The 144,179-nt window shown below is 41.8% G+C and overlaps 5 protein-coding genes across 7 annotated transcripts in view; 3 read left to right on the top strand and 2 right to left on the bottom strand.

Moving 5' to 3' along the window:
* Positions 1–49,798, bottom strand: part of LOC133344630 (FYVE and coiled-coil domain-containing protein 1-like) — a 58,233-nt gene extending 8,435 nt beyond the window's left edge. Inside the window, 15 exon segments of the mRNA XM_061554652.1 lie at positions 1–43; positions 29,358–29,466; positions 31,249–31,430; positions 32,000–32,149; positions 35,113–35,280; positions 37,076–37,194; positions 37,432–37,524; positions 38,756–40,177; positions 40,739–40,835; positions 40,943–41,086; positions 41,335–41,441; positions 44,642–44,767; positions 46,166–46,272; positions 46,838–46,921; positions 49,656–49,798. The exon segment at positions 1–43 is cut by the window's left edge and continues 47 nt beyond it. Coding sequence (XP_061410636.1) covers positions 1–43; positions 29,358–29,466; positions 31,249–31,430; positions 32,000–32,149; positions 35,113–35,280; positions 37,076–37,194; positions 37,432–37,524; positions 38,756–40,177; positions 40,739–40,835; positions 40,943–41,086; positions 41,335–41,441; positions 44,642–44,767; positions 46,166–46,272; positions 46,838–46,921; positions 49,656–49,662 — 2,958 coding nt within the window. The 5' untranslated portion in view covers positions 49,663–49,798.
* Positions 6,800–15,719, top strand: ACKR4 (atypical chemokine receptor 4). Its single transcript, XM_061554653.1, has 3 exons — positions 6,800–6,966; positions 9,818–9,888; positions 11,746–15,719. The coding sequence occupies exons 2-3, from the start codon at positions 9,883–9,885 to the stop codon at positions 12,856–12,858; spliced, it is 1,119 nt and encodes a 372-aa protein (XP_061410637.1). The 5' UTR covers positions 6,800–6,966; positions 9,818–9,882; the 3' UTR covers positions 12,859–15,719.
* On the top strand, positions 19,432–28,207 carry LOC133344632 (C-X-C chemokine receptor type 4-like). Its single transcript, XM_061554654.1, has 3 exons — positions 19,432–19,487; positions 22,671–22,754; positions 25,433–28,207. Exons 2-3 carry the CDS (start codon positions 22,725–22,727, stop codon positions 26,462–26,464), a joined length of 1,062 nt encoding a protein of 353 aa, XP_061410638.1. The 5' UTR covers positions 19,432–19,487; positions 22,671–22,724; the 3' UTR covers positions 26,465–28,207.
* A 5,212-nt stretch (positions 49,799–55,010) lies between the features above and the next one.
* Positions 55,011–106,516, bottom strand: DNAJC13 (DnaJ heat shock protein family (Hsp40) member C13). The gene is made up of 57 exons (XM_061554643.1): positions 106,420–106,516; positions 103,776–103,865; positions 99,618–99,693; positions 98,943–99,092; positions 97,710–97,751; positions 96,504–96,704; positions 95,533–95,739; positions 94,737–94,832; positions 93,752–93,843; positions 93,053–93,219; positions 91,846–91,925; positions 90,211–90,380; positions 88,754–88,853; positions 88,323–88,430; positions 87,346–87,501; positions 87,017–87,073; positions 86,626–86,747; positions 86,200–86,275; positions 86,013–86,108; positions 85,738–85,881; positions 84,969–84,983; positions 84,216–84,298; positions 83,325–83,478; positions 81,604–81,707; positions 81,063–81,222; positions 80,839–80,901; positions 80,185–80,286; positions 78,671–78,775; positions 78,135–78,337; positions 76,828–76,912; positions 76,436–76,590; positions 75,820–75,865; positions 74,940–75,094; positions 74,394–74,595; positions 73,708–73,823; positions 72,817–72,895; positions 71,917–72,056; positions 71,221–71,404; positions 70,644–70,718; positions 69,934–70,053; positions 69,559–69,738; positions 68,979–69,146; positions 68,497–68,610; positions 66,645–66,761; positions 65,908–66,085; positions 64,658–64,749; positions 63,450–63,549; positions 62,659–62,733; positions 62,411–62,523; positions 62,081–62,250; positions 60,542–60,584; positions 60,059–60,232; positions 59,325–59,504; positions 58,644–58,784; positions 58,030–58,173; positions 57,282–57,381; positions 55,011–57,041 (listed from the first exon to the last, which is right to left on the bottom strand). The coding sequence occupies exons 2-57, from the start codon at positions 103,841–103,843 to the stop codon at positions 56,941–56,943; spliced, it is 6,744 nt and encodes a 2,247-aa protein (XP_061410627.1). The 5' UTR covers positions 103,844–103,865; positions 106,420–106,516; the 3' UTR covers positions 55,011–56,940.
* Positions 106,517–113,139: 6,623 nt separating this feature from the next.
* Positions 113,140–143,698, top strand: LOC133344620 (eukaryotic translation initiation factor 4B-like). 3 transcript variants are annotated; one of them, XM_061554642.1, is made up of 14 exons: positions 113,140–113,235; positions 117,336–117,470; positions 117,947–118,155; positions 121,910–122,026; positions 122,176–122,230; positions 122,413–122,568; positions 123,002–123,433; positions 124,461–124,680; positions 125,931–126,007; positions 131,609–131,774; positions 134,896–134,966; positions 138,361–138,463; positions 140,300–140,366; positions 142,723–143,698. In XM_061554642.1, the coding sequence occupies exons 1-14, from the start codon at positions 113,223–113,225 to the stop codon at positions 142,786–142,788; spliced, it is 1,887 nt and encodes a 628-aa protein (XP_061410626.1). In that variant the 5' UTR covers positions 113,140–113,222; the 3' UTR covers positions 142,789–143,698. The 3 variants fall into 3 exon arrangements, with proteins under 3 accessions (XP_061410626.1, XP_061410625.1, XP_061410624.1); XM_061554641.1 differs by having other exon boundaries at positions 113,147–113,250; positions 125,931–126,001; XM_061554640.1 differs by having other exon boundaries at positions 113,147–113,250.
* Positions 143,699–144,179: the final 481 nt, after the last annotated feature.

Genomic DNA, 144,179 nt, shown 5'->3' with positions numbered 1-144,179 from the left:
GGGGGCAGGCGGGGACTCTTCCGCTGCGCGATCTATTGAGACACTGCGTACAAGGGACAAGAATGAAAACTCGTTATAGTTCACTAAAGGCGCCAAAGCCCGTTACGGTGACTTCCATCATCATCATCAACAATGTGGACGTTCCAAGATGGAAAATCAATAGTCTCGGGCTGAATTGTGATGTCACATGTGCGTGCGTGGGTGTGTTTGCACACAAGTTAACAACTAAACCAGTATCATGTTTTCAATCACCAGCTGCATCCTCTTAGACTTCCCATGTATATATATATATATATTTTACACATTTACAAAAACAGTGTGAAGCTGTTTATTAATTGCATAGGATACCTGGAATAACAATTTCCTTATTTTGCAAAGGGAAGTTATGAATTGTATAGCTATGAGAAGTGGTGGACTTTCAATGTTTGTAAATGAAAGTAATCGCATGTTTTGAACATTAGAGATTCGTTGTTGGGGTAGAGACACGCCATGGGCTCCTGGAAGTAAGACACACCCCAAATATATGCTTGGCGTCACTAAACTTGTCCAAATCTGGTGACACACGCACACACCTTCCAGATAATAATTACAAGACGAATCCCCAACTTTTTATTTAAAATACAGGGGGGGGCGGGGGGGAAGCTGCGTCTCAATCTGGAGAATACGGTGCTGTCTATAAAAAACAATGTGGTGCTTTGCAAATATCCACAAACATTCTCCCATATTGAAACAATACGTTTCAGATGCGCCATGGTGAGTGGGAAATCTAGACAAGTGCTATAAAACGTAGAGATGAACTGTAGTTTAAACTGTTGGATGTTCTTTAAATGGTCAAAAGGTTCATCATCACGAGTCATGGGCAGATTAGCCCTTAGGTGTCCACTGCACATTTTGTCATTGTTTCCACTTTCCTCTGTCTTGTGTCAATATGCTCAAGTAATGGCCACATCTGACACCAATCTCTGATGTCGTTGTCAAGTCATTCTCTGTGAAGTCTCCCACTTTTTCCGGTTCCTTCCATTTTTCCAAACAACAAACGCACTTTTAATTTTCCTGTTGTCTGTCCTGTGTGTCCAAATAGTGCAGGTTTCCTTCTCATCACTGCCTGCATCAGGTCTTCTTCTGTGTTCAGAAAACCAATTAAGTCAACACCAAGGGAGTTTTTTTTCATCCCCGTGGGAAGATCATATGAATGTGCAACAATGGCTGCAGTGAGCGCCGATTGAAAAGGATGACACCTCAACCTTTGCACTCATGGCAATTCTCAAAACGGACAAAAAAATCACGCACAAGCATGGATTTTACAACGCTTTCCAAAATGAATGTCCTCGGAAGTAATAGAAAATTTTTAGAGAACATACGCAGAATAATTACATTATTCAAATTGTTTAGAAAAGTGCGCTTGGGCAGGACATGACGCTAGGAGAGATGATGGCCAATGATAAAAAAAAATTATGAATCACAGCAGAGGCGACATAGCGAACGTGTCCAGGAGTACGACACCTGGGGAGAATGAGCATTGAAATCAGCTTGTGTACAGGCGTCGGGATGTATTTCAACAGCGCACACATATGTGAGATATGGCCACGGATTGGGAAAGCCTCCGACCAGCAGTGGACTGATCATGGATGGTGATGAATAACATTTGTGTTCGAGGTGGATAAGGAGACGATATCACAGTTAACGTCTTGAGATCACGTCATTTGTATTGAGCTTGTATTGTATTGAGCTGGCACGACATGTAACGTCATCGACCACGGGAAAACGGATAAGCGTTTAATACATATCAACTCTTGCTAGTTTCATATATATATAGTCCCTAATAGCAACCCAACCATTGTTTACTTTATAATGGATTATCTTGGTGGGAGTTAAAATTACCTCTCGTTACAGAGACAGACAGACGTAAGGCCAGATGGACGGAGCTAACGCGCGCTGGCGATGTCTAGCTCAGTTTGAAAGCGTAAAAAGAAATGCACGCAATCGTGCTCGCACTGACTCACAGACGGGCGCGTGCTGCTTGTGCCCACTACACACGCGCGTGCAAAAAAAAAACCCCAAAGCACTCTCATGCGTCAATGCGGTAAGTAAATTAACTGTTCACAACTCCTGGAAGTCCAAAGACCTGTGCACGTGGCAACTAATTTCCAAGTGCGACGTTGCCACCATTAAGCACAGAGCACGCGACTGAACGTACGTTTTAATCAGATAAACATTAATGAAAAACGCTTGCTCGGAAATGTTGTTTTTTGTAGGATTCAAACTAATGTATGTCTTTTATTAATATAGACATTGTAAAGTAACTTCCTCAACTCATCTTGAGCACGATTTGAGCCTTTTTCATGTTACTCAATTTCCTGTATGTCATTCCATTAGTTACTCTTTGGTTATTTTGGTAAAGTCTCGTAGAAAATAAATAAATTAAATAATAGAATACGACGTTTCGATTGCAACACAAGCAATCGTCATCAGGTAGAAAACAAACATAGTTGTTCTATCGACTACATGATCCGCAAATCTGAGATGGTTAATAATTATTTATTAGTGTTTATGCCTCTGTTTCTACGATTATATTTTCAGAAACCATCTTCCAAAATGACAGCATATCTTCCTGCCGATATGCATTTATCAGTCTAAAAGTAATTACTTCATTATTCATCTCCAGATGCATATATCTGTCTTATAACCGGCTTGCCTTTGTGATGGTTCGCCTCTAAATTGTCCAATACAATATCCTGTTCCCAATAAAGTTTGAAAACAATGTGTGTGATCATGAAGATTTTTTTTTAGTTTTGACCAACAATTTACCTAAACAAATTAATAAACAATTGCTGTATTCTCCAGATTATAAAGACACACAATTTTCCATGTATTTTAAAGCAAAGGTTGGGGATGCATCTTGTAACTCGGTAGGTGTTTATGATTTGTAGTTTAATTGGCACCGGGCACAAATATGGGTTGTGTATTACTAGCCGGGCCATTCTATGTGGAGAATATTATTGTACATGAATTGGCAACATGGGCATTTCGAAAAGAACAAAAGCTCAAATTTAGACAAAGAACCGTCGGGAGAGGTGGAAACCTGGAATTAGACCGAGAGGTGAAGATAAACACACAGACAACATATATAAGGAGACATCATACTTCGTGTGGCGATGTCAAGCTCAGTTGGAAAGTGTAAAAAGAAGTTTGTTGTAGTACGGAGTTAGACCGATGGCCTTAATCTAAGTTGTCTTGTGGTTGTTGTTTGACTTGCATCCCACTGGGATTTTTGCACACAGCATTGGTGTACGGTATTTTTTCTGCAATATTTTGCCATTTTATTCCTGGATTTTCTGTTTGCACATCGTCACATAGTCACGTTAAGATGTTTTCTTGTTCATGTTTTTGTTTTTGTTTGTTGCGGTTGCACCCGGATTCAAGGGCCGAATAGCTCACAAGGTTATATCAAATAAATGAAATGAAAACATTCAACCATTTCTATTTACAAACTGCATACATTTAAAAAAAAATGTGTCCAGGAACTCTTCTTGCACAACTGTAATACTTCTGATACCAACCACAGCCATGAGCCACAAGACTTGAGCCACAAGACTTAAGCCACGCAAATGGCACACAGGTGTTCTCACACGGTTTCTATGCAACCGAAGAAACAGGCGGCAAACATTGCGAAAACATGTTTTTGTTTACAGGTTATCGGTTGTGCTGGGGAACTCAAATTTTGCACCGCCCTGATATCAACGACAATTAATGTTACGTGGCATCACTCATGCAACTGCATCGAAACAATGCTGAACAATAATCACAAATTGACATCAAAGCAGCCAAACCCCAAAGAAGGAACCCGTGAACAAAACTATTACGTACAGAAATCAACAAATAAAAACAATTGACGGGGAGGTGAATTCTCAACTCCTCACACCAGCCAGGGAACTGATTGACCGATTTACAACGTTGGTAATAATGCATAATGGTTAAGGGTGAAACAATAAAGTATCAAAATCTGAATCTTTATGCAGACTGGAGGAATCCAGACTAAGTAAATGATATAGGTGTAAAGGATGTAGCCGAGGAGGTGATTTTTTTCTTTCAGATCTTAAATAATCAGTCACGCCTCTATCATTCACCAGGGAGGAGAGATCCCAGCATGGAGGTGTAGGTAAAAAAAGAACGGTAAGTCACAAATCGGGCCGTAACGGCTAATAACACTTTTCACAACGACCTGTGTGGACTACATGGGAGATGTGTAAACAGATAAACCCTCAATTATAAATAATTCCTTACTTAATTATTCAGAAAAGCCAGGGAGGGTCGTGCCTTTGGGTCATCATTTCACGATGTTTTCAGGCAACTTTCGACGAGTGTTTGTACAAGTCGGAGGAAACCGGAGCACCCAGAGAAAAACGCGCACGTGCGAGGGCAGCAACACCCGATCCCCATAAAGATAGTAAAGGAAGCCCATGAGCTCACTTGCTGTACTACCTTTTGCTGGCGAGCCAGGGTATGGAGGAACCACCTTGACGCCCACGGCAAGAGGAGTGTCACAACATTTGTGCGAACCAGCAACCCTCGCTTCCCCCCCCCCCCCCAGTGCTGGACTATAGGCCGCGTGCATCGCCACCACTTCATGGCAGTGTCTCTGCGTGTGAAACACGCGACTCGGGCTTCCCAAACCTGGCACCCCCCCTGCATTGGTGGAAGATGAAGCCAGAGCGATGCACTTGACACAACATGAGTGGAGAGACTTGTGCACCGGCGTTATTGTGGCATGCACGCTCGTACAAATATTTATCGTAATGTGCTTGCAGTTTAATACCAATGTTCTTAGGTTTCTTCGGTAAAGTCACGTAGGTAAAACATTAAAAAGTAAAATAAAATAAAAATCACGACGTTTCGGAGGCAACACAAGCTTCCGTCCTCAGGTGGGACCGTCACAGCCACGACAGCTGTATCAAGTAAATGAGAGCTGTATGAAGTAAATGCAATCTCTCATTTACTTGATACAGCTGTCGTGGCTGTGACGGTCCCACCTGAGGACGGAAGCTTGTGTTGCCTCCGAAACGTCGTGATTTTTATTTTATTTTACTTTTTAATGTTTTACCTACGTGACTTTACCGAAAAAACCTAAGAATATGAATCCTTGCAGTCACGAAAGCTTCAAATCTAGAATTTATACCAATGGTCGGCTGTTTATTCTGTATTCAGGTGGCACAGTGGTGAAGTGGTTCAGGCAATGAACTATGAAGCTGCCAAGTTCGATTTTTGTCCATAGCTAACAACTGTTGGTTGTGCTCATTACTAGAAGGTCACGCTCATTACACACAAAGTGCCTGCCACAAATGAACCACAATACCTTTACTGATCTCGTCAAGGAGCATAACCCCATCACGCAAACTCCGGTCATCCTCGGAGCAGCGGCTTTTGGCGAATCATCGAACAAAGACGGTCACTGCATTACGCGCTTTCAGATGCGTTTCTGCTGCTGCTGCTGCCTGGAACGCTCTTTCCTTCCGATACTAGGAAACCACTGGAGCCTGTGCACTTTGAAATCTTAATTGAAAATAATTCCTTTTCAACTGCTTTTTGTGTTTGTATGTACAGTGAACTTCTTTTGCACCGTACGTAGCCAACCTTCCCGCGCACCTCTGCTGAGCACAGAAGTTCAACATACATACAACAGTGGCAAGTAGTATTCAAACCGGCCACAGCACCCCGCTTGCCACCCACAAAGGCTGACCGGAGTGGTGAGGTATGGAAAAACAACCACAACGAGCAGTAAAAGGCTTGCCGGGAGGCCTTCATACAGAAATGGATAGACAAAGGGTTGCAAAAGCTACAATAACCATTACATTTTACGTGAGAATACATTTAAGAATGTCATCCAAGTGAGAGTGCAGAAGAATTTAACAATCATCAAAAGCCACGCACGTTTGTGTACACCTTTGCGGTTGTGTAAAATAATCTACATTTCACATACCACAGTCATGGGCATGAGTCCACTAACCGCAGAGCCAAGATTGGCACACTCAAGACCTTGTACAGGTTAGTGGTGCAAAATCTGTACGCAGGAACAATTACACACACCAACAGCGGAGCTAAACATTAAGGCTTTTGGCAACATCAAAATAAAGCAGCTAACGGATCATGCATCAGTTTTGAAAGTGTAGAGAGCTGCTATAAGAAATATAAAACTTAGAATTTACACGTACAGAATTATACTTTAAGAATCAGCCATATATAGTTCAGTAGCAATAATAACATTTGATCTCCTCTGTCAATGCATGCGATGCTTCAGGGATAATATGTTCATAGGCCATGAAATTTGTTTTAAATTGGGTAAAACCTTACAAGGCATTGTTCCATTAGAATCAGTGTGGTTCAATCCCACTGTGCATCCTTAATCCTTAATTTATGTGAGTAAATTCGAATAGTTTTAAACACGCATGCAAAATATGAAAGAATGTTATATGTAAATGTATGGTTACGGCATCAGTTTTTGTTATTCACGTAAATTTACGTTGACATGTTCTAAAAATATAGCAGTGGTAGTACACCATTGTACCGAATTTTAAATCATGCATACATTAACGAAATTGAAAATTATAGCACTAACAAAGACACAAAATTAATTTAAAATTGAAAACCAAACCCTTTTCACAATCACAAAAAAACTAAAAGCCTTAATTTTTTTTATTAATTACAAACCACACCTCCAAAGTTCTCAATCCTTATCCAGAAGGTTCCCTTTTTACCCCAACTCCTGGTTACATTTCTGCTGTGGCTAGATAGAGAACTGAGTGCCACAGGTTCCTGCTGATAAACCAACAATTTGGTACTGCTTGCACTGTGCATCCTGCCTAAGACCCTCCCAGATCATTTAAAAAGCCAGCCTGCACCGTGGGAAACACGTCTTTTCATGGAAAGACTGCCCAAGGCAAAAGGTGTTGAATACTTGGCCAAGTACTGGTAAGATTTTTATGAAAAGGATGCTTTATTGTGATTGATAAACATTTGAAATGTGATCATTACTGTGTGCATTGTAAGCTTAATACAATAACAAATTAATGGGCATCTGATACAGGGATATAGAAATTAAAGTAACCTCGCCTTAACCCCAATACTAAACATCTACAAGGATGAATTAGATGTAACTTTTGCATAATTCAACGTAAATTAAATGTATGTGGAAATTACAGTATTTACATTTTTGGGGGGGAATTTGACTTTTTACCGGATCTGTTGCGATGTGCGGTAAAACCCAGAGTGGCACGTCGCGAATGACCAAATGTAATTTCAGTCGGGGTAAAAAAGTGTACACCACTGGATGTATGGCACTTTGAGATCACCAATTTTAAAGGCGCTTTATAAAAACGAGTATATTGTTATATTAACGGCAGCCCAGGTGGTCACATGGCCAACGGTGGCACGCGTTCCCGGCTTGCTCTCACTGTGCAGGTTGACGCTTCGAATCCAAGAGCCGTTGTGGTCACGAATGCGGTTACATCGAGCCTAAAAATACGAGGTGCGCCGCCAGCTTCACGGCGCAGATTAAAGAGATCCCATCATTTTTCGATTTAAAGCTTTCGTGACAGCAGGGATTTATCTTCTTGGTTCTTTCGGTAAAGTCACGTAGAAGGGAAATAATAAAATACTAAAAATAAAACATAATAAAATAATTCTCACGACGTTTCGGCCACAACGCAAGCAGCCGTCCTCAGGTGAACAACAGGTCTGTCGGAAAGACAGTGTCAGACACTGAAGAACAGGTCTGTCGGAAAGACAGTGTCTCAGACACTCTCTTTCCGACAGACCTGTTCTTCACCTGAGGACGGCTGCTTGCGTTGTGGCCAAAACGTCGTGAGAATTATTTTATTATGTTTTATTTTTATTATTTTATTATTTCCCTTCTACGTGACTTTACCGAAAGAACCAAGAAGATGAAAGATCCCATCATGCCAGCGTAATGGTCCGTATTCGAAAAGTGCGAGATACACTTGATTGGCATTGCAGTATTCCCTCGTTATTCGCGAGAGATATGTTCTGGAGATGCTCAAGAATATTAAATTTCGTGGATAACGACATCGGCTCTACGAATATCGTACACGCGCCAACGTCCGCAGATGCCTCCGAAAGCTTCGAGAAGTTCTTTCTCCATCTCTCTCATCATGTTCTCTTTCTCGATGCAGTCGTGTCGAGTTCCAAATGCGACTCAAGGAGAGCCAAAAATCGCAGACAGAAAGTTTGTGACTAACGAGGGAATTCTGAACTGTGAAAACTTGCCAGAACCCTCTGGGAAATGAGTCGTGAGACTGAGGTTTCTATGGATAAATAAGCATAGTAATAAGTGAATTTAACAAAGAATATTTAATCCTGATAGTTACATATTTAGCTGTGCCTTCATGCCCAAAAGTGTCTTCTTACATAAATGTCCCTATGTATTTGTTAAGTTTCACATTTTCACGGAACTTCTACAGTATAAACATTTACAAATTATTCAGCTAACATTTGGTATATTTTTTACTAAAGCTAAATGTACGACTTTCTTGATGAACCACATCATATGCGATAAGCAAAGCTAATAATAAATTGCCACAGTAAGTGTGCGGATATTCCACTGCATCACAGCGAGTTAAACAGTGAGTAATGTCCAAGGCTGCCACATTACCATATATGACTTTGAAACGCAGCTGTATTTGTTCTGGAGAACTTGAATCACAATTCCGAGTAAGTCACTTTCTACCACAGGATTGAGGTCAAAAGTTCAACAATCAATTGTGGGACCAACGTTTTGGGATTCATTGCATCATCACCATCCATGATCAATCCACTGCTGGATTAAAATCTCCCCAAGATGTTGTCATCTTTCACGGTCCTGCAATGTAACAATCAATCGAGTACATGCACATGAGCAGATCTAATTTCTCCATCATGTTGGAATGTACCTTTTTGTATCTTCTCTGCGATAGACACCATTCCACCGTCAGCCTTAACCACCAACCATCATCCCTTCTGAAAACATGCTGTGTCCAAGCCCACTTACCCGTTCTGATAGTTAACTATTATCTTTTTATTTAAAGCTTTCGTGACTTGGTTCTTTCGGTAAAGTCACGTAGAAGGGAAATAATAATATAAATATAAAACAATAAAAATATATATTAATATTATTTTATTATTTCCCTTCTATGTGACTTTACCGAAAGAACTAACTATATTATCTTTAACTTGCATATGTTCTTTAATCCCCAGGTGCACCTCTTCCTGTCTGTCAGTGCATTCCAAACACGCACCACTACGCTTATGTGCAGACATCCAAGCTTTCATTTGTCAATCAAACGTTCTTCTTCAGGTCCACTTGTACGTTGCTTACTATTATTAAGTTCAGTTTTCCAAAAGCACTGCTATCTCGTGCCTCTCTACTTAATCGTTTGGTGGCGATCCATCTTCATTGCTTAGCACAGGTATACACACTGACATTTTCCAGTAGTGTCCCTCTGATAAATCTCAAATTCTTAGAAAAACTTGCTGTACATGTTGTTAATCTTGCTCATAATTATCTATAGACAATGTCCTGCCTTCTTTATGAAGTTCAATCGTGTCCAGTGAATTGGAGATACAAAAGCATAACTACAATTGGAGAAAATGTTACCCAATTCAGATTTGCCAATGACAGTCTTTACTACGACCAATGAGAAAGAACGATGAAATGTGTTTAGCATCACGGCACCCTCACGGCATGGATATACATGCCCTGGTAATTATTTGGACAGCCGTATTTAAACACACCATATAATAGTGGCACGATATGATACTCTTGCAGATGCCAACTGGCGGTACAAGACTGCAGAAGAGATTTTGAAGATTTAACCGCGATCGGAGACTGCAATGGGGGTGATTATTTTTGTTACTGCACATTATTTTTACACGCACATAATACTGAAGATGTACTGCTGTATTGACGAAGATCGGTGAAATCATTAAAGCTAAGTTACTGCATTACAGCTAATCAACATACTGCTAAAATCATGATTGCCACATGTATCTAAACGGCAAATTATAAAGTCGTTTATGCTCAGACTCATCTTTCACGCGTCCCACATTCATCTCACACTAATCCTCCGACATGATCCACACATCTGGAGCATTTTACAAGAGGCAAATGGAATACAGTGAATTGTGATCTTGCATACATTGTGGGTTTTTAAATGCCGATGAGAAACATCAGCTTATAAATTAACTAATATGTTTCAATGATGTAGCTAACAAGCGGCATTTCTGGCTTAACGACTAAAGTTGTTTGTGCAATGTTTTCTCCCCTGAAAAATGTGCCAAGGTCTTTATCAGCAAACAATTATTCAAATCGCCAAGGCGAGGTGTTTCAGCCTTTTCATCAAGATGTGAATTGGGCCTTTTGTTGTAAACATTTCAAAAAGGGACTCATGTGGCAGAATAGCAGTACGTTCCCATTAAAAAAGTGACTTTCACTCCTATTGAAATTCATAAATAGGATGAATCACTCATTCCGTATCCATTGCCTCTCAAGTGTTGCCATTGAAAACACATCACCACGTAGCCTGGCACTGGAAGTGCGCACACCTCTAATCCAGCACTGTGGAGGCAAGGGTTGGTGGTTGCCTTACCATGGGTGCCGAGGTGCCATACCCTGGGGCTTGCCGAGAGAATGATGGAACACAGCAAAGCGCAGACTAACACAATTTGTCCCTTCTGTATGGGACGAGAGGTTGCGCCCCACACGCCACAGATTCTCTCCGAGTGCTCTGGTTTCCTCCCACATGCATATATAAATATCAGAGAATCAGAATATTTATTTATACAGGAACCGATGAGCTATAAAGGTCTTTTTCGCAATTATCAAGTAGATGAATTGGCCGATAATAGCTTGATATATAGTGGACTGCAGAGCTTTGGCGATTGTTGGCGCCAGCTCACCATCTCGTTCCCCTCCAGTTTGTGTGGTCCTGAAGCAATTGTGAGATGCAATGTGTGAACGACGATGCTATATGAAACCAACCATTATGTACTGTCGAGCAAAAGCTCTGTTATCCGGAATCCATCCAAAATGGGGGGGGGGGGGGGGGGGGTGCCGGTTAATTAAATAAGCCGGTTATCTGAGAGTTACACTTACGGCTCATCAAATTTTCCAAGTACACAACACTTTTCAAGAAAAAATCTGAACCTACATTTTACCTAAGCTATAATAAATAATATACTTTTTTAAAAAGGTCAGTTCTAGAGCATTCTCAGTTCATTGTAGAGAAGCAGCGGGGCTGTTTAGAGTACAGTATACAGTCGTATAATACTGTAATTTGCAGACTGCCACTTGGGTTAACACTCATCAGCGAACCTGAAGCTCCCGTAAACAACAACGGAGCTATGAGAGGCACACAGCAAGGATACCGGACGGCCGTCAGTATTTTTCTGCACAAGTGAAGGAAGATTTGAATTTCCGTCTATGACAAATGCCGGTTAATAGAACATTCCGGATGGTAAAGTGCCGGATAACAGAGCTTGCGCTATAATTAACATCAGTCCTCGTTCAGAGTGCTGTATAAATACTTGCAATATACCCAAGGATGATAAATGTATTTACTGAAACTGCTTGAAAGCATGATTAGCCTCTAAGGACATTACGGATGTTAAAAAAATGTTACTATTGGGAAAATTGATAATTTCATAAATATTACAGTTGTTCAAGAAATAACCATGCCATGTTGTTTTCTTTTAAAGGGTGACGTCACACAGTCAACCACTGACGATATGCTCACGGTGACGACTGAATATATGTCCACTGAAGATAATGGATCGGATTACGCATCGGGAAGAAGTGGAACTTCATGTAATTTTGATGCAGAGGAGCTCAGCAAGACACTTCTACCAATCATCTATTCAATTGTTTTCATCCTGGCTTTCATCGGCAATGCATTAGTTATACTGATATTAGTCAAGTACAAGAGATACAAAGAAGTGACCAATTTTTACCTTTTAAATCTGGCCATTGCCGATCTAATCTTTGCAGCGACAATGCCGTTCTGGGCTCATGAATCGGCCAATGGCACGTGGATTTTTGGTAACATCATGTGCAAACTCGTCACCGCTTTTTACAGTGTTAATTTTTACAGCGGGATTTTTCTCCTGGTGTGCATGAGCATTGACCGTTTTAATGCCGTGGTCCTTGCCACAAAGTTCAACAAAATAAGGAGGCTGCAGAATGTGAAATATATATGTGCATTTGTGTGGGGATTTGCATCTTCCCTGAGCATTTTTGATATCGTTTTATGTCAAGCCCAATCCTTTGATGATGGTATTACAATAACTTGCGGACACAACATTGACAGCAACATTCTTGACTGGAAATTGGGACTGGCAATTGTTCAAAACATCTTTGGTTTCTTGATACCATTTATAATCATGCTCTCGTGCTATTCCAGCATAACAATTACCCTCATGCATACCAAAAACTACAAAAAGTTAAAGGCATTTTACGTAATTCTGGCGGTGGTGTTGGCTTTCTTCTTCTGCTGGCTGCCCTTCAATGTCATCATGTTTATAGAGGCGTACCTGGGATACAATGATGCGATGACATGCGAGGCTCAAACAAGCTTAATGTATGCCAAGCAAGCTGCAGAGGGCATTGCCTTCAGCCACTGCTGCCTCAACCCATTTCTCTATGCATTCATCGGCATCAAGTTCAAAAATGATTTCATGCGGCTGCTCAGCGAAGTCAGATTGATCAGTCAGAAGCAGCGAAGGCGGACCAGGCAGCCCAGTTTTACACGGTCATCGCAAGCTTCTGATGCCGAGAGTAACACATCCGTTACAAATATCAAATACGGAGCATAGTAATAATGTAGCTGACAGGATGTAATGTACGGTCGGTTTGGATCTCGTCAGCCAATCAGATCGTGCATCGAACTTCATGTATTGTATCGGGTTGTGACCCACCCAAGATTGGGTCACAACCCGGATTGACCAATTAGGCTGCTGGACCATTAAAAGTAGCTCCCAAACACCACTGTTGTCGTGATGCTTAGGCATCCTCTTGAGTTACAAAATCCTGAATTGAATTGTCCAATCCAGAGGTTAATTTAGTTGTTCAGTTTGATATGACTTTGTAATCTTTCTTTGGTACGAAATAATGCATATTACATTTATCGGTCAAAATGAATAATTGGGGAGAATGGTGGCACGGTGTTTAGCGCATTCTGCTTAAACCCTGCCACCTCGGTGCTTGATGAGGGGCTCAAAATTTTAAAATTGAAGATTACTGTTAATCCTATTTACAATTGCAAAAACGCTCTTTTGACTGAAATGTAATCACATTCACCACTTTGTAATTCAACAAAGGGGGAGGGTGGGGGGGTGGCCTCACCCTCAACACCACAACAGTGCTCACCATTGGGGGCTCGTGTTAACATATCGTCGTACGTACTACTGGGAATGGATGTTCTTGCGAAGTGATCATTTGTGAGAAAACATAGATATGTAATCAAATAGCTCCGGATTGGACTAAGGTGGTGATCGGTCCCAATACAACTGGATGCTATGAGATGAAGCATGCACCGCTAATATTTTATTATTCAATACACTTTTATGAATGTTATTCTCGGAAACAATATTTCGATGTTTAGTCGGTGAATGCAATTTAATGCACTTAAATATTTTTTCACTGCAGCTTTTATACATTTGCAGATCAAGGTAATACGTCACCACCAATCGATAATTCTAGATATAATAATTTTGTTTTAAAAGAAAACTGTGATTAACCATGGAATTAAGTCGTAAACAATTACCTCTTCGTCACTCATATACATACCTTACAGGGGTTTAAAATTATATCCATATAAATTGATGGCATTTTCACGATGTTTTATTTTTTTGTCGTTGTGTAAAAGGCGTTCGGCTCTACATTGCAAGGCGGCGAAATCAAATCGTGATTGGGGATTCAGTGGTTCTGGAAATCATGCCATATAAGAGCACCGGTGAGATCATGGGTTCAAATCGAGTTATCCATGATTACATTTGAATTGACAGAATAGAGTTTGATTTGTTACGTGATGAACCGTCTTTGTAGGTTAAATAAAAGGTGTTCCCCTAGTATGCTTAAGGGAGGCATAGTTAAGGAACGTCAGTAGTGTTGTGATGACACCTTCTGCAACTGTGAAGAAGTTTTGAATATAAATTACATCTCTAAACACGATGCCAACAAACTGGAAGGTACAGTTAAGTGCGATAAAAATAAAAATATTAGCCTGGTGAACAGTGATTAGACAAAACACCCTATCACATTACATTCGGTTTGGCACTTCATTGGGCCAACTACCAGCTCTGAGAACTAAAACTATAGGGCTTGACTGTCAGGTGACCAACCGTTACCTCTCTGCAATAGGATGGGTGGGAAGTGCTGCCCCCCCAGTGTATGAAGGGATCTCGTAAATGGTTCAGTGACATCTGCTTGCATGGACTGCTCTCTAGCACAAAGTGATAACAACGCTGTGCTCAGTCAATTCAGACTGGATATCTTGTTTTTTTCCATCTCATGACATTATACTGACAACACAAATTGAACAAAAATTGTAGACAAGACGAAATGATTTGAAATAGTTGAAATCCCAGTCAAGGGTCATTAAAATAAGTACCACTTGATGGTAGTCAACAGTGGTTATCATCTTCTTGGTTCTTTCGGTAAAGTCACGTAGAAGGGAAGTAATAAAATAATAAAATAAAACATAATAAAGTAATTCTCACGACGTTTCGGCCACAACGCAAGCAGCCATCCTCAGGTGAAAACCAGGTCTGTCGCCTCGACAGACCTGGTTTTTACTTCCCTTCTACGTGACTTTACCGAAAGAACCAAGAAGATGAATCCCTGCAGTCACGAAAGCTTTAAATCGAAATTTAGTGGTTATCATATGCATATCCTTGGCCTCATCATAGCACTATGGAATTTCCGCTAGTGGTTTAGCTCTATAAATGAGATAGACACCACCCACCTTTGAGTGGGAAAATTGTTTTTTTTAGTTCACTGCAATTTATAAGTATTATACAATGTATTATGACAATCGTGTATGGTATGGCTTTATAAATATATATTTGCCGAGCTGTTATGTACCTTAATGTAATAAATTGTTGAAGAGTGTTGCGTTTTATAAGAGGCACAAATAAGTGCGAGTTAAGTTTACCATATCTGAAAGCTATTTAAACAAGTATATTATATAAATAACAGAGAAAGGTTTATAAAAAATATATAATGGTGGTCTTTGAACATTTCTCTATGTGTGCCACCTACAGTTGAGGCATGACATTTCATATTTGTTAGCCGATTTTACAAGAGCATTTTTTTTAATATACTAGAACCAAGATCAATCGTTTTTACATGGAGACATAAAACTCGTTTGTATCGCGAAGTAGTGTTAGTGTGCATTTTTAAATGACTGTACGTCAAAAAGTATTACATCTCAAACAGAGCATTGCAATACGAGGGCGAGAAGTGGAATGGGCATTTGCACCGAATTTTGGACTCCAATAGCTTTAAAAGGGCCCTATTGGCTACCTACGTGGCAGTGTTTCTTAACCTTTAAAGCAGCCTTGCGCCCCCCCATTGGTTCTCAAGCGTTAAAAAGTGTATGTTAACACATTGGATTGATGAAACTAAGCAGTTGTATTCCTGGTTCTTTCGATTGCAACCATGTGTTGCTTGTGTTGCAATAGAAAAGTCGTGATAATTTTAGTGTTTAATTTTTATCATTTCCCTTCTAACGTGACTTTACCGAAAGCACCAAGAATATGAATCCCTGCAGTCTCGAAAGCTTTAAATCGAAAAGTTGTTGTACTTACGTGCTTAATTTGTTTCGATGATCTCCCTTCTAAAAACACCTGGCACCCCCAAGAAAAGGGGCATCTCGCACCCACCGGGGTTGCGTGCACCCCAAGGTGAAGAACCACTGATCCATGGCTAACCAACCCATGCCTCTGTAATAGGATTGACAGAATGTTGTGCATATAGTACATGCTGCTTGTTTTACACTATTATATTACTCGTACCTTACACAAGATATATCATACGTTTGCTGGGTGATCTTGCATTAAAAGTTGAGAAGAAACAGTTTGGGCCACTGGGTGATTATTGATAGAATGTTAATACTGTTCAATGCATTCGTTTGCCAAGTAAAAAAATGCATGTTTCGTATTGCCTTGTTTTATTTATGCAACAATATTGATGTACTGCACTGCCATTAGGGGCCACCCATTGAGTAGGTACGCAAAATATCTGTCAAAACTTGACCCTCCCCCCCTCCCTGTACGCACACGAAGTTTTTACCCCCCCCCCCCACCATCTGTGTACGTACACTTGACGCACCCCCCCCCCCCAATCCTATAGAACGGCCAATATTTAATCCACGCAGAAACGATCAAGGATTAATAATCTTAACGTGTTTAAGCAAACAGATAGTCCACCGCCGGCTGCATTAAAGAATTAAGTTGCGTACCCTGGCCACTTGTTTTGCCGAGCTGCGTGATAGCTGCAGTCAGGGGCACGGTGGCACACGAGTGACACCTCTCCCAGAGTCCTCCCGGTAGTATTAGTTGTCTGACAGCTGAATAAACTGAACTGTGGCTCATTTGAAGACCAATGTAGAAAAATTATTATCCAGGCTTCACCCCCCCCCCACCCTCCCGTTTCCTATGCGTACGTACATTGTCAGAAGACCCCCATACGCAAGCGTACGCATTTGGGTTAAACCCCCTCTCCCCCCTCCATGCGTACGTACTAAATGGATGGCCCCTTAATAGAGTCAAATAAACGGAATGAAATACACTCTTGCATGCAAATGGTGCCCTCTATCGAGTTTGCAGAGAACCTTCCTAAGTACAGCCAAACTCCCTGCCATAGCACACATGACCAACAGCTGGCGCTGAGGCTCCTCTGCCGATCAATCAACACAAGACTGGTAAATCCTCACATTGAGTTGCTTGTTACCAAACGGCACATTATGTATATACACAAAAGACAAACATCCCCCGTTTCGTCTTATCAGACTGTCGGAGCAAGTGCTGTTAGCGAGCACCTATCAAAGTCGGAACGGCACACGAGTGGGTGGTGTGGCCAACACCATCCACAGCCACCGTCACCCCAGTGGCGATGCTTACACATCGCAACAGGCATTCATTTGAGGCCGAGTCGACCTAGGGGAGGCCCAGCACCGGTTCAGATACAGCAATCGTCACGGATGAGAGGGGATCGAACGAAGATTCATAGCGCAGCACGCCAATGGCTACATATATATACACGCACACAAATGATAAACTATTTGGCTCATGGGTGACGCATTCACTCAATGGTTTTGCCGACAGCCCTATGAACCGAACCCAGTTCAATTCCAAGCTGCGACTAAACAAGTGGGAATCGTACGGGGGGGGGGGGGGGGGGAGGCAAATTATGTTACGTGGAGGACTTCATTCAGCAGTGGACTGACAAAGGGCTGTAAATGATAATAATTTTAATGGGCTGATAAGACTGATAAAACTATGTTACTAGAGGCACATCCACTAAGGGGGGGGGGGGGGGGGGCAGTTGCACAAATTAGGCGATGTCACAGTAAACTATTTAAAAATCATCCTCATCATACAGGTGGGGAGTAATTTTTAAAGTAATCATCTAAAAGCTTTCATCAAGTGACTTAATGGCTTTTTTTCAATTATTTGTCACAGACGTGAAAATGGATGACTACCATCAGTGGATTAAAAAGTGAAAATCAGTCTGAGTGTCTGGCACCGAATGATTATATTTGCATATCAAGGGAGACAAGTTATATCTATCCGAATTAAAGAGCTAATTGGTGAAAAAGCCACTCACTTCAAATAATGAACATCATCTTTATAGTGTTTAAAATACAGCCTGAAGTTGCATAAATGCCCAAAGCTAACAATGCATAAAACTTGTTCTGTACTTGTTACACCATCTACTTATGAGTGAGCAGCTTAACTGTCATGAAAGTTTAGTCTGGAGTGGATTCGTAGATGCCGACGTGCTTTCACTATCATGTGGGTTACATGGAGAAGTTCAAGAGCCGAGGAATTCAAATAATAATAATGTCTAGAAAACAAACTCAAGATTAAAAACCTGCTTAACCACCTGCGAGCTGGTAAAATACATTTCTCAGAGTATGACAAAGCTTGTGAAGGATTTTTACCTTTTAATATTCACACTGCTACTAATCCCCCCCTGCCACAATTGTTGACAGCAAAAATAAATCGAGGAAAACGATTCCATTTTTGAATAATTTTCCAAATGAACTTATAATCCAAAACCCTTTAACATTACAGGACAAGAAAAGCGAGGCCTACACTGTCAGTTTATCGCGTAGGCTTTCGCGTAACAAAACATATACAAGCTCTACATCGGTAGGACCTCTTCGTTCATTCAAAACGAAGAACATCTCGTAAAAAACAATTGAAGATATTAAGCTTAACCCGAATGATATTCTCAAAAGTTTCGATGCGACTTCTCTGTTCACAAGGGTTCCGGTCAATGAGTCAATTACTCGATACTCGGGTAGCGAACGCAAGTTTAGCCACAGATATCCCACGAACAGCTCAACACTTAAATTTCGATTTAAAGCTTTCGTGACTGTAGGGATTCCTATTCTTGGTTCTTTCGGTAAAGTCACGTAGACGGAAAATAATAAAAATAAAACAAAAAAATTCTCACGACGTTTCGATTGCAACACAAGCAATCATCATCAGGTGTGATGATGATACAGCTCAACACTGCCTAAAGAACACCTATTTCTTGTGGAAAGGTGATTTCTATGAGCAAAAGGAGCAGCAATGGGTTTTTGGGGTTAGATCTACTCTCCGACACACCGGTGTGCTGTACTTGGAACGAAGTGGCAATGTTTTGCTTACACGACAAACCCTACTATTTGGCCATCGGGTGGTGGCGGGTTTAACGGCACATTTATATTTACGTGATCTAACCCAAACAAACCTGTATTATGGACTATTTATATCCATTACCTCCAGGAATGTCACGCAAACTCTCTTAGCCATTCATATTGCATGTCACTTAACTCCACAGGAATAAAAAAAACACCAATATTGTACGTAAGAAACTGACAAAATTTACTGAAAAGCTATCTTCAGAAAGTTTACCTTATTTTCATGGACTCTCAAAACCCAAATGGGCTCTCCGACTTCCCTTTTTTTTAATCTGTCATCTGACAACTTATAATCACGAGGCAAACCAGCATCCTGGGGAAAAAAAGCGCCACGGCAATTTGTTTTTGAGTTCACGGGAAGATGACGTCTGTTTGACGTCAAGCGGCACACGCAAGGGTTTTTTTTCGCGCGACTCTTATGGGCACGTCTGTACGCCTGGCTTACGGGGCTGGCCAGCCCTTGCGCACCACTTCAGAGGGTCCCCACTTACTGTGCATAAGGGCCAGACAAGAACAACTCCTACAGCTCAGGTAAGATCTTTTTGCGTTTTAAAAATCGGTATTCAAATTCAGCTTATTTACGTGGTTATGTTTATTGTAAGGCGAGCGGCTCTCGTGTTGTGGTGGCGGTTAGCGCAGGTCAGTAAATCTGGTAGAGGGAGTTCAATTCCTGGCCACAGTTGAGTGATGAAACTCCTTCAACAACCTACACTGGCCAGCGTGGCGAGGAGTGGTCGAAAAAGGTCCATAACCGAAAGGCTAGGGGAGGCTTTTCAACCAACAATGGATTGACAAAGGAAATGAAATTGTGAACTGCAGCATGAAAGACCCAACAACCAATAAGTACGGCCTACCTTATGTAGTTACAGAAAATATGACTAAGCTATGATATGAAATGTAATTTAATATTTTTTAAGTAATGTCAAGTGCACCGTTATATATTTACAGCGATACCATATAAAATACATTGTGTATGCAATGGAGAAAAAAACGTGAGAATTTTGCCCTATTTATATTTTGCGGAGCATAAACTCAGATTGATTTCGAGCTACAGTAAACCAATGGTTACACGTGTTGTTTACATATTGAACGCTAATAAAAGTGGACATGTATTCAATTAATACAATAAAATGGTATACAAACAGTAAAAAGAGATATCTTCAAAAACGTGTTTGTGCTAGAAAATGAATTTCACATCAGGATTAAAAGAGCAACAAAAAAACTTTGGCGCTATCTTCCCCAACAGCTCTCGCCACAATGCTGATTAACATCAGTGAATTGACTCACTCGGCGACAGAATTTTTTTTTTACTGAAATTATAAAGTGCCGAATGAGAATGCATGCATCATGTGACTGAGCTGCTCACTTCATGCACTAATAAACTTGTTCATATTCATGTGATATATCAATTCATCTTCTACTCTGACAGTCTTTACAAATGGCTTGGTAAGTGGGGTGTCACGGTGGTAAGAAGTTATCTCCCTCGCCCGGTATGGAGGAGAGGTTGTGGGTTCGATCCCGATGATGCCTGCATATTCAGTAGAGTTTGTATGTTCTCGCTCCGCCGTGGTGGTCGCGTGGATTTTTCTCAGGGTCCACCAGTTATTCCCTCTGCATTAAGAAGCATGCATTTAGATTATTTGGTTACATTTCGATTTAAAGCTTTCGTGACTGCAGGGATTCATCTTCTTGTTTCTTTCGGTAAAGTCACGTAGAAGGGAAGTAATAAAATAATAAAAATAAAACATAATAAAACAATTCTCACGACGTTTCGGCTACAACGCAAGCAGCCGTCTTCAGGTGAAGAATGAGACACTACCAAACTAGGAGCTTATATATAAGCTGCATTGGGGGTTGAAGAGCGCCTTAACAAAAAGAATGTGCATGTGAAGAGGAATTTAGCATATTCATGGCAAATGCGTAGGCGTTGGGCGGGGGGGTGTCAAAGTCATATTATGCCCATGCATTATGCAGGATCAGCAGCAACCAAGGGGGGTGCAGGGATTAGCAGTAACAAAGGAAAGGAATGTTAATGATATGTAGCTGCAGTTACTCAACAACCACGTAGAAAACTAAAGTATAAACTACATAAAAAACTAAAGTATAAACTGCATCGCACCATCAGTATACTTACTATACTCTATAATAAGCTGAGTTACTAACAGCAAGTAATACATTACAATTCTACCTCGTAAAAATTCTATAATATGCTTCCATCTAAACCTTATTCTCTTACATCACACGAGCATATACCGTACTATATACTGCCATAGATAAACCCAACATTAAATTATATACTGTATTGCTGTAAACCAACCTATATCTTATACATTTAATATAACACTATGTATTATTCTACACACCCTGTAGAATAATACATAATACATAGTGTTATATTAAATGTATAAGATATAGGTTGGTTTACAGCAATACAGTATATAATTTAATGTTGGGTTTATCTATGGCAGTATATAGTACGGTATATGCTCGTGTGATGTAAGAGAATAAGGTTTAGATGGAAGCATATTATAGAATTTTTACGAGGTAGAATTGTAATGTATTACTTGCTGTTAGTAACTCAGCTTATTATAGAGTATAGTAAGTATACTGATGGTGCGATGCAGTTTATACTTTAGTTTTTTATGTAGTTTATACTTTAGTTTTCTACGTGGTTGTTGAGTAACTGCAGCTACATATCATTAACATTCCTTTCCTTTGTTACTGCTAATCCCTGCACCCCCCTTGGTTGCTGCTGATCCTGCATAATGCATGGGCATAATATGACTTTGACACCCCCCCGCCCAACGCCTACGCATTTTCCATGAATATGCTAAATTCCTCTTCACATGCACATTCTTTTTGTTAAGGCGCTCTTCAACCCCCAATGCAGCTTATATATAAGCTCCTAGTTTGGTAGTGTCTCATTCTTCACCTGAAGACGGCTGCTTGCGTTGTAGCCGAAACGTCGTGAGAATTGTTTTATTATGTTTTATTTTTATTATTTTATTACTTCCCTTCTACGTGACTTTACCGAAAGAAACAAGAAGATGTATTTGGTTACAATTATACATTTCCATCATTACGTGTGGTCAGATCACCTCTGAAAAAGAGCTCATAGCTCAGTGAGGGGGGGCTTTACCTGGTAAAAAAAGTATCTAAATGTTTTGACTATATATTGGCTTTCCGATTTAAAGCTTTCGTGACTGCAGGGATTCATATTCTTGGTTCTTTCGGTAAAGTCAAGTAGAAGGGAAATAATAAAATAATAAAAATAAAACAATTAAATTCTCACGACGTTGTGGTTTTCACACCTGATGACTGATTGCTTGTGTTGCAATCGAAACGTCGTGAGAATTTTATTGTTAATTTGTATTATTTGCCTTCTAAGTGACTTTACCGAAAGAACCAAGAATATATATTGGGCTGTTTATGACTGCTAAGCTATAAACATATTACACTTAAAAATGTAAATGAAAAAAAATTATTTTGGTCGCAACAACTCGCTACGATTGTTGTATTATAATGCAAGTTACTTCCCAACACCGGTGTGCTCTACTAGTAACGAATTGGCACGGGTGGTGGCTGGTTTAACGACACATTTATATTTTCGCGATCTAACCCAAAAAAAAAAACCTATATTATGGATGATATTGGCCGCGAAAGCCTACATGTTAAACTGTACAATCATTTCTTAACACATTTTCATCCCTACAGACTCTGAAGGGACGTACAACAACAAGACTGCCCGTATTTCCACATTTTCTGAACATGAATGCGAGCATCATGACGAACTTAACGGTGAGTTTTTGCTTTTTTATGCTAGTTACGACAGCATTGGAGTGTTTTTTAACTCAATGAAAATACAAAAGCTTGTTTGTCATTTAAAATGCAGAATGTAATCCTTAATTGCTTTAGAATATCCAAGTAGCTATGTTGTTATAAAATTAGTTCACATGCAATAATTATTTTGTAACTTCAATTTCCAAAAAGTACTTTGCTTACCATTTACAATATGTATGAGTAAGCAGTGATGTCAGCAAGACAATTCCAGAAAACACTTCAACTTACGGAAAAACCTAACGCCTACACACACAACTAATGATTTAAAATGTCAAATTGAACTATTAGAGTAATTTCGCTAAAACCCTACTTTATATTTAAAAAATCCTAATCAGAATATTTACTTATCCTGTAAAAATCCGATGAGCTAGTGTTCAATTACATTATTTTAACAAAATTTAGATGTTTGTTGACTTCAGCTTTTTTAATAACAAGTAACACGGCCTTTTTAAAAACCTTTAAGTCAGCTGCTGTGGCCTTTAAGCCAAGTGGCTGGCCACAGTACTGAGCGGGCACCACAGAGTACAAGGTTCAGAATAAGAATATTTATTTATAGTGGAGGAATCCGATGAGCTATTAAGCTCTTTTTCAGATGTCCAGTATGGGCGGGTCAGAACGTTACAGACAATACAAAAACACGATAGGAGTGCAAAGTAAAGGGTAGACGAATCTCTTAAACAAACATATACTAATAAAAATAAACTATATCTTTTTAATATTACCAGGTAAAGCCCACCAAAGTATTAACTTATTTTTCAGAAGCGACCTGGCCACAAAGGAAAGTGGCTTATCATGTGGAAAATTGTAGCAACAAAATAATCGAAATAATCCAGGCAGCCACCTATGATTAAACTGGTTTCGAGTGGTGATTTTATGGTTTCAGCGACCTCAAGAATTATTCCACAAAGCAAACATCGCCAATAGTCGACCATCATTCGATTCAGGGCCTGGCATGGCCGATGCGGTCAACTGATGCTCAAATTATGCAAAGGTTCGACAGCCTGCGAGTGTGGCCACAAATCCCAAACCATCGACCACATTGTAAACACTCCGCCACCGCTGCTGTTGTATTCACTCCTTGAAAGGAGGAATGGATGAGATCCACTCTCCTTTTGAACAGACAATTAAATGGAAAACAAATAACAAATTACATCTTTCATCTGCTGTTATTAATCCATACGAAATAAGAAGTTTGTTCCTGTATTTCAATTTGGCTAAATTCCAGCATGGGATTTTAAAAAGTAATTGTTTGACCATTACTGACCATGGTTTGACTGTCACGGAACAAACGTTCTAATAATAGGTTTGTCAAACCTTTGCATCATGATGAAACAAACGTTATACTCCGTGGGACGGAAGGCGGAAAAGTGCTGCCTCCCTTACTGTCTGGACCAGGACACCCGAAGGTGATCTCAGAGCGAGCTCTCTGATATCCGCTTCCATGGGCTGATCTCCAATACAAAGTGTAGCACCCGCTCTGCGAGTGATCCAACACGTGACAGGAATAGAACAAATTGGGGAACATTTTTTTGAAAAGGCAAACAAGAGTCACGAGAGCAAACAGCATCTGTAATAAAACACTTGGCAACGCGACAGTCAACAATGGGACTTTCTACATCTAAACTATAAATTATACATCAGTTTAAAATAAATCTAAAATAGTATGCAGCGAACCGTGGCGACTATTGTTATCTCATCCTTATAAAAATTGTCCTTTACTTCATATTATTTCTGGCAACGATGCACTTTTGTGCACTCCAACGTGTTGAATGTTGGATATAGAATATCATTATCATCATCAGAGTTGTTTCTTTTTGTTTGCATTTTGACTTCTTGTGTTGAGGTTATTGCAAACATGATGCCTTGTATAAAGGTGTCAGATTTTGTACCAGTTAAAAAGGTAAAAACCTATTACTATATTTTGCCACTGCTAAAGGAGATCTCATAGTGTAAATGCTTACCCCGAGCTCTCAATACTCTGATAGTGCGCTGTCTTTGAGTTGTACGCCTTTTGGTGTCATCTGGTCCAACACCAATGGAGACTAGGCTCTAAAGAAAGCTGTCTCGGGTGTGGACCAATCAACTTCAAGGACAGTGCATATCATTATCATCATCAGAGTTGTTTCTTTTTGTTTGCATTTTGACTTCTTGTGTTGAGGCTATTGCAAACATGATGCCTTGTATAAAGGTGTCAGATTTTGTACCAGTTAAAAGGGTAAAAACCTATTACTATTACAATATCAACTTTGCCAAGATTTCTAAGCTTTTGAATGTGGTTGTGTGGATTGGAGACCATGGGACATCCAAGTTCACGAATTATTTCCTCCCAATGAAAATTCAAAAAGTTCTCAAATAAACTGTGTTTGATGTTAAAAGCTTGTCCACTACACGTGTTTAGGTTAGGATGACTGTTGAACGCGAGAATGAGAATGCCAAAGTACTTCACCGAATGACAGATTCTGTATTCTACAAATCAATATTTATAGATCATACGACGAGCAGGACACCAAAGGGATGCTGCTCTTGCTCAAACTCATATTGCACAATTGTGAATGTGCCCACTAAAGCTATCGTTCGAATAGACTACAATGCAGTGCATTAGGAACTTCATTTACAACAAATGTGTTTTTTCACAGGAAAACAACCTGGATGACAACCACTCCACCAACATCAATCAAACTTATGCCAACATCTTTGCAGAGACGACTTCCAATACAACTGCCTATATTTCAACTTTCAACATGACCAACACCTCGCTGGACTTCAACACATCGGAAGTCACCTTAGATTTTTGCGTCACAGAAAACCCGCCATCGATAGTACCCATATTGGACTGCCTACTTTTCCTTCCAGTTTTAATTGGAAATGGGCTCGTTTTAATGCTCTTTGCTCGAAACATCAAGAGGGTGGTGTCAGTCGACATATACATCATCAATCTGGTGATCTCGGACATACTATTTGCTTTGACGCTGCCCATCTTTGCTGCGGAAAATATGACGACCGAATACATGGGTGTAATACCATGCGTCTGCGTGAACGCAGTCTTCACCACGTGCCTCTACGTGCACAGCCTCTCGCTTTGCTGCTTGAGCGTCTATCAATACTTAACGGCAGCACACACCAACTTCATTCTGAAATACCACAAGATCATGTACACGACGACCATATGCCCCTTGATCTGGATTTTCGCTGCATTGCTCGCGGTGCCGGACATCATTCTCTTCAACAACCCCCAAATAGACTTCTGCACGCGATTCACGTTGGATAAATACACGCTTTCATCCACTACGGTGTTCGTACAGCTCATCATCGGTTTCCTGTGCCCGTTCGTCATCATACTTGCATCGTACTTGGGCATCGCGAGCTCCCTGGCGTACGCGAAAGCCGTACAGCGACGACGCGCATTCAAGTTCGCCATTATCGTCGTAATGTTCTTCAATTGCTGGTTCCCGTATAACATCTGCCTCCTGTGGAGGGCAACCTCCTGGGTCCAGGAACATTCCTCGTGCCAAATGGAGCAGATGAGAGAGAGATACGCCATCCCACTCACACGCAGCCTGGCCACCATCAATTGCTGCCTCATTCCTTACATCTATGTGCTCAGCAAAAGGAGGTTTCAAGCACAGATTAAAGCCATATGGAGCAAGGTCATCATCAACAAGGATTAAAGATCACATGGTTATTTTATATCTATGGTCAAGAGCAGCTCATGGACCCAAACCCTCAATGCCGATTTACACAAGTTACAATTTGTGTTTACATCCTGTCACTAGCTCTACTATTGTGCATCAAATATATATTGCACCTTGATGTGGTTGCAAAATGTGTGTACTCTTTCATTTTTATTTCAGAGAATACATTCACTGAACTACCAGTCACAATGCATAATACAGTAACACCTTGGATTGCGAGCATAATTGGTTCCGGAAACGTGTTTGTAATCCAAAGCGCTCGTATATCAAAGCACTGGTATATCAGTTGTGATCACGTGACGCTCGGCAGACAAAGCGTTTACACGTACTACTCGTATTGCAAGACCTCGCTCGTTTATCAAATTTATATTTATTAAAAAATTTAGCTCGTCTTGCAAAACACTCGCAGACCAAGTTATTAGCAATCCAAGGTTTTACTGTACATTAAAACCATGGAGAAATAACAGTGATATACAACCTACCCAAAATAAGATCTACATACTGCTAGAAACATCGCAAAAAGGCCATCAAAATGGTTCAAAACAAGTGCCGCTGTTTGGTCGTGACTTCCAAATACTCATGTTGGTATTATAACCGTGTCATCTTCGAGCTGCTATTTTATTTTACCATAGTAGGAACACATGACTTGCAGGAAGTGATTCTGGAAATGTAAATCATGTTAAAAACAGGCTACAATTGATTTAATGTGTAAATACATGTTGATTTTATGTGTACAAACCAGAGCGGATAAAATTAGATTTTTTAAACTTTTTTTTTTACTTTGAAGTTTATAATATAGTTCTGTATGTTCTATTGTTTTTTTCTTAGAAATCAATTTTTTTTTAAAGAAATACATTTAAATATCTTTATTTAAATGCATATTAGATTTGTCGTAACATTGCAAGGTTTTAAGACGCAATAAGCCACACTCACTGTATTAACAACAAGCTGAGTAGGCCATGAGTGCTGGTCAACAGTACTTTGGGTGACAAATGCTGTCAAGTATGCACCATGGGGCAGTGTCCACAAAAAGCAGAATGCTGACCGTATATACCGACCATTTCATATACAGTACACAATTCCTATTTATTTTCATATTCTGTAGATGTTGCGTTTACATAAATCTTCCGCCCCAAAATAATAGTTTTCAAACACTATGGTAGACAACTATGGGAGCTTGTTTTTTTTACCAGTATCAAAGTAAAACCTTCTATTATTTTTCATACTATGGTACCCGAGATTAACGATACTTTTTTCATAAAAAAGCTAGTACGGTCCACCTTGCTATCATGCTATTTGTTATCTAGAGATAAAATGGTTCAAGAAAAGCATCGTTTGCTTTATGCTGCCCTGGGTGGCACTGATAAGACATGTTTGGGCAATGCCTTGAGAGGACCAGAATGGAAGTTGAATTGTAGGAAACCTATGGGAACCTCATTTGCCAGTAAAAATATGATAATTGGTTCTTTACCCTTCTATCTGGCAACAAAAACTGACACCTTTTTACAAGGAGTCATGTTTGCATAGACCGCAATACCTGCAGTCATAATACAAACAAAAGAACATAACTCTGATAATGCGCCTTTTGGCGTCATCTGGTCCAACCCATATGAGACTAGGCTCTAAGGAAAGCTGTCTCGGGTGTGGACCAATCAACTTCAAGGACAGTGCACATTATCAGAGTTATGTTCTTTTGTTTGTATTATGACTGCAGGTATTGCGGTCTATGCAAACATGACTCCTTGTAAAAGGTGTCAGTTTTGTTGTAGGAAACCTGTTTACAATTTTTTTCACGTTATTTATTGGTTACGTACAATTTTAAGTTTACGTCAAATGTGTTTCGCTTATTTTACAAAAGCATCGCCGTTCAACACTTTATTGAGGACCATGGTTCAGCTTGGTTTTACACAAGTGTTACCAGAATTAAACAAATGCAAGAATCCACATCAGTTGCAGGCAATGTTTGCTGGTATACATGTGAAAATAACAATTTACTTAAGAGTACAACGGTGGTTATTGACCAATCATTCACAGCCCTTTGTTAATCTACTGCTGGATCATGGCCTGCCCGAACAACTCCCACGACCATGGAGGTCGTGGGAGTTGTTTGACACACCTAACTCAAGTGACTGCTGCGAGCTGGTGACTGCTGTTAACCATTGGCAGGAACTGAACTAGGCCACCAAGTCCATTGCCAAGTACATGAACCACTGCACCACCGGAGCTCCCCATGCTTATATACCACTGACGGCATATATTGCATATGGATGCTATGCAGACCACAGCTTTAGTAAAAAAAGACCTTTTAAAAAGCAAAATGCCTTCATATTATTTTTAAAGAGTTTTTTTTTAATGTTTGATGATTGGACACAGTCCCTAACAATTATTCCTCAGTTATAAATACACTCATTTTCTGAAGAACATACCCCACCCAATCGATGTGATTTGATTGGCTAATTTGTACTTGTGTTTCACCTCCCTTATCACAATGAACTGCACGGGTTTTCAATATTTTAAACGGTATTCAGAAAATAAAAAAATAAAAAAGCACTGGGTAATGCTGTACTGACAAAGGACAATGATGAATTTGTTACGAAGATAGTTGCATGTCGTTTTACATTGTATGGACCCATCGTGAAATAAAGATACAATTCGATATACACTATCGTCAACTGTATTTATTGCCAAAACTTATTCTATGGAGTAAAATGCGAACGAAAAAGAAGAGGCTGTTACTTGCGTCCATGTGAAACAACGGTAAGTGAATGTTTTCTCCGCATGAATGTTGAAACATGGAAAAGTGTAAAAAATAAGTAACAAAGCGGCACAAAACGTGAGGCAGGAAGACAAAGCAATTGTATAAACTCACTCTTTTTCCGCTTCCTCATTCTCAGATGGTGATGTCAGTTGGCTGCTTTCACCAACCTCCTCCTCGGTGATGATGTCAAAATTTAAATCATCAGGTGCAGGTCGTTCACCTGCAAGACAATGCGTCAAGACACCACATTTAGTTACTATGCGATGTAAAAATAAAATTGACATCACGTTAATTCCCATTGCTATGGTTTTTTTTTATCTTTCAAGCAATGATCAATGAGATCACGTCGGGGCACTGTGGTGCATGCCTATAAAACAGTTGGTGACCTGTGTGTGACATACCCACCTGCAAAACTAAAAGATGACCCTGCAGATGACGGTATAGCAACTAGAATTCTGACCTTCGTGCAGATTTGTGTACTATCTCCTCGTGTATGTGGCGTTTCTCCGGATACTCCATCCTCGCGCCAATACCAAAAATTGTTTGAGAGAATTGGTCAAATATCCCAAACAGGACCATGCTGAAAAAAAAGTCTAGATAAACAAAACAGCTTTTCTGAGTAAATCAAGGACTATAATGTTACTGCCAGTACTTTATTGACACAAAAACATCATGGCCAACCAAAGAGTGCGAACAAGATTTGAGGTAAAAAAATATTTTAATGTTCTATACGTAATAAACAAGGTCTTACAAAACGATTTACTGCACAATGTTAGATTCCCCTCCTTATGTTTTCCTTGGCTAACGCACAAAATTCGATAGATGTTATCCATCGCTTCATGAGAAAGATACGGTAATGTCGGGAAACAGAAGTGACACCTCACCCTTTCTAGGCAGTTATGCATCAAACCAGATACGCGCGTGTGCGTCTTTGGGTACAAAATAAAATTCCTACACTTTTTGCGTCAATGAGCTGAACAGGTCACATGAGGTATGATTTTGGGGATGAATCACTTTATTAGATTTCCATGCGGATTTACGTAACAGCTCGACCCCGCTTGCGTAGGTTTATGAAATTTCGAAAGACATTTTGCCAATATAATGTGAGAGAGTTGACCTCATCTTTAATATTACTAAGGCAAGCCTTGAAACAATTCAGAACCTTATGATGGGGCAAGTTTCATATGCACGGAATTATATGATAAAAACACAATGTGACAAGTTATTAAAAAACACCTAGACTTAAAAACTTAACAAATAAAATGACACCAAAACCACGTGGTCAACAAAGTGTCGCGTTCTACAAAATAAAAAAACCCACAGAAATACCTGAGGACATAACTGCATTTCATATTCACATTTTAGGCACTTGTCATGTTTTTTATTCCAACAGGCATGCAGCTCATGGCAGGTTTAGTCTTTGGCACTGCACCAGCTCGTTCATCGGTTAAAATCGCATGGCTGATGGAGGCCGCCGCAAAGGGAATTTCAGGGTGCGCGCCCGTACCGGCCGACGAGACCCGTGGGCTCAGCCGTGGTTTCACCCGTGGGTTCTCCCGTGGGCTCTCCCGTGGGCTCTCCCGTGGGCTCTCCCGTGGGCTCTCCCGTGGGCTCTCCCGTGGGCTCTCCCGTGGGTTCACCCGTTGGCTCTCCCGTGGGCTCTCCCGTGGGTTCACCCGTTGGCTCACCCGTGGGCTCACCCGTGAGCTCACCCGTGGGCTTTCCCGTGGGCTCATCCGTGGGCTTTCCCGTGGGCTCACCCGTGAGCTCACCCGTGCGTTCACCACTGGGTTCACCGGTGAGCTGACCGCACAGGGAATCACGGGATGCGCGCCCGTACCGGCCAGCGAGATCAGTGGGTTCACCGGTGGGTTCACCGGTGACCTGACCGCACGAGAAATCACGGGGTGCGCGCCCGTACCGGCCAGCGAGATCAGTGGGTTCACCGGTGGGTTCACCGGTGAGCTGACCGCACGGGAAATCACGGGGTGCGCGCCCGTACCGGCCGGCGAGATCAGTGGGTTGGACGCCGTCGAGGGCGACTCGGAGGGACTGGGCGTCCCCCCGACGGCCGACGGGCCGTGGCACGCGAAGCACGAGCGACACACGCGCTCCTTCTTCTCGCCCGTTCTCAGCGATGCCCAGTTGTTGCAGCAGTAGTAGCAGAAGGAGCGGCTGCACAGCCTGCATTGCGAGCGGGAAGAGTGGTAAAACAATGCATCGATTCGTCACTTAATATCCATTCTCAAGTTCACGATACAAGAATCAAATCACGTGCGCGAGAATTAATTGTTGAGGATTGATACAAATTGCTGTACGTCTAATGTACATTTAGGCTGACGTAAGAAATGAGGTGGCGAGTACACGTTAATGCATCATTCTGAATAACATTTGGCTGCGAGAGCACAGTTATTATACGTCAAAGAAAGCCGTAGCTTACAAACAATCGTAAAAATGTATATTAAGTGAAGAACACATGTCAACACTTGACGTCTGCGTGAACTGTGATGGCTATTTCTCTGATGGTGGCACAGCAGGACACTCTTAGAGGATCCACCAGGGGTGGCACAGCGGGACACTTTTATGGGACAGGACCAGGGGTGGCACAGATGGACTTCTCTTTAGGGGACAGGACCAGGGGTGGCACAGAGGGACTTCTCTTTAGGGGACAGGACCAGGGGTGGCACAGAGGGACTTCTCTTTGGGGGACCGGACCAGGGGTGGCACAAAGGGACTTCTCTTAGGGGACCGACCGGCAGTGGTGGCGGCGCAGCATCCAGGAGAACTCGTTCTTGCAGTCGAGGCAGTGCTGCGCTCCAACATCCTTCTCAAAGCGCTCCTCTGCACGCAGCCGCTGCTCAAACTCCAACATGTCGCTCTTCTGCCACAGCACGTCCTTGTCTCTGCGTTTGTAACAACCAACAGTGCAAAGTATTTTGACAGCCCACTTGCTTCGGGAAATTTATTTCACTCAATATGTATATGTGAATTCTTTTATATTTGGCCCGTAACTTGGGGGTTCTGATTTCCTTCTTGGGTTTTGTTTCATTTGACTTTGGTGACCTGGATAACTTGGTCAACTGAAGCACTGCATTTCAATCAATCTTTCAGAAGTGACTAAATAAATGATTACACAAATTCCAACAATCTAACCCCCATGATTTATTTTACATCGATTGCTTACTAAAAATTAACCGACTTTATGATGGGTTTTAAACCATCCTTTGATAAGAATTTACATATGGAAGGAAACTGGAGCACCTGGAGAAAACCCACGTGTGCGAGGGGGCAACACTCAATCCCACAAAGATGGAACAGGTGCAGTCAATAGTTTGCTACAAGGCCTTCTTCTGGCAAGCTACTGTACAGCATCTGGACACCCCTAGGAAACGAGTCACAGCACGCGTGGTCGATCCACTAACCCTCACCGTCCACTGTGCCGGATTACAGGCCTTGCTCCCACTATTGTCCGGCTTGCCGAACCCCCGTTTCTAACAGATGAAAGAGCAAAATGCGAAGAGCCTCGGAGTTACGTTAAGGAGTGGTAAATGTGGGTTCCTGGCCAGAGAAATCACACCGAATGACAGTGGTTCATAACCGGTTTGTTGCAGCAAAGGCCCAGTTGTACGGCGGTATTTTCGGAATTATAAGAAAGGAACGAAAGATAGGATAGAGTCTATCTAATGCCACTACCCAGTATTATTTCATTCGATAAAGGTTGAGAAGCACCCGCTAAAGAGGACCAGAGTAGTATGTTGCCACCTGCAGGTAACACATGGAATTACCACGTAGCAGGCTTTCGCGACCAACATCATCCATAAGAGGTTGTTGGGTTAGATCGCGTAAATATATGTCGTTATATAAATGTATCTTTAAATGCATGCCTACAAAGGACAATATACTTCAATAGGGATTACCGTTGGTACGGCTATTTTAATACACACAATAGATAGGAAGGACAAGTTAAAAGGGCTCGCATAATGCACATGCATAATGTGCGTTGACTCGGTAATCCCCCCACCCCACCACGCGGCGCAAGAGCGCAGAAGTGTGGTCCCCACATCTACGACGCCTCTATATAAGGAACGAAACAGGTGGACTTCTCCACAAATCTGGCTGTCGCCTGATGAAGCTAGTTGTAATTACTGGCGAAACGTCGTACTCAGATTGTAAATGTTGTAGCTTGGCTCTCCAACACACCGGTGTGCTGTACTAGTGACGAATTGGCATGTTCTGTTTTCGTGACAACCCTTACTAGTTGGCTGTGTCGGGTGGTGGCGCGTTTTAAAGACACATTTATATATTTACGCGATCTAACCCAAAAAAGCTCTATTATTCATGAAATTACGTTTGAATCAAAATGTGCTGTTGCTTGAATGAACACTAAACCATTAAAACACACCAATTACAATTTAAGTAGGTTTTGGAGTATAAAATATTAATTTGAGTGACATTGATTTTATTTAATTTTGACTCCATTATTAAAATGTCACGTTTGGAATTAAATTGGCTGGGAAAGACAAAAAAAGCTAATTTAAGTTTAGATTATGTTTAACTACAGATGTATGAGTATTTAATGGTGACAAACTCTGGAGCATATGACTGAGTGAGCTTGCATTTAAACATTAAAAAATCTATTTAAAATGTGGTTTATGCAAAGTGATGAATTCATGCAAATATAGGATTGATACATTAACAGTAGGGGTGATATTTTTGCAAAAACGAATACAATTTCACCTGCTGTATTTGTAAATGGATAGCTCGTTTTTGTCAATCCACTGCTGGATGAGAGGCTCCCCACACCCTTTGCAGACCATGAGATGTTTTGACCATACTTCACTATGCCGGTCAGTGTGGGTTTGTGGAGGGATTTCAGAACCATGGATTTTGATGCACTGCCCTCTACTGTCCACAATAACTGACACTTTTAATTTGAACATTTGTGGTCACCCATGAAAGACTCAACCTTACCTTGCTTGCAAGATCTGGGTGATTTGGTCATAGACAATATATCTAAATATCCTTGTAAATGTTTTTTTCTCCATTTTATGTTATGGCATCATGTCATGAGATAAATCATATATTATAACTATCGAAGAGCAGTCCATTACCCAATTATTAGTGGAGATTCACAGAAACAGATGACATGCAATAACTTTTATAATATCTTCAAATGGCATCTTATCCACACTTGGGGGCAGGAAATTGCTTCCCTATCATGGGCAAGGGTGGGAAAAGATGTTTGTATTTATTTACTTATTTTATTTTTTGAGTGGGTGACAGGGTCTAGTGAAAGTTTACTGCTTGATTTAGATGTTCGCGGTACACTACCAGTGGCTGCCCTGGTTAATACCATTGGTGTGTGAACTTAAAAAAATGCACCGTTTGCTTCCCTAATGAATGTTATATATCCCATATTATTTCACAAAAAAAGAGTAAGCAATGCATGCCGGTGTCACAGGTCACATTTACCAAATTTTAGTGAATTTCAACATCAGCGTCTTACTGTTAAACTACTGCAGACTATAATGTGTAATTCATAGCGCCTTCGTGACAGCCTTTCGCTATAAGATTGGCACAAAGAACAAATGTACAAATGTTGCGATCAATTTGCTTGCCGTGTCACAAACATGTTCAGCAGCAGAGAATACCAAATTTACACTGTGTTCGTACTATTCTGCTTTTATAATAACTGTACCTTTGAACGGTTTAATGTAAACAAAAACGAGGGTCAATAACCCTTGTGTACCCCAGGAGTGTCAATATTGTTATCGGGAGGGTTCATCGCATGTTTGTACAACTGTAAAACACCGAAAGTATGTTCATTCGGTGACACGTGCAGGTGCTGTGTGTGTGTATGACTCACTTGAGCAGTTCTATGAGTCGGTCTGACATGTTTGCCATCGTCTCCTTGAGCTCGTGAATCTCTGAAAGGAGGTTCTTCTCTTCCTCCTCCGCTCTGCTCTTCACAATGGCCAGCTCCTTCATGAGATTCTTATGATCCTTTTGTTCAGATTCAAGTGTTTCCTTACACCTGCGCTTGGCAAAAAAGTATAAATACAACATCACACCATAGGGATGGGCAACACCAGGTTAATAGACATGATCCTAGATTCATTGTTGGTTATTCTGCAGATGCATGTAAATGAGTGATCCTGACTGTTCAAGTAAGAAAGTGAAGAGACTGCAATGGTTGACATGAAGAAGCCTGGGGTTCGAAAAATAGATCTGCAGTTTCCTAGCCAACATGATAAGTGGCGATTAACAAAATGAAGGATGATGATGCAAAAAATATACAACAAACTAAATCACTTATTCACTTGAGAATAGTGCATTTTTCTAATTTATTAAAATGGCCATATCTTATTTAGCCAAGATTTCCAAAGGCTTTATCATGAGTTTTAACACTCATTACAAACTGCAATAATAGCAATCAATGCAATAGTTTATAAAACTATCCTTCAACAGTATTCCCTCTCTAAATTTACGAGATGCTAACTACTTTACTTTGTATAGAGGTTGGGTCCTCCGGTATCTCCCCTCCACATTAAGAACCAACGTGCATTTAGAGTATTTGCCTGCTATAAATTTCCACATCGGCCACTTTGTTGAGCTTGGTCAGGTCACTTATAAAAAAGGAGCTATATAGCTCAGTGGGCCTTACCAGGTAAAATAAAATAAAGTTTAATAAAAGTCTAGTTTAAGTTTCTGGTCTCAAGTTATATTATGGATTTCCGCAGGTAACGGATGGATGTAAACGAGTTAAACTGCAACTTACAGAGTTAAGACGCTGCAAAGTCAGATTCATAATTTGTGGTCGTAGGTGTTACGATCGATACCGACACGTGCCACTGCGGTGAAACGCAGACCATAGCATCTAGTGGTCTGTCGGCTCCTCGAAGAGTTGTGCATCGTAGATGACCATGCCAGGGCTACGGACCGGGCCCATATCATCATCGCGTGCCCGATAATGAATCAAGAGATGAGACTTTGGTGTCAGGACACTAATCAGTCATTTGCCACTCCTTCACTTGGTGTAAGATAATAAAAAAATAGCCCTGTATATTTTAGCATGCACAGTCAATTCTGAACACAACTAGGTTAAGTAGTTATCTTCATCACGCATTAGAGAGTTTAAACAAATTACACAGCAGCCACAATACAGAACTCGCATTAGAAGCAGCATGAAATGTGAAGACATTGGAAGCTCTTATGCACACCTGTCGATTTGTTGCAAATTCGTGTTACCACTGAAAGAGAACCAGGAGCCGAATTGCCTGTTTCAAAAGCAAAATAAATGAAGCAGAAAAAAATTAATGCCATCATGCAATGTCCCTTTGTAATGCAATGTACCAAATCTCCACCGAAGCAAAATGTTCCTTACGGTTAAAACTTTTTTTAATTAAAATATTGCTTCCAACTTATTTTTTTGTATTATCCCAAACTGGGTTTTAATAGTAGTGGCCAATGTGTGAATTTTGGTCCATTGTCTCTTTTTTTACAAAGGGTACCTTGGCATGGCCGGATACAAAAGCAAGCAAAACGTCCCAGCAAAAAAGCAAACAAGGAGCAGTGGATGGGCAAGCGAAACAACAATGCAGTGCAAAGCAAAAACATATTAAAAACAGGCAAAGCCACAAGTATTTATAGCTTAATACAAGCAACATTTTCACAAGCAGATTTACTTAGCATGCAACTGACAACATGCACCTCGAATAAAAAAAAACTGCACCAGGTTGGTGGTAAGGGGGTGGGGGGGGGTTGTTCTGTAGTGGGAATCAGGAGCATTTTCCTTGGTCAGTGCATGAACTTCATGCTCTGCAGTGTACCTGTCCAGTGCCTTCCTCAGGCCGATTCCTTCCTCTTCTTTCTTAACCCGCTCCCGCAGCTGCTGGTTGAAATTCTCTTCCTGAGCTATCGACAGGTCCTGTAGCCGCTGGTAATCAGCCTTGAAATAAACCACATTAGTCAGCACACAGCACAGTAACACAAAGCCTGCTTTGTGATAATTATACACACCAACGTTTAATCTGAAAAAAATACATTAAGTTACCAGTCTTTATGGGAAAAAATGTGCATTCCCTATGGAGTAATGTCTCATTTTTGAAGATCAAATTAAGCTGATTGTTTAATAGTGTGGGTCTTGTGTGGAGTGGAGGCTACACAGCCATGAGGATTATCCTACCTTTAGTGTCTTCACCTTGGCATTTAAATTGGAAATGATCGTATCCTTATTGCTGTTGCCACTTTTTAATTTATCATTCTCTTCTGTGTGTCTCTGAAAAAATAATCAGGTTTGTTTGTTCACATTCACACGCGAGCCTACACATTGATTTCAATACAGTATGTTGATCTGCAATTTCAAAACAAACATCAAAGTAAAACATTTCTATAAAGAAATCCCAGCAGCATACATTTTGATCTGAAAGCAGAACACCTTTTATCCACTCGTGATATGGGGCATCAATATCATGGATCCTATTATCAGTGGGGTTATCAGTGATTTTACTCTTAATCAGTGGGTAAAGCATGGGGAATAACTCGCAGATAATAGGATCAATTTGCCACAAGACTCCTCTTATCCACGAAAATAAATAAGACTCCATGTAAGTCTCCAAGAAAACATTGCGGATAATCGGAGTTTTCAAAGCGCACCGGGGGTCAAGGAAGCACAACGTTTGTTTGCGTGCGAGTGCAAACACCTCATGCTCGCTAATAGCACTTGTTCTTGCAGCCTGAAGGCTATACGGGGAATCTTTGTCAGTGTGTACAAGTACGAGTGTCCATGTATCTGTGTGGACTTGTATACTGCAGACATATACACGTACACTCAAATCCGTGTTAATTTGCGTCCGTCTTTATATCGGTTTCTGTGTCTCTATGTTGTGTATTCTCGTCTGTCTGTGTCTGTCTTTGTATGCATCTCCTTGTCTTGGTGGGAGTGTCTGTTTTTGGCTCTCTAACCGTCTCCGTGCATCTCCTTGTCTGCCTCCATGTCTCTCCATGTCTCAGTCTGTCTACATCTGGATTCGTGTCTCCATGTCTGTGTGTCTCGCTGTCTTTGTACGCATCTCCGTGTCTGCATAAAACTGTGTGGGTCTCCTCATCTTTGTGTGCGTCTGTGTGTTTCTAAGTGTGTTTGTGTCGGCGAGTGCCAGTGTTGTCGGGTGCAGCGAGTGATCAAACAGAGTACCACGTGTGCACTCTTTCATCACAGCGCATTTTTTAAGAAGCAACAAATTGTGAAGAGCTTGTATTTGCCAACCAACTCCTCTTGTCCTGAGAAAACATCAAGAATAATAGGATGCCATTCTGCAAAGACTTATGGGAAAAGTAGGGGACAACTGTGGATAATTGAATAGGACCTGCAGATAATTGGGTATTTGTGGACTCGACAGCTGCCATAGATAACAGGAGTCGGGGGGAAAATAGGGCCGTGGATGAGGAGTTTTCCTGCAGTTATATAAAACAACTACAAGGCCAGCATTATGAAATAAATAAAATGTTACCTTTAATCGAGTCTGGAAATCGATGATTTCCAAACTCATTTTAAACTTCATGGATGACAGCTCTTGACGTTGGGATTCCTCCATCATGTGGATTTTCTCCTTGGTCTTCTCCAGGTGAGTTTGCAGGTCGTCGTTTGCTTCCTTCAGACACTGCAGGCTCTGCACGTGCTCTATCAATGCTGTGTTTTCCTCGGTTAGTCTCTCCAGTTCCAGCTTAAACTCTTCCGATTCTTGCTCATGTTGCTGCACGCTCATTGTAAATTCGGAAATCGTCGAATCGATTTTTTCCACCAATAGGTCCTTTTCAGACGCCAGTTCAGAGATTTGGGAACGAAGCTCGTCAGCCTCTTCGTGAACTTTATACAAGCGCTCTTCCAACTCCAAATTCTTCCTTTCATACTCTTCCAAACAATGAGAGAGCTGAAGATTTTCCTCCTCATTTGACAACAGCTTTAACTCGTAATCGGATTTTTTCTTCAGCAAAAACCCCCTCTCTTTCTCGAGGTCACCAAGCTCTTCCTTCATCTGCAGGAGTTGCTCAACATGAACTCTATTTACATTCACCAGATCCACTTTCAGGCTCTCCAACTCCTGCCTATGCATTTTGCTGGAAATAGCTTGTTCGGTCGCACTCCTCTTGAGTTTCTGAACCTCCTCCTTGGAAACACCAAGCCGGGAGCGCAACTCACCGACCTCTGTCGTCAGCCGAGTGACGTCAGCTTGCCTCCATTGCAGTTGCTGCTCTGACAGTTCAAGCTGGCAGCGCAGCTTGGCAATTTCACTCCGAGCCATCGGGTCAAAGTCGCTTTGATTACCCTCCAACACTTCACCCTGACGTTTGTCCTCTGCTGTCAAGGTAGGTTCCCCGACATTGTCTTCACCTTCGCGATCGCGCGCCGCAACGCCGGGGTGAATCGGAGCACCGCCCTGCAGGAAAGCGGCCTCCATCCGAGCGCGATCGGCACGCGGCTCACACGCCGCAACACCTTTTTCCAAGCTCGACACTTTCCCCTCGAGCATGACGACATCACGCTTGCTCTCATCGAGCATCTTTTGCAGATCGCACAACCTCAGCTGGAGTGCCCCGTTCTCCTGCAACAGCCCCTGCTTGTCCCTGCGCGCGTCGTCCACCGCCTGCAGCAAGGAGCGCTCGGTGAGCAGCGCCGTCGCCTGCACGTCCCGCCGTTCGCCCTCCAGGGCGTCGGAGCGATCCTGCTCCCGCCTCAGCCGCAACTCGGCCTGGTCCAGGTGGATCTGCAAGCTCTCCACCTGCTCCTCCAGAGCCTGCTGCTCCGCGTTGTGGTGCAGCTGGAGCACGGGATGATCGAGGTAGGGGTGGCCGTGAGCGGCAGCGTCCAGCTTTCCGGGCATGTCCAGTGGCTGCATGAAAGCAGAGTCGTGCTTGGCATAGGCCTCCATGTGCTGCAAGTGTCAAAAGTAGCAGGAATTATTTCAAATAGGAATGTGGAGCATTGAAATTGGCGAGTGTGCGGGTGCTTGATGGATGAGGACATCACAAGATTGAGATGGTGGCAGCTTGAGAGGTATTCAACCAACAGTGAAATGACTGTGGCTGATGAATGGTTTAACCAAGTTTAATCAGTGTAAATGTTATCAGCAAACTGTCTATCTAATTGTTTAATAAACACAACTGCTATAATCCTATATATATATCCTGGACTATCCAATCATTTGTTCTTCGTGAATAAGCATAAAATGTTATAGTGAGAAGCACTGCAAAATAACTCCATAGTTTAAAACACTCAATGCAATGACCAGAACACTCACCCAGGTTATTATAATGTTTTTCTCATTAAGTTCTAACCCAATGTCAGACAGTCAGGAGCACACCATGTACCTACAAACAGGTTCCACACTATTTATTTTGCAGAAATTAAATATGAAAACTTAATACTTTCATATACAATTATGTTGTTGTCAATGTTATATGAAAGCCTTGCGAACAGACAAATGCACAATTACCATTGGTGAAAAGCTGCTGGCTAGGCTGTTAATGCTGGAGCTACGACTTGGAGCCTTCCAGAGCTGAGCTGGTGATGCTGAAGCTCCAAGTGTCCTCCTAGATGGAAAAAAAAACATCACAAGATTACACCACTTTACAGCTGCAACACAACATCGGTTCGTCGCGCATATGTCTATGCCCGATGCTGATCTTCCATTACTCACCGTGCGTATGATGGCCATTCTGCATCGAGGTCGTATCCTCTGGGTGCGAGGTCGAAAGGGAGCTGGTTTAACTCGTACAAGTGGCTAATCATCTCCGTCACCAACTCTTTCTTGACCAGAGGGCTCTTTGAGCTGTACCAGTCACTGCCATCAGAAAAGACAATATTCCACACCATCATTGCCATAATCATCACAATCACCATGTTAATAAATGCATCGTTGGGCACTTATTGTATCACCAGTTTCAATATTGTGCAAAGGAAATCAACTGAAATTCCCAGCTGTAAACTAGCACAGTATGATGATCATTATATTAGCAGTTCGCCACGTAGAGTGCAAACAAAGTTCAACGTACTTAGATTACGTGGAGAGCCAATAGTGAAACACTATACCTGGTAACTGGTTTGTTCGTGAAGCACTGCTGAAGAGTGTCTGCAAGCCTCTGGTGAACGAGCGAGTACCGAATAAATGCCCTTCCTTTTCCGATCGCAGTCTTCAGCTGTAAATAAAAGCAAACCATGCCAAAAGCCAAAGATGTGTGTAAATTAACAAGTAGAACATCTCAGACATTATCATTTAATATTTTAAATCACACAACCATTCAACGTATGGGTTACAAAACTATCAAAAGTCTGACTTGGTGATTTTAAATGAAAAACACATTATCTGAAACAAAACGCAGGACAAAATTCCCACATGTTTTTTTTACATTACATTACGGTAATGGTAAGTTATATTTGCAATACTCTACTTGGCCACTAGATGATATAAGTGGTGACCTTTAAAAGCAGATACATTTCTACAAGATGCATTTACAACTGAAGAATGTTTTCTATACTGTAATGCGAATAGTTGTATTTTGTTCTGCCATACTACGTCTAGGGAAATGCGGAGCCAAACTCACGTCACAGCAGCAGTTATGTATAAAATCCCAAATAGAATAAAAGCCAGGGGAGGCTTTATGCCAAAATTAATGCTAAAAATATAACTATTGTAACAAAAATAACTATTTTTGTTTCATAATTTATATTCTGCTAAAGGGCTAATATGAATGGGATGATGTGGCAATTTTAGAAAGAACGCCACCAAATTAATGTATAATTTCATAACGTAGTTTTCATTTAATTAAGCAGGTTTTTGAAATTTTTAAAAGTAGATTTAAAGTCCTATGTATCTGAGCCATTCATTTGGCAACTGGGTACCCCTTTCTAGTTTGATAACACCATTCCAATGTGTCATCCAGACCAGGTCCACACATTGCATTAAAGTTCAGGCCCTTAAGTGTGTGCCAATGTTTGCTGACTGTCTGCAAAGTGCGAGAAAGCATTGTGGAGGTCAGCAATGTGACCTCATTATCATGTTTACCAAAAGTAACACGTGTAATGAATGACTGCTCCCGTTGTCTGAATGACTCTAGGCAAAGAATCAGTAAGGAAGCATCGATATAAATAAAGACCTTAATCTGTATGTCTCAAAAACCTCCAGGGTACTTCTTGACAAGGTAGAAAGCTGAAATTTGGTACACATAGGTAGCTTTTAGGACACAAACAACAGGCCTCCAAATCTCGATTTTAAGTGCCCCACAAACATGTTGTGCCTGTTATTCAGAAACCGTTTTAAATATAAGATTAATAGAGCATGAAACAGCAAACAAAATTAGATATTGAATTCAAGCGGTTTTTCATGAAAAAATACGCATTTTATGTTCAAAAACTGAATTCGAAAACGGTAAAGATAGGAGCTTCCTCTCAGAGTATTAAGTTTTCGATAGGTTCGTCTTTAAATATAAAAAGTTGAATCAAGTCGTCAACAATGTGTTTTTTAGAGGAAAAATATATTTTTTGGAGTACGTGTTAGTGTTTGATCGTCGATAAAATAATTTTTTTTAAAATCACATCAGGTCAATTATTATATTTATTGAACATTTTTGCCTGGCGAAGACCGGCTTTATGAACTAGTGGAGGAATAATTATCCTTGGTTCTTTCGGAAAGGTCAAGTCACGTAAATAGAAAATAAAATCCTCCCAACTCTCGTCCCCCACCACTCACTTTGGAAACCCTTATAAGCAGTTCAATGTATAGGCTTGCCCCCTCTTTTCTTTCTGCCTGATGAAGACCGTTTGTGTTGCGATCAAAACGTCGTGGGTTTTTTGCTTTTATTATTAAAAAAATTAATTTTAATCTACGTGACTTTACCGAAAGAACCAAGAATATGAATTCCTGCACTCACGAAAGTTAAGTCAAAATTTAGTGTAGGAATAAACTAATATCGCGAGATGGTCAAGTCAAACTTGTATCTCTATGTTATATGCGCGTTCGTCTGTCTAACGCACTGGTACATCCAAGAAACGAAAAACAAGTTTAGCCGGGTGGGGATGGGGGGGTTATGACGTCACACCACGCTGGTGAGGTGGAGGGGAGGGGCCGATGACCTCAGACACTGGGCTGTTGGGAAGAGGAGTTCCAACATCACACAAGATTGGAGTGATGTTGTGAAGAGGGGGGGGGGGGGGGGTGACGTCACGCGACACGGGTGAGGAGTCGGAGAGAGAGTGTGGACAGAACGTACATATTCGTGGAAGTTCCATGGGTTCCTGCTCGTAAAATTTCACGTGTAAGAATCGATGTTTTCAATTCATACATCTTACATGTGGTGGGTTCACATCACTCTTGCAGTTAAGAGGAACAGTACTACCATTCACCAAAATGTAAAACGTAATCCTTGAATCAAATCTGGGCAGAGGATTACTCATTCCACTCATAAGAGATAAAGCTTCATTTCAAGGTATATAATCTTATCTGACAAAATGCCTGCCATCAAAATGATGGCTTTAAAAAGCATCAGTTATACGTACTGTACTCTGCCCAATGATTTTCTTCGCTATTAAAACTCCGAATCCACAAACCCATCCCCCATCTGAATTTGGTGAAACGTGTTCTAGATTATGCTAATGTATTTTATTCCTGAATTGTAAATAAGGATTACTAGGAAGTCGCTACGCTTTTGTAAACCAGTAAAATGGTAGAGACTTTGCCCAAGCGTCTGATATAAATAGATGCAAAAGGACACCGAAATCTGCTTCACCTTACACACATGCAATGGAATAACACAAGTATCAAGTTCCATTCTACGTTGAAGTAGAACGGTTTTAAAATTCAAGGAAATATAAATTTACAATACATTTTACATGGACTATTACAATAAGAACACTTTAAGAAATGTATACATTAACAGTATATTTTACTGTAAAAAAACCACAACAGCTTTATTTACTGCAGTCTAAAGTTTGGTAAATCGTTTACACCTATCTTCACCGTTAACTTTCCTGTTTGAAAGAGAACTCCTCACAGTGAAATAAAATACTGCATTCTCGTTTGATACCACCGAAAGGAAACGTTAGTGTCACATTATCCACAGGTTCCTAAAAGTGAAGATTAATAAATGCCAGGCACTTGGGCCAACAATCCAGTCTCCCATTGAACACAATAGGCTGAACAAGTATGGCATTCTAAATCTGTCTTTCCGACAGACCTGTTCTTCACCTGAGGATGGCTGCTTGCATTGTGGCCGAAACGTCGTGAGAATTATTTTATAGTTTTATTTTTATTATTTTATTATTTCCCTTCTACGTGACTTTACCGAAAGAACCAAGAAGAACATTCTAAATCTGTTGTAGCATTAAGAATGTGCCTTCTCACCTCAGGGATCGACTTGACGAAACGGATTCCATCATTAGCTCCTTTCTGTTTGGCAAGACAGTCGTTAAAGTAGTCCCAATACTCCCTTCGAATGCCCATCAGGGTCCGTTTCTCCTTTTGACCAAACTGCAAATACAGCACACACCATGGTATTAATGGAATGTAGAAAATAAAATGCTGCAATATAACGTACAGAGGAAGTAAACGCCAAAGAGCACTCCGGTTCATTTTAACTGCGAGCTTAAAAACGTGCTCAAACAACCATGAATTTAACCTCTGATATGCTGTATCTATGGGTAGAGCAGTGGTGCAGCGGTTAGCACACTGTATTTTGAACCTGGAAAAACAATTGCAGTTCCCCGCTAGGGTTAACATCAGTGGCGAATGATATCTGGACGGATTCAGTCCACCACCCAATTCCTTAATCCCGCAAATCATTGACAAAGGACTATAAATTGTATTTATACTTTACCTGTTTACATTGAGAGTCACATTAGAGTCCATAATAACAATGGCATATATCTACTAAACGTTAAATAATCATTCGTAATTATATTTTACAATCAATGATGAATCCACTGTTAGATTATATCCTCCCCATGTCTTTTTCGTTAAGTGGGCTGGCCATATTTCACCGCACTGGTAGATATAGTTGAGGGGCCTCTTACGACCAGTTCAGATATCACTAGCCACTGACATCAGCAATGACAGAAATCAAACTCGGGTTGTTCGGGTTTATAGCACATTATGGAAATCACTGTGCTACAGCTGCACCCCTTATTAAATACAGACTGCAGTTTAATGTGACCTCATTTTAATTGAGAATGGAGGGGGGGGGGGGTCCCTCCTTGAAATTCTGCACAGGGAATCGGGAATGCTCGACAACAGCAGAGAACAAGCCTTGGGCTGCGCTGCAATATTGCAGGAAGGACCTGCAATTTGCAGTGATTAGAGTATTACATTTCAAGGAAATGGCCCATGGGGTTTTCTTCTTAAATAGGACTAACCCAGGTGAGTAATTTGATTATGTAATACCAAGTCATCTATTTGCATTTACAGTGTGTTGTTGGCTGGAACTGATGTGGATAAGATGCAACACCTATGGCATAATCACTAAGCTAAGCCTGGAAAACCCAGCTTCCATTTTTATAACAATGTAGACTCAATATAAACATAATACTAACACAAAAGTTTAAAGGCATTCATTAATGTATATAAACAGAATGTTAATCAAATATTTTAAAGAGTTTATGAAAGAGCACATACAAAATACAAAAACTTCCAAGTCGTGTATTTAAAGAGGATCCCTTCCAAAGCAGTGCTACATCTTTACAGCTTGCAGCAGAGATTCATGGCAGAATATTTATAACTATAAACTGTAATAAGTACTGCCAAAATCCATTTATCAAAAATAATATCCTAACAGATGGTCCTGGACTGTTGTATTGTCCCAGTCAGGCTCTGACATTTTCTACAAGTTATACATATACCTCGGTGTTATAAGTATGATAAGCATTGGGATACCTGTAACATGTACTCGAGTTTTGTGCACAACTTGTTCAGGCTGGCATTATCGTCTGTCACAGGGTCTGCACACTCTCTGTACTCTCTGCTGAGCTCCGTCACACAATCTAGGCACACATACAAGAAGTACAGTTTATTTATCGTTAGAGTAAAAGGCATGTTAGGCATTGTCATACTATATTCTGCAAATCTTACCGAAAACCAAATCACCATCAATGCACCCGATCCAAAGTTAGCCAAGCGGTTTTATCCTGCTACTGCTCCGATGCGTGCCCATGCAAAAACAGGTCACTAGGCTTGTGGAGCCAAGTTCATGGGCAGTAGAAGAAACTACAGCAAAATATTATTGCATTGTGCTTCTATGTTCCCCAAAATCACCAGCCCGTACTGACCCGTGTACCGAAGTATGGTCAAATAACCCTCAAAACCAGTAGAGGCATGAGGCCCTCATCCAATATACATTATTCTGTAAACAGTTAAACAAAAACAATAAAGTATTCATGGAGTTGGAGGAAATATTTCTCTTTATATAGTTCTACATCTACCACGAAATCAAGAACAACGAATTTAAATTGTAAGCATTTAAAAGTAATGTCCGTTACTTTGAAGGAACTGATAGCCTACGTGTTAAACTGATACACAAATGTTCACAAGAGAGTTTGTGCTACTTACCATGCAATTCGCGAGTAATTCGCTGAACTTGACTCTCATCTTGTATGTTGTGAAACTCCATTGCATCCATTGAAACCATTGAATCTGAAGATTGGTGAAAAATAACACAATCACTTCCATTCCCAGACCCTCTAACTTCGATATGCACAATTGAGCAAAGGCTTGGTTTTGGCGTTGTGTGTAAGCACGTGTATATGTAGTGTAGCAGTTTAGACTTAAATGAAAGAAGAACGTGAATGTCCAGCGTACATAATATTGTATGAAAGTTGAAAATAAGTGTTGAAATTCAGCAAGACTTTGTTGATAGTCTTGAAAACGAATACTAAAACTCCTTCAAGTCTTGAAAGACTTAATTCGAGACTTTTTCTGGGGTAACAAATGTTAACTTTTTACCACGTGGTGGTGTAATGGTGAGCACACCGAACTCCAGAGGTTCACCGGCTTCAATAATCTCCAGGCGCGGAAGTTGAAACAATTACATCGGATTTTTGTTTTATTCCCTGCCTCTTGTCTACCCAGCAGTGGCCTGGGCAAGTAAGTTGCATGGCTGCACCGTTATACTCTATTTGCATTACAACATATGCATACACGGTAGTACGTTAGCCATTTGTAGCAGACGGTTAACATATTAAAGCATTGTAATTCGTGAACTCCCGCAGAGGAATTTGTACACTTAGAAGCATCTTCTTCAGGTGGAGAACAGGTCTGTCGAGAAGGCAGAGTCTTTAAATCGAAATTCACTTAGAAGCAGTTAATAAATTGCGCATTTTTGGAACAACCTCCATTGTGCGTCGAGCAAGGGGTGTGCGGGTGAGTGGTAATAGTTAACTGGATGTAAATATAACTCACTTGCTAAACTTGCATTTAAACACTGCTGGTGTATTCAACGTAAAATCCCTTATACAGTACTGCCAAGCCAGTACTTTAGAATATGTTCAGCCCATTACCCCCCAAGTCGTCGTAAACGCACGTTGCCACGGTGCATTACAAACGAATGTACATGCCCTCATTGTCCCGTGGTGCTTAGGCTCCCATGCCACCAACCCCACCGCCCCCCCCCCTCGAAGCCTGCATCAGAATATGCATTTATACTGAAGGAATCCGATAAGTTACAGAGCTCATCGGATTTTAAACAGATGTTCAGTAGGGGCGGATAAGAACGTTACACAACAACAATAAAAAAATACACGATAGGCGTGCAGAGTATAGGAAACGTAAACAAATAAATACAAATAAAACTAAACTATGTTTTATCTTACCAAGTAATGCCCACCGAGTCTATTAGCTGATTTTTCAAAAGCGATCTGGCCACAAATAGCTCAACAAAGTGGATTATTGCGTGGGAGATGTATAGCAGCAAAATAATCTAAATGCATAAATCTTGACTTAAAAGCTTTCGTGACTGCAGGAATTCATATTATTTGGGTCTTTCGGTAAAGTCACGTAGATAGGTACAAATTAATAAAAGAATAAACTATAAAATAAACAAAAAATATGCTTCTTAGATATGTGACTTTATCTACGTGACTTTACCGAAAGCACCCAAAGAATATGAAATCTAGAGGCATGTTTCCAAGCGCACCCTACACGCAGGATTTAATTCCCAACTGTGGCCACACGTGGACCCAGTGACTGAGTGCCCCCCTCTCTTTTCACCACCCAGAAATAGACACAAAGAAACCCACATCCCCAAATCCCATAGGACACGGCAAACAAACACTACGAGTATTATGGAAAATAACAGCCGTTTTCCCATTTCTGCCAATAAAAAAGGTGTTAATATATTAAAATACCATAGAGATACCTTTTGCAAGGAATCAAGTCTGCATTAAGCACACGTACCTGTGGTGAACATGCAAACAAAACATGGTCTGATAATAAATTATGTAACCATCGTCTTTTAAACGGATTGGCCTACACCAGACTCAGCCCTTTCTTTATGGCCTGGTCCATAAAATACAAGCATACAAGTCTGTTTTAAATCTATGACTACGGTATGTATTAGTATTATCATCTACACACGTGTTTAATTTCAGGCCGAGTGAAGGTGTGGGTCAGTTTTAATGGACTTGTAAAAAAAACATTACGGCTATAATACAATTTAATAAAACACAAGGACACAACCTTTATAAAGTCCCGATTTATATCAGTGGCGAACACGCAGTGACAAGCAAATCATCCAGCAGCAGTGGATTGACAAAAGGGCTTGTACATCAATCGCATGTTAATACTGGCGAGTACTGTTACACACAGATACCACCTCGGAGGTGAAACAAAACCACAGAACGGTGTAAAAAAAACACACATCACGTCTGTGTCCCTGGCAGCGAAATTGTTTACAGCGCCTGTAACTCAAGCACAGTGGCTTGCTTCTCTGGGGTAGGGGAAGAGACGCCGTGACCTTTTTACTGCTACAGCAAAACAAACACGAGGCCGTTAAAAACAACAGTCGACGACGAAGCAGCACGACCCTCCCCCCCCATCATCATCATCCTCCCGAGTTAACATCAACAAAGGGTCCATCCAAGCGCACCGTGTTTACTCCCCGCCACGCTGTATGTACGGCAAGGCAAGTGCGATTACAAGCGGCAACACGCTCACAACAGGACGACAGCCGTCGTCTTACTCAATAATAAAGATGATGATGACGATGATACCGATCGGAACGGCGGTCATGTACGTCTCTCGCCGGCTACTGTGCGGTTTGTTTATGCGACCTCCGAATTCGAGATACGAACCACACGAGAGGGCCCCACCACCACGAAAACTACACTCGTTCTATTAATAATAACAACACCGATCGGAACGTTTCACGTACCGTCCATCGTCTCACGGCTGCTGGGATTTGTTTTCTTCCCTCCTCCTCCGAGTGCGAGATACGAACTAGCCCGCTAACCAACCAGCGAGTTCTTATATCACGGCCACCGCTGATGGCCACGCAGCGGGCGCCGCGTGTTTACACGGCGGTGTGCCGCGAGGGGGCGTGGCAAGGGGCGTGGTGGGGGGCGGTGACGTCACGGCAGCTGCGTTGGGGAGTCCACGTGGTTACCGCATTGACCCGAGCAGAAGAGGTGGCGATGGGATGGGGCTCAAAATGTAACAGCACCTCTGTGGGGTGTTTTTTTTTGGTGGTGGAGAATTAATTGTAGCGCGGACTCGCGACGTAAATGAGCAGGCACTATTAATAATAAAGTTTTTTTTTAAAGACCGGAAGCAGGTGGATTGCTTCACTATTCTGGCAAATCGCCCGATGATGCTGGATGTAATTACCAGCGAAACGTCGTACTTAAATTGTAAATGTTGTGGATGTACTCTCGAACACACCGGTGAGCTGAAGTTGTAACTAAGTGGCGCGTTGTTGACATGACAAACCTGGCTGTGGTGGAGGGTTACGACACATTTATAATTACGCGATCTAACCCAAAAAAATGTATTATGAATAATATTGGTCGCGAAAGTACTACGTGTTAAACAGACACGACGATATTCACGTTTAGGACGAACAACAAACAAAATCTCAACACCCCGTATCACTGCTTTGAAATATATATACATACACACGTACTAGACGACGTTTCGGGTAATGAGCCTTCGCAGCGCATGAATATGCACTTTTTTTTAAAATCCCATCGGCCCACACGGCCTTCTGGGGGGGCGCGTCTAATTATTAGCAGCACAACACAAAGCACAACCACCCTGGACCGGTTTCGACATTCAACAGCCAGGTTTTGCGTGAGCCAGTGCTGGTGAACTACGCACGGAGCCCCATGCCTCGACTATAAACATTTGGCAAGTTCACTCACCAGCATTGGTTCAAGCAAAGCCTCGCTGCTGATAAAGACACTGAATGTCAATTATAACAACGCACCCAATTTCCTCCGTTACTCAACATCAAGAGTCGTTGGATGCGTTTGTGTGTGTGTGAGAGATGTGTACACGCTTACTGTATTGATAGCGGTCACAAATAAATTGCAACTTGTGGATTAGGTGATGCACCCATGCAGGTTAATGAAGTTACATTTTTTTAAAGTGAGGATGTTGATTACGGGTCAATAAAATCGTTGGTGCCGGACAATCACAGCTGGGGTGTAGCTGTGAGTATGTGAGGTGGATTAGGAGCAAATCGCAGGCCCGTGAGAGTTGGTGACGGCTTTGGGAGCTCTTGATTAAGCATTGGTATGATAACGAGCTGTAAATAATCACTGTTAAGTGTGATATTCTGAGACATGCCGGTCACGAATCACACATGCTACGGTACATTATGCACTGTATAGCTTTCACGTTGGTAATTTATAGTGATTTAAATTGTACAAGAACATGCACATATATATACCGTGCTAAATATATCGGTATAATGCAAAGATGTGTAATAGCCATCATATAGGTCGCGTGTTCCCACAGGTGAAAGACGACTTTTGATTTAATTAAAGCTTTCAAATGAATCCCCATTATGTTGCAAATAAGTTGTAGCAACACCCACGTCACGGGAGAGCTGAAAATATTCCCACCGTGCTTGGCCACCTTTCTAAATTCTTTACTTCATTCAAATTCAAACAAAGTCATTACAAATTGCGCATCCGATGAATGGAGAATTCCGCATCCGATGAATGGAGAAAAACCTGGTGCTTGGTCAAATAAACGATAGTCTTTAGAAATTACAATAGGTCAATCATTAGAAGCTCGTTGCTCTTGCCAATGAGGTTTCGCATTGTTTGGCGTGGGTATGTTGAAACACTCACTCAGGGTTTGCACAAGAGGAGCTCTGTAAAATAAATCCTAGGGAGCAGCCGGGTAAATAGTGAATCCTCTATTTGGTGAATTAAGCACACGGTCCCAATATTAATTATTTAAAATTACAGGAATGTTTGGGTAGTTTTATGAGTAGAATCGAAAACTGGAAATGAAAACCGGTTTTAACCGTAAATTTCCTGCAACTTAAACCGATCCAATTTTTGTGATGCTCCGGAATGAACCAACACCCCCGCCCACCAAAGAAGTCTCACTCTCATAATTAACCTCATTAACCTCCTCATAGTAACCTTGTGGAGTAGTGGAGTAATACACACTCACTATTCCTGATAGGATGTCGCCTCAGGCCCACTCTTAGAATCCCCTTGCAACTTGTGGCTATGACTCTTGACTGCAGCCGCGCCTGGACACAGCCAATCTACCTCATTTGCCCGGAGCAAATTTCTCCGGTATACCTGCGGTCACCAGAACAGACCGTGCAACACATAACGACTCAAAAATAACCAATGCACAGACACAAAAGAGGTATTTTCACAGGGATACACTCTCTCTCGAAGCCACGAGAGGGCTTCGGGAGAGAGTTCGTGTAGTTTTGCTACTCCTCCCTTGTGACAATATAATTAATTGACCCCTCATCATTTTTTTACTTTGCATATTAATTTATGTTTTAAAGAAACATTACTTTAAAAATAGCTATAGATAATTAAATCGGGGTCACAAGACATCTGGACCGCCCTGTATATGGCCCATAGTTTGGGTTTCATGGCCACATTCGCACTAAGGTGGCTTGTCTTGAATTTTCCATTTATTATATGTATGTTGAACTTCTATCGCACCGTGTTAATCGGATATGGGGTGGAAGGACAACAAACTAATCACATAAAAGCAGCTCTATTGCACATCAGCCTGCCCAATGTTCCGATGCAGCCGATGGTTGAGAAATCTCAAAGCTACGAGGGGCCCAATTAATGGTTGGGTCTCGAATGAGGCGTTTACTGTGGCACGCCACCGTTGTTGCGAATCTACGTGACGGTCGGTAATCGCTTCGAGAGCACTCGTAAAGAAGCCCAGGTCCGAACTCCGCAAAGAGACCGGCACCGGCACGGGAAGAGACCCGCGTGGTGGCGCTGTGGCCCCGCAAAGAAGAGTCACTGAGCGCCACTCTCGCCCGCCTCTCCTCGGGGCAGCGATTCCCTTGTGGTAGCCAATAAAAGGTGGGTCCGTGAATAAAAAAAAAGAACAAAAAATATCTCCACCAAGGAATTGTACAATTAAAAAAAAGTATTAGCATTTGGTGGTCCGCGTAACTTAGATTTAAAGCTTTCGTGACTGCAGAGATTCATATTCTTGGTTCTTTCGGTAAAGTCACATAGAAGCAAAATAATAATATTCTTGGTTCTTTCGATAAAGTCACGTAGAAGGGAAATAATAAAATAATATTAATATAAACCAATATATTATAAATATAAAACAATATATTTATATTATTGTATTATTTCCCTTCTACGTGACTTTACCGAAAGAACCAAGCATATGAATCCCTGCAGTAACGAAAGCTTTAAATGGAAATAATAATGTTTGGAAGTTGAAAAACGGATCCGTACACTCGAAATGCGTGGGAACCGTTTCGCCAAGGTCCGAGCGCAGTGTTTTTCTTTGGAATATGTGTGGATTCCTGCAGTCACGAAAACTTCAAATCTAGATTCTTTGGAATGCCCGTGGGTAACTGGCGGCCACCTTAGTGAAGTCCCCGACAATACACATGCAAAAACACCCCTTGCAAGCGGTGTGGCGGCCCTCACACTGATGATATCTTATCGGCAAAAGTGCCTCCCCCCCCCCCCCCCCTCTGAAAATTAGTGAAGAACACTGGCCTCGGAATCGACTGGGGTCACGGTAAACTTCGACGCCAGCGAGGCCCTCTGCACTGAAGCTCGGCTTGTGCCCGGTGCCTTCCAAGCCCCCTTTACACCGCCCATACGCTCGACTGAGACCACCCTGTTGCGCAACGTTGATCCACGCACCGGACCGCAGATGACCTCGTCGGTACTCGGCTGTCACGCCAGCACTGGCTCACTCGATATTGCAACATCAACGGGCGTTGTGTATTCAGTTGCAGAGGGCATTAAATACGAATGAGGTTGCTTTTAAAAAAAAAAGTTGAATTCTTTACAACATGGCTCAGTGTTCCCACTGCTTACACATGATTTCTGCTTGCTTTATTTGGACATTCTGGGTGAACTTGGCTGATTATTTCTGCGTCCGGTCCACGAAGGTATGCAACACATCCCATGCCGATTGCAAGGCAACCTCAAACCACTCTTTAAGATAGCTGTGACCACACCCTGCACCCTACATCCCACCCACTTCTGGCTGAAACATACTCTACAAAGGTATAACCCTCGAGGATGGGGACCAGGCCATCTGTGACGAAGAACTTCATAGCTCATCGGATTCCTCTAGTCTAAATTAAGATTCTGATTCTGACAAGTGAGAAATTACACCTATTCTCCATATTTTTTCTTACAGCATAGGGTGTGCAGATTGTGGTAAGCTACCACACCTCTGTATAACATGATCAATGGAAATGGTCGTACTCTTTGGTTCTTTCGGTAAAGTCACGTAGTTAGAAATAAAATAAATCACGTTTCGATCGCAACACAAGCGACCTTCGTCAAATGGCACCGATACAGGACAACCGCTGACATAGGAAATGGTCGTATTTTACAAAATTCACTGAGTGCAGGGCATCAGATCAGTCTTTGAAGTAAGACGGATGAGTTCTTCCAGGAATCTGTTTTACCGTCCACATCTTTACCTGTAATTCAAGTAGCTCTATGAGCTGCGAGTGCACAGACAATGGTTCCATTCTAAGTGCAGGTTTATTCATAAAATCAAAGTATGTACATGGGGAACAGAATTCCCATTTTCTCCAGATATAAATCTTTACAGGATACCATAACATTGAAGACACTACAATTGCACCAGTTGGTAAAGAAAAGAAAATAAACCTTTTTCCAATCATTATTTGATACATACAAGACAAAATAATAAGTTTGCCTTTTGTCTTTATTAACAATCGTATAACTGCATTATTATAATGCTATCCTTTTATTACCAGTGAGTTATATCAGACACCAATGCAATCGGCTCTTCTTTAATTCTGTACGGTCCTGCATCTAATCTTGTAACAGTTAAAATCAACACATTGGCATCCTTTTATGAAGTCACTTTTAAATTAAGTACTGTGGGCAGACCTGCAAATATAATTCTTCAAATTCTCATTCTCACGAATTTCAATCCACAAAATTCTTGTACAAAGACACTATGTTTGGATATAATCACAGTATTGTATATTGGTATAATGCTTATATAGGCCTTGACACCGTAAAAAATGGGCTTTGATTTTGGCAGCAAGGTGGAAATTTAGTTTTAAAATGTAATGTTAGTGTAAAATTTTATTTATTAATTTGACTCATTAATGAGTGTTTAACGGTTGCTGCGTTTTTTTCTGTGGTACAGGTTTCACCCGATTTATGCGGTATATGCGTTACAAGGGCACACACAAAGCAAAACCGCAAGACAGCTTCCTGCCGAGTAGAGCAAATAGTACACACAATAGTCCCACGTCCGACCGCATAGCCGTACGAGTGAATTCAAACAGCACAGTATATTTTGGGTAGAAATTGGTTTCTCTGCATATTCGCGAAATCGCACAAACCAAACCCACATAAAGCGAGGGAAACCTGTATTGCAGTATTGTGTTTAGGGCTGACAAATTACATAATGTAAACAGTGCCACCACCATTTATTTCAGTACCCCCCCCCCCACCCCCTTGCAAACCATGGCCAACATTCGTCGCAATGAGAATCACATCATAAACGTAGGTCGGCTCGATAAGTCGAACGAGCGTGTTGATAAATCTGAGATGCTTACGGTCCTTCACATTGTCACTAACTGCAACATAATTGCGGTGCATCAAAACAACTTGCTTTGGGGCCATGTCATTGCAATTACATCCATTTTGCAGGACTGTAATTTCAAATACCCTGGGCTAAAACCCATATCAGATGAAACGACAGGACAAGGTCACCTTTATAAATGCTACTCATTCATTGACAAACGCAATGTTACAAGCGCTTCACTTCATGCTACGAGTGAAGAGGCCTCCATTAATTAATTGTACATCACTTGTCAATGGCTCCCATTGAAAGTCCAGTGATGCCTGAAGACAGTAAACTGCTCATGCAGTAACAAGTTTTTATTTTTTCATTATCACAAGAGGCATTTGTTGCTCATCACACGACATGATGACTGTAAAGTTTGGGCTCCTTCACACAAAACAATGTGGGCAGACAAGCAATATTCTACAAATTGTAAACCAATGGCAAACTCATGCTGGAAGTGCAGCATTTACTCTCATGGCACACTAAACGGCAGATCAGCTCCTAAACTTCACTTATATTTATGTTTGCTTTGCGTTAGCTGTAGCAGTGGACGCACCACCACTCGTACATGAGAAGTTATGTGCAGAAGCCATGGTTATGCTCTGGAGTCTATTTGTAGTTGGTGGGTTAAATGGGTCTCTTTGAGACCAGAGGACTCTTCCAGGAGATGAGTGCCAAAAGGTTCGCATAACCGTTGTTAAACATATTTAGTGGTTTGCAGCCCACTTTGTATTGTAGTAACAGAACTCGACGTTAAAACTACGTATCTTAGCTGTGTGAGTAATCGCTGAGTCCAGCATGTGGCTTGAGGAACTATACTCCAATGTGCATTGGGTGTGGGCTCATAAATGCAATGTTTTAAAGCGTGGGATGGTGTTATAGAGAATAGGGGTATAGGCCTGGGTTGTCCCTTTGCTCCATGTAAAGTGAAATGCAGTACTGCTAGGCTTGGCATGGTCACATACGATCCTGGTGGTTGTGCGTTTATATGTATAGGTGTGTATGAAGCTTGATGGTCATTACAACATTGCCCTACAATATAAATTTACCAGGTTTGATCCCTGCCCATGCACTTCAGCAGCAATTGCCATTTGTTTCTTGCACAGCCTTCTTCCAGATCATCTCCAACTTGACATGGTGTGCAATCGCCAGTAACCCAGGCAGCAGCGCGTGTGTCTGGCCCCATCAACTCCATTATTGTACAGCTTACGAAAAAAGTAACTTGCTAACAGCACTTCCCAAAACACTTCAGTTGACAAGAGGCTGTAAAAGTGTTTGTGTGCTTCAGTGCATGTTTGTGTGTATACAAGTGTAAATGTTTGATGGGTGTATCAAGATAACAAGGCTGGTGTAGATGGTGCTGCCAGTCTTGCCCCTCTCCTTAGCATATGAGTGGCTGCATGACATCATCCCAGGTGATCCCCACTTTCCGTGTCAATGGGGGGTGGGGCGCTGGGTGCCATCGTGGAGGCTGTCCCTGCGGTCAGATAGCCAGCAACTCCAGGACCTAAGAAAAGGTCACAATTAGCTGAAGTCTTATATGTGTTTGAAAAATCCTTATGTTCAACATAACGCTTCATATTCTTTCTATCAGGGAATGCACAAGCTCACACAAGTCAAACAATAGCAAAACAAACATAACGAGCAGTGTAAGATTGGCATCCAAGCTACCTATTAAATAGTGTGCATTTTTACTCGGCTTTAAATGGCAGGACCATCAATATATATTACACACCAAACACCTTACCAGTGAGATAGCCAGCTGTTTGCGTTTCTGAGATGAAGAGGTCATGTTTTTGGTCTTTGTAGGCGCTCCACACAGTGGAGCGAGACAAGATTTCAGTGATCTGGAGAAAAAATACGCCCGCATGGCAAGCACGGAAAGTGGTCCATTTTACTTTAGTATCACAGGAATAAAACTGACCGATAATACATGCACTTTCAAAGATAATTTATGCAGAAAAAGTTAAGAAAACCATATCAAGAATTGAGTTTAGTGAGCAGGATAGAATTAGGCATCTGTGTTTGTCTCACTTTAAGACAGAATTCTGTAGTTTTGTTGTATTTCAACAATTTCTTAACACCGTCTGACACACTGCAAAGTAATTAATCTTATCTTAGAATTACAGACTAAAAGTCATGACAAATAAATCGAAAGTATGATTTTCAGAGAAAATCAGCCATCTAAAAAAGAACCCACCCTCCAAAAACACTGACATTTAATTTTCTAGAGGGAGTGTTGCTTCACAATGCTATGATCCTGGCATTCAATTATAATTTTGTATGATCACTCCCCCCCCCCCCCCTAAATAGGTTGACTGAAGCCTAAAATAATTACCTAATGCAGTGTGATAACGATTAACATTAGGAATACACACTAGGGATTGTGCTGGCCCACTCCACCGCACTGGTTGCTACACTGGTTTTAAAATGTTCTTGGCAGAAATTACCCCAAGAGTATGTTTTTTTTTGCATCTGTGTGTGTACAAACAGACCTGCTCGCCGAACTGAAGACTGCGAGTCATCGCCTTGAGGGCCTTCACCACCTGGGCCTTGGTGGCGGCTGGATTCTCCGTGTTTTCTAGCCCTATACCCTCCAGCAACCGCAGCAGGTATGGCACCAGGTCTGCCTTTATGGCCTGCCAACACAAATTGACCCACACCTTGGCTCACGCTTTCAAGCAGGAAATTTCAATGGGATGGAATTGACAACCATGAACCTATGCATTACCATACAAAAGAGCATACTGTAGTCGTATACTAGGGTTCATGATTATAATTAAGTTTCAATATGATTATCCATTCATACAACTTATTTCATCTGGTGTAATAACAAGTTAAAAATATTTTGCAAGACATCCAAGTCACTTGTTCTGCAGGGATCTCTATTTAAAAAAACTTAGTTTACAAGCGTTTTAAATCAGGTAATTTGGGCTATGGAATTCATACACAATGACTTTAGCCATAAAAACAATGACACAGGGGTTTTATGACGGTGTGCTTTGCCGATTTCCCGCATAGGTTACTAGAACGCTGCTTTCGCAAGGTGTAGCAGACGTTCCGACAATCCACACGTGGTGAACGATCCACATTGCACCCTCTCTCTCACCTGGCCCACGAGGTCGGTTTGGTCCTTCTGAAACATTCTGTTGAGCGCCTCGCACGCCAAGCCAACCATGTCTGTGCGGCTGCGCATGGCTACGATGAGAGGTCCGATGGTGTCCAGGGATGCCATGGCTCGAACACACAGCTGTATGAGGAGATGTGGGCCAAGACCAGGGTTTCGTGGTCATCAGGAGCAAGAGCAGGAAACGTACAAAACAAGAAAAATGCCTTGAGGTTTTAACACATGCACGAGAGCATGTCATGCAGTGGCGGCTTTAGTTTGCCTCTAATTATCTGAAAGTTAAAACAAGTTTCCCTGGCTTTGTGGGTTGTTTGTTTGATTTCGATAAATGCAGTTTGAATTCACTCATATGGGGCCATGCAGTTGGACGTGGGACAACAATGTGTGTACTCTATATGCTACTAGCAGCTGTCTTGTGCACGGTTGGATACGTATGGTACAAAATAATTTAAACAAACATACATACGGTGCATTGAGGGTTGGGTCACTGTGTGGTTTAAGCTACGCGATTTTGCTTTTTATGCCCCTTTTTTGGAATGCATCTACACCACAAAGCGAGGGAAACCTGTAGCAAGTTAAGTGTTCTTAGCATAAAGCTCTGTCATCTGTAGAGACATCGGCTCAGCTTGTTAAGTATCAAATGCTCCAGCTGGCTGGACGGACCTCGCTGTCGGAGATGACGTGAACGATGCGGATGGCGGACTTGGCGATGGCATTATTGCGGTGGTTCAGCGCCAGCAACAGCTTGGGAAGGTGGCCGAGGGGAGGCAGCTGCTCGGCAAGCTGGGGCTGGGTGCTAAGCAGAGCCACAGCTGCTGTCGTCACCGTTTCCAGTGTTTCACCCTGAAAAATGAGAACAGGGTTTCGTGCAGTTAGAGTTGGTTAGGAAATGAAGAGAGGTGCTGAATGGTCGATTGTGTGCTTCCCCTCCCCCTCTCATGGCATGGATCTGCACCAAGGACTCACAAGTTCCTAACAATTGGCCTAAACGCTCGGTACAAAAAAGTAATACACAAATATATCTAGATTTAAAAAATGCCCTTGCGTTGTTATACACAGGACAGAAATAAATCAATGTAATTTATTTAAAATTGGATATATAACGGCGTTATGGGATGCTATTAGCATGAATTATACTACATAAAATGAAAGTATTCTTAATATTAACATTTTTTTGGCATGCAACAGCATTTCCTGACCCATTAACCGAAAGGCAATGGCAGTACAACGGGCTTTATTCTTCTTTCCTTACACTGACCCTATAATGTCGAGAGGTTTCTTACAGACACAGACAACATAACGGTCGACAGGAAACGAGTGTAAAGGTTTAGCTTCGAGTGGTTTAGATGGGTGGCAGTCGTCAATGAAGGGGGCGAGACTTTGCCGGGGGAACTCACGTGTGGGTTGTTCCGGGAAAGCAGCTCCGTGAGCTTCTCAAGGAGCGCCACCAGGAACTCCTTTGGCTTGCGCAACACCCACCCGGGCTGCGCCACGAAGATGCGGAGGAACACTCCACCCACCACCAGCTCGTCCTCCACCTCGTTGTACGCCACCGAGAAGTCATCCGGCAGCTGCGGCAGGATATCACGGTTGGACAAATCAAGTTCAGGTACCAGAATGTGTTGAGGGTTTTTCCCTCTCAAGAGCACACATGTGGAATAGAAGCGTCTTATTTAAAGTGACGGGCGAACTATGTACATTACAAATATAACAGAAACAATCGTGCAAAGTCTATATACGGTCAAATTATGAAGCGTAAGAGCTACATAAATTGTTAATGGGTGCAGGCTGTGCTGAATTGCACCCATCTCAATGTACACACACACACTTGCAATGTGTGGTCTCAAGAAAAACATAACCCCAGGGTACATTTCACACACCTTCCAGTTTACATCCAGATTGTTAAATTGCTCCTTGTAGTGCCTGGAAAAAAAAGAGTACATCGTCACTAAATGTCTTGGCTTAAAACGTGATATTCCCAAGGTGATTTTTTCTCATTACGTATTTTTTTCATGACATGTCACATTGAAACAATATTCTCTATTCTGCAATATATTATCAGAACCATTGTGCAATGCCTTAAATCTTAAAAGACACAACTATATTCAGATTCTTTACAAATCCACATCGTGTTTTGTAGATTTTACCTTGGGCAAACAACACTAAGGGGAATGGTAACACAGTGATTAGCACACTGTGATCTGACTTCATTCTGGGCCACAGCTAACAGTAGGAGTGCGTTAAATATCTGCACCGGTCCTGGGACCCACCGCTGCCTTCACCAACCCCCACTGAGCAGTGTCAAGTGTGGCCAAACTCCCATAACCAACATAGCAGGGGAAGACCTTCATCCAGCAATCGACTAACAAACGGCTGTAAAATATTAATTATAAACCACAATGAAAATTTCAAGGTCTTGCGATTGCGCTGGAATTTTTTGAGCATCAATACTTAAACAATCATCGATTACTCATATTTATGATTTTAAAAACCCATCAAAACATATGCACGACAAATATAAATATATGACCTTCCATTTTTTTGTAATTGACTTTTGTAGGAAATATTATCAATCAGTCCTTTTCAAAGTCCTTCCTGCTTTACGGGTTAATTTTCTTAGAAATTGCCATTTAAACAAATGCTGGACCAGCATGTGCAGGCGGTCCAATTTGGCCGCACAGGCATGGGGAACCCTAGCAGTGACAACAGTGAACTTGCTCATTCTTTTCGATTTAAAGCTTTCGTGACTGCAGGGATTCATCTTCTTGGTTCTTTCGGTAAAGTCACGTAGAAGGGAAGTAATAAAATAATAAAAATAAAACATAATAAAATAAAATCATTCTCACGACGTTTCGGCTACAACGCAAGCAGCCGTCTTCAGGTGAAGAATGAGACACTACCAAGCTAGGAGCTTATATATAAGCTGCGTTGGAGGTGGAAGAGCGCTATAACAAAAAGAATGTGCATATGAAGAGGAATTTAGCATATTCATGGAAAATGCGTAGGAGGTGGGTGGGGGGGGTTTCAAAGTCATATTATGCCCATGCATTATGCAGGATCAGCAGCACCAAGGGGGGGTGCAGGGATTAGCAGTAACAAAGGAAAGGAATGTTAATGATATGTAGCTGCAGTTACTCAACAACTACGTAGAAAACTAAAGTATAAACTACATAAAAAACTAAAGTATAAACTGCATAGCACCATCAGTATACTTACTATACTCTACAATAAGCTGAGTTACTAACAGCAAGTAATACATTACAATTCTACGTCGTAAAAATTATATTATATAATATAATATGCTTCCATCTAAACTTTATTCTTCCCACTTCAACAATTCCGCGTAAATAATGCACGAACGCCGCGTCATGGCTTGTGCGCGCGCGCCAACCCCCAGGTGCACGCACGTGCTCACTCACTCGAGCGTCATGTCACGCACGGTGGAGCACACGCGCTCGCGGGCATTGTCATTCCAGATGAGTTCGGGGTTCTCGTGCATGCCCTCGAAGATGTGCACCGCTGCCTCGGGGCTATCTCGCATGGCGTCCATGAACACGCTTGGGAGGAACTTGGACATGATGATTCGAACCTGAACGAAGCCAAACAACACGCATGCTTAACCTTGATCCACATCGTCATTTGTGGTCCTGTGTCAGCCTGGTAAGGTAACAACAAACGTGCTCCATCAATGAGCGTCGTGGCGCATTGTTTATCCCCAATACCAGAAAACCAACTTGAGCGGCTCTCACCTTAGGTCCAATGAGCCGATCGGATGTCATTTTGGCAAAGAGTTCAGCAGTCTGGGACCGAATTTGAGGGTTGGTTGAGTTGCAGAACAAGTCCATAAGATAGATGAGAGCTCCTAAAGGTTGGAAACAATAAGCCAAACACAAAAATCAAAGCACTAACATTTTACATAAAATTATTGCACTAATTGTCATGCACAAAATGTTTTTTTTTTAAACCACAAGGAAATGTAAATAGTTCTAAAGCACACCTTTAGCCATCGCTTCTTTGATGATCTTGGTATTGGAAGTCAGTGCATAGAGTGTTTCTAGCACGAGCTGACGGCCTGCAGGAAAACAACATTGATACAAACTGGCTTTATGTACACCTAATGAACAGCACTGGGATGGCTAATCTTCCATAGTGACCAGCCCTGAACATGTTACTTGTAAAGCAGCATTGCTAAGTATCAACACATTCATCAATAATACTGTCTTCAAAGGAAAGCATATATATATATAATCTTGATTTGAAGCTTTCGTGACTGCAGGAATCCATACTCTTTGGTTCTTTCGAAAGAACCAAAGAGCATATATATAATATATAATAGTAAACATTTTGAGCAACGGTCTTCCTTTGTATCACAAATAAAGAGGCCAGAGAGGTAGATTGTATTCATGTGAAATGTCGCAAATATAATTACCGAGGCAACACAGAAAACAACATTTATTTCACTTGCTGGACCACACAACATACTACGCTTTACTGGCTACAGCGACTGCTCAGTTATTCAAGTTAACCGGAAACTGTGAATTATTGATTCCAGGTGTGATCACAACGCTGGGTCTGTGGCCCGACTGACATTGATTGTTGGAACAGAACCTAGCAGTTTATTGTCAGCTTTGGCCACAATTTCAGGGACAGTGGAAAGGTTCTTGCTTGGTCTAAGAGTAGTAAAGAAAGCAAACAGCATCATGGTTTGTTGCATTGATGCAGTTTCTGAGTTGTGATCCAAGGCTCTGTGTTTGTTGTGGAGTGCCGTCAACAGTCACCGTCACTCACTGGAGAGGAGGGAATGCAGCAACAGCAGCAGATTGGCCAGCACGAGCGAGTCGGCAATACTGTTCACACATTCCTGGTTGCTCGCTACGTTATTAATCACCTGTAGTGCAAAAGACAACAGCATAGCATAAATACATATTTTCATTTGTTTTACCAACTGCTTCCAGAAGGGTGTTTTATAATTTATGAATAGGAATGATAAGAGACGGAAAGCACTCTAAAGCCTATTGAGGTTTTTGCAAAGCAGTAATATCTCCGACAAAGTTTGCAGTCACAAAAACGAGCAGGCATGCACAAGCAAAAAAAAACCCTTTTTGTCAGCACATAATTCACTCCAACTTGCATTGATTGAAATATAAAATATTAACATGTAATTTTTGAAACATTAAAAAAATGTAAACAATCCAAATTACGTAAAAAAAATTTATATAAACCTATGCATCTTGGAAGTTATATATTGCACGTAATGAAAACTAGGCATTGTGCCTATATAGTTTTGCAATGCTGCCAATAAGCGGTGTAACAACTCACCACACCTACCACTGGAAATTTAACGTGATTTTATTCATTAATGGTTTCAGCGTAGATTAGTTTTTACCATTTTATTCATAGTGATTCTTATAATTTTACATCTAGTTTGTACATTTTTGAGAAATTCGCCTAAATGTAACATTAATATATCATTGGCATATAGGCAATATGACCATGGACTCCGGAAGCTGATGAGATAAAACCTTCACTGGCTTCTGGTTCCATACCGTGTAATTTCAATTAAAACATGAACAATTCGGTACTTGCATTGCGAGCTACAATAATTTATGTTATTCAAGGAATCGTTACACCGCAAGCCATCACATTTAATGCCTATGACCAAATAATCCTGAATGCATTCCATCTGATCAGATCTCAGAAGCTAAACATTGTGGAATCTGGTTGGTATTATGGGTATGAGACTGCGAGGGAATTCCAGGTGTTGTAGGATTAGGCTGCGAATTGGCCAGGAGATGAGGCTACAGCAATGTATTATCGAATCTGAGGAGCTTTGAGCTCTCATATATAGGGCTTTTTTTCCCAAGATCGGATTTATTTCCACATTCGAAACACTTGCAAAGTGAACTGGCCATACGTGGCAATGCAGGACCATCCCCTTAAGACTCTGTGGATTAACTATTGCATTATTTATTAACATTAACAGCTGCTGCACACACCTCCAACGCGAGTTTCTGCACGGAGCCAGCACTCTGCACTCGCAGTAGAGAAAAGATGAGCTTGAAGTGGCCGATGCATTCAGACTCCGTGCCTGCGCACACAGACAGTTCATGACTCGAGTTGATGCCCACATTTAAAAATACAATGGTATGGCCATGGTATGCCATTACCACACAGTACTCGCATTGCTGCAAGCACATTGCCTTATTTTGGCAAGGAATAAAACAGTTTGCGTAACACAACATGCGATGCTCTTGTGTAATTGGAATATCAAGAGGGTATAAAAGTAGAACAGCAGCAGGAGTATTTTTTATCATAGATGCTAAAACTGTTTGGTGGGGTTCTACATGTCCTTCAAAACTGGTCACACATGGTTGAATGAGGAGATGGAGTTTACCTATTTATTTCAGCATGTTACTTTTCTGAAATGCTTTGTGGCATGAAATTGTGTTTTTTTTCTATCTACGCGACTTTACCGAAAGAACCAAAGAATATGAAATAGTTTGTTTGCAATGTGCATGCAATCACATTTACAAGTCGATTTTACCATATAGTACGCATATATATATATAAAATTGTGTCTCACTTTTCCTACCACAAGCCAATAATTTCATGGATCAAATGTTAAGCATGACTGCAAAGTAGGACAATGTTATGTTTCAGGACTCTTCGGAAGTCAAAGTTTAATGTAACTGAAACAGGCATGATAGCGGGCATTTAAAATCATAATAATTATTATTTCCAGTTATAATATGCACCCCGTGTTCACTCGCTCTAGAAGAGAGAGAACGATTCAGAGGAACCACTGACAAGTAGGAGGGCAGCCAAGCAATAGCCGGTGCCAACAATTGCCCAAGCTCTACAGTCCTCTTTACGTTAAGGTGTTATTGGCCAATTAATGAGTGTTTACAAAGAGGGCACAAAACCACAACTCCAGAGGAGGTAATGCACCTGATACAGTCTTACATGCTATGAATGTAATGATTTGCCCCATTCTCTCACACTGATGAATTGTCAGGATTGGGATCATGGTTTGATTTAAGATGTATTTAATATAATGGTGAACGTGCTGAGGTTACACAAACCAATCACATACAACATACATACAAATCTAAAATAAACAATGCTTACAGGCACCATTCAAAGCATGTATCGCAAACCGCAGGAATTGATTTTCAGTCGACGAATCGATTCGTCGTTACATGCCTAGCACAGACCCACGGTGACCCCCGCTGAGATAAGCGCACACCTGGGTTGTTCTTGATGACGTTGCGAAGGGCCTCGAGTCCCATCTCAGCGCGGCTCAGCCGCTCCAGCTGCTGCTCCGTCTCCACCTTGCGGTCTTGGTTGATGGCCATGAGGGTGTGCAGGTACTGAGCCTGTGAGCCCAGGCTGTCGAGCAGGCTCGCGGCAAACACCTTCGGCAGCTGAGAAAATCAAGCACGTGTGGTCAACGCTGCACGTGTGGTCGACACTGCACATTCGCTGAGATTAAACATGACTGTGAAGCAGTCTCCTACATGTGGAGATTGTTTCAAATGTGTAGCCGTGTTTCAAGAAAATGTAAAAGAGTATTGTACTACCGTCTTGTATTACAATGAGACACATTTAATATGCTATCATAATTCATGATGATGACGAATGTATGTATTAAAATGAGACAAATTTACTTGCTATTTTAAGGAGTGAGTCAAAGTATACTGATTTCAATGGTACCAGAATGATTGGTGAATTTTATGAACTGGTGTTTTTTTATGTGGGAGGACAATGGGGGATATGGAGAAGACCCATGAATATGTGGGGACATTGCTCCACACTGCACACTGGCTGATTAAATAATGTACGAGATATACTGCTGTCCTTTGGCCACCAAACAGCCAAAAAAGTTTGGGTTCTTTGCAAAGGGGTTTCAGCCACAAATAAACAGGATTTGAAGAGGCAATGTATAAACATATCAAGCTATACAAAAGTAAACAAATGCGATACCTCCAGAGTATATGTGGGCTGCTCATTGTAGACTCGTACGAATATTTCCCCCACAATGAGCTCCTTGGCATAGTCGCTGAACACAAACTCGGAGCCATATGACTTGTCACATTCACCCTGCAAAAAACCAACACACAAATATAATGCACACAAGTGTCCCAACAAAAGATATCATGAATCAAAGTGTACATGTCTCATTCACACACTAAGTGCACTCATTCTGCTAATGTTCTCGATTGACGTCCCTAATTTCCCACACCCTCCTTTCCCACACGGTTCATTTGTGCAAATATTAATTACGGTAACAAAGCACACAGAACATACATTTCAAGATTGTCTTGGTCCACTGTGGGACTGTATGCATTTCAACTTAAGAGCGGGTTTAAACTTGTACAAATACACACATGCAGGCCCACACATTACATAAGGTCATGCTGACAAAAGGGGCCTCATGTCTGACCATACAACTAGCAAATATATAGGTACAGTGTTCTCAGGATATCCCTACTATAATCACCCAGGAATGTCTCTCCTTAATGCTCGTGACGTCACTCCACATCGACCAGGAACCCTCATTAATAATCATGAGCAGTTGACGTCACTCTACATTGCAGCACCCTCCCCCCCCATTAATAATAATTAGCGGCTGAGGTCACTCCACATGGGGGGCCGAGGCGCCTCCTCCCCCCTCCTCAGCGTCAACTCACAACCCTCACTACAAAGGCAGAACCCTCACGTCACGCGATCTCCGTAACGCTATTGAGACATCAAAGTAGAAAGGACGTTATGATGAACAAGGGATTATAACCTTAAAATGAAATAGGTCTGTGTCACCGCGCCCTTACAAATTGCACACGACATTGATGCAATGAATATCATGTGGCGGTCTGCTTTTCAGCTTGCAAGTTTCAGATTTACTGCAATACACCCGTCCTTGGATGGGCAAAAGGTTCGTTATATATGATTGGCCAGTAACCTATGCTCTCTTAACACTACGCCACACAAAATTACCACATTCACTGACAGAAAAGAGTAATGTGTACAAAGTGTGAAATGTGACCCATACAACACTAACACTTGCCAATGGACACCTGCAATCAGATTATAATATGAAAATAAACGAATGACAAAGAGGCGATGTTCTGTAAAAAAAGTTTTCCAGCTGTAAAAAAATGCATCCCAGTTACATTCAATTATTTGTATGTGCTACCTAACTTTTATTAACCTGCATTGTTATCATTCAATTTGTTCTGCAGCTCATGTTCCTAGGAATTCTCAGAATCACGAACGTTGTCTCGAAGGATGTAATCTAGTTTTAGATAATGGAACAAACTAGGTCACTAAACCGTGGAACTTTAAGTGTTACAAATAGTATAACTTGCTACATATACAATCTTTTAACATAATTGGCCTATCAAAGAGTACCACTGATGTGACAATTTTAGAAATTAATCACAAACAGAACTAAAAATGTATTAAATTATTCTTATTACTCTGAAGAGAGTTGAATTTGCTTCCATACCATGGCTAACACCCGTGTCGTATAATATCCGACTTGGTCATCACCCCCTTTACCAGCCTGCACTGACCAGCATGGCGAAGTATGGTCAAACAATCCCCAAAACTGAGTCAGGAAGCCTTCATCTAGCATCACATTGACAAATGACCAAACAATTTGTTTTCATTGTTATAACTATGTAACGCATATTATAAATACGATGTAATCCAAAAATGTGCATTATATTCTGTCTAATGGGACTTCATAGCCATGCATTTAAATCAAAGTTGTAGAGAGCACAGATGGCATCCTGTGCAAGAGGTGTCTGTATAGACCCCTGCTCAGTGGGCTCACCTTCTTGATCATGCTGTCCTGCTCGCTTTGCAGGAACTCGAGGAGCTCTGCACGAGTACCATTGTTCCAGATCAAGTACGGGTTCTCAGAGTTGCTGTTCAGAAGCTTGAGGACCTGTTGATTGAAGGAGGCACTGATGACCCACCGAGGCCGAGCACAAAAAACTATGGTTCAAAAGCGCTATGTCGCATATCCGGCTCGCTGGGGACTGGGGTACAGGTGGATATGTGAACATCTGGGAGAAAAAAAATATGCTCCGCACAAATAGGTTACTGGAGAAAATGAAACACAAAATTATTTATGCCACGGGGAAATTCTGTAGTGTACTTTTGAAGTGAATGTAACAGAATATTAAGAATACAACACTGTACGTGAACATTTTGGATTTGGGAGAATCTACAGAATAAGGCTCAAGCATCTTCTTGGTGGACCTATCTGATCTGCCGTTAATGTGTGTAACATGATAAAGGTGTGAATAGTACCTCAGCTGTAGGACCCTGACCCAGCTTGCGGGCCACGTAGGGCGTGATCATGGCCATGAGGCAGCGCTTGATGGCAGGGTTCTCGGGCGTGCCGCCCTCCCCCTCCGCGTAGCCCCCAAGCCTACTCAACGCCTGCAGGCTCAGCTTGGCAAGGTTGTTCGCTACCTCCTGATAAATAGGCACGAACAAATATATTAGCAATAATAAGGTTGCGATTACATAATATCTATCCAGGCTCCATCGTGTGGACTGATGTCATGAGCAACCGCAATGAGCAAATGCTAATCAAATCGCAACAATACAACGGTTTTCATGTTCAAGAGGCAAGGCAGAAGTGTCATGTTAAAATAAATGTTCCGTTACAGCATACAAACACGTTAGATTATATTCCGCATATATGAATGCTTCGATGGATGCATCCTCTAAGATTTATGAAATGAATCGCCATTGAAAATACCGGTCAAAGGCATAAGTCAATGTGAGCACTCTGTGAGTGTACGAGTCGTGTGACGTGACCACAGGCACTTGGGCACAGGGGCGGCAGTACTGGGTCGACGATGCCCTGTCGGGCGAGCGAGACCTGCTGGTTGGTTTCCTCATTGGCGACAACACCACTCTCCTCCAGCGTGTAGTCGTATTTGAAGAGGTAGACGAGAAGATGCCACAGAGCACCGGCCTGCAGCAGGTGCGTCTGCAGCCAATAATCCACGGCGAAGGCACTCACGCACTCGACCGCTACTGTAGCCAGTCGAGGAAGGTACTGCAACCACAGGCCCAATGGTGGCATTAGGCTCATCCGAAGATTGGAACTGCAGTGCGTGCGCGCACAAGCGTGCATGCAAAGTTATGCAAATGGAAATGGATGCATTAACATTATATTGTTCGTGAAATTAATGCATACTTAAATATAATTACATCCAATTGTCGCAGATAATTGATCTAAAACATGTCAAACCTTGCCAAAGAAGAGGACCCTGCAGAGATCCCGTATGATAGGTGGAAGCTCGGCAATCTTTTCCCGGCAGTCTTCAAACTGTGCTGCCACACTGTAACACCTGCAGATGTGGCCGCACACCTAACAGGGCGAACATTAAAAGGGGGGAAAAACATAAAAGCTCATTAGGTTAACAAACTTGAATATAGTTGAATGATCATCACAAAGTATAGTCAACAGCAGTATTCATAAACATTTATACGTACAGCCTTTCGTCAATCCACTGATGGATGAAGGCCTTCCCATGCCATGTAAGTGTGCATTGGTGAAGGCGGAGAGCAGACGTGGGAGCATAGAAACAGTATAACAATTGACTTTGTCCTCTGCTGCCCACCACTTCGACCCGAAGTCCATAATACCTGTTGTGCTTGGTGGTCAGATGCGAGTGGTTGCATTCTGGGTAAACTGGTCAAAAGCTTTGTGTGTAGTCCATGGATATTATATATATTTTTTGTATACTGTCTTTGGTCAATTACACTGGTGAAATAATTCAGCATGGGAAACAAAACCGAGACAGAATTGAAAACATATACATTTCTAATCGATGAGTTTAAATACAAATGTTTTTACTTTTTTTACATAAAAAATTATAATATACATTGTGGACGTAAACTGAAAAAACACCTTTGTGTTGATAATGATAATACATGTAAGGTGTGTTAAAACTGTACCTGAACAGGCATGTCATTAACTTTACTGGATGGAGAGAGAACAGCCACACAGCGCGCTAGCGCCTCCTGCAGAATCTGCAATGAAAATCCACAATTATCCATTATTACTTTTTAAAATACGATCACACTTGTTAACCTGGAAAAACCTCACTGGATCTAACGTCTCTTTTTTCAGGAGGGTCCTGCCAAGTTTTTGTTGTTTTGCAGCGGGGAGTGATGATTCATTTGTCTATATAAATCACGGATTGCATTGAAAACATGTCTTGGGTTTCTAAATGCCAGCATGTTCAAGTATTCCACTTTAACACAGACGAATTGTAACAAAAATACACGCTGATCTGTGAAATAACAATAATCACTTTGAAGGATATGAATGGTAAAGAAACAGTCTAGACCATAATAATCTATGAAAGGGCATAACCTGTAGTGATAAAATAAAGATTGATCCTGCCCGGTGTCTTCACGAGACATGGCATTATCTGAATAGCATGTATAACACTGACATGCAGGGGGCGCTACCAGGAGAGAGCAGATGGTGGTGGGGGTATATGGAGAATGTACAACTGAAGATGGGTACCTCAATGCCATCCTCCCTCCGCAGCTCCTCAGCGTTCAGCGCCGAGCAGTTGACGGTGTGGAAGGCCAGCTCAGTCGCGGCCGGCAAGAGAGGCGAGAGCTTCGAGAATAGTTGCTGATCCTCGGTCTCCATTGTTAGGGTCTTGATCAGCATCGGGTACCCGGCGTACTTGTACGGCTGCAAGCTCTGCCACACACACACACACAGAAACAGCAGGTTAGTGAATGCAGGGAGCAAAGGAGACAACAATGGAGTTTCTGCACCGCCCTCGGATGACGTGACCAAGCAGCAACCTACAGCATCTGCTGTTTTATGTATTTTGGTCGCATATCCTAGCATTGTCCTGACTCAGTCCTACTTAGCTTCTGAGTTGTCAAGATCCGGGCATATTTCATGCAATTTAGGCAAATACCACACACAATAATAGACGAGCAAGTGCTGTTTGAGAACCCCTATTAAGGCTTGCCATTGACAAAATGGGGTGAGTGCAGTGATCAGTTAGTTGAACAGGGCATTGTTATTCTAACTGCTTTTTGTGTTTAGTTTGTTGTCTTCCACACCTCCGATGAGCATGGTTGGCTATGTACGTGTGGAAGAAGTTCAACATACATACATTCATGCCGTTCATAAAAACTCAGTGGAACGCACTTTACGAGCAGGTGCGTTGTGGGTAAAGGACCTGCAAGCTGGTAGTGCCCACCTTCTTTGTGCCGGTTGTAGAGGATGCTCTGCGTCTTGAGAATGAGGATGATGTTCTCTGGGTCAGGGCCATCCACCGTTTTGGCCGACTTGCTGCACAGGAACTCGTAGGCCTTGTTCACTTTCTCGAACATGTCCTGATTTGTGAGATAGTAAACAAGACATCCTGTCTGGACTATGCGGCAATTTAAACAATTGTGGTGCGAACATCTTGTAACGTTTTAAAAATTAGATTTCAACAGAAAGAAAAGGCCAATAGTATGGTCATCCTGTTATTCGAACAGTTGTATTAAATACACATGTAATTTTAACGATTATGCATTTGTTGAGGAGTGGAGTGCTGACGTCAGGTCACACTCGCCTCTGGGGGAATGCCGTCAAGGAAAAGTGACGTCATGCCCCCCGGGGTATTTGAGGGGAGACCCGTGACGAGCCAGAAGAGTGAGTGTTAGGGGAGTAGGGGGCTCCGGGATAGAGGGTTGAGAGCCAGGCTAAAGGGCTGCTTTACCCGGCTGTCCGAGTTGGCTGAACCCTCGGTCAGTGCTGTGGGAAGAGCCTGATAGCCTGGTAGGGGTGTAGGGAACTCCCAGTACCCTTCCCCTGGGGAGATTAGTTAATAACTCTGTGTTAACCCCTTCCCCCGAGTTAGGCGCAAGCCCTTAAATAAACAGCTGGCGTCAGCCCCTACAAGACTGGCTTCAACGTCCTTCTTACCACGCAACACATTGATAGAGGTAAAATATAAATGAACTTTTATTTTTAATCCTCAAAAAATTCAACAAGACAGGAAGTAAAATTATTTGACATTTTGCAATTGTAAAACATTGCGCTGTAATAGGTATTATTAGACACGTAAAGATTTAGCGACCACAAAAAGTTCTGCACATTAGTACATACCCTGCCCTCTGGATTTTTGTCTGGGTGGTATTTTTGGGCCAACCGGAAGTACGCCTTCCTGATCTTGGCTTCATCGTGTCTGCAAAATCACACGAACCACAATTAAAAAAAAATTCTACACAACACATTGGTTCGACATGCACCCAATACCGTATAATGGTGGCATCTTAATGGGTTTGTAAGTCAAAAGCGTGGAAAACAAAACATTACTTGGCTACACATTCATAAATACAAGACGTCTGACACGTTAAAGAAAACGTTTATCTTTGCCGGGCATAAAATTACACTCACTGATGCAATGCAAAACATTAGACATTTCAGTGGGTGAACAGGATGAAATGAATGTGAATTTATGACTGCACACATGCAGACAGTATGTATAACACATTGTCCTTGTATGATACAATACTGAATACGCAAACAGAATGCTTTAAGGACTTGGCATTCATGTTCAAATTGTACATCTAATTTGTGTGAACACCAATAACATTGTTAGAATTAGACAGCTATAAATACCTTTTTCATAAAATAATATCCCTTTTCTGTGACTCCTAATATGCATGGGATCTCGCCAACATGATTCATACCATTGTCTTTTTGGAATACTTTGTAAAAAAATCATCCTTTATTTACCCTTACAGAAGGTACCTGTGGTACTGTAACACGTGGAAAACTCATTCTAGCATCCAAGTCTATTGCAGATAAGTCATAAGACACAATACGTTTTTGCCACAGACATCAAGAATAAAACACATCTTTGAATTTTCTTTTCTATGATGGGGTCTCCTGTATTGATGCCAATAGGTAGAGTTCCACTGTATAACACCTAAGTACACCCGTTACATGTAAAATATATTTCACAAGTAGTATGTGAGCTATGTGCATACTCACACGCCCTGGCCCTTGGGCAGGTGCAGCACTTCATAGGCGTCATCCACCGACATAGCCGAGGGCTTCTTCTCTACCTCCTTTTTCCAGGCATCGAGTGTGTCCTTCAACAGCTTCACCTATCGTGCACAAAAGCATATACATAACTAAAGCACGTGTTGAACATAAACGCGTGTGCGTGTGTGTGGCCACGGCCATGGGCACGTGATATAGCAGTGGATAGGGAATGAACAGCTGAATTATGTGACAGGTTGTAATATTGAATGGAAACTCTCATAAAGGTGACGAATGATGAACGTAAAAATAGTCCATGGTGGTGATGATGCCAGTGGTAATGATATAAGCATTGTGATGACGATGGAGGGTTAGGGGAGTGGGGAGAGTGGTAGTGCAGTAAATGGCACATTATGCCAATTTCTGGCCATGGCTAACATCGGTGACAAGTTCTGGGTCCAATCTAAACCAACCAACTGACCAGCGTGGTGAAGTGTGGTTCAACAAACCCACATGAACGATACGGTTTGGGCATCCCTTCCATTCAGCAGTGGATGACTGAAAATGAGGGACGGTAGTGAGGATGACTGATGTTTCAGTTAAGATGAAGCCTAGTTGCAATAGGATTAATATTTCAATTGATAAACGATCACATTATTGGTAATTGTGGAGAAAATGAAGATGTGGAGCCTCACGGGGTGTTTGATCAGCCAGTCCGGGAAGCGGACGGTGTCACACAGGTGCTTGAGATAGTATATGTTGCAGAAGAGCTCATTGTCCAGCTGAGGGAAGCTGATCAGGGGGATGGGGCAGTACTGGTACAGCGCCCGGGTGTTGCTTTGTAGCCGAGGGGAGAAGTCCGCCAGGTGTGCCGAGATCTTCTCTATCATCAGCCTCCTGGTGGGGCACATCACAGCACTAGTGAGCAAACCAAGTCAATATTGCATTACAAGTTTGAAAATAAAACTACATCTATCCATAAGAAGAATCATGGTAAGCTTGCTACAATATATTTCTTAGACCATTCAATAGGGAAATGAAGCGCACGGTATTTCCATTACCGTAGCATGTCAGCAAAATAGTTATGTCATTAATGTGTTCCAGCCATTTAAGTCGGAGTTATATGTAAAATAATAGCACTGGATTTTATTCGTCCATCATTCACAACACAAATAGACACTTCCAAGCCACCCACAGGGAATATTCCCTTCAGTAACGCTCTAAATCTTCCACAGCCGTACCGCATTTCATTGCTCCAGATGGCCTCGGGCGTGTCAAACTCCCCCAGAAAGATCTCGGCAAACTTCTCCGGCAGGTAGTTCTCCAGGTAGCAGACCATGGCCTCGGGCAGCATGTGGCCTAGAATGCTGCGCTGCACCAGCTCCTGGGCCTTTGTCTGTGTTGCGAAGGCACACCACACCATCACGACATGCTCTCTAATAATGTGCAGCACTTTGATAATTTTAACACGTAGGCTTTCGCGACCAATATTATTCATAATCAACGTTTTTGGGTTTAGATCGCGTTATTTATAAATGTGTCGTAACCCTCCACCACCCGACACGGCCAATCAGTAAAAAAGTGTCACGTTGACAAAAGACAAATAGTTCACTGCTTTAGCCCACCGGTGTGTTGAAGCGTGAAACCACAACATTTACAATTTGAGTACGACGTTTCGCTGGTAATTGCATCATTTATAAATAACGCGATCTAAACCCAAAAAGTTGATTATGACTTTGATCATTGATTGGCATCTTTGATTGGATTGTCAATTATCCCCTAGCATAAAACAAACTGGCATGCCTTTATTTTTCAAGGCCAAAAACCATTGAGAAAGAAACGAGATAATTTATTAATTTGGTGTATGCTCCGGCAGAATCTGGTTTAACTTGTTTTTAGTCAAGCAATTTTTACTCGCTGACATAACATTGCATTTGACAAACTACGAGGGAATAACAAAAATTTCATAATTATGAGACAACGAGCATCAATACATCAACACATGCTCTAAGCATCTGAAGCTGAATGTTTTGCATGTGTTACACGAGTGAAATAACACTCGTGCCATGTGCATGTTATTGAAGATTTCGTGAAAGCAGCATTCACTGCAAAGACTCCTACCTCTTCAGATCTGAAGGCCTGCTTGATGTGCGCATACTTCAGAAAACTGCAACCAGAATGGAAATCAGCTCAATACAACTATGCATGCAAAACATTTCAGAACGAGAAGCAGAGATTAACATGAGTGGCTTGTAGCCTAGCTTAAAAAATTACATTTTGCTCATAAAAGGATAATTAAATATTGCAGCGTTGCATAACCGATAATCCATTGCCATGGGTGACATTCAGGAAACACTCCTGAATTAACAGTTAAGGGAAGCGGGGTCTTATTATTTCAGATCTTAGTGTTGCAACTAAACTAGTATTCTCAAGTGATGAGGCTTGCTGTGAACTGGCATTGCAGCATTTGGTATCAGAAGACTGAGGGATAAAGGCAATGTACTTGTTATAAGGTTTGAGGGTTAAGGAAAAAGTTGTAAATGAAACTCAAGCCTGACTATTTAGGTACATCCAGTAGAAGAAGTGTTGACTGATTTTAATGGAAATATTATAGGAGCTGGTTAAGTTCGAGATAATGGGAGCGAATAGAAGCTGGGAGTGAGATAAAGTGAACAAGAGGAGCTGGAATTCGGGGAACTGTGTAGAATCTGTGCCAATGGCAAGTGCAGCAGGCTACCTGGCAATGGGCAAGAGGTTGGAGCCAGTGTACATCATGATGAAGAAGAAGACCCCAGTGAGGTAGAGACGTGGAAGCTGAGGATTGTCCTGCATCACCAGCCCCATCAGCACAGCCACCTTCTCCACCAGGATCGGGTCAAAGGTCAGCAGCAGCTGCACCGGCAGAGCAAGGCAGGTCGCATCAGTGTGATTAATCGCTCTGGAGGTCTTTGTTTTTGGCTATTGTGAGCTAATATGCAATATTTATTCCAAAGCAGATAAAAGTGTGTTAGAATAGCTTCAACATGTCCCTCTCTCTCCCTGTGTTGTGATAAATTGTGAGATGGAGTTGGATATACAAACGGATATGCAAAGAGACAGAGAGACAGGATGCATCAAATTGCAACGTACTTGAACAATGTGAGGCAAGCAGGTGTTTTCTGACAGCAACCTCTTAATTCTCGGTAAAGGCCTAATTATGGCATCATCTTGGTCTCTGTGGAGCACAAAAACACAATAGTTAACAAACAAATTGAAGATATATTTTGTCAAAATGAAGGGTTTTGCATGCACAATGTTAAGCCCTGTAATGTACATCCTCAGCTTTTGCGATTGTATTGTTGGCTTTTTTAAAGTAATTCCTGTAACTCGTGTTGCCCTTTCTCTGGTCATGTTGAAGAGTAACTTGCATCACACCAGTCTGTGTGTTGCTTCTTTTGTTGAAATGGTTGGGGACAGGGACCTCTGACAATCTGGGGTTTTCCCATTGTAAGTAAGTCAACCTCGTTACCAATTTAATAATTTGGGCTCTTCCACCTACATTTTCTTTATTCTTTTCTAAAAAGGTATTCATTATTTTCATGTCTTTGCTGCCAACACACTCAAATCAGATGCACACGTCTCTCATTCCTCATACAATGCTGAACTTATCATCTTCATGTATCTGCACATTTTACATTCACATTCAAGTGACCAATTAACAATGTTTAATGCATTTTACCCTCTTTTTGGTTGGAGCATATATTCCTAACTTGCAGTGGTACAATCATAGCCTGTTAGCCGAGCATAAATACAACTCTATCATTGTAATACCGAAAGCTACGACGGAGTGACAGCAGTGAGTAGAAGGCTCATTTGTCATTGGCAACAAATGAGTGCCCTGCAGACACAGCGACCCCCTAAGCTACCCCACCCAACTCCCACTTATCCTCGCTCCTGTGCCCCCAAGTCCTCTCATGCAGCGTTGGAAACCGCAGCTCACCAGCTGTGGCAGTGGTCCTACACTGATGCCGCCAGTCAGCAAGGCTGCCAAACAAGCAGTCGTGCGATGTGGTCCTAACCACAGCCACGTGAAAGGGCACCCTCTCCATGGGCCAGTCTCTGACTTGCTAGTGGCTGGTGGGTAATTTACAAAGGGTGCTAAGAATTATCGGCCGCTGAACTCTGTGGACGTGAACTTGATGGTACACAGCACAGTTGGCGCATCTTATTTTTTACGAGATGTCCCAGCAGAGACATGAATTAAGCCCTCTACTTGTGTGCAAATGCCTTGATGGTGCTGGTCCAACCACCTCCGTTGTGTGCCATGTCAACCTTTACAGATGCTCACTAACAGTAGCAAGCACTTGGCCCTGTAGACTTTTATACTAAATTTGTCAATTTCCCACATTACTTTAAACATGTTCAAAAACAGCGACATGCAACCTTCCCCCACTGACCTGCTGGGGAAGTAATGGCACATAGCGATGAGCATATTGAGTACGAGGGTGGCGAGTTCGCTTTCGTCGAGCACCGCCTGCCCTGTGGCCATGAGGCACCACTTGAGCTGTGGGATGGAGTGCAAAGTGCGCCAGCCATCCATGCCCTGGGCCCAGCACCGCGTCTTGGGCGTCAGAACTCCGCTCTGCCACAGTTCCTGCATCTGCTCGACAGAATTCACAAACGGTGCGGCGTTTGGGTGTTTAGTTTGTTCCTGTTGCAAAATTTCCACCCGAAAAATTTATTGAGACGGAACATCTCATTTGCAACTGTCCAGGCTATTGCATGGGTTTGATTCAGAGGTGTGGTAAATTATGTTGACACCTGCCTTGGTAAAATTAAATAAGGCTATGAGTTTTTTGGTGGACAAATATGATGGGCAGCTAAAACAGTTTTGATATTAAAATAAATCCCACTGTCATTTCATAAAACGGAATCGACTAAGTTAAAAATAACATTAACACGTGAAAGAGTGTAACTACTTAATACAGCTCACCTCATCAAATCCATATGGTCCGAGTCTTTCTTTCTCAGCATTTCCATAATACCACTCCTTCTCACTTTCCCGTTTCATGTCTGGTGACGCTTCGATCACATTGCTCTGTAAAATGCAAAAAAACCATTACAACTCAGGCCTATCTTCAGTCAGGCTGTCGTACATAAATGTAAAATAAAAAAGCAGGTTACATAAGGTGGCACATTTATGAAATGATCAAAAAAATGTTGAACTCAACTTCTCATGAAAATTTACATTTGCAATGCACACTGCATCTGCAAAAAGCACTTCAATACACTGAGGATATTAGTCAATATTTTTTGCTATGTTGAAAAACATTTTCTTAGACACAGCAGATTTCAAATCCTTCTGCTTTGAATGCAGGCAGTACCATATTGTAAGGTTTAGCATGAATGGTTCATTTTCTTTCATTGCTTCCCTTACATTGATAAAGCACATGAACAGCGGGGAAGAAAACTGATATTACATGCTTTGTTCGAACCACTCACTGCTTGTGTTTTCACACAAAATAGAGAAAATATAGGAGCCTTCCAATTTATATTTTCACACAACTGGCAAAAATAAAACTGTTAACACGTGTAGCCTGTGCCAATATTTATTTTCCCACAAACAAAACGGCAATGGAAAAAATAATTCCTTTTTTTCATTATACACTTTTCCATGTGCACTATCTTCTATTTAATTACAAGCTTCATCCCTCAGTGCTGTACACTAAAGAATATTGCTTAATTCAATACATTTACTGTAAAAGTTATATTAACACTACATAAAATATTTATATTTTACGTCAATTATATTTCCGGTTTCATAGTTTGGTGAATATAGGGTAACATAAAACAAAATGAAGGGGAGTGTCGTATTACAAACCGTGAACCAAACCACATTTTTCCCACATGCATTTGATTTTGCGGATTTGCCGCTTGTGGCTATTTTCAAGAACGTAACCCCCAGGATGAGAAAAATGTTGGTTTATATGTGTCGCGAACTCGTCGACGACGACTCGGAGACAGCTTGGAGGTTAAGGACTTTTGCCGTAAGTTTATTAAAGATACTACAATAACACAAGGGTATACAACTCCCAGGAGTTAGGGGTCCTACACTGAGACCTGGTCCCAGCCCGGCTAGCTCCGGTCTCTCTCTCTCTCGTGTCGGATCGGGGACTCTGCCAACTCCACCGACCGGAAAGAGAAGCACCTCTATCGGCTACCACCAGCTTTTCCTCACTCTCCACTCGATCCCTCTCTATCCCTGGTTCCCTCTTCACCCTTCTTACTCTACCCGTTCCCACAGTGACCCCGCTTTCGTCACGGGGTCTCCCTTAAGTACTCTACTAGACATGACGTCCCCATTTTACTCCTCTACATATGTAATAAATTGTCAACATTTCAACCACAATTCACATTGCCATATAATTGTCATTCTTTATGGACACCATGTATGACATCAGGCATCAGGTGGATGGTTGTATTTAATTAATTGCACAGGGTGATTACCTGCAGGGGAACAGTCGCACGTGATGTGTGAAGATGAGCCATGGTTAAAAGGTCGACCAGAATCCTCGTTCCATTGGCATCCATCAGCTCCTTCACATTTTTCTGTTGAACGCCAAATATTAAGTGTTATAAAAATACAGAAGTTGATTATATGAATGGGCTTCCTTTAAACTCAATAATACTTAATCATAATTTCAACTCGTGACTAGCATAGTACTCGCTCAATTCTCAAAGCGAGAAACTCAGAGCTGCAAGGATCTAGATAAGGGGGAAGGTGGCTTGGTCATGAGCCGGCAGCAACAAATGCCAAAGCTCTGCGGTCCCCCATATATGAAGATGTTTTCTGACAATTAATGGGTGCTTATACATGTGGAAGCATACCGGAGCACCCGGAAAAACCCACATGCGTGAGAGGGCAAACAATACCATACAGATGGAAGAGGTGAGTCCACATTTTGGCTGTCCTGCCTTCTCCTGGCAAGCCAAGCTATGGCACCTCGACACCCATGGGAAGGGAGTTTCAAATAATTTGTGCGATCCACCAACCTTTGCCTCCACAGTGCTCGATTATAAGTATATGGCGGCACCACCACCTGGCTAAATACATTTTGGGTTTAATATTATTAAGGTAATGAGATGACAGACTTATCTTACCTGATTGAGGATGAGCTTATGAAGGAAGAGAATCAGTCGGTCTCTTTCAAGTCGATCCGTACACTGCAACAGAAAAAAATAACAAGATATTTTACAGTGACTTACATGTAACACACCTAAAAAGGACTAGGATTACACAGTTGCAAATAATATCTACAACTCATCCCAATGTTGTCTCTACAGGCACAAGTGTTCATGTTTGATGGGAAGCAGCGAACACGCACCCTCTCAAGCATGCCGACAATGTACTTTGTGTCATTGAAAGGTCCAATCTCCTCGTAGCACTTGCCATACACTATGGCCAGTGCTTGCAGACAGAGGCACTTCATGTTGATCTTGGGGGTGAGCAAGAAGCGGTGGTAGAGATCGTTGAAAAACTCGTACCTGTGGGCACAAACATACACGTAGATTTACGCACAACACCCTACATCTATAGCTCCTCTTCATGTTAAAGATGTTTAACGTTGGTATGATTAATCTGTGAAAACCAGTTCACAACAAATGGAGTCAGTGGCCTAACTCGTTGCAACATCACGAAGACCAGTCTGTAATGTTTGACCAGCATGGAAGAGTAGGTTAAAAATAACATCTGCAGAGGCTGTTGAGAGCTCCATCTTTCACCACTATTGATTCAAGCAAGCAATTATAGGGCTGCATATTTAACCTCTTGAAACCATCACCCACAATTCAACAAAACGCAAACAAAAAACCCGCCACTGTTTGAAGTAAGTGCAGATTCAGATTTCGGTGGACTGATGAACTTACGATCGCTTGATTGCTCCTGCTTCTTCGCTGTCATCCTCTTCTAAGAGCAGACGGAGATAGTAATCTCCGATCTTAATTTCATCCGATAAGCAGTCGTACCGCACCTTCAGCAACAAAGAGAGATACTCTCTTAGAGAAAAGTATCCAGCTAATACAGCATGGTAGACATACACCTCCCCCATACGTAGAGATGTTTTTATTATTATTGTATATATTAAAGCGATGTGCCGGCAAATCAAGACCATTAGAAATACATTTACAGCTATGTTTAGTTTTAGCTTGGACATGGCTATACACACAGTTATCAAGAAGTGCTTCCTATCGAAAGTCGGGGTAATAATGCCACAGACTAATCAATTAATATTGATTCTCATATTCAAGTTACATTCATCAAATCACATGTAAAAGTCCATGTGCTTTGATTCATATAGGCTCTAATGGGTTCCGTGACCCAAACAGCCACTACTGGACACTACATTTATGAGTTAGGTAAAAAGCATATATTTATTGGTCCTAATTATTTGGTATTTTCCTTGTTCTATGCCTGGAGTGCTATCGGCATGATGTCACGAGATAAATAATCTATCAGAAATCAATACAGCCACATATGCCCGAGAGCAGCTGCTCCAAATACTTTCAGATAATTGTGAAGTGAGTTCAATTGAGTTGCAGACATACTCTTTGGAGGCAACACATTCATTAACACTAACACAAAAGGGGTAACTACCCCTTTACCAGATAGCAACCTATGATGGTGGACCACCAGGCTAACTACACTAATTACACCATAACGAGCTACAACGGACCGGACCACAGCTCGTTGCCAGGTCCACGTGTTGGAGAGTCTGTAGAACGTAGAACGTAGATTTCTTCAGGATGAATAACAGCAGCTGTTCCCTCTCGGGGACCCGGCTTCTATCCTCTGCGGCGTGGCTGGCCCCGCCCTTAGCCACGACCACCTTCTAGAATTTCTTCTAGATTTGAAGCTTTCTTCTAGAATCCTCGAGCAGGATCTCAACCCTGACACGTGACCACCCCTCGCCCCCACTTGGGGGCCCTGTGTAGACTTTACCGGTCACATGTCCTTCGGGGTCAACCAGAGTGCCATGGCCCTTAGTAACCCCATTCCCATGGCCGGCACTCTCACACCCTATCCTGTAGGGGTCGGCACTGCACGCAGAGCGTGGTGCCATCCAGCACTGCCAGTCAGTGCTCACCGAGCCCCTGTAGGGCCAGTACTGCATCCACATATACGTGGTGTCCGCGATGTGAATACATCGCATGCCGTGCCTCTCTAGGGCCAGCACTGCCCTGTGATATCTACGATGTCACTACAATTGTAAAAAAAAAACTTTCAAGTGGCCTTTTAATATTTAGACAAGGGGTGCATTTTGCCACACACTCTGATATTTGATTGATATTTGTTGTATGACAGTTAAACCAATCTTTAAATTCTCAGAGCTGCAATTACGCTAGATTAAGTGAAACCTCACTTATTGACATAATAGGGTTTTGTGCAGTCATTGAATAACATAACTCAGAGGTGCCAACTTAGAACTCCGAACTGTGAGCCAACCCTTGAGTCAAATCACGACCCTGAATAATGACATGCTATCCATTTTCTGGGAGGAATGGTGTGTTATACCCCTATTGGAATGAGAGAAATATAACCCAACAAATAATCTTCATGTTGTTGCTCTTTGGGGTGTGTGATAAATTACCTCAAACTCCTGGTAGTTCCAGGATATAGTGACATTGCTACCAAGCTCTCGGTCAACATTGAAGGCTCTCATCTCCGACTCCAGGCCATCTCTAAGCTCTTCCCTCGTCTTGAAGTTCCAGATGAGGTTAGATCGCGCATGGTCCTGGTTAAACCTTTAAAAAAACACAACAAAAACAAACCGAGTCCACAACATCTTGACAAAACAATTGTGATTGAATGGTGAACATTATTCTTATTTAAATGGTTTAAAAATATTTATTTTAATGTCATACGCAGTCTGTAAATTATTTAATACCACATGGCAAGATTTTGTTTAATGCATGAGCAACGGTTACCAGCGTAGTGACTGCTGACCAACAAACACAAAGAGACTGCTGTTTAAAACGTTGCATATTTCGCAAACCACGGACCGTACTAAAATTAAATCGACAAGAACACTTTTATGACGTTGCTCACAGCCTGCATACAATCCATGTTCTGTCTCAAGGAATACATTGCCACTCTTGTGGTTTGGTGGGCAGAAACCCTGGCCACAACACCAGTGCATTCTTGTATAAGTTAGTTGCTTCCGCAAACCTTCAGAAAAATATATGCTTTGATTTAAAGCTTTTGTGACTGCAGGGATTCATCTTCTTGGTTCTTTCGGTAAAGTCACGTAGAAGGGAAATAATAAAATAATAAAAATAAAACATAATAAATTATGTTTTATTTTTATTATTTTAAAAATAAAACATAATAAAAAATTATGTTTAATTTTTATTATTTTCCTTCTACGTGACTTTACCGAAAGAACCAAGAAGAAAAATATATGCATTTGATGAAATTCTGGTAACATGATAACGCAGGATGAGATGTGCCCATGTGCTACCCTACTCGATCGGACACTCACCTGTAGTAAAACAAATCCCAGTTGGATTCCACCTTTACTCTCTGTCTCCTTTTCCTTAAGACAACAGGTTTCTGGTTGGCATTCTGTTATTTGCAAACAAAATTAGTACATGTTAGATAATAACAGTGATGATGATGATGATGCCAAGTGGAGGAAAAGAAACATGACAGTATAATGTGAAGTTTTGGTATTCAGTCAACAGCTTTGGGATATGTGGCATAAACCTCAGATTTCCGGATAATGAATTCAGTGGACATTCGTTTACAAGATAGATTAATCCAATGTTTGAAAAATAGGAATAGGTTTTACAATTTCTGGCAATAAAAGAGGTTCAGATGTTCAAACACCAAATAGATACCTTTCGCAAGGCATCAAGTTAGCAATAACCACACAATTGGGTAAAAACATGTAAACAAACATGCGCTTATAATATATAGAGCATCAATTTTGAAAATGATTGGCCTATACCAGAGACAGCCTTCTTCATGGCTTTGTCTCACCAGTCTTAGACCAGAGAACACCAAGAGGCAAACAGTATAAAGACAATGCAAGTATGAGAATAATTATAGGTCAGGTCGAGCAGTTATATTTATGGGATATTTTTTCCAGTATTCCGTGAAAGTTTGGATACTGGCAAAAAGGTCCCATAGCAATGTTTCAATCTGTTCACAGTCCTGCTACGGAGTGTCCTTGAGTCTCAATTTGTGGTAAATTATTTGCGCATAAGTTAAAAGCAATTTTTTTTTGGCTTACCTGGTTATTTTTGTCCTGAAAGTCAGCATCAGGCCATCAGCAAATTGGAGTGCAGGGTGCAAAATCAACATGAAAAGGTTACAATTCTAGCAGTTTGGTGTTACATTTGAGTGAAGATTTAAGCAATTACAGTAAACGATAGCAAAAATCATACAAATGAATGAATCGATCAACAATACTTGAATTATTTAAGTTATAAGTTGGTGAAATTAATATTTAAATCACAATGTGGTTAATGTGGATTAATTAAATTCGTTACAATAAATGTGGAAAGCCACAAATTAACACGAGGCAAAATGTATTTAAATTAAGACATGCCCTGCAAACTGTTGGCAGCTTTTTCCTCTTTTTTTACTAAAACAACAGCTATAAACAAAAAGCTGCACTGTGCATGGCCATTAGCAAAGGTGCTTGTGAAGATAAGGGAAGACCAGCACTTCGTTAATCCACTTGCCAAACATTGCAATGCCTGGTATATCATTCTCCTTCCAGTGCCAAAATAACCCCCTTTACAGCTGAACATAGGGACCTTTATCAACCCCGCTTGGGGTTTAAGTTAATTTTATATTTTAAAAAAAGCTCATTACTCAGCACGTCACATGGTAACCTCCGATCAACAAGCAACAAATATATATATGCCCTACATGTGAAATAACAATTAATGTTTTCATCCGCTGCACCAGGTCATTATTGCATAAATGGATGGCGATGTGTTGAATGGAGAAGGCCATCTGTAGACTGGGTTCGATGGTGTTTGTTGAGTAGGCACCTCCTTCTGGGTGATGCCCATGCGATCTCTCCAGTGGATGAGCACAAAGTCAACCTTCTCTTTGGCAAACTTCTCCACCCCCTTGGCAGCCTTTCCTGCAATCCGTTGCCACTCTGGAACTTTGCTCATCTTCAAGAATTGGTCCTAAGACATGAAAGAAAAAGTTCAGATGTCATCACCACCACCAATGCCACTTTTAGATTGTATCTCTGTTTCGCAATGGTTGAGCATACAGTACAAGACTTGATTCAACATCGGACACGTTTGCCACTTACTGAAGCGATTTTCAGGTTGTCCCTGACATTCATTCTGTCGATGTCTTTGTCTGGAACTTTTTCTTCTGAGTCGAGGCATGACATCAAACCAGACGGCTGAAAAGAATGAAAGGACATAATCATCTGCGACAAAGCAATAACATCTGTCACGTGAGAACTGCTGAAAATAAACTCATAGTATACTCACCAGTATTCGTTTCATCAAGTTTAAAGAAGTAGGGTTGCCCGACGTCCAAAGAGCAACTAGGTGTCTGCTCAACTGCCTTTAAACAGGAATGTAAAAGGCAGCACAAATTAAAGCAAGTTCATGTAATATGTAAAGCATAACACCAAACTTATGGCATTTGACAATAATTAGACGTAATTCGTATACACTTTTTTACAAACACACCAAACACACAAAAACACAGTGTCACGTTACGTGAATGACCACGACATTTTTGAGACCATAAGCAGGAGTGTATAACTTACCTAATACTGTTCAGACAGGAAAAACAAAAACAAAAATAGAAAGTTGCATTCTGGATCGTTTGCAAGCAAAAAAACATGGGAGAAAAATCGGTATATGCGTGAAGCGCTGCTAAAGGCAGGCGGAAAGGAGCGCCTAAAGCACCTGTTGGTGAGAAGTCTCTGGTCTGTGCTGATGGTGAACATGGCGGTGTGTAGGTGACGTGGCAAGGCTCCTTCGCTGAGCGCCAGGTCCTGCATCTTTGTGGCAATTTCTTCATCACCCTCCTACAGAATAATGCCAGATGGGGGAAGTCAATGCTTATGATGCTCACTGGAATGAGTGATTTAAAAAAAAACACACACGTTGCACTTGTAAGCTAATTTTACAGTGGAAAAAAAAGCTGAGATTTTCTCAAGTATTGTGTTTTTTTAGGCATGCGATTATGAAGTGCTAGTTTAGAGTGGTTCGTTATATTAATACATTTTCTTCAAAGTGTCTGTGGTTACATACTTCAGAAAAGGACATAGATTTAGTGTTGCAAACAGAATCTCACCTCAATTATGGCTTTCATCACCAGCCCAGTCCCCTTCACTATGGCCATAGACGGATGCTGTCAGTCCACAGATAGATATATTGCCACAAGAACACAAGTCAAGCGATAATTAGTATTCTTCACACTTAAACTATCCAGTCCTTTTTCATGACATTCTATACCAGTGAGCAAAATGAAAAATTAGGAAACATCGGATCGGAGGTGTTTGAAAAATAACATTTATATGAGCATCAACTTCCCGAGCTGCATAACCCCACTGTCAATAATCCATTCTTTAAAACCCGTCGGCGGAAACACTAAGCATATGATGGTGGGGGGTCGTGTGTCACCTGGAAGAGCCTAAATAGGGTGCGGCCCATATCTGCTACCATCTCCAGCAGCAGGTCAAACTGCTGGCCGTCTGTGGTCTCGCTGTAGGGCGCACACAGCGCAAACGTCAAGAAGTCCAGCAGGGAGCTGATCACCAGCGCTCCTGTGCCGTGCCCCTTTGAATGACAGACACGACAAAGATTGATCAAAGCTAGGTTGTGGCCTTTTGCGTTTTTCTCACACAACTTACCTTTGTACAAGATTGAAAACTCATTTGATTAGAACTGCTTTTTGTGTTTAGTTTGTTGTCCTCCCCTCCCGCACCTCCGATTAGCATGATTGGCTAGCACGTTCGGTGCAAAAGAAGTTCAACATATATACGTACGTATTATAAGTATGATGCCTGGTACAAAGGTGTTAAAATGCACAATGAAGAAATAAGCAAATTTATGCAGAGTGCACACATACAAGTTCAAAATAAATAAGACTGCTAGTTTCTTGGTTCATTTATTAGTATATATTGTTTTCAGATTTTCTATCACAAGGCAGCAGCTGGTCAGCAAATGCACTTAAAAGAATACTAGATGGGATAGGTTCAACATCTTTGGCATGACCTAAAAAGAGATAAATGAGAGGAGCACATCTGCAACGTCTCACAAAACATGGCTAGGGAAAAAAAGCATAACCCGCTGATTCAGGCAAAATCAAAACAAAGGCAGGATTTTCTGGATTATGTGCATCATACGCATCACTGCTGATGTGGATGTGCATACGTATGTTGATTTAAAGACAAACTTTAGCGCAGTAACTAAAGAACACACCAGAAATCTGAGAAAAATTATCCAAGTACTCTCGTTTAATTGAACGCTGAATAAATGTGTCGAGCTACGATGAACGAGGTTTTTATAATGAACTGTACAGTGGTCAATAACTTTCACATGAACCAGTGTGCGGCTTTATTATAAGTGAGCGTAAGGGCAATCTTGGTTGTGCCTACCACGTGTGTGTTGAATTTCTCCAATAGGCTCTCAAGAAACTTTTTGGAGGAGAGGAGGGAACACTTGTTCATTTGCTCCTGCCGGAGGTCATAATCATCGTGCATGGGCTGCAAAAACACACACACACACCCCCAGACTCCACTTTTGATTTGTGCTCTCGACTGTACAGTGTTCAACTAAAACGGTTCAACAGAATGGACTGATACATTCCTACAAAAGCTATTATTGAATCATAACCACAACTAAAATGTATCATGTAGTTCATTCAAATTAATTTTATAATTAATGTACACCCAACGGAACAATTGTGACCATCATATAAACATAGGTTATGTTATGGATCAGCAAATTTGTCTAAATAGTAATGCAGGGAATTTAGCATCGTCTTTTCAGACAATATATTGATTCCATCAACCAACATGTTACTTACACACATGAGGGCGCACAGCATATCAATGGCTGCATGCGTCACACCATCACAGTTTTTCTTGAGGGCCCTCACCACTTTGACGCCCAACTTTTCACGGAACCTGCGAAAGAACAGCAAGCCCGGGCTCAGTCTCTCAATGATACCAAGGGTCTGGGTCCATGGTCGGCGGAATGCTAATTTTAATTTGGCCCTGGAAAAAAAATTTGCCCATGGCTCCACTACCAAGAGTGAACGGAGCAAATTGCCAATGCGTGCATTTGGCTGCTTGGTAAAAAAAAGATATTTGGCCCAAAACTGTTTCCCCTCTCTAAGAAACCAAAACAATGGAAGCTATTTAATTTCGGTATGCAGGGATGCAGAAAGAAGTAAAGGATACACAATTTTGTGGTGGGGTGGAAAATTATCAAGTAGGATATAAAAGGGTGTTGTGTTTGATTTCCTTTCTGTGATATAATAAATATTTTCTTTCTACGCGACTTTACCGAAATAACCTGCAGTCACGAAAGCTTCAAATCAAGTTTATAATAAATAAAAGTTAAACAAAGCAGCTTCATGTCAGCAGTGCACCATGAAGGTAGAGACACGGCACAATGAAACAAGAGCTAATCAAAATAGACGCATGCCTATAGATACAATTGCTTGGCCACTTAGAATGCAACCTATGAACGCAAATGTATTTGTTACTTAAACAAAAACAACAAGAACCCCTTTAGTAATAATGTCTGAGGACAGGCTAAAAAAATTACCACCATTCCTAACATTTGTTCAGTTAAACATCTCATGAACACTGTTAACAACAAAAGATGCTCTACATGAAGCTGTTCTTTGTACTAGAAATTAATACCCAAAATGTAGCCAATTTCATAACTCTCAATATATAAAGAGCATTTCTTATTTTCCTCCAGTAAAGCCTAGCTAGCTGTATTTTGCAAGACCAAAGTGAGAAATAATAAAATAATTCAAGGCAGCCTTCTGCCACACCCAAAGGTGCAATGCATGCAACCAGATATGCAGTGGATGCACGTGCTCAGTAGGTGGCGCGTGATGTAGAGCTGCGTGGATTGTAGCTCCCAAACCAGCAGCTCAGTCTTGTCCACTCCCTGTTCCTTCGTTTTTGTGTTTTTGATTGAAGCTAGGATTATAGGGTTGTTAGCAATTTATTCAATTGATTTGCATTAACGGTGCAGCTGGGTTGGACCATTCACCTTGGCCCAGGGCTCTGCTGAACAGGGATTTTAATATGACCCACATAATCCATTATTTATATTTTCTGTGTAAACAAAGAACGTGTGCATATGTGTACGTGGCTAATATTTATGTTATCTGCCCACAAGTGCTAACTTGGCAGTCACTGGCTAAAGCCCCATTAAATCAGCTTCACCTTTCAGTAGTAGCTAAGTAGCTCGACCGAGCTGCGATTATTTTGTTTTATGTTTTCTGCTGCAGCACTTCATTACTTTGGAAGCTGCGTAAACGCCATGAAGCCGGCCTTGGAAGCGACGAGTCGGCGAATGGCCTGGAACTGGCTCTCCAACTCTGGGTTGGTGGCCATCTGGTCTCCCTCATGTGTCAGCAGGGCTGTGATGGCCCCGTTTATCAGCTTCTCCTTATTCTCCGCAAAGAAGCTCTGAAAGCCAGCAAACAGATTATAATGTAAAGGTGCAACCCTCCAAGTGCCCACTCACACGACTGCTGGATGAAGGGCTTCCACGAGAGGGAACTCTTTTGAGCCACTCTTCCATGCTAGCCATGTATTTTGGAAGAGTTAAGAGTACCCCATTTACTCCGCCACATGCAACCTGCCCACAATCTGTCCTGTGCCCATTTCTAAAGATGGGTGGACAGATGTGGGCGGATTTAAGAAACTTACCCATAATTACAACTGTCGTGCCAGCAGATCAATTCTGTAACCTCTGGATTGTCCAGTGTGTTAACCATTATATCACACCAACATCCCATTATACTGTATATTGCATGTGGAATAAATACATAAATGGAAGGAGTATTCATGCTATTGCAGTCAAAGGCCCGTCTCTTACTCTCTGAAGCTAGAGGAAACCTGTGATCTTCAACAAAAGACAGAATGCTTTTCAGATGTCAGTGTACATCGACATTCACCCACCACACGTGATTTCAATCATTAAACACCACCACATGCATTTCACTGGTGGCAGACATTGTGAAAGGTGGGCAAAGAAACTTGCCCTTGGTATTACTTTATTTAGTTGAGACCGCTGAGGTGCACTAAGCCTATGATTTTTAATAAAGGCCAGACTGGTGAATAGGTGAGTGTAAACCAAAAACTTTACTCCCATCACCACCAATTTTCCACATTCATGTGTCAGTTTTACTACTCATGACAGAATCAACGGTACGGAAGAACCTTGTCCGTGGTTTTAATCGCTTTCTCCGTGATTGTATTTGGTGCCCGTGGAGGTAGGGCTTTAGAATCGCAAAAAAAACACAACCCATAGCTTTGTCCATCAGTTTGCAATGAGGACAACTGGTCGTTTTTGGCACTGCACCTTCTTTTAACTGATTGTAGCCTGACGGGACAGTGCTTTCATTATGAGACAAATATGCACGAGAGTGCATTCGAGTTGAATTGAATGCAATGGACAAAATGAAGCACATTTTGTTACATAAATTACAAGTCAAAATGGTAAATTATATAACTTGAATTGCACTCTTAAAGGGTCTGAATAATTGAATGAAATCCACATATGACTACCCAAAAGACAATTTCTTAAATGGTATTTAAAAATAAAATTACACATTCTATTCAGCCGTTCAGTTTAAATGTATATCACAGATTGGAGGTGAGGAAACCACTAACTGTTAATGAAGTGAAGAACGTATTAATAATGCCAATTTTATTTCACACATACTTTCGTGGTTCGCTTACAATTAACATTAGTCATGCATTCCTGCATCTGCTACATTAGTCAACACAGCCAAAACCCACTCCACTGGCTACACAATCCAGAGAAAAAGGTTCTGAACATATAATTACAGAGGACATTCACATTGTACATGGTCAATCGTATAAATATTGTTAATACAAAAAAATAAAGACTAACGAGTTTTCTTACATCTTGTGTAACTGCATGAAGAAGGCCACTGTAGGAAACATTGGCATTGAACCTATAGACAGCATCAGCAAAGTTTCCATCTGTAAAGAAGACAAAATCATGCCGCTTATTATGCACACTTTAAACTGTTGCATTTCACAGAAAAAAGACGAGACAAATTCTAAGCACAACAGTCTGACATTAATGCTGTTTCCATAAAAGCACATTATAAATCTACTAAGGGATATCACTGATCAGTGTAAATAGTGTAGACGAGCAAAACCTCCCAACTTCAAATAAGTTTGACATTGAAGAGAGACGTGACAGACCAGTGCATTAAGTTTCCATTCAGTATTTAAATGCATGCAATGGGCTGTGGAGTGCAAAAACCAATACACTGTACCAACTAAAGCACTTCCTTTACAAATCAATGGCTGTGGACAAAGACAAGGCGGCGCCTACAAAATGAAATACTCTGCTAATCAAGAGCACCACAAATATATTTCTTTGTAGTGAATACATATTGCAGTGTTTTAAGCACCTACTAGCAAACACAATTTGAATCCTACCATATGTCCGAAGTGATGAGAATCTTAAATGTATAAGCTGAATCTCACCGAAACATAAATGTAAATATTGTAGGTATATGCACGTATATATCAACTCTGTATCAAACTCGCAAGCAAATTCACATTGTATTATCAGCTCTATTGCTCTTCTGAGAGGGATCCTTCACCTGAAGGTACGCAAGTGATATTTTAACTCATCTATACCTGTGAACGCAGTGGTCAAAATAAAACTACCATCCCGTGCAAGCGTGCCTTGCACACAGCGAGGTGGGGACAGGCCCGGCTCAACAGATATATAATTCACGGTCAGAATCAGAATCTGTATTTAGACTGGATGAGGAATCCGATGAGCTATGAAGCTATTTTTCACAGACGTCCAGTATGGGCAGGTTAGCAAGTTACCACAGCAAACAATACAAACAAACGATAGGAGTGCAAAATAGAGAAAATGGAAAGCAAGTCACCAAATATAAATAGTAAATAATGAATTATAGAATGCAGCAAAAACAACAACAAAACGGTCCCAGACCACACCACTGGACACCTGTGAAAATGAGCTTCTCATAAGCTCATCACATTTCTCCAGGATAAATCAAGATTCAATTCTTGCCGCGGAGATACTGATACAACTCGGTGTAAACGCGAGCGCTCGCACTCACTTGGCGGCGAGGCGAGGAAGCGCAGGTGCGTGCTCTCCACCTCCTCGTCCACGGGCGTACTCATAAGACCCCAGCGCTGACCGCGCTCCGTCAGCCGCATCTTCACGCACACGTCGCGGTTCCCAGACGCACGCACGCCGTCCAGCATGCTGGCAAGCAGCGAGTCCCTGTGTGACGGGCACAGCGGGGCGAAAGGTCAAGGAGCGTCTCACGTTGGCACATTGTTACGCGTCGGTGTGTATGACGTGTGTATTTTGATGCAAGTGTAGGGGTAAACCAGGTGGATCAGAAGGCAAGGTCACCGAGTCAGCGTCACTCGGTTCTAATCCTAGCAGCCACCTCTGATTTAACTGGGTTACTCGAGTGTAGTATATGTTGATTATCTCAATAACTGCACACAAACAATTACCGAATGTCAATGTTTTTCATTTCATTTGGGGAAAAAAAGTCAGGTTTTAGAAATAAAAATGTCGGATTGACTACCATGAAATTTCTCAATGACAGTGCATGCAAAATGGTGCAGGATTTAATTCACCGCTATGCAAATGCAGGTCCAGTATTATAACCAGTGGTAGCCAGAATAGTTTTAGATTTTTTTTTTGCAAATACATCTCATTATTCTGAACAATCCACAGCAGGGAAAGGATACGTTGTTAACTCGAAGAATCACGAAGACATGAAAACTACATAAAACTCTACCTTTCTGTTGAAGCGTATCTCCTAATTTGTCCCTTGATATATTCAATGGTGAAGAGCTGAGGGTTTTCGGTATCACTCACCAGGCAGAACACCTAAGAAAGTTCATTGCAGACAGCGAATTAGTGACAAGGGAGGAACTACGACTGTAATAATTTAACACAAATCTGGCTGTCGCATGATGAAGCTAGTTGTAATTACTGGCGAAACTTCGTACTCAGATTGTAAATGTTGTGGCGTTGCTTTACAACACCGGTGTTCTGTACTCGTAACGAATTGACATTCTGTTTAAGTGACGACGCATTTATATCATTACGTGATCCAACCCAAAAAAACCTGTATTATGGAGGTTTCACAATGACAAACCGAAAAAGTACATGACTACGCTGAGGAAATGTTGATGCCACGAATGACAACATGTGTCTTCAATAGACTGTGACTGATTCTACCTCGTCAATGTAAAAAAATACGCCCTATGAATTTAAAATAATCTTTAAAACCACTCGTGCTGAGAACTTGAATTTCTTATCGACGTTGAGTGACACATAAGACTGGTACAATAAAATAAAATAACAAGTACGAGAGGTTTAAAATCAAAGAGTGATATTCATATCTAAAACATAAGCATAAATGCATCTGAATTGTGTTAATTTTAAACTGCACAGATCACTGGTGGGTATTAAACTTGACTGGATATATCAACCTGTGGGACACACACCCCCTGCCTTTCAGATGGGGGCGGGGGGCAGAGAGGTGTAAGGATAGATACTGTGCAGGAGACGACAAAAATACACTCATACACAACATGAAATTCATTACTTTTTAACGACATTGACTAGTGGCGTGAACGTGTGATTTATGTTTTATTGCAACCTTAGTTTTGGAGCTGGGGATGGGGGAAGGGTACATGGGGACCATTTGTCTTGATTAGGGGGCCGCCAAACCAGAATAGTTGAGAATCACCGATCCACAAGTTAGGGGAACCCACCTCGGCAAGAGGCTTGACATTGACGATGCTGTAGGTGTCAGGATCACGCTCCACCACACAGCTCTCCGTAAGCGCAAGGATCCTTCTTTGTGGCTCCTAACATTGCAGAAGGACCGTGTTACACTGCTTGCTCATTGTTACTTGGGATAATCAAACATCTTTTAGTCAAAGACCAAAAGTAAAATTGTACATCATTTATTCTTTACAGTTTAGTCAGTTTAAATTTCCTGACAATTGTTGGAGGAAGAGAGGCCTTCAACTAAACGTTTTAAGGATATGAAACAAAAGCAATGAGCACTAGTTTGCTTGAACAACTGCATGCACATCACATCTGTCTCCTACAAAGGTATACAAATACAGTGCCTAAGGAGGAAGTGGCGGCTTGATGCAACAACAAAAATCTGCTGATTCTATGGATCTCTAGCTATGTTTACACTTACAACACATTCAGGGAATAAAGCGTGAGAATGCATCACTTACGATTTATGGAAATGATAACAAAAAGTATATTCTTATATTTGAGCGACTGGAGCAAACTAAACTGTATAGACAGAAAAATAATAACATGAGATGAACAAAAATAAAAATATTATGGATTTAGACACCGTCATGTAACAATTCATCTAATCACTGAGAGGGTCAATCACTCATTACATGCTTCTACAGTGACTACTAGTCATCAGAGGGCTGCAACGTCTGTCAATCATTGCAACAAGTGCTGATGAGCAGCACAGCAAGTCACGTGCAGTCAGTGATTATGTGTTTTTTTATTAACACACCCGAAACCGTGGCTTACCGAATGCCGGTTTGTGAGCTTCTGCACGTTGAACTCGGCCAGGGAGGTGATGGCATCGTCGGTGCTGAACTTTCCCAGGCGGTTGTTTTGGAACTGCTCAAAGGTGATGGCGTCCTTGCGGAGCCGCAGTGCGATGCCAATGTGGTTGGCGGCATGTTCGATGGCGCTTTTTATCAGCTCGTCCCTTTGTTCGGATGCAAAAAGATGCTGCCAAAAACAGACATCAAGGCAGCCTTCCATTTACAACCCGGGAAAATGCATTTGCTGCCTAAGTAGTTTCCTTCTGCTGCAGCCATATTTTAAAAAAATACAGCAATGGCTATGTGTAAAAAATAAAAGCAAATATGAAGCCACTGAAAAGCAAATGCAGAATGCAAGCAAATAGATGGAAGCAGCGAGGGGACTGAGTAAGAGAGGAATAGTAGACTCGAGTGCAGGGAGTGGGGGGTGTGGCAGTCCACGGATTTAATAGGAATGTAAACAAATATACGACCATTATGATAACCAAGCCCTGGAGTCCATAAATACATATTCGGTGAAAGCTAAATGTCATTAGCATGTACTTAAAGGGAGGGAGGTTAACAATGCCGAAGGATGAGGAAGTTTGATACAAATAATGGGATGAACCAAAAAGCTGAATGTGTTATTGTCAGGCTTGTCACTTAAAATATATTGACAACTCAGGCTGCTGTGTGCACAGGATTGAGGCCTCTTTTGAAATATAATACAAACAACAACATTTTTTAAATCATTCCAAAAAATGCTCCACAGCAGTAAGTGCAGCATGCTGGTTACAGGTCGATCCCCTTTAGAATTCCGTTTGCGCTTATGACGAACATGGATAGCACATCGTAATTTTCTCAATCCTCTGCATCTGTTTGTGTTGCGATGTTATCTTGACACATTTTGAGTGCGCAAATGCACGATCTGCCGGTGGAAAGGAATGCCATTGTGCTTTGCGGCGCGCTCACCAGTCGGCTGAATCCACCGGAGATGATAGCGAACCCCCCGGGGTAGTCTGAGACCTCTGTGAAGCCTTCGATGTCACGGTAATCGTAGGAGCACAGCACACGGTGCGTCACCGGGTCGATCTGGTCTACACCACCTGGCGTCACCTCCAACACCACCAACTTGCGTATGTCGCTCCAGTGCTGTTTGTAACAGTTGTACCGCTGTGCCAGCAGAATGTTAAAATAAGATGACAGGATGGGGGTGCCCCATAAAAAAACAATTGTTATAAAAACAGTAAACTAGCCACTTGTGTTAACGACCAAGCTTTAGCTCGAGCCTGAAACTGACCATCTTATATGCCACACCATTTCCAATACATGTTATAAAACTTGTCAATTTCATCTTGGATTGGGCATGCATGTTTTTTTTCCATGTTAATATACCTTGATTTCTATCAATATGTAGTTTCAGCTGGCTTAATTGGTAAAACATATATTGTCGTGTATTTAAAACCAATAATCTATAAACCAATTATTGCTGTACTGCCCAATACTGCCATACCATAGCCATGTTGCCCTGTGGCAATTGTTTGTGCATGGTGGTCACCCCTCCCAAGGGCAATAATATTAAACATCAGCCACAGGAAAACATTTAATAATTTTTATAAATGAGCTTACAGCTTAGGCCACAAGTGGATGGCTAAAAGGACTGTACTACAAATAAAGATACCCTGCAGAATTGAGCCATGAAAGGCAGCAATAATGAAACGATTTTACAAGGAGTCTCCACCGTATTAAAACCAATATTTCTTCTGGAGACAGCTGTTAAGTCTAACAAATCATAGGCTTTCAAAAGAATAAATCAACGCAATGATTCCAACAACTCTGAATGAAACGAATTATTTGGTGATACTGCATTGACAGTGGTGCACAAATAATTAAAAAAACTAAACATATACTTCAATAACACTGCCATAAACACATATATAAGGCATGTTTCAGGCAATGACCCCTCTTAATTGCACATAAATGATGAATGTACCAGAAAGAAGGGCCATTTCTTTGAAGGCAGTGTCATTGGCACATGTTAAGTTGTTTGTTAACGCTGTAAACAAAATCACCCGAAGCTTGCAGGATTTGCACGGAAAGATGCAGTAGACACAGTTCCATTACTTTAATGCGAAGTTCGCAACCAATCGGGCAACAGAAAAACGTCTACTGACTCACCCTTCCGACTATTTTACCCTCCGCAAACTCTGTCCGAAAACGCTGCAAGAAAAGAAGACAAATGTTAAATCTCACAATAAATTCTCTCTGGATTATGACAACACAAACGAGGAAATATACATCCGATTATGCTAAACGGTGTGGAAGGCGTGTCAGGATTAATCCCCCTGAGGTTCAATTAACTGGCACAATTCAGGGTCATGAATACATTCAAGAAATTCTTATTTTCTATGAGTGTAGAAGGAACTCGTGAGGTAGGGCTAAGGTTACCACAACATACAAAATATGAATCGTAAATTCATAATTCTTACACGTTTATTTTTTTCTGCATTTATCATGAGTTTAACAATCGATATTAAAAGATGAATTAATGTATCATTATACCTCTGTTGTATAATGAAACCAAATCATTTTCAAAACCTCTAAAGAGTCGATTAAAATAAGTAATTATAATTTGCAACCTTTTGTCAATCTACTGCTGGATGAAGGCCTCTTGTCATGTTGGTCATGGAGGTCATTTGACCAAATTTCACCAAACTGGTCAGCGCAGGTAGGTGAAGGGAATGCCCAGAATCGATTCAGATACCTCTTGCCACTGATTTTAGCCTTGGCCAGAAATGAAACGCAGGTTGCTGGGTTTATAGTGTAAAATGCGCTAATCACTGCGCCACTGCTACTCAAGAGAGATTGTTAAGATGTTGAAGTAAAAACATTAAAAGATGGAAAAAATGTTTCTGGAAAGTGATATTACAATAACGAAATCATTAATTTACATTTATATTGTGCAAGACTTAACAACAATGTACTTATCCTCATGAGTAGTACAGATGAGCTTCAACATACATATATTAGGTCAGTGCAACATTTCATTGAATCAATTTTAATGTATTGACTGCATGTTATAACGCAATAAATCAAATTAATTTTGCTTCATAAGGTGCTGTTCGGGGAAAACAGGCAGAGAATAATATGTTTAATGACTTGCCAAAACCAATGGACAATGAAGTGTTCTGCAAAATTAAAAGCCACACGAAATTACTTTTAAGGGTTAAGTTGAATCCGGATGTTAAATCGCATTATGAAGCGTAAAAATAGATGTACTTGGACTGTTTTACATGTGCTTCTTTATTGCAATTTAGCATATGCATTACTTTTTACAACATACATTGTATATATTATTATTGAGTTGGTTATGCCTGCTGTGTATAGCATGTTAAAAGCACAGCAACTTACGAGGGCTTCAGTTAACAAGTCAGTCCGGTGCTCGCTGGAAAACTTGAGTGTCTCCGACTTCTTACCACTGCCTTTACGGAGTGTAAGGTTAAACTCAGTACCCTGTCCCTTGCCAACAGGAGAGATGCTGCATATATCATTGTACGGCCACTGCAAAGATAAATGCACAACATCAAACTATAAACCCGGGCTTTTTACAAAACATAATTTTATCCTACCAGGATAATACAGATATATTAAGGTAGCCAATGGAAATGTCTAACTCTAATGTTTTAGTGTCATGAGTACACGGTCTTCATGTCAATACCAAAGGGGCACATACATGGTAGCTTTATTCCAAGAACACGCTCACATTCAGCAGAACAATGCAACTATAATTAATGTTTCCATGTTCAAATGGATCCTAGAAGCAATCAACCAAAGACATACATTCTGAAATAAAAAATGTACCAACTACAACGAAAGTAGAAAATTGTAATGTTATAGGTTGGCAGATTCACTTTCAAATTCATTCAATTTCAGAAAGTTCGACTTTCCAATTTGTTTAAAGCCATCTATGATCAACTCACATTAAATTGCTCTAAACTTTTTGCCATTTAAATAATTTAGAGTTGTATGCCTGGTGGCAAATCCTAAGACTGACATGAATGAAGAGCATGAAAATGAAAAACTTGCCTGATTTGTGATTTCAAGTGTGGTTGGATTGTAGGTGGCGACTCCCAATGTCCCCACGGAGAGTACACGTTTGTACCTGAAAGCAGACGTCAGCTTAATGATATGAAGGAAAATTAGAAACAGATAGGAAAACTGCAGCTCATTAAAATAAAGTGGTGGAATAAGACTGTTTAAATGAATATTTTTCCATGAATGTTAGCCACACTAACCGATGAACATGTGCAACTTTTATTTTTCCCTTCATTATTGTAGTTTGTTTTCATGAGTTTTGCCATGCTTAAGTTTGAGAAGTTCATGAACTTACTTTTAGAGTAATTGTATCATGCTATTGTGCTTATTAATGAAAAATAACATCACAAAAAGTATGCTGAACACACCAGCTAATAAACATACATTTAAAATAAAAAATAGGATAATAGATGCAAAGCATATTGGACAATATCTTATGGCAGTTACAATAAATAAAAAAATCACCAGTTAAAAAACATATAAAGAAATCAATCTGTGACAATCCCACCATGGCAGCATACAGGTACATGCATAATACAACTGTTTAACTGATACATAAGTTACTACTACCCATGTAAGCTCAATAATTTTACGTGCTACTGCTCCACTGAAATCCCTAAAGTCATAAAACATTAACAATAAAAAGCAGAGCAGCGGCACATGCCTTCCTTGCTTATAGTTGCAGTGACTGCATGTTTACGCCACACAATGCAATAACATATGCAATGTCATCACGATCGAACATTCTCCATCCACTGCTGTGCAAATGTATGCTTGTACTGCAGATGTTGCTTTTGGTCGTGTGCAGCAGAAATCCATGCCATGTGTCCAGACTGCATTTCTCTAATTCCCCTTTACTAAAAACAAGTATTATAAAACATACCATGCTAGGGCTCCATTAATTATACAGTACTGGCTCATCATCACACCACCATCATTAATCAAATCTCAAAGCCCTGCTCATTAAAACAGTTTCAGGAATTTAAACTGTGACATCTTTATTTGGCACATGTAGTGCACTGGTTGTAATAGAGCACACACCACTTGCTTGGATGAATACAAAATGAATAAGCAACAACCAAGGGAAAAAAGGTTCACTAGAATCAAAGCTTCATAAAGGTCATCACGTGTGATTATAAATCCATGTATACAAGTGATTATGCCTCAAATCAAGATGTCAAATACTGCTTTAAGTTCCAAGCACAACATTAAAATTGGTAACATGGTAAGTACAATTGGTTTTTGAGAACTCTTTGATTGCCTCCAAAATAACAACCCCTCACACGTCTTTAATATTAAGCAATGGTTGGCCAAAAAATTATTCAGGTGCCTTGTGTTGGCTGCCGAGGTGGCTGTTATGGCAGATGTTAAGAAAGCACATGTGTTAGCAACTAGACAGTGATGTGTATAAACAAGCCTGTGGAATACTGCAGCATACCAATGTAACAGAATAATACCTTTATATTATAACGAACAGAATGCCTGTATTTACTACTAAACTTACCCAATTATGTCAGTGTGTAACGCGCGTGACGTCAAACCACGTAGACAAGCCCCCCTTCATTAATAATCATGAGCATGTGACGTAACTCCGCATGGAGAACCCCCCAACTCATTAATAATCATGAGCAGGTGACGTCCTCCAAATGGACCCCCCCCCCACCATTCATAATAATTAGCGGGTGACGTCACTCCACATGGGGGGGGGGGAAGGCACCTCCTCCCCCCTCCTCAGCGTCAATTTATAACCCTCACTACAAAGGCAGAACCCTCACGTCACGCGATCTCCGTAACGCTATTGAGACATAGAAGTAAAAAGGACGTCATGATGAACAAGCGAATATCACCTTTAAATGAAATAAGTCTGTGTCACCACGCCCTTACTAAATTGCACACGCACTCTATTCGCTTGCAAGTTTCAGATTTACTGCAATACACCCGTCCTTGGACGGGCAAAAGGCTAGTTTTATAAATAATAAGCAATGGACAATATAGTACACTAACTATAAATAACTGGTATAGTTGTACATCAATCTCACACTTGAATTCATTTCACAAGTATAAGGTAGTAAGACTCAATAAATAATACTTTATTGACCAGGAGTCCATCATAATAAAGGATAGAAATTATACGGTGAAATTACTCCAACAAAAATTGTTAATGTATTGTAGAGCACCACTGAGAAATATTTAAAATTGTTTAAACTCCCTCATATTACAAAAAAATTTGAGGCAGCAGCATTCAGGCAAGCAAAGTGTATGTTATCATATCACAATAAGAGCATCTTGCCCTGTCTTGCCAAGCAAGCACTAAGCACCGAGGTAGCATATGGCTTAGTGACAAAACTATAAAAAAAACTCCTTTGGAAATGCATGTGGTGCCATCGATTTAATGATGCAAAATCGACTGAGTTAACAGTTTCAGACAAGGCCCATCGGGGTATTCCATTTACTAGTACAGTGCCGGAGAATGACATTTAAAATAATGACACAAGCAGTAAACACAAGGGAGTAAAATAACTCACAACACGAATAGCATTGAGTATATCCAGATACTCAGTTCATACATGGCAGTACTTTAATGGAAGGCTATCAATCCCCCGGACAACACATTGCGATTCTGAAACAAGACTAATAGTTGCAGATATGGTTCGTATACACAGGTATTATTATCACCATTACCCATTACATTTTATGTACACATTCAGCCCTTTTGACATTCCACTCCTGGATGAGGGCCTCCACACAGTGTGGCTCATGGGGGTAATTTAATCACACTACAGCACATTGGTCAGTGCAGGTTTAAAGCGAGGAGCATAGATGTCGGAGCATATTACATACAGTACAACATATTTTGCTGCTGCCACCATTTAGCCACAGCTGCCTTTGATAACCTAACGTGTGTGGTGGCCACCCATCCAAGCACTGTCCAGGCGTGAACCTGCTTAGCTTTCGAGACCGACAAAACTGGGCTCATTCTGGGTAATTTGGTAATATGCATTAGATTATATAGCATCCATTTATTCAGTACAATAATAGTTGCATTTACAATAATTACAATTGAATCTATTAGCCGATGATGTAAAAATGCGTGTGTGGTGGACATTGGTAACAGGCCAAACATAATTGCTAGCATCCTTTAAGAATTTCTCACAGCATGTCTAATGGCAATGCTTCCAAATGAATGTCAGGCTAGCTGCCATGAGCTACACCATTCAGTCAATACCGGCAAGCATGCTTGTGTGGCATTTGAGTGCTTGAAATAATATGCAGCTATGTAACATAAAGTTCCTCCATTTATCTTCCTTAGATCATGGATGGCTCTCTATGCATATAGCACAAGTATCAAGTATCACTGTCAAAAATGCACACCTTAAAATTATGCAAATTGCAAGTATTTTTTGGCAATAAAATTACTTTCAAGTTGCAATGCACTCAAGTATATTTGTTCTAGTGATTCTAAACCCACTCTTACCAATACACAATCTATTGCGTAATGTTTTTATGACGTGACATTTCAACTGGTTATTTGCAACACCTGATGGCACAATGAAAAAAAACTGTTGCAAAAACAGTTAAAAAAACAAAGATGTGCAGCTGGTCAGAGATGCAATGAGCACAACTGTTTCAGCTATTCCTTGGTAGAGTCGTATAAATCCCAATGATCTCTTAAATGTAGACCTTTGCCTCACAATCACGGATAGTTATAACCACGTGAACTACCATGTCACCTACTAACACAATGACAACAAAGGAATGTGCATTACACTTAACGATGCAGTGAGACTGCAAATATATGGATATGTAACAGTAGGTTAAAAATAAAATAAAAACTATTGTACTGTTTTAATATTAAGACGAGCCTTCTCCATGAAAGTAAGACTTTGAAATATGGTTTAAATTAGACTGAGAACGCACATTGCTATCTGGAATAGTTGGTGCCAGTTTGTTTATCACTTTCAGGAATGACAAATAAAATCTACGAATACACACGTATAATATGGAAGTGAATATATACACATGCATAAACAATTTCAACATTACCAAAAGAGTTTGCCTGACATTTATTTTTGCACGCAAAATTCACCTTTGTATATTGTATGCAACATAAAATGTCCCGCAATATAGAATAAAAAGAATCAGACTTACTTCCCCCGCCATGAATGCTTTGTTGTGAAAAAGCAGGCCACGTCCTTGTTATCCTTCAGCACATTCATTGTTCTTGTTTACTCCTGGTGGCTGAATCAAACAAACACACACAAAAGGTTTTAGGTCCAGCGTAAGAAAATATATTTCCATCCTTGGACTGCCATGACAGCGTGACGCGAAGTAATTTCAGCGGAGCAGCTTTAAAGTGCCACGCACACCATTCTGGGCTTCAAAGTGATAACGAGCAGACTGCACTAACACGCATAGACCTACGCTTTTCTATTTAAATGTCACACAAGGCAGAAACCACAACGCTCGTGCACATGCTGCCCACACTTTTTATGAAATGGCAAAACTAAGCATTCTGATCACTGGTACAATCGCATAGTTTTTTTTCATTTGGGCTGCATAGCACACCAATGTGCTTTCAGTTTGTACCACGTGTTGTTCGGCATGTCCAACGTTTTACCCCACATGATATGGCCTTCTTCAGTTGCTTGTGCATATTCACCACGTGAAGACAAACTTCGGGCAACATGCTGAACAGTACGCTGCACAACTTTAAAACACATCAGAAAACTAGAAAAGTCGGCAATTGAGATTAAAAGTTGTATTTAAATTATTTACCAACATTGCAGTCATTATTTAAAAGAGTAACCAAAATGAAACAATACATAGAATTGCTGGACTCGGCGGTCAATCAAATGGCAAAGATGTATCCTTAGGTATAGCCAAGTGTGTGCTGGTATGAGATTCAAGAGCTGAGATAAAATAGTAAACACATGTTAAGAGAGCATGAGGAGCGATACCCACTTTACACTAAGCAATCCATTTATTAAAAATCAAGTCAGAGTCCACTGAATTCTCTGTTGTCCATGAAGAATGAAGAATCTGTTAGCCCTTGTCCATGATAATTGATTTAAATATGTTAGCCCTTGAGTAATGATTCCGAATGAAAGTACTCAACTCACTCATAGGAAGCGTGTTCCTACAATCTTCATACTTCAAATGAATGTTTGAATTATATTTAGAAGTTTATCCATGATGTAATAACCTCCCAAAAACACTGCCAATGATTACAGCATCCATTTAAAACGTGATGTATACTGTACTTTAAAAATTATGCAATCAAAAACATCATGGCATGGAAGTTTTTGAACTAAGGAAAACTATTTACAGCTCAAAATCCAGCAAAACTGCATGCAACCAGACCACGGCTGATTGTACCCTAAAAAAACATAAAAATATTATGGATTGCTTTCATTCACTAAACTAACAATCTTATCTTACAACCAGACAAAGCTCGTGGAAAAGTAACTTCCAAGCAAAGCACAAGCATAACACAAGGCAGTGGCTACGTGGTCAATGATTTGGTTCCTTTTTTTATAATTCAGAAAACTTGAGTCCATCAATAAACGGAGAACCATGGAAATGGGTTTTAAGTTTGGCGTATTAATTTACAGATTTCATTCACAGCATCACTTCCACCATTGAGTGAATAAACTGTTCACAACTTGTGACGAGACCTATTAATGACCACACATACACTATTACCACTACGTTTTATATGTATCATCACTACGTAGATCCTCATCACGAGATTTTACACACATGGCATCACAATTATGACGGATGCATTACTCTACATTACTCCAACAGACACATCATTACATCGCAGTTAAATTGCATTACGAGACACATCATTGCTCAACATCATCACTACTGCAGAAGCATGACTATTGGCAACATCGTGGACTTCCACGCTCAAGATGAGGGCCTCCTTACACCGTGTTGGTGGTCGTGGAGGTTGTTTGACCATACTTCACCACGCCGGGCGGATGAAGGTGGTGGGAAACGTACACGTGAGAGCATACATAGGTCAGTACAACAATAAATGTTTCTACACTACCACCTGGTGCCCACCACAGTATCGTACATTCCTAACAACACATCACCATGTCACCAGGCCGTAATCATTTCCCAACTATCACTGCTGCTGACCCAATCACATCATCGTCACACCGCGTATTACACACTTCCTATTATTGCATTAGAGACCTTAGGGACAAGTGCTTGTGCTGTGACCAGCAACACGCCCGACCGCCTTTGTCTCCCCCCCAATGCCAACATTAACACACGAACCACACAGGTACATGTTTCCGGCTGAGTTGACCTAGGGGGAGGCCCTGGACAGGTGCCAGGTTCAGGTTCCCCTTAACCCACCGAAACTGCGTGGCCGAGAACCGAACGATCGCCGCACTATCGACATTCGCCATCGATCACCGAGCCTCAGCGACGCCAACCCAAGGCGCTCGTGCCAGGCTAGGTGCACAAGCGGGGTGGGGCTCGCAGCTGTTAAAAACACGCCGCGTTCGTCCGTCTCCCGTCGTCTCTACCCCACGACGCTTCGTCCTCGCTCGTAGCCCTTCAACACTCGCCCCGTGGCTTGGCGTGCACTCCCCATGTTGACACGCGTGCACCACTGCACTGTACATCTGCACGGATGCTGCAGTGGCGTCCGCCCGTGTGTTCGTCGCTCGTGTCTTTATCCCCGTGCCCTCGTGTGTGTGTGTGTGTCATTCTCCTCCCCACCCCCCCGCCGCCCCGCCAACAACAACAACATCCCACCGCAGTGTCTAATCACCGTGTCCTGCCACCGCGCGTGTCGCCCGTGTCTCCTCGCAGAGATGCGGCCACACACACCTCCTCAAGACGAGGCCATGGCTTCCGCGAGCAGGAAGCGCCGCCGGGCTACTGCGCATGCGCGGCTAGAGATTTTCCTCCCCCCCCTTACTCCCCCCCCCCCTAACTCTCCCCCCCCCTTGCCCCCCCCTTACTCTCCCCCCCCCTACTCTCCCCCCCCCTAACTCTCCCCCCCCCTTGCCCCCCCTTACTCTCCCCCCTTACTCCCCCCCCCTTACTCTCCCCCCCCCCCTAACTCCTCCCCCCCCCCCCCTAAACTCTCCCCCCCCCTTGCCCCCCCCTTACTCTCCCCCCTTACTCTCCCCCCCTAACTCTCCCCCCCCCCCTGCCCCCCCCTTACTCTCCCCCCTTACTCTCCCCCCCCCCCCCCCTGCCCCCCCCTTACTCTCCCCCCTTACTCTCCCCCCCCCTTACTCTCCCCCCCCCCTAACTCTCCCCCCCCCCCTAACTCTCCCCCCCCTTGCCCCCCCCTTACTCTCCCCCCTTACTCTCCCCCCCCCTAACTCTCCCCCCCCCCTGCCCCCTCCCTGACTCTCCCCCTTACTCTCCCCCCCCTTACTCTCCCCCCCCCCTAACTCTCCCCCCCCCCTTGCCCCCCCCTTACTCTCCCCCCTTACTCCTCCCCCCCCCCTTACTCTCCCCCCCCCTTGCTCCCCCCCCCCTAACTCTCCCCCCCTTGCCCCCCCTTACTCTCCCCCTTACTCCCCCCCCACCTCCCCCCCCCCTTGCCCCCCCCTTACTCTCCCCCCTTACTCTCCCCCCCCTTACTCTCCCCCCCCCTTACTCTCCCCCCCCCTAACTCTCCCCCCCCCCTTGCCCCCCCCTTACTCTCCCCCCCCCTGCCCCCCCCTTGCTCCCCCCCCCTTTGCTCCCCCCCCTTGCTCCCCCCCCTTGCTCACCCCCCCTTACTCCCCCCCCCTAATTCCCCCCTCCCCCTTACTCCCCCCCGCCGCGGTCATGTGGCACCGCGCACGTGACACCGGCGATCATCGTCAGTCACGTGCTGTGGGGTTCGTGCGGCGTGTCACGTGACGGGTGTTTTGTCTTCTTGTCGGGGTTGGTGGCCTCAGCGTGCACGTAGCCTGGCACAGAGCGCCGCGGTGACGTCCCCGGCACTTCGTGGCGAATGGTTGTTGTTGTTTGGTTGGTGGTGGGGAGGAGCGGTGGTGCAGCGGTTAGCGCGCTGCGTTACAATCCGGGACAAATATAATCGCCTTGGGGAAGTTCCAGATAATTATCTGGACTTTCCCCTAGGTCGATTCAGTCTTCAAATGAGTAACCTGGTGTGAACTGTAAACATCGCCCCCTAGGGAGACAAAGGCGGCTTGGTGTGGTGCTGACCACCCCCCCCCCCCCCCCGTGTGCTGTGTCGGCCTTAAATGGTTGCTCAATAACAGCGCTTGTCTCTCAAGACGATATGGTTGATATTTGTCTTTGTGTGGGGTGGTCGCTGTTAGCACGTGCCTGGGGTTTACGTGTATACTCATTGAGTGACATTGAAGGCTTTGGTCTTCATTGCGGCTCATTCACCCGGTGCGTTGAGGCTGTTCTAATGACGAAAAACATCGTCATGTGATTGGCCTTCCCGTGAAAGCGACATAACTGTCTTATCTCGCCAACGGGAGGCATCTGCAAAAAATACGAAACAATTCTAGATTTGGAGTTTTCGTGACTGAAAAGTCACGTAGGTAAAAAATTAAAATAAATCACGACGTTTCGGACGCAACACAAGCGTCCGTCATCAGGTGGGACAACCACAGCAAAAACAGTTGCTGAAGTAGGCAAAACAAAGCACTCAAATGCTGCCCCCATGACCCTGAAGTCTACACTACATAATCGCTTTGACACTGCCAAAAGCCTCAAGAACAATTAAAGATCTGTCGACACGACTCAACAAATGAGCCAAGGCAACCAAGACACTGCGTATTGTCCAATAACAACAACCACGTACCCACCTACACGATTAAGTGCAATGAAACAAATCGTGTCGGCTGTGGACCTTGCTATGTTTGCACAGTGCCACCTCGCGTTGTGACATCGTCACTACAGCCATGGTCGCCTTTTCCCATCGCCCTGAATGGGTCTCTAACGGCGTGGCCCCAATGCGAAGCTGCTCATCACAACGAAGCAGGGGAACTCTCTCACTCGGACACCTTCACCGACGCCCCGAGACCTCCCCCGAGGCACAAATCATTATGTTGCAGCGGTTTCTAATACGAACAACTTTAAACGTTATCTTCACGAGGCCAATTCACGTTGGAAGAATCATGAAATCTTAGTTTTCGTTTTAAAATACAATTTTTTTTGGGAATTTTTTTTTTACAAAAATAATTTCCCATCTCCAGCTGATTGGTGGGGCGGCGCCACCAAACGCCCCTGGGTGGACTAACCGCGGCTGACATCTTGATCAGCTCCCTGTGAAAACAGATTGCTGCTCCTCCATACAGAGTCGAGGTCCTGATGTAAGCCCCTTCCTCTCGATGTTCAACTTTCCTGGCCGTTTGCTCCAGTTTTTCCGTAAATTTTCCTCTTATTTTCCATACATACGTAAATATCGTTGACTCTACCGCCCTTCCCACTGTGTGCCACGGTCAAAGTTCGAATACTTTTGCAGCGCTACGTGAAAACAATTAATTATCGCGTTAATCGTCAAAACGGTGACATTTTTACATTGTAGCGTATCTTGAAAAAATATGTCGTGGCGACTCTAAACGATAAATGGCGTGGCCACTGCCCTTGCAGGAGAATGCAGGGGCGATGACTCTGCCTCCCTGCTCATTTTGGCACTCAGGTCGGGGCAGATGTCTGCCTTGAATTCACCATGGGCATGGAAAAGGACTGCTCCGAATGTGCGATGGTGCCACCTGCAGTGGGCAGTGTCTCAGTGCAATTGTGGCCACGCAACCCAACTCTGGACCGTGGAAAAACCAATGTGGGTTCTAGATTTGAAGCTTTCGTGACTGCAATGATTCATACTCTTAGGTTTTTTCGGTAAAGTCACGGAGGTAAAAATAAATAATAAATAATAAATAATACAAATAATAGGAATAATAATAGAAATAAAAAAATAAATCACGACGTTTCGGGCGCAACACAAGTGTCCGTCATCATGTGGGACAACCACAGCAAGAAACAAATGCTAAAATGGGCAATAGAGCTGCTGTAACAAGTTTAGAATTCGGTGAGGACACAGCAGCAGATGTGAGTGTGAAAGCGATGGGTATTACCTTGTTATCGCGGCATCTCAGAAAAAAATCTAAGAGTATGTAACCAATGTGGGGGATCTGTGTTCCGTCAACAGAGGAGGAATGGTAAAGCTCCACGAACTCTCCTCTCTCATGAAGCCCCCGTGTCGTGGCTAGGAGACTTCCACATCTCCATTGAACTCCTGAACATAATTCCATCCGCAACAAAACTGTGTTTTTGTTTGTGTTTAGTTTGTTGTCTTTCCCCCGCACCTCCGAAAGAAGTTCAGCATATACATACAGTGGCTACAACCACGGTCAATCACCGACAGTATGTACAACTTAAAACATAGATTTTAGTTTCAATTCTGATACAATAAATAATGCTTATTTTGCATGAATGCGTTTAGGGTTTAACGAGGCACAACACGCAAGTTAAAGTCATTATTCGCCTCTTGTGAAGCTGCTGGTTTTATAAGAGATCTGGACATCTGTGGAGAAAGAGCATTATAGCTCATCGGATTTCTCCAGTATAAATATTTTGATTCTGTGATAAATAACACGTGCCCTCCCTTTTGGCATTGGTGACTGCAATCTTCTCTTCTTGCGTATGGTAAAACCTTCCTTCGAAGGGAAGCGCACACTTACTCCACTTGCAGCAAGCAAGACCCTCGGTGTTAACACGGCGGGGCGCAGGGCACACACACGGGGCCACGGGGTCACCGCCCAACGAACATTGGCCGCATTGTCCCCATTAGAAGAGGCGCATTCCCAGATATTCTCAAGCAAAAAGATAGAGAGACCCGGCTTGTACTTTTTAAGTTTAATTGGCACCGGGCTACAACGTTTGGGGCGTGAATCTTGGTGGGTTTATATGTAATGTCGCCGAATGTTTTACGATGTGTAAACAGCTGGAGAAAACTCCGCCAATGTTGTACTTTTGGACCCAAGTGGGTGAAAAGATTTCGATAAAAAGCTTTCGTGACTGCAGGGATTCATATTCATTGTTATTTCGGTAAAGTCACGTAGATAGGAAATAATAAAAGAACAAAAATAAAACAGCGTCCTAAATTAGGACGCTGTCTTTCCGACAGCTCTGTTCTTCACCTGAGGACGGCTGCTTGCGTTTTGGCCGAAACGTCGTGAAATTTTTCTTTTGTTTTATTTTCATTATTTCCCTTCTACGTGACTTTACCGAAATAACCAAGAATATGGGTGAAAATATGTCATAACATTATAAAATAGACTGTTGTACACTCGGAACAATCGGAAGCGTGTCTACTTTCACCGTGACACCTATTATACATCTTCTTGGTTATTTCGGTAAAGTCACGTAGAAGGAAAATAATACGAATAAAACATAATAAAATAAAATTGTATTTTATTATGTGATTTATTATGTTTTATTTGTATTATTTTATAATTTCCATTTGATTATGTTTTATTTGTATTCTTTTATTATTTCCCTTCTACGTGACATTACCGAAAGAACCAAGAAGATGAATCCCTGCAGTCACGAAAGATTTAAATCGAAACCTATTATACACCTTTCACAACGGAGTGGCTCTCTTCTTCTCCAGGGTTAACTGACTCTAAACTTCCCTTCCACCCCTTTTATCTACCCTTCAACTTCCTTAATTGCCATTGAGCTCCCTTAAATGACAGCCGCGTGGCTGTCCGCTGAACACAACCCATGTCACAACCACGAGCTTGCAGGGCTTGTTAGCTATTATCATCACTGTAGTAAGTTCCCTGCTGGGGTGCCACATGCCATATAGCCTCTCAATTCCATTGTATATGAGGCAAGGTCTTCAGAGGGATTGTGTTCCACTGCATGTACTATATACTCCCACATCCAACCAGCAGCGTGGAAGAGTAGGCCAAATACCCTAGAGAAAAAAAACTTGATTAGAACTTTCGTGACTGCAGGAATTACTCTTTGGTTCTTTCGGTAAAGTTAGCGTGTCTCTCTCTCTCATCATCATCATCATCACGGTAGGTATGAGATGTTAACTACCTCGCCTGGCACACAGGAGGTCGTGGGTCTGATCCCGACCCTGACGCCTGCTGTGTATTTGGAGTTAGCGTGTCTCTCTCTCTCATCATCATCATCACGGTGGGTATGAGATGTTAACTATCTCGCCTGGCACACAGGAGGTCGTGGGTTCGTGCCCGACCCTGACGCCTTCTATATATTTGGAATTTGCGTGTCTCTCTCATCATCATCATGGTGGGTATGAGATGTCAACTACCTCGTCTGGTACACAGGAGGTCGTGGGTCCGATCTCGACCCTGACGGCTGCTGTATATTTGGAGTTAGCGTGTCTCTCTCTCTCTCTCATCATCATCACGGTGGGTATGAGATGTTAACTATACCTCGCCTGGCACACAGGAGGTCGTGGGTTCGTGCCCGACCCTGACGCCTGCTGTATATTTGGAGTTAGCGTGTCTCTCTCTCCCACCATGGTCGCGTGGATTTTTAAATCCTTTATAATAAGTTCACTTGCTTGCTTGCTTGCGTGCTTACGACCGTGCAAATCTTTCGGTCGTTTCTTAACCCACTTCCCGTGATCCAATCGAGCTGACATTTTGCACACAGACTCGTTGTGCGTGACAATTTATTTTCGTGAAATTTTTTTTCCATCACTTTACACTTTTTAGGAAAAAATAAATTATATTTAATTACCAATTGCTTAATGGTGGCAGGCAATCATCTGACCCATAGGTGGCAGCCATCTCAAGCCAGAGGACGAGAGGACTCTAGCCGCCACGCATATAAAGGATTTATAGTGAAACACTTTGTTTTTACGGGTTAATTTTTTTTCCGAATCTTTCGGTTTTTCTCTCCATATTTAAAATCAACATCACGCGTTGAGATATCATTTTTGATGGCCAGGTCGTCTCTGAAAAAGAGCTATACAGATCAGTGGGCCTTACCTGGTAAAATAAAAAGTTTAGTTTCGTTAGTTTAGCAATTGCGGGGCTGCACCTCTATTCTATTTCAGTGCCTCGTAAATTAGAGAATACGGGACGCGAGATCCTTGGCCCTTCCGCCAACAGTGTCCGTGAGCAAGCAATTGCAGGGCTGCACCTTTACCCTCTCGCAGTGCCTCTTAATCCAGAGAATACGGGACGCGAGATTCTCGGCCTTTCCGCCAGCAGTGTCCGTGAGCAGGCAATTGCGGGGCTGCGCTCCTATCCTATGGCAGTGCCTCTTAATCCAGAGAATACGGGACGTGGGATCCTCAGCCCTTCCGCCAACAGTGTCCGTGAGCAGGCAATTGTAGGGCTGCACCTTCACCCTACGGCAGTGCCTCCTAATCCAGAGAATACGGGACGCGGGCACCTCCCATTGACGCGGATGGGGATCCTCCTCTTCCGGTGGCAACCGGACTCCCAATAGAAGCCCGCGGTAGGCCATGACGTCACCCGTCACGTGCGCACGCCCCGCCCACACCCCCCACCGAGCCCCCCCCCCACCCCAACCGCGCGCGCGCATCACTCGGTCCCGGGAGCCGCCCGACGTCCGATTGGCTCCTCGTCCTCACGTGACTTCGGAATGGCCGCTGCAGGTGGGGAAGGCTGCGGTGTGTAACGGCAACCGCGCAGTTCTTGTGATGAGAGAGAGAGAAACAACCACCGGGGCGGCGTGTGGGCTTCAATGTCTGCGAGCGTTCGTGTTACCGCTCGCGATATCGTTTTTTTTTGGGGGGGGAGGGGAGAGAGTTGCGTCAAGACTTTTAAATGTCGCTAGTCCGCTCGGGCATTTATCGCGTCGGCTTCTTTTTCCTTCCCTCGCCCTACGCTGCCTCAAACCTCTTCCACCCCCCCCCACCACCACTACCAACACCCGCCTCCATTCTCCGTGAACGCGAACGAACGCCGCGTTAACCCGCCCGCCCTCGCGATCGTATTCCGTAGCGCGGATAAGACGCCGTCGCCGCGGATCCGCGCTCGTGATTGGTTCCTCGCCGCGCTCCCGCTCACCCGATTGGCTGCGCGCCCCCTCGCCGTGAGCGGCGGCAACCAATGGGATGGCGCCGTCGCCGATGCGCTGCGGGGAATGTAATGGCTCGGCCGCACAGGCCCCAGGCCTCACCCACATGGTCTTTCGTTCCCTCCCCCGCCCTGCCCGCCCGCCTGCCCCATGGTTCCCTTGCGTGGCTAAAGGCCCTCGGTAGAGCAGAAATAACGAGGAGGGAAGGGCGGTGATGGTAGTGGCGACCCGCTGCAGTCCCCGGGAATTATTTCGGGGCTGCAAGCTGCTCGCAGGATGTCCCTACAGCGACCGCTAGTTTAGAGGGCCTAGACGCATGGCCCTCCTATGGTGAACGCGTGTTCACTGCAGCAAGCCGCAAGCTGGTCTTTGGGGCGTATGCATTTAGGTTTAAACGTCTATTGTTGTAGCTCACGATATGTTTTGTATCGTGCGTGTCAACGTCGATTTTTGTACTGCGAATGGAGAAGTCAAACTCGGGAGTACATACCAGATGGTACAAAGGGTGAATTGAGTGGGCTTAACGACCCACAGTTGAGCGTCATGTTTATACAATGAGACTAGATTTCCCGACGGTATTTTTCGTGAATCAGCCCATGGGCCTTTGGACCTACGTTTTTAGCATTTGTTAATCCTGATTAAATTTTACACACTGGACGATACACGTTGACCCATGAGTGCTGATTGAGTGTGCTTCCAAGCATTCAACCTCCGTGTTTTGCGCGCTTGTCTGCTTTTGTTTCATTTTGCAATCCGTTTCTGATTATATTGACTTTAAAATGGGCTTGGGCAGGATGCCTTGAGAAGGGATGATGGCCAGTGATCGAAACCTACGACGGAGTGGCGAGCGTAAGATCTCGATTGAGTTTTGCATTTCTGGATAGTAATGCCACGTGGTCGTGGATGCGTGCTTCCAGCAGTGGCTAGATCATGGTTTAAAATGCAGACCGTTCATATTAACCCCATACACTTGGTATTGACCAGCATCCTAAACATAACGAGCCAAAGTGAAAAAAATATGAATAATTGTCATTCTCATTTCCAGTGGACGGCTCATTTTCCTTCCACCTCATGAATAGCCTTATAATTAAACATTTTTAAAATCCACCGCTGGTCCGTACATTTGTAAGTACCTGTATATTTGCAATATATGTAACTCGGTCGTGCACGACAATCCTAACCAGCACTATGGGGATGCGCATTTTTCTTGTGTACTGAGGGAAGCCTCATTACGAATGGAGCCTTCAAAATGTGGACCATGACAGCACACAATTACATAATCTTTGCGAATTTTGTTTCAGGAAGGAGCTTTATAGCTAATCAGATTCCAATATAAATACATTCTGATTGACATACACTGAAGCAGACAACGTCCATATGTTGGTTTATATTCCTGCAGTAATAACCAGGACAGTCGCTGAATTCAAACTGTGAATCCTCTGGAGCATGTGGGAAACGTACTACTCCCCATGGCCATGTTACCATCTCCTTTATGGCTGCTGATCATTAATTTTAAACAGGATAAGAATAAAGTATGTGTTTTATTAAAGTTTATGCCGTTGTCCAAGCTCTCGCAAACAAAGCCAAATAACAAAAAACATTTAACAAAAATTGAAGTGCCACTAAGATTTCATGAAGTACCAAAATACACATTCAAATTGGAGTGGATACAATTAATCATCGTGACAAGATAGTAAAAAAAACTGGATTGGTGAAATATGCATTAACATAAATGCAGAAAACATTAACCCTCTGATATTTTCTGACATGGTCATAACATTCAGTGGGAATTAACTGAAGGAAATTTTGGAAAAAAATAAATTGAAACAAAGGCTGAATCAAAGGTCATTTACACTAAGTTCGCTAAACAATTGGAAATACAGTATCTGCCGTAGAGACAACCTAGGACAGATTTGTGGATAAAAAGTAAAATAGTGAAATCAAGAGATGAGCAGCTTGTGCATTTGAAAAGTTGCACTAGATAGTCAAAAGTAACATGTCTAAAATTCACGTTTTTAATCTGTACCATTTCATATGGCATGGCTTCAAACATAGTAATTGACAAAACTATTTGGGTGAAATGTGCATACAAGCATAGAGGTCTGCATTCTTGGAATTCTACGGAGACAGGAACACATGTATGAGGGAACATGAACAAGTTAATGCCATTCAAACTTTAGTGGGCTTGAACGTTAAATTTCGTAAGAAGAATATGGCTTGTGGTCAATAAAAGTGATGTAGTGGCAGCTAAGGAATTGAATGCATTCAAGACGGTTTCAATTGAGGAGACGGAGTGATATAAAATCTAGTGTGCAGGTGTGAGTGGACTATTACATGGCAGGCTTATAAGAGATGGTGCTGGCTTGGGGAAGTTTTCATTCAGCAATGGGTTGCTTTATGAATGATGAATTTAGACACGAGCTGTTAGGGTTGCTCCTTGGTGCAGCGGTTGGTGGTTTTTGCTATGTGTCCGGCCACCGGAGTTGGATTTCTGGCCACGGCTATCTTGAGTAGTGAGTGATAGCTCAACGTGGTCCATGGCTCCCCCTCTTTATCAACTCATAATAACCAACGTGGTGAAGTATGGTGCAGTCGATCCTCATGACTGGCGAAGGGTGAAGGTCTTCATCCAGCAGTGGTATAAAGGACTGGCCATAATCACTTGTTATATACGAGTCATCCCCATTATTACGCCCAGATGCTACCATATATTACATATTGCTTTCATTTTGGAAATTGTTATTTAAGAACATTGTGCCAAATAAAATTTCAAAAATCGGCGTGATGCAGGGATGTCTAATCGCCATCTTTGTTCACGTATTCCCATGGGTTTAAATTATTATTTTAATGCTTAGCTTCCCAAACTATCCATTATGTTGTAAATTGGTTGTAACCCTCAATTCAATGGAGAGCTCGAACATGGTTCACCTTGCCACATTCCTCCATTCAAATGCAGGAATTACATATTATGCATATGATAGAGGAAACAGTCAAATCTGGTTCATGGTGGGACAAAGATTGCTTTAGAGATGTATTAGAGAAGATTAACAATTAGGAGTTCTTTGTTTTACTAGTGAGATCTCACAATGTTTGTATGAGTTGACAAACTCACCCAGGGTTTGCACAATATTAGCTAAAAATTTTAAGTAAAAAGAAAATATCAAGGAGCTGTCTGTAGGGTAAATATTTTATTTGGTAAAATTAGCGCACTGACAATGTGCTGTTCCATGACGGCATACTGTCCTGGGATTCACAATAAAAATGTACAATAATTTTTGGGTCATATTTTTATTTTTTTTATAAATAGCCCTTTGCTTTATTTTTGTGTGTTGTTTGTTGTCCTTCCCCTGTACTTTCAATTAGCACTTATCTAGTATGATGCGAAAGAAGTTCAACAGTGTTAATAGTGTTGAATGTAGATCTATCCATTTACAACTAACCTTTTTGGAAATGGTGTTTGAACGGGGTGAAAGACTTGATGAATATTGCATACAATACATTGTATATTTTTATTCACACGGGATAGCTTATTCTATCCATTACCATAACATGTTTTTGGAATTGTATGACATTTCTGACAATACATTATTGTGTGTGTGGTCCTTGCTGTAAGAAACCCTTAGTTTATTTGTGTATTGCTGGAATCTAATTGTACCCACCTGTGGCACCTTTTAGGCAAGAAAAAGCTGAAGACCAAGGGTAAGACGGTGAGTCTCAATGACTTCCTGGCAGAGGGGGGCGCACCAGCCCCTGCCATGGTCAGGGCTCCCGTCAGCTGGGCTGATGCCACCGAGGACTATGAAACAGATGGTGAGTGTTTTCTTCCACACTGCATTGAATCTGTACAGTTGGGACATTTCCTTTTGCATGGTTTTATAATGTATTTGTAGCTGAAAATATTTGGTGACAAAATGGCAATTAATACTTTCTCAACTCGAACAGCAAGGATTTTAGCTCTGACATTATTTGCTTATAAAACAGTATTTTGCGGTGCATAGTACTCGCAATGATGCAGATCTGGTCCGGTAGCTGCCAGCTGACACTGGAGCTGGTTGTTGGATGCAAACGTACAGGGAGAAACTCCACAGTTAACGTACCTGGCATTATGTTGTTGGAATATTAACATATTACATTCAGACTACTAAAATAACAAAAGGAGCAGCAGCAACTGTATTCAATAAACATATTTAAGAACTGAAACTAATAACAGAATAAAAAAATGACCAACTCCACCGTTTGTACTGGTGCAAAGTAACACTTTGTATTTTAATGACGGTGATCCACAGATTCCCCGGTGTGGCCCTCTGGGGACAACTCTCCAAATCGGCGGCCTGTAATTGACCGCTCCCAGCTCCCCACGGCTCCACGTGCTGCCCGCGGGGCTGGAATTGATACTAGCCGACTGCCCAGCAAACCACCGTACACCGCTTTCCTGGGAAACCTTCCATACGATGTCACGGAGGAGTCCATTTTTGACTTCTTCAAAGGACTCAAGGTATGAGCCTTAAACATGTGCTATTGGCTTTGCAGTACTAATTCTCATTTAGACCATCATGTGAACTCCGGTCATCCTCGCAGCAACTTTTGGATAGCCGTCAAACAAAGACGGCCACTGCATTGCGCACTTTCAGATGCGCTTCTGCGCCCGTCTGGGGCGCTCTTCCGATATTAGGAAGCCACTGGTGCTATGCACTTTTAAACCTATATAGAAAACGAATTTCTTTAGAATTGCTTTTTGTGCTTAGTTTGTGCTTCCACTGCACCTCCGATTTAGTGCGAGAGAAGTTAAATTTCAATACATAATACGTGGGAGAGTGGTAAAAGACTCGGATTCATATTTATTGAAACTCACAATGTAGGAACTACCAAGATAATAAAAGGTAATTAATACAGTAGTTTAAAGAATGGGATGTCTTACGAATGGTGGAAGGTTTTTTCTTGCCATGTGCTGGCTGAAGTGATATTGTCTCATTTAATCATGTGCACGGAGTACTTTACATGACTGGTAAATTAAATAAATGCATGCTTTCCTGTGGAAGAATATCAAAAGTGCATTTCTTTTGGTTACATGTCAGAACCACCCCATTTCTGTTGGCTTTTTAAAAGCCACACTGCATTATTTTCAGCACTATTCTGAGCACTTCAAATGTATTTCAACCCTGTCATGTTTTAACACTAAAGCTTTTACCGAAATGGTTTTTCTGTCCTTGGAATGTCAATAAAAATGAGTACTTGTAAGTACATAGCAAGGAACTTTTGATCATGTACTTAATACGCTAACACACGGGTCAGCAACCAAAATAACATCGAGCAATTTTTTTGAAGTGCGTAAAAAAACTCAATATTTCAGAAACCGCAATGTACGTGAATACGAGATGGTCCTTTATAAATAACATCATGAAGCAGTCCTTAAAAAGCCGCATGCGGTCCCGGAGCCGCAGGTTGCCGACCCCTGCCCTAACAATGAAGTGGAGAGAACAAAAAATAAACTTCTCAAATGCTGTGCACATTGGGGAACGAAGCGACATGTCTCGGACCGTGTTCGTGAACATAAGGCAGATTTGAAACACGGTAGGACCAATGCTTCTACCGTTGCTGATCATTATTTTAATGCGACTGGCTCACACGAAATGTATTTTTTGAAGACGAAGATACTTTGCAAACCCACTGGCTATCAACAAAGATTCATTCATGAAGCCATCCATATATACAGACATAGACACAATTTCCACCGAGAAGATAGGTACAAACTCGGCAATCACCGGAGGGACGTTATCAACCAGTTCCAGTAATAAATGGCTGTAATGTTTCCATTTTAGACCTGGCAGCCCTTCAATTGGTGGAAGCCCACCACCAGGACCATCGCTGCCCACTACTACCATCACCACTAGCAGTTGCCCTTTATTGGTGGAAGCCCACCACCTGTAGTGGGTAATGAGGGATCATTACCCACTACTACCATCACGTCTAGCAGCAACCTCCTCTGTCAACAACATTAACAGCTGCCCCGCCGATGCTGCTAAAACTGAGCTACGCCCATGTTAAACCTTTACCTGGCAGCCCTTTAATTGGTGGAAACCCACCACCAACGCCGCCGTTGTGCATCACTTACATTAACATTAGCTTCTCCGCCCATGCTGCTGACACTTGGGCTACGCCCATTTTAAACCTTTATAAACAGTTTTCCTTTAGAGGCTAATCCCCTTTTCCTGATGCCGACCGCTTGTCTTGCGATCGAAACATCGTGGTTGTTATTTTATATATTTTTTTCTTATTTTCATTTTTATTCACTTTGTTATTATTTTTCTATCTCCGTGACTTTAACGAAAGATCTAACCCAAAAACCTATATTATGGATGATATTGGTCGCTAAAGCGTACGTGTTAAACTTTACCGAAAGAACCAAAGAATATACATTCATAAAGGAAGTTGGAAAAAACATTTTCAGTATTTGAATGCTGGGTGAAAAAGCACAATATCAATAATCCTATGAAGGAAGAAGCAACTTTTGGAGGAGATGCACTAATATTTGGACATTTTGAAGCACTTGCATAAACTATTTAAATATAACGCCTTGTTTACTTTTATTGTTTCAACAAACAGGTTTTGACTTTTCATTGTAAAGTACATTTAAATATTTTAGATTTTGCATTATTTTAAAGTATATATTTTTTACCAAAACCTGTGTTACACGTATTCTTAATTCACCTTTATTTTAGTGGCAGAATGCTTTTTATCCACAAGGTGGCGGTTGAGGGTCGTCCTTTGTTGAATATTTACTTTTTCGTGACTTAAAGCTTTTCGTGACTGTAGAAATTAATATTCTTTGGGTTTTTCGGTAAAGCCACGTAGATAGAAAAATAATACAAATGTCACGACGTTTCGATCGCAACACAAGCAATCATCATCACGTGAAAAATGTAGCGGGCGAGCTACTGAGGCAGGATTTTATAAAGGTTTGAGATGGGTGTAGCCCAAGGGTCATAAGCAAAGTGGGAAGGGCTAGAAATGAAATTTGCATGTAAATGTTAGATTCTAGAGCTGAGCTACCTCCACGAAGGCAAAGCTGTGGAGGTGGCCATTGTATTGTGAGAGATTAGCATGTCAATGTAAGAAAAACGAAATCCACCGAGGAAAACGAGCAACGTTGGCTGTGTTAGTGAGACAATATGATTAACTTTTTCCACAAACAGCCCACCTTCACGAAAACCATTCTTTTAAGCGTTAGCTTTGATCAACAAGGTCATGCATTTATTTATCAAGGTAAATTCCAAACAAATGTCTTATCTCGTGTAAATTGTGACCGAGTTCAGTGTGGAATAAAAAAAAATATGCAAGTACAATTCTGTTGAGTAAGAGACATGGTATGATATCGTGTGTAATTGCAGATACTCTATGACAGGCTTGGTGAATAATGACTTCCCTGCAAATATTTCTGATCGATGTATTGCACCTATTGATTATTTGGAATTAAATTTAGTTGTCAACTCAACATAACAAGCAGTGAATGTTAAGAGCATTTTTTCAGCATTAGCATTCCATTTGCTGGGTGCATTGTCTGTGTAGATTTGCTTCTCATGGAACATGGTTGGAAAACATGTTTGATAAATATAAAGGACAGGAGATATTTACATAAACAGGGCAGCAGGGTGACCAAGTGGTTATTACATTTTCTTCAGGGTGTAGGGTTTCTTAATTCAAATTCAGTGTCATACCTCTGATTATACACTGCAGAAATCATTTGTAAACAAGCACATTGCCTGGTAGTTTCTATTCACATTTAATATCAAATTACATTTACCACAAAGGACCATTGTGACAGTCAAATGTGTATAATTACATTAACTTGCTCTAAATTAAGAGTTTGTGTCTTCATGATTGCTGGCCATGCATAGATGTTACGGAACTATACTAAGCATATTTTCGCTGGTCAAAACTGCTGCAAAAACGAGGGTCTGGATGGCCCACAGTACATTTTAGTTCATGATTTGTTTTATAAACTGGCTCTGACCTCCAATTATGATTTTCATATGCAAAATGCAGTCATTTCATGTAGATGAAAATATGAATTACATCTGAAATGTGCGTTTTTATATTTATTAAAGCTGACTATGCTGTCCGTTATGTTTTGGAATGCGTGACAATAAACGTTCATTGTTACCATTGAAAGATACCCTTTTGTGCTTTTGGGTATTTAAGAAAGCCTGTGTAATTCTTTGTCTAATACATGTACATCCTCTCCACTGCAGATCAGTTCTGTCCGACTGCCACGAGATGCGCTCAACCCAGATCGGCTGAAGGGGTTTGGATATGCTGAGTTTGATGATATAGATTCACTTCTTTCTGGACTGGCTCTCAATGAGGAGGTGTGTGCAACTGCAAACACATTTTTATAATTTTATTCCTGAAATTACAAATGGAGTTGCATTTTGCCCTCCACATGCTGCATGCCTATATGTGCCTATTTTTACCAATACATGACTTTTTAAACTGGCATCACTGTTTTCTTTCACAGAGTTTACTCAATAGGAAAATTCGCGTGGATTTGGCAGATCATGTACAGGATAAAGGTACGAAGCATTCAATCTGGTGAACAGCGGAAAAAGACAAGCCTCCTTACACGCCTTCTATCCATTTTTTGCACCAATATCTGGACCTGTGTTGATCATTGTGAGATGGTATTTGCAGGTTACTGGGGCTTTGATAGCCCAATAGACGGAAGCAGTAACCCTGGCATTTGTTTTATGTCCAGATCGTGAAGAGAGATCAGGATTTGGTGGAGGACGTGACCGCGACAGAGACTGGGCACGGGACTCTGGCAAAACAGACTCATCCGACTGGCGTGTGAAGACGCCTGGCGAGGAGGAGGAAGCAGGCCCACGCAGAGGCCGTGACAGCTACTCGGAATGTATGAGCAATTCCATCCCCCCCACAATCCTTGTGTATTCGACTGGACATCTGTGAAAAAGAGCTTTATCATCATCGGATTCCTCCAGTACAAATACATAATCTGATTCGTAAAGTCTCAAAACTCTCTCTCTGGTTTCTACTTGTCCTAAACTTGTCGATTGATAGCTCAACTTGAGTTTACCAACACAGATTAATATTATAGTTACATTACAAACACATTTGTAATTAAGTGCCACAATTTACAACATGAAATATAATTTGTGTGGTTTTTTAAGCCACCTGTATTTGCAAGAAGAGTGCAGCTTTTTGGCATTGTGCTTAACCCCAATTTTTGAGGGTAGTCTCTAATTAAACGTAAAAACAATGTGATATTTTAGTGAAATGTATGTTTTGTCTCATGGTTACAATGTGGGCTTTGCGCTGCTTCTCAGGGGGCCGAGATGAGCGACGGGGAGGCGAACGGGGCGGCGATCGAGGCGGCGATCGTGGCGGTGACCGAGGTGGTGATCGAGGTGGTGACCGAGGTGGTGACCGAGGCGGTGACCGGGAAGGTGGAGCTTTCGGGCCTCGACGAAACTACGATCGTCCTTCGGACAGTGCCAGCTGGGGCTTCGATAGGGAGTCGCGCGATAAAGGTGGCGGCGGCAGCAGTGGCGGCGGCGCCTTTGATGGTCCTCGAGACAGAGGCAGTGACCGAGATGGCCCCCCCAGAGACCGGGGCTTTGACCGCGATAGAGGCTTTGATCGAGATGGCCCTCCCAGGGAGCGCAGGGGCTTTGGCTTTGGCGGCCGAGACAGCTCTGGGGACAGGCGCAACGAAGATCGCTATGAGCGCAAGGATGAAGAAAGACGGGGAGATTCAGGTAGAGGCACATCCGCAAACACACGACACCTGATACTTTTTCCTTTAAATCGGTTATGTGCTTGCAAAACTTTAGTTTTTCGAGTGAATAAGGGAGTTTCAGAAATGTGGAGATGAGGAAGGAGGCAAGAGTGTTACCCATCTTGGCCGAAATAGAATTTAATTTATGACTGGGACATGTCGTAAGAGAAGCGGGAAACCCCACATTGGAAGAAAATTTATGAACATGTTTGCACCAGGGTGAAGACTGAAGGGATGGTCTAGAGCAGGGGTCGGCAACCTATGGCTCCGGAGCCGCATGCGGCTCTTTACGGGCTGCTTCTTGACGATGAGTACGTATGTACTCATCGTCAAGAAGCAGCCCGTAAAGAGCCGCAATGCATCTGAGTACGTATGTACTCAGATGCATTGCGGCTCTTGAAATACTGAATTTTGTACCGAATTGGAAAGAAATGGCTCTTGTTGTTATTTTGGTTGCCGACCCCTGGTCTAGAGTGAGAGGGTTCGCTAGTGTGAGCGAGCATATTAAGGACTCTGGAGTTGGTGTGGAAATTGAGCAGGATAGCAATGAGGGAATATAAAGGAGCAGAAAGAAGAACAATTGAGGGAATGTAATCAGTACTTCATAAATGATAATGCATCTAAACATAAGATGTCCCCATTACATGTTTCACAATATATCAATTTGTGTTTTGTTTCATGTCAGTGCCCTTTAGAGAATTAACCAGAATAAAATGCCAGCTCGTCTACTTATTGAATAATTTCCAAGGCTAGACCCCATTGGGCTGAGTTTGAGCCTAGCCTCTTTGCCAAAACCCCCTTGTATAATGGTGGTGAAGATCCTAGTTTGGCAGAAAGAATTGTCATTTGTTGTTGTGACCATCTAACAATGGTTATTACCACATTGTTGTAGTGGTGACAACTACGCTGTGTTTGTTATTTGTGGCAGTGCGGGGGGTCGATTGAGACCGTGTTGATGCTCTTGGCATGCGATGTTGACATTTGGTCTCGGCGGAAATGTCTCGCAGGGCCTGTCCAGCGCCCCAGGCTGGTGTTGCAGCCACGCACAGCACCCAAGGAAGAGGTGACGAAGGCCCCGGCTGCAGCCGGCTCGAGTGAACCCGTCAGCCGAGCGGCTTCCATCTTTGGGGCGGCACGTCCCGTGGACACAACAGCTCGCGAGCGCGAGGTGGAGGCCAAACTTCTGCGTGAGCAGGAGCGGGGAGATCGCCCACGCGGTGCTGACAGGTGAGGAATGGCGGTGGCGGGTTCTGCTCGTTCTATTTTTTGGCTCCACACCAAACACATCCCAATTGTGGCATTTGGAGGCTGTGAATAGGCCATTCTTGGCAATGCTGCGCGCACTCACTTAAGTGCTCGTCGCATTGGAGAATGACCTCGTAAGATACCGCAGAAGTACTTCTTGTGTGACATAAACTTAATACCCATGGAGGCTTTGGCTGAATCTTATTAAACTTTTAGGAGGGTCCTGCATGGATGTTTGGTAATTTCTTTATTTTTCCTGTCGAGTATAGAGATAGGCTTTCTTTGGAGTGCTGGGCAGTGCACCTCCATGCTTTGCAGAGTCTTAAGTCATCACGTTTATCATTCATTTATGTAATACGGATAAAAACCAGACACCTATATGAGGTTGTATTAAATGAAATGGCAAATACTGTCTCTTGTGAAATTATTGGTGACTAGGCTGAGAATTAACTCACTGCACTTGAATCACTTTGATTTACAGAGGTGAGATGCACTAATTTTTTGCTCGGGTTCAGTTTAACAATGTTTTTTATTTGTATTTTAAATTCATGATATCCATGTGGTAATGGTATAATATTTATTCCCCTTACAGTTTGAACAACAAAAATACTCATTTGAATGGAGCCGGTGGTGGTGGTGGTTGTTGCCAGAGTGGTGTGTGTGTATGCAATGAGTTGAGCAAGCAGTTGAGTACTCGTCTGATCTTGCTGTGGAATCGATCAGTAAAGGTCACCGGTGCACTGATTGGAAACCAGTCAGGGAGATGTAAATGAGAGAGGCCTTCATCTCTCCACCCACGTGTGGGCGTGCATTGGCGAGTGGTCCTGAATAATAATCTGGAATCGCCATGGTAATGAAAGGCTGTTTTAAGTTCTGCCGTGGCTGCATGGATTTTATGTTTGTATAGCCTTAGTATGCATTATAGAAAGTCTAACTGTATATTTGTTGGCTTTGGCAGATTACTGTATTCCTATCTGCCCTTGTTCCCATCTTCCTATTTATGGGCTCAGACGTTATGAGGCTTATTGATTGCATAATTGCATTACCATGTTCTCTTGCAGTTGTGCGGCTTGGCTTCAGTAGAAATTGAAATATTTGCAGTGATAAGATGTGACCATTCATGAAATCGTTTAATTGTTATTTATTTTAGTAGTAACTTCTCGCCACCAGATAAATGTGAGCATTATTAATCCTCAAAAGAAAGAAAAAATCACTGCATGTGTCTATTGCAGGCAGTCGAGTTGGCACACTGACCGGGAGGAGAGGTCTGAACCCAGACCAAGAGAAGAAGAAAGAAGAGAAGGTGACGGTAACAAACAAAACTTTACACACCGACATCAGTCTGTGGCGTGCATGATGTTGTTGAGGTTAAAGACCGAGTGGCGTCTCTGCCTGCAAAAAATGCTGTGATTCTATTGGCGCCCTGCCCCACCTCCCCCGTGGGTTTGCCTTTGGTACATTTTACCTGCGGGTGGAAAAAAAAATTGCTTGTCCGCAAGATGGATTGACTGTGCTTTTGCCCAGTCACTTAACATCACCGAAAGCAATGGTAAAATAATGGATAAGCCAAAATGTCAAACTCTTAGGTTTCGGGGTGTTGCGTCTTCTGCATGAGCACATGCATGCCTCAGGACATGATCATGGTGTTCCTCCTGTGGTTAGGTGGGGTTCTTGTCTACATGGCAGAAGAGAGATAAGTCCATAATCTTACCTGCAATGACAACTGTAACCTCACTCGTGCATCGGCTATATTTGATAGGCTTTTTTTGTAGAGTAGTTGATGACATCACAGATGATGTCTGCAATGGAGCTTTAAAATCACTGCATGGTAGATTTGGTGAATCAAATAATTTATTCTGGCATTCCTGCGACAATCTTCGTTGGTTTTTTACATAAGCACGCCGACATCCAATGACGGTTCTTTTTCACTACCCATTTCTCTCAAGCTGTTGGCTTCTCTCTCCCTTTAGTATTTATGACTAAAATGCGTAGCATAATGTTTTAATTGTGTGTTTTTATATTATCTTTCAATTAGCTTAACTGTGAATGAAGTGGAATGGTGGCACAGTGGTTAACGAATTGCACGATGAACTCGGCCGTGATACATGGCCTTGGCTAACATCAGTCGCATTTGGTATCTGACTTGGTCCTGCTGCCTCTTTGTTCATCAACAGCAAAGTGGGGTGTGGTCAGACAACCTCCATGAATGATGCAGCATGGGGGAGGACTTCATCCAACAGTGGATTGACAAAATGCTGTAAAATGTTATTTTCAGCTCTGAATAATTTCCTAAATTATTGGGCCTGGGTAGAGCTTACTTTGGGATTACGAATATTTATTTTAAATGTAAAAATATGAGTTTAAAGGACAATCCTAATGAGTATGCACATTTTAGCATTTATTAAGGACCATGAAGCTTTACCGATTAGTAGCAGCACCAATTGGGACTTGGAGGCTTTAAAGAGGGGTGGTAAATATGTGCGTATCTGCAAAGAAAACTGGAGTGTAGATGACAAGGCTTGAAAACACATGACATAGTTTTTTAAATTTATCATTAACGCCGTGTTGGAACTTTAGTAATTGACCCAAAATTAGATGTGGTTATGTTTGGAACACTGCGCAAATTTAAATCAGTCTTACGAAATGTATGCCTCTCACATAGATGTTTGGTGCTGTAAATGTAATGATTTTTTCCATCCCATTGATCACTTGCTATTTGCACTGGTTATGAACAAGAGAAATAGATAGAGGAGAAAAAATGGTATCTTATTCACCAGTTTCTTGTTGCCCGAGTCTTACTACTTGAGTTTTCAGATATGCTGAAGGCAACTTGCCATACAAAGCACATGGATGTTTAGAATTCCCACTACAAAATACCTCCCGACTCAATGGCCCCTGTCGCTGGGAATGCTTTGATCTAACCAGTTGTTGCAGCGATATGCGAGTGTGTGAACCGTCTAATCGTGAGCAACTGGTGAGAATTCCCGTTGCACTGTGCTAAGCTGCCACTCGAATGGGTGAGCTTATTAATGCAGCCGGTGTTTAAAGGTGCCCTAGTTTTAATTACTCACTTGCTGAAAATTACAATAGCAATTACATTTCATCACAGACAGGGAATTAAGATCATTGAATTATTGATTTTTCCAATTCTGTTAATTGTAGTATTACTTGTGGAGGAAAAGGGCAAGGGTCTTTGATGGCAGAAAATGCCCTGAAATCTGTTGCCTTCATTATTGGAGCTTTGCTAATGGATACAATCTGGCAAGGATAATAAGGGCATTACTCGTAAGTCTCATTTGGAATATGTTACTGGGACTGGCAACCCAACTGCAAAATTGTTGGTGCTTTAGAAATGGTTAGTACAATTATAATTGTTTTATATCCAAATGAATTTTATTTCATTGTGATGACATTGCACAGGCAAGGATATTGGTGTGACATTGGGTGTTCATCAAAATACATTATTCCTAACTTGTAGTGTTACATTCGTGACTAAATATGGCATGACTTGATATCTTAGGTTCTAATCTAGACAATTACCATGATTATATTATTTCAAGAATAGTGATCTGATGGTTTCACCACAGGTATCATACATTGTCAATAAAACAATGTTATTAAATGTTTTTCACTTTAAATTCCCTCCATGAGAATACATGAATTTTATTTTACAGCCGTGCGACATCTTTTTTTAGCAATATATGTGCGAAAGTGCAGCACCTCTTCTGAATAATAAGTAATTTGAAGAGGATTCAAAAGTATTTCTGTTATTTCCTCTTCCGTGGACCATTCTCCATCTCATGAAAAGCAGAGTTGAAAGGAAATATCACTCCTGACTGATTTAGAAAAGTAAACTCACAATTCAACTTGTGCAAAAACTTACACAATTGATATTTTCAGCAACGTGCAGTAGAACTTCTTGTGCCAGTGAGCACTTGTTTCTCTCCTGGCAATGGATATTCCAAATGCACAACTCAATTAAAAGGCTATACAAATCAGTGGCATCCTACGTTAATTAATTGCAATACTATACGTTGCTAAAAATAACACGTTTTGATTAGCACAATGTGTCAGAGAAGCCAAGTGTAGAAATAGCAAAGCAAAAGATGCATTGTGTTTTTTTATAGTTTTTCATTTCAAATATTTTGCCACATACCCAGCTGAGTGTTTTGTTTATTTTGGCCCAGGTGGCAGAATGGTGGAGGTGTTCCAAGTTTTTTTTTCTATACAGCAGTATTATATAATGATGATGGGATTATGGCATATCCACTGGATGATGCTCTGCTCATTCCTCAGAAAAGCAACCCAAGCTTTGAATTGAACAGCAAACACTCAAAGACCATTGCAAGTTGCGTTCTGTTTATGTACATCGTCACGGTTGTTGAAAATATGCCTGTTAATTGTGGAAACTGCTGCGTTGTACTAATTGTACTCCTTGTAACCAGAATGTCCTTTTATGTAGTATGTACATTGTAAAATGATTAATAATCTACATTCCATTGTCAGTCTACTGCTGGATGAAGGCATTTCCAAACCATGTCAGTTCATGGGGGTTTTTGGATAATACTAAACCATGTTTGCGAGTGCAGGTAGTTGTTCACTGGTTGATATATGATTGAACTTGGGTGATTGGGTTCATAACACAGTGCGCAAACCACTTTCCTACCACTGCTCCATCCCATTGTGTCTTGTCCATATAGTATAAGGGGCCCTAAAAATCTGAGTGTAAACAGAGGGATGACTATGGGATCTTAAAAAACATGTGCAGCATTAGCATTGTTATTCTGTTTTTGTGTGAATAGGATGAATGCAACAAATTGCACATGCTTTCATTTATCTTCACTACACAGTAGATGTTTGTTAGTTATATCCGTAAGCCATTATGTTGCTGCTCCAATTTCATATTTTTAAGAACGGAGATAATGAAGGCACTCTGTTTGGCTCTACCAGAACAAAAGGCATGATTGTGGTTATTATGTAAAAAAAAATCAGTGGGTATTTGAGGAGCAAATGGGAGCCTTGCTTTTTCCCCTTAGCCAGTCTGGTTTTAAGCAGATTAAGAATGTTATCAGATTGGCTTAGAGGACACTGGTCTCTGTCATTGTGGCGCATCTTGTCAAAACTAAAGCTGTTATGTTTTTGTAAACCCTGCTGGGATACCAAATTAGCATGAATATTTGAAGATCGACCTTCCCTATCTATTGGTTTGGATGGAAAATACTTTAATGAGCAGTGCAGACCAGCAACAGTTATAGTGGAGGAGTGGCCAAGGAATTAACATTCCATAGTCTATTTTTACCAATAAATTGGAAAAAAATACTGAAAATTGCTTTTGATGACTTCTGAGAATTGGTACCATGTACCAAAATGTTTTCCCAATGCTGCTTTTCAATGTGAATGAGATTAAACATGTTAACCCAATGCCATCTGATGCCCTAAAGCATTTTTGGCACGTCTCATTTTTTTTTCTTTACTAGGATGTTTTTTTTGTATGCTGTACTGGCCAAAACCTCCACTTTCATAAGACCAAGAAATCTGGGAGGTTCTTGTTGGCATTTGTTGGGCGAACATTAGCAGTCAGTGCTACACTGCCCTCTGGGCTGCAGCATTAGCTGTTCAGTGTAAAATACTTTTTTAGGTGTTAACGGTTTGTGTGTGTTTCCTCTTTGTACTGACGAGGTTGCTTCAGTAACTGGCTGGCTCGACCATTAAGTAAGAATGTCTGGGGTCCAGACGGTTCCTCCAATGCTCTGTTCTGTATTGTCAAGAAATATATCGTAAACAGACTAAGAATTTCCTTTAGACCTTAATTTTTTCACGAATTGAAATACAATTAAATTTAACCTGAATATTATGTTGTATTTTTAAAGTTTTGTTTGCGTTTCATGAAAACAGGCTGTCATGTTTGAGAGTAGCAATGCTGCTATATTAAAAGCATTAAAGCAAGTTCTGAACCACAGTCATTCCTTAATTAGCTGCTGTGAACACTGAATGGTAATGAATACTTCAGGGAGCCCCAATTAAAATGATGCGCTTGTTTGCTTTTTTCCTTTATAATGGGCAACTTCAAAGAACAGGTGAGATAGAGCATTTTTCATTCTTTATCCAGTTCCTTCATCTCCCTTGTGTGTCTGTCCATGGTGAAGCTTGAAAGCATCGCCAACCCAGACTTCTAAAGCACTGCAGAAAAACATATCCAGCCAGTTCATTAAGGGAAGCCACCATTTCGTTTGGTGATTTTACTGCACTTAGAAATGAGCGCGGCCGAAACATGCAAATGTGCACACTTGTTTGGCGGACGTGATTAAATCCAGCGTGCATATGTTCTAACGACTGCACCCGTGCCCTTTAACTCGTGCTTACTAATCACATCCATATAAAATGTGACATTTCAAAAAATGATCTGGTCATCGCTATTGGTAAGCTGTGTTGAGCATTGTTGTTATTTTGTAAGTTTTCATTAAAATGTGTGAAGTGTCTTTCGATGAATAGCAGTGAGTAGCCTGACTTGCAGTTCCATGGAATTTTTTAAATTTTGTTTTGTTTGCCAAATTACTTATTGGGATAAAGAATAATAAGAAACATGTGTGCATATATTTACGTGGAATGACGTAAAACGTGTACACAAGAACATTTGATAATCACTGGAGCCGCTTTCTCGAAGCAGTGTCCATTGCTATCATGCCTTTGTTTGATTATCCGAATGACCCAGCTGACTTTGATGCTCGCCAGCATGTGTAGTGCTAAGGAGTATTGTTCCATTTGTGGCACGGAGTTTGAATGTCCTTGTCTTTGGGTGGGAGTGCGCAAAAAAAGCCCCCACTCCTGCTGCCTGCCTCTTTTGATGGTCTGGCGCTGAATTACATCAGCATGAAATGTGTGCTTATTGTGCCAACGCTTTGTGTTCCAGCTGATGACCGGGAGGACAGTGGAAGCGAGCCTAGGGAGGGCGGCCAGAGTGAACACGCTCGTGAAGTCACACCACCAAAGACACAGGCAGCGCCTCCACCCAAGGAGAATGCCTGGGCTCGTGGTGCCAATCCTCTGCGTTCTCCGGGCTCTGATGGAGATTTCAGGTCCAGCCACACTGTCTTATAGGCAATTATTAGCATATTCTTCATGATCACGTTCACCAGACCCACGCTTCTTCCTATTTGAGTTAGGCCTCCTTGTATTTTACAAGCTGAAAATGTAAGTCTAACCTATACCGAGTTAGTGTTTTATGTTAGCTATAAGCATGAATGATCTCAAGTCAAAATGAGTCCAGATCTCATTTCTGTGTAACTCGCATGGGATTGTGTAATGTATGCAGTGGCAAGGAAGCACAAATTAATAAGAACAGACCTTAAATTCAAACCAATGCACAGTATACTGGGAAGAACTCGGGTATATTGCTCTTGTAGAGGTCATCTAAAGGGTGCCATTGTAAGTATTTGGCCTCCTTCCCAAGTTAAACAGATGTTTAAACAGATGTTTTGCTTTCGTAAAGGATCTAAAAAAAAACCCTCATCTACCTACCAGCACACATCGGTTCTGCACTATAAAAAATTCTCCAGACCGTGCTCACTTCATGTGGCAGTGTTTGTCGGCTTGGAAATGGTTAGGGTTTAGCGTGATTTGTCACACCTGGCGTGTGTTGCCCGTTTCGATGTTAAACGTAATGAGGCCAGATGCTGCGGTGGTCGCTTTACGAGCCCAACTCAAAACTGTCTCGAAGCAGTAAATCAATGAAGGAAGCTGGATCCCAACACCTTGCCTGTCCTTTGCACGGGTTTCATCCACCAGAGCCCCGCACCTTAATTTACGGCTTAATTTTTTATTTATTTCCTCCCTGATCTGATTCATTGCTCTTGCGTGACTTTCATCAGCGTTAGGAGTCAGTGCCGTCACTGTGTAATATTGACTATTATGGGCACTCTGCACTTGCTCATTACGCGGTAAATCCCGGTGGAGTTCAGGACAACTACATTTTTCTTGTACATTCACTCTTGAGGTGGGAGAATAATTTTTATTTTCTATGCATATTGCAGTGCTGTCATGAACTAAACTGTTATAATTGGCTAATTGTTATTATCACTATTATATCATCCTCGCCAAATAGTACTATGTGATCTCATTCTTCTGGCAGCACAGTACCCATACTCTCACTCATATTAGTTAATATTTAACGTTTTCGGAGGCATTCCCTCCATGCAAACGGGCAGGGGGTGGAGGTAGGAGCCGCCCATGCCGCTCCCCCACGGGGCGGAATGCGTGGTCCCCACACCCTTTGCACATGTGACCTCCTGCCCATCCTCTTCAGTTCAATGACTCTATCAAAGCCAATATATAATGGCCCTTGCTTGTCATCCACGAGTAGAACATGATAAAGAGTACAAAGAGAGCCTGGAAGGAGGTCCCAGGGAACCAGTGCTTTCGTGATCAAATAACGCATTCACGTGGGCGAGTTCCGCCAGCAATAGCAATGCGAGTCAATCGTGGCATTGCATCGCGAGGCGGCTGACAGCGTTGCCGCGGCGGGAGCGCATGCGCGGGAGGCAGCCCTCTGCGGCTGCCTCCCAAGTAAGCCCAAGTGATCAGCGATCTTCCCACACGGGGGATGCCCGCACAGCGCACGGGGGTCGTCTCAGGTGGCTCTGGAACGAGTGGTCCCGGTCGACCAGGGATGTATTGGCGCATTGCATGATAAGATGCGGATACAAGTTCATATCTCAATCGCCACGAGACACCTTTGTGGAGTCGCAACCATCCTGTCGTCTGGAAATGGAGGAGGCTCTCAAAACCGACGTGGCATGGATTTTGGAAGTAGGGGCGATAGATGTGGTTCCGACCTCTCATCGGGGGCTGCCGGTTTTACTCGCAATTCTTTATGGTCCCAACATCTCCTCGGGGCTTCCGGGTTAAATGGACTTATGAAGCCTCAAAAGATTCTTGAAGAACCATCGTTTCAAGATGGAGTCTGTGACATCCATCGCTCGGACAATAGTCCGCGACGATTGTCTAGCCTCCATAGACCTCACGGATGCATACCTGCATGTGGTAGTGCATGCCAAGGACCACAGATTCCTCAGGTTCACTGTACCGGGGAACCTTTATCACTTCAAAGTGCTACCATTCGGCCTCTCAGCAATGCCGAGAGTCTACCAAACTGCTGACTGCTGGTGGCAACCCTACGGATACCTTAGTCTGGGCGCCATCGGCAGAGGCGCTTCAGAGATCGAAATGTCTGGTGGGGGACGGCCTCCATTCCAGAGACATACAGGTGTAAGGGGCAGCTATTACCAACTGATGTTAAACCGAACTCTTATCATGGGTGTGGCAGCGTTCTGGGCCGGCAGGGCAGGCGGGTCTCTGGATGAGATTTGGAGAGCCAGCGGTGTGGAGCAACACAACTTAAGTTTGCACGCCATTACCGCCTTGACGTGTTGTCCTCTCAGGATTGACGTTTCAGATAGGGATGCACTGTCATCTGCGGTCCAGTAAGGGATTACTGGTAAGAGTGGGCGGTCCTGTACTTACCCACCTCCAGTGTCAGATGGTTCTGTACCGGCTCGCTAAGTACGACGACTCAGAGCTGGGATGATACGACTGAGGTATTAAACTAGAATTTCGGTAAAGGCTTAACGTAATCCTGGTTTTACCTCGTAGTATTATCCCAGCTCCACACCCACCTACCCCGCTGAGTTCTAAGTCATGTCCTGTCGACCTCTAAGGTGTTGTTCGCTCGTGGATGATAGTCAACGTCCTCTAAATTGGCTTTGATAGCATAGTCATTGAACAGAGGATAGAAAGGAGGTCACGTGGGGGGGGGGGACGGGTTTGGGGACCGCCCATTCCGCTCATAGGGGCGTGGCATGGGTGGCTCCTCCCTCCTCCCCCCTGATATGGAAGGAATACCTCTGAAAATTTGGAATATTATTAATATGAGGGAGAGTCTGGGTTCTGTGCTGCTGCAGAGGAACAAGTTCACTAATTATGACTCGGAGCCAGGATGATACTACTTTGTAAAACCAGGATTAAGGTAAGACTTTACTGAATCCTAGTTTTAAAGCATATGCATAATTTTACGAAAAATACTTATTTTAGTGCGTAAAATACGTTCTGCTTTTAAATCCTAATAGTTGTGCCAGCTTATTTTACTTGATTATGAATTACACTGTTAATTGCTTCCTCATGTCTTGCTCTTTGGATCTGCAGTAAAGGCAACGTTCCACCCAAAAGTCCAACCAGCAAGGAAGAAAGTGGTGGCAGCAGTACCTCTTCAAAAGGTAATGTTATAAAAAGGCAATGATCCCCTGCTTAGCCTGAAGGGGTGTGTCAAAGCAAGTGCTGCTAGCGAGCACTCTAAATTATAGAGCCAAAAAAAATGTTTGCGTGCTTTCAATTGATGCTATATTTGCATGAGCTAAAATTATATACATCTGTTGCGCAATGTATAATGTTGATTTCCTTTGAATACCATTTGAGGAACTTGTAGGAAATATAAGCCTTATATAGTGCTCTTATATGGAAATGGTGAATATGATTTGTATGAAAATATGAATAAATATTAATATGAAGAACTTGTAAAAAAAAGTGAATTCGCAGGGGGGCTTTCTGAGGCTCCAGTATTTAAACGCTTAGACACTGCTCGTCCACTATCGTTCGTTACACCCCCATTAGCTATGTGTGCTCTTTTTTTATCCTCTCGAGAATGTATGTTGTGTGTTAATCCCTGTAGGTGTCGTGCAAAAGCCCCAGCAGTGACCAATTTACAAGCGCTAAGCACCTTTTATGAAGGTGCATTCAAGCGACATGGTGTCATGTAGTGCGAATAGTTTGCCGAGTACAGCTGAATTGTTATGAAGTACAGCAACCCTGTTAAACAGCAAAACAGTCGGGTTGAAAAGTACCTTGTAACAAACAGTGTAGATCTTTCCTCGGGTAAGAATACCACTTGCAGTGTCATCAGTCAGCCATGTTCAATCCACTACTGGATGACCATGGCCATAACCATGACTTATTAAAAATGAAAACTATAATGCGAGGGATCCCAGGTTTTGTGGGCCAGGCGAGCGATCGATTTAAGCCTTGAGCATAAAAGTGAACGCCACTTGAGTGGTGCAAGTAAAAGGATGCATTGTCTCGGTCATCTCTCGTCATTGCTGCACGAGGTATCTGTTTAGAAGAACCTAGTCTCCACACTTGGAAATGGATGGTAACACATTTTATTTTACGACAATGCTGTTTTACATTAATAAAAAAACATTTACAAAGCCACTGTCAAGACAGACTTGTATAGTGGGCTACCTTGTGAAACTTTCTCAAGCATGTTGACCAAGCTGGATCGACCATGAACAGTTTAGTTCCCCCCCCCCCCATAGATTGTGCATTGGCGTGTAGCAATAAACAGGTGCCGACGTGGGTCGTTTCAAAGGCAGGCGTTGCTCCTGTCCTAAACGTATATGCAAGCTCCCTCGAGCAAACACCTGGGAGTTAGTCACAACAACGTGGAAAGCATTTGTGTTGGCTTTAGTGCCTGCCGTTGCAGTTCACTGTGTTCCCACTCGATCAGGGAAGATCACAGCGTCTCGCACGTTTGTCTTCCAGAAGGTGGCCCTGTAGGGTGCTTGAGAGCAGAACACATTGCCTGCTGGGCAAGTACTCTGTGTCGTGCAGTCAAAGCGAGAGAACAGCATTGAGAGAGGGAGAGAGCCCATATCCCACTGTTTAAGTCAAGTGTGAAATGAATGTTTTTTTCCCCCACTCTTGAATATTGAACAGTTTCCGTGGGTTGTTTTTAAACGTTGCCTCTGGTAATGTCATATATGTGGTCATTTTGTTAAGTGGCGAAAGAAATGATGACAAAAAGTTGCGTATATTGCCTTCATCACAGCAACAGTGTTGCCTCTTGTGTTAAGTCCAGCTATACAATTCAGTTTGTTTCAGCACTTGCTGAATAAATGAAATGTATTTTTTTCTGTTATTTTTGCAAAATCTTGCACACGCATCGGTGTAATCATTGATGCATTAAGTCGACTTTACCTGAAGCTTTGTTCTCGGGACCCACAATGTTTCCTTATTTTGCCCACTGAAGCACAAACAGACTTGTGGGACTTGCACGCACAATTTTTCAGCTGCTGCCCCCTGATCTTGACTGCATCGTAGGTTAGTGGCTGACCCTACAGCCCCCAGCATGTGGTAGTAATGTACTTTTATCACCATGCAAAGGAGAATCTGTGATGACCAACATGTTGTTAAGAATTTCTGTCTTTTGATCATAAAAGCTGATTTCTATCATCCGTAGTATTTTTTTCTGAAGCACCACAAACTAACAAACCTATTTGCTTAAGTAGTTTCGGTTATGATAAAAATTTGTAACAAAAAGATATCGCCACGATCTTGGCAATTTAAACTGTAATTAGAATTTTAGAAGTTAAAGAACTCTGTAAGCGTCTTGTGATTTTAATTATCTTCATGCTTTCATAATAAAATGTATAAAATGTTAAAAGTCACACTCCATTTTAGATATATATTTTTAAATAACAAATTTATTCAGAGGAATTAAAATCAAGTAATTATATCTTCGCTGTTATGGATCCACAGGGTAATCTGAGTCTTATTTTTACACCTGATAAATACATTACAGCGCATCGATTGATCTACTTATTAGCGCCTTGAATTGCGCACCTATCCCTTGCATGGTCTCCCTCGCATTTGTTACATCAGAAACGGTGGCACATAATTGATTGGGTCAAAAGGAATGTGCAAAATGTTCGTAATTGATTGACGTGCCTTGTTCCGTTAGAACATTGCCATTCGTGTAAATTGTTTTTAAGGGACTTAAAAATAGACTAATGCCATTTATAGCTCTGCATCCCAGAAAAGAAAGACATTTATCTGAAGAAAATAAATACTTGAATTTACTCCAGAAGTACGTGAATGTGATGAATTTATTCGGTTAATATTTCTTCACGTAAAAAAAAACGCCTCGGTTGGAAAAATACCATCGCCAAAAGTTGCAGTGATACTTCGCAACAGAAAATAATTATCCATGAATGTGTGATACACTAGGGCAAATGAGTGTCAGTAGCATATTATATGTGCAATGATGAATGTGATGTTAACTGTGAATGAAAATCAGCTCCGCTTTGTACAAAAAATTGCGCACTCGTAGCAAACGTTGCATTAACAAATTTCAGGCCATAAATGTTAATAATGTGAGTGCTGTTGGTTGGTATTTTTAAATCCAAATTCTTCAATTGAAATTAAAATCTCTTAAAAGTAGAATGATACCAACACTAAAAGCAAGACTTTTTTTTATTAAAGAAAACATTGTAAAACTTGAATTGCTCTTTATATTACTTTTTCCATGGCACAGTGGTTTGCACACTATGCTATGTATTGGGCTTCATGACTTCTATTCTTGGCCACGATTAATTAAACTTCAGTGGCAAGTCGATCCTAAACCAGTCCTTGCCCTCTCTTCGCGAACCTGCACTGACCAGCAAAGTGAAGTATGGTCAATCAACTCCCATGACCGGCATGGGAGTGGCAGGTCTTTGTTCAGCATGTTATTGACAAAGCACTACGTTATTTCAAGCATTGGTGCAGTTTTGTGGAGAGCGGAAGCTTCAGCCCCCCCCTCTGTTTTGTGCCAAAACACCTTTTTGTCTTGACCAGATGGAGATGATGACAAGAAGGGGAGTGGGAGGGCGGCCTCTGCAGGTGCTCCTCCACCGGAGAACAATGCCTGGGGCAAAAAAGATGCGCCACCAGCTGATGGGTAGGCTGGCCTCCGGAAGAAATTGTTCCCAGCCACAGTGCCCCCCCCCTTCCCCACTTGCTCAGTGTGGCATTGACTCTTTGCTTCGAGCAAACAACTGCTCATTGGCTTTTCAGGGAAATAAATAGTTACAAAATACTGTGCTGTTGAGAGCTCCTCAAGAATGGATGTGCTTAACATTTTAAAAGTACCGTTATATTGTTACTAATTAATGGTAACTTGACATTCTCTTCGAGCGCTGTATTACATGGCTACACATTGTGGTGCCACATCTAGGAAATCGTCCTTGGATAACGTATGTGCGTATAATTAGATATGAATCAGTAATTCAACTTTGTAAGTGCTATGTTTGTCCATTCTTTATCATGCTGAGAAGTGTTTTCACACATTGTGTTGCATGAATATTTTATATTCCTGGCATTGTTGCTGGAGAGGGAAACCTCAATTATGCAACATGCGCTCATTTGTGTCTGCATCACAACTTGCATCGAGATGATAGGCTCCAGGGTGGAGTCCAGCTGTGCAGGTGGGCAAGTCGAGACATCTCTTTTTGAACGTGCCGTATTTATTGAGCAAAGAATTAAAAGTGTGACCATTTCACAATCACAGTTGAATACAACCAAACTGGAATCTGCATTTTTTACTGTATTGTATTATCCATTGGCTAAGGGTTTTTGATGGGCACTTTAAATGTATCCATAAACTGTTTCATGTAATTTATAAATCACGAATTACACTGAAGGGTTTGACATTTGAACTTATTTGGTTTTAAATTGTTTTATATATCTTCACCCTTCACAAATGTGGAAATGGCCTAGCACTTAACATTTTGCAATTTGTAACAGCACTGCCACGTGTTGGTGTGTTAAAAAATATCTGCAGACGTTTTTTCTTAATGTCTGGATTTTTTTAAAATTATGTGCAGAAAATAACAGTTTTAAGACCATCCATTGGTGAGGGTGAGATTTTTTTATATGCTCAGCACATGGCCTAGAAATTCTATAAAATAAATGGACACATGAGGTTTTAACTTAAAAAAAAACCCATGTTTTTTTCACAATCGAGAAACTGAAAAAACCCTGCTTTATTTGTGTTAGAATCCCACATCAAATGGTCTGCTAAATTACCTTACATAATGGAATAGCGCTGTTTAGTTTTCTGTTCTAAATGGCCTGTGCACTTGCTCGTCAGAGGCAGCACAATTCTCGTCAGAAATCAATGCATGTGGTAGAAACTGCAACAATGAAGTATCATTGACAACTTGTCAGTGCTACTCGTTTCGGCAATGCAGAGTTTACTCAGAAAAAAGTACTTGCGTTTCCTGGCTTCTTTCAAGATTTCAGACCGATAGTCTTGATGGCACTTGCTCTCAAAGCTGTGCTGTTGGGTTGAAGCTAATTGCATCTTCTGACTTTATTGGTTGGGATGATTTGCTAGAATGAATTAAGCATGTTTCTTTTGCTCAACATTTATAAAATGGTGAATGAAGCCAAATTCTTCGTTCCAGTAAGTATATTACTAAATGTTATTCGGTTAATGCAAGTAAATGAATGCATGAAAATGCATGCTGTTTTCGCTTTGTCTTTGGCGAAATTATCTTTCATAATTAATTGGTGTGCAAAAATACGCCTCTACGTAAAGAGGTCACATTGAAAATTAAGATTGTACTTTTTCATACGGGTGAAAGTTAACAGTTTTATCGTTTTCTCACTTTTGCTCTTCATTTCCCCCCCCCCCCCCCCATTGCCTTAACAGTGATTGTGTGCGCTGAAGGAAGAACTGTGTAACATGACCTAATTAAGTAATTTGTTTTTTTCTCCAACCACTATGTTTCAGCCGTAAAGAAGCTCGCAAGGACCGTGATAAACCGGAACCTCGCAAGTATGAGGAGCCACAGCCTCCTGTAAGCAGATGGATAATGACTATCAGGGCATTGCTGGGTTTTACTTATTGTGCACGCTTAATTTTGACCCGCAAGTGCAGCACGGATTGGTGTGCGTGTGTATGCTTTTTAAGGCTTATGCCTGTGGAATCCTATCGAGTCTGTGGAAAAAGGTGTTGGCAAAGGACTCAATTCATTGGACAACCTTTCTTATGTCAAGACATAAGCCAGCAAGACGAATGGTTTACGGAAGTTGACATTCAAAAAAAATAATCGAAAGGTTAATGTAGGCTGAGTCTCAGTGGAGCTTGTATTCTAGAGGCTCGGTAGGTTGTGTTAGAATAATTTTTTTGGCCTTTTTTGTTATTCATGTCATTTTGCCAAGTGGGCACATCTGCCACAATCTGTTATCCTCTACAGAAAGGGTATAAGATCACAGCGCAACTCTAGTCATCATAAAATGTTCAAAAGTGACCTGAACATTTCAGGCACAGAGGACCATTATGGCTTGAGTGTTGATAGAATACAGGCGATGATAATAGTTGCATACATCTTTTGTGGCCCATGTGAAGCATCACTAGCATGCGAGAAAAAGATTCCACGTATAGTCTTAACAGACTGTTGGGGCAAGTGCTATTAGCAAGTACCTAAGAAGGCTGATACAGTACACAAAGGGGGTGGGTGGCCAGCACCATGCCCGACTGTCCTTTCTCCCCAGTGGCGATGATTTAACACACCGCACCAGGTACTCATTTGAGGCCAAGTCGACCTCAGGAAGGTCTAGGACTGGTTCCGTTAATCGTCACTGGAGTGTGACTAAAACTCAGGTCGCGGGGTTCGCAGCGCGGATCGCTTACCGCTGCCATACTACCGCTCCCCCATGCCAGAGTGCAGCGTACACCCGCGTAATGAAAATAACCACGCACGCTTGCCTCCGTGCTCATTTAGCATCCAGTGAGCTGACATTCCAGCTCGGCACTTTATGGGAGAGAAAAAAATTGGCATAAAATGTGAAATAGGTGGCCAGCAGCAAACCTTTTTTCACCCCCTGTTGCAGGCTGGCTACAATAATGGTTTTTTCTCTGCCAAAAAACAAGTAATGAGCTAGTGTATAAGTTGCATTTTTTCCCCTTGGGTAACATATGGCGATCATTAATCAGCAATGCTATTAAGATACATTACTGGGTTTTTACAGAGTTTATTGGAATTTCAAAGCTTTTCTGGATTCACAATATTTAACTTGGGGTTTTATTAAAAAAAGTTAGTTTTTGTTTTGACTGAATTGGATTAATTCGCTGGAGAAATTCGGTGATTAAATGACCTTTTAAAACTGCGTATTATATTTATATTCTGGTGGATTTAGCATATTTTGTAACTTTTCAATTGAACATTAAGTTATTACTAATATATTTTGGACTTGTACAGCGTTTGCATTGGAAGAAGCTTTACAGAACAGTCACCGTATTTTTCTTATAGAGAGGAGATGACGGTCAGTCAAAGAAAGATGAAAATGGTGTTGCGACTTTTCTTGAACTGGGAGCAGATTCGACAGGACAAATGGCTTGGCAAGGGATTTTTTCAGAAATGGTCAAAATGTAAACTTGTAATTTTTGCCACGTGACTGCTCAAAATACTTTTAACGTATTCCAAGTGCATCATCTATATCTATACTTTTTTTTTTGTTTGCTTCAGATAGTCATTTTTGTCCATGTGTTGGAGAAAAAATTAATATTGTGTCCTATTTTACAATGGATTTTTTTTGTCAGACTTGAGCAAAAATGCATTGTAAAAGCAAAAGTCTAAGGCCTTATCCAGCGTTTTACTAAAATGCATCTTCCACACTTTTAGGAAAAAAACATTTGTAGGAATAGTGATGCTTTTTCATTTAACCGTGGGTGATGAAAATCTTTCCCCAAAATGAGAACCAAGTCCCCGACATCATTCATAATTTGCCTGCTCGCCACATTTTTCAGAGCGGAGTGGTAGAAGGCATTCATCTTTTGTGTTGGTTTTGAAATGGGATGTGATCTGTTGTAACTGGTAAATATTCATAGTTATTTCAGTCAACATTTAGTCAGGTGATTTTATTATACTTGAAACATTTTGCCCTTATCACTGGCTACCATGATAAAAATAAGCTTTGAATGTTTCTCTTTTCTTAAGGCCATTCATCCAATGTTCGAAATATTTTTGCCCTCTGACAAAAAAAAGCTATTTTTAATTGCTATTCCATACATACATTCCCTGAAGCAGCAACGCGATACTTAAAATATTCACTCTTTACGATTGTGAAAAGACGTGGTCTGAACCAAAATGTGCCATAATTTTTAGTTTTTATTCCTTGACTCTTAATCTTTTTTAAAATATTTTTTCACAGGTTTTCTCATCAACTAGTAAGTTTGCAGCTCTGACGGTAGAAGGAGAGGATGAAGACGAAGATTGAGAGCTGGAGTTTTTTTGCGCCAACATTTCAATGGCCAAATATAACAGGGGGAAAATTTAAAAAAAGAGAAAAAGGAAAAAGAGAAAAATCGAGAAACAATAAATGAACAGTCAGGGCAAGCCAATTCATTGCTGCACATCGCTTGGAGACTGCTTCTGACTCCATGCTTTATTATTCAATGTGAGTACAGGTAGTTATAGTTATTAAAAAAAACAAGTAGCTTGAAAGTGCTGCAGCTGTATTGAGATTATATTCGAATAATATACAGTGTCTTTAAAATTCTGGCATTAAATGATGGATGATATGAATGCAAATGGAATGGAATTTGAAGGTTTGCATGGACTTTATAATTTGATTAACTTTAACAGTGGGTTTTTGGCTACAGTGCTAAGAAGCAGTGGATTTTAAACATAGCAACTGGTTTTGAAGATGCTTTAAGCACTGTAATTGAGGTTACAGTAGAGCTTCATTATGGAATCAGTAAGCATCTTATTCATTGTGAATATGTTTTCTCGCCACCCTGATTAGCAAATTATGTAAATTAAGACACTTGGTGTGGTGAAAATGTACTAATTTCACAATGGCGTTGTGATGAGGTTCTACTGCATTTTAACCGTCATTCACCCATTTTAAATAGACTTTATTTCAGTGGCAATTTCCAGTAGGAAAAACGTAATCGCATAAAGTCGCTTTTAAACAATGCTGCTTTTGACGTGCTTTTTTGGTCTGTCACGGTAGTGTGTTTAGGAATTAAAAGCCCTGCCTTAAAAAAATATCGCTCGACAGCTGTATTGGTTACGCTGCATTCTCTTTTAAGTTTTCAACCTCAAACGAAATAGTTTCGAAATGTATTGGCCCCCCCCTGTTAGGATGCAACTTCAAAAAATAAACTGCTTCTACAATTTGGAAATGTGGCGTGCTAAAACGAAGTGAGTTTGTGTACGAGTGAATGCTAACAATGCTGAGGGGGGTGCAGGATGATTTGCGGGGGGTGAATGTTTTGGTCGGGCAGTGGGTGGGAAAGCTGCCATAAAATTGACGGAACAATGGCGTGCAAAACATTTCATGGAGTATGCGAACGAACCATTATGGTTCATGCTGCGCGGAGCTTGCGTGTTGTGCAGCGCAAAACACTTTGCACCATTCGTTTCATGAACGACCACCGCAAGCTCAAGTTGTGCTCATTCCTTGTGTTTGTGTGGAAACAAACTTGTTTCCTAGAACCTAAATGATGTAGCTTGCTTGACAGCCAGAAGGAATTTGTACTTAAAAACTTGCTGGATGGAGTAACACTCGGGATTATTGAGCCCAAAATAAGTGCAGTGTTGTTAAACTTGTATTTTTAAAGGAATGTCAACACATTAAAGCTGAACATTCACATAGCTGCCAAG

This window comes from Lethenteron reissneri, chromosome 20 (genome assembly GCF_015708825.2).
Source record: "Lethenteron reissneri isolate LAM-NWPU_2019-01 chromosome 20, ASM1570882v1, whole genome shotgun sequence".
NCBI lineage: Eukaryota > Metazoa > Chordata > Hyperoartia > Petromyzontiformes > Petromyzontidae > Lethenteron > Lethenteron reissneri.
The sequence above is the reverse complement of the archived record's forward strand: the minus strand, read 5'-3'. Positions and strand labels throughout refer to the sequence as shown.

What these genes read in the sequence shown, in the direction of transcription:
- LOC133344632 (XM_061554654.1), top strand. Translation starts at nt 22,725, where the DNA reads ATGAATGCGAGCATCATGACGAACTTAACG. An exon ending in GCATCATGACGAACTTAACG is followed by an intron (nt 22,755 to 25,432) that starts GTGAGTTTTTGC and finishes GTTTTTTCACAG; the next exon opens with GAAAACAACCTGGATGACAA.
- DNAJC13 (XM_061554643.1), bottom strand. Translation starts at nt 103,843, where the DNA reads ATGAATGTGCTGAAGGATAACAAGGACGTGGCCTGCTTTTTCACAACA. An exon ending in ACTTGTTAACTGAAGCCCTC is followed by an intron (nt 97,752 to 98,942) that starts GTAAGTTGCTGT and finishes CTTTTCTTGCAG; the next exon opens with CGTTTTCGGACAGAGTTTGC. An exon ending in CAGAGACTTCTCACCAACAG is followed by an intron (nt 86,276 to 86,625) that starts GTGCTTTAGGCG and finishes TCCTGTTTAAAG; the next exon opens with GCAGTTGAGCAGACACCTAG.
- LOC133344620 (XM_061554640.1), top strand. Translation starts at nt 113,223, where the DNA reads ATGGCCGCTGCAGGTGGGGAAGGCTGCG. An exon ending in CGAGGACTATGAAACAGATG is followed by an intron (nt 117,471 to 117,946) that starts GTGAGTGTTTTC and finishes GGTGATCCACAG; the next exon opens with ATTCCCCGGTGTGGCCCTCT. An exon ending in CCGTGACAGCTACTCGGAAT is followed by an intron (nt 122,569 to 123,001) that starts GTATGAGCAATT and finishes GCTGCTTCTCAG; the next exon opens with GGGGCCGAGATGAGCGACGG.